The sequence below is a fragment of the Salvelinus fontinalis genome, chromosome 37 (assembly GCF_029448725.1).
Source record: "Salvelinus fontinalis isolate EN_2023a chromosome 37, ASM2944872v1, whole genome shotgun sequence".
NCBI classification, from domain to species: Eukaryota; Metazoa; Chordata; class Actinopteri; order Salmoniformes; family Salmonidae; genus Salvelinus; species Salvelinus fontinalis.
This window is the reverse complement of record NC_074701.1, coordinates 7,894,556-8,038,734: the sequence shown is the minus strand read 5'-3', so window position 1 is coordinate 8,038,734 and position 144,179 is coordinate 7,894,556. Positions and strand designations below refer to the sequence as shown.

The following is a 144,179-nucleotide window of genomic DNA, read 5'->3' as shown; positions in this document are numbered from 1 at the left end:
ACCAACACAACCTCGAAGACAAATGGAGTTGCCCTTTCAATTACAGAGTGTGGTGCCATCTGTAGATTACGGAGTGTGTTGCTGTTTGAATTATGGAGTGTGTTGCCGTCTGTTAGGGGACAGTCATACTTCGCAAATGTGAAACTAGCCTCAACATCTATGTAGACATCTATTCAGAGATGTTGGTTAAATTTAGGCATAATGGTTCAATTTAGGCATTAAGGTACCATACCCTAATAGGGGATTTTTTGCTCCCTTTAATCATGTCACAATCAACTTTTACCAGTTGAATGTGGACAGAAATATAAGACATTTTTGTTTTAAAATGTTTCAGAACATTTTTATTGCAAGATGCTAATGAGGCGATATATCATTCAAATATGTGCATATTTTGCATATCACGCAAATACATTTTTCTGGACACTGGATGATGTCAGCCAAACATTTGGGTTTCATTTTGTTAAAACACTCCAGGACCGGACTTACACAAAGCCGTTTGTGGATAAATACTTTTTTCATCTTTATATCTGTAAAATACCTAAGAAAGGTACGGAAAATGCACTTTTGACCTTATTTTCAAAAAATGTTGCCATCTAAAATAAACATTTGACAACATATTAACAATTCCCTACGTACAAGTCTGGAGAATACGTCTAAGGATAAACACACAACATTTGGTGAATGCAGATGCTTCCGAGGCTGAGAAAAACTTGTTGGCGTGTGGTAAGTCTGACTTAAGGGAAATGGCAGTTAAAGGAGAGGTTCACCCATTTTGAATGTAATGTTGTTTTTGTGCATCCCTAAGTGATGCTCTATCGATTCCCTGTGTCATTTCAATTTTTCATGTGTATCTGAGTTATTGGTATTCAAGCAGGCAAAAATCCGTCCGGTATGACGCAGTACCGTGATAAAGTCACTCTCACTACACTGGAAGTTAATAGAAATACGACTTTTAGATTTTGAAAACGTCTATCATACTTGTCAGATTTCAATACTGGCCGATGTCTAATCTGAATGAGCCATTGATCATATTTTTGCGATATTTCTACCTCGAGAAATGTGTAATTTAAAGGAGGGTCTAGCATGTTTCCTATTTGTCTTCCTATATAGTCCAGGGTTCATTGTCTGGTGCCGTTGCAAGATATATTATAGAAAGGAGATAGGAATCCAATGAGTGAAGGAACATGTAACGCCCCACCCAGCAGACTGTCAACCAATCCCCTTGTCATGCTGCTTCACGCGGTTGCTAAGCTATTCGTCCTTTCTCAGAGTTAGTGTATATGTCGAGAAACGTGCCTATTTTCCTCGAACGTATGTAATGTCATGATTCCAAAGTTATACAATACTACAGATAGCAAGTTAATCATCTCACATCATTTTACAGCTAAGTAGCTACATTACATGCTGATATTGTCTTTGGTATTATTTTGTGTAGCTACACTAGCTAGCCAGCCAGCCCGTAGAGAGAGCATTGCATTGTGGATTTTGTAGTTGAGCTGCAACAGACTTCCACAATGTTTTTCCATGTTGCTACCAACGTTATTATAACGCTAAAATTACACATTTGTTGACCATCTCTTTAAAGTAAGTTACTACATATAGCCCAATTTGTAACACTCTATGAAATTGGATTTTAACAAGTGTGATTCAATATGGTGAGCTTTGAAATTATGGATGCACACTATACAAAAGTATGTGGATACCCCTTCAAAGTAGTGGATTCGGCTATTTCAGCCACACCCTTGTCTGACAGGTGTATAAAATCGAGCACACAGCCATGCAATCTCCATAGACAAACATTGGCAGTAGAATGACCGGACTGAAGAGCTCAGTGACTTTCAACATGGCACTGTCATAGGATGCCACCTTTCCAACAAGTCAGTTAATCAAATATCTGCCCTGCTAGAGCTGCCCTGGGGAACTGTTCTGTTATTGGGAAGTGGAAATGTCTAGGAGCAACAACAGCTAAGGACCGCAGAGTGCTGAAGTGTGTATCGGGTACAAATCCTCTGTCCTCGGTTGCAACACTCACTACCGCATTCCAAACAGCCTCTGGAAGCAACATCAACACAATAACTGTTAGTCGGGAGCTTCATGAAATGGGTTTCCATGAACCGAGCAGCCGCACACAAGCCTAAGATCACCATGTGCAATACCAAGCGTCGGCTGGAGTGGCGTAAAGCTTACAGCCTTGGACTCTGGAGCAGTGGAAATGCATTCTCTGGAGTGAAGAATCACGCTTCACCATCTGGCAGTCCGACGGATGAATCTGGGTTTGGCGGATGCCAGGAGAACGCTACCTGCCCCAACACATTGTACCAACTGTACAGTTTGGTGGAAGTGGAATAATGGTTTGGGGCTGTTTTTCATGGTTCGGGCTAGGCCCCTTAGTTCCAGTGTAGGGAAATCTTAACTCTACAGGATACAATGACATTCTAGACGATTCTGTGCTTCCAACTTGGGGAAGGCCCTTTCTTATTATAGCATGACAATGTCCCTGTGCACAAAGTGAGGTCCATACAGAAATGGTTTGTCGATATTGCTGTGGAAGAACTTGACTGGCCTGCACAGAGCCCTGACCTCAACCCCATCAAATACCTTTGGGTTGAATTTGAACACCGACTGTGAGCCAGGTCTAATCGCCCAACATCAGTGTGTTCTTCATTATTAAAGGGAAGAATGTATTCTAATCACGCTGCGCCTTGGTCCTCTCTTTCACCTATAGACGATCGTGACAGCTGTTATTACAGGAAAGGGGGGACCAACTCCATATCAATACCCATGATTTTGGAATGAGATGTTCGACGAGCAGGTGTCCACATACCTTTGGTAGTGTAGTGCTTACAATTCATTAATGTTGATAAACTAACGAAAATATAAATGTTAATAAATGTTTGTACTTTTCTATTTTACTTTTGAATATACCAATAATAATGGGCCAAAATACCAAAAAATCTGTGGTGCTTGGCTTTAATTCCAACTGGTTAAGGGTCAGGGTAAAGGTTTGGGTTAGGGTTGAAACAGAGAAAACAAAAATGTCTAAATGAGTGCCTACCCACTGGGCACACCACGTCATTTTCCATGTGGAGAATTGGGTAGTTTTTGGTTGATATGTTGAGCAATGAGATTACAACCTATTTTCACCTAATCAAAAAGACAGCCAAAGGTTTGTTGAATTCCAATGTGCTATCACTATGCATTCAACCATCTAAAAGCACAACAAAATTCCAATGGAAAATAAATGTCAGATTTTTGTTTTAGTTGTCACCTAAATGTGTTATCGCTGCATTTTCAACCATTTTAAAGCACAATAAAGTTAAAATGGGAACTGCAGATATATTGCAAAATTGCTGCAGTAATAAAAACAGTATTAGTTTAGACTAAGTATTTGTAGCATACTGCACTCTAAACTGCAATCTGTTTTCGTAAGGGTATTTTTGGTTGAGATGGAGATGTGAATCCAACATATCATTTGTTAACTTGTCGACAAATTAATAGACTATTTACTGTATTGCAAAAGTGATATGGAATTGTGTTTGGTTGTCGCAAGCAAATATCAACAATTTAAGGAGATGTATCATCTGCTTGCATAGTTCAGTTAAATGCATTTTCAAATCAATCAAATATATTTATAAAGCCCTTTTTACATCAGCAGGTGTCACAGAGTGCTTTTAAAGAAACCCAGCCTAAAAATCCAAATGGCAAGCAAAGCAGATGTAGAAGCACGATGGCTAGGACAAACTCCCTAGACAGGCAGGAACCTAGGAAGAAAACTAGAGAGGAACCAGGCGCTGAAGGATGGCCAGTCCTCTTCTGGCTGTACCTGGTGGAGATTATAAGAGTACATCGGAGTCATGGAAATTCTAATCAAGTGAGAGAGATTTTGTCATTTCCTCAAACAATCAATCTTTATTATACGAATTGCAGTGAGGAAGCTGGTCGATCCCACTCTCTTGAGAATACAGGGTCTTTTATAGCAGACCTAAAAATGCTTATGGCTGGTTCTACCCCTCACCCGGCAGATCAGAGCATCATAAGCTACCTCGTTTTCTTATTGTGCCAATGGGTTGTGAGGTCATAGCGCACAAACAAGGGATAACGTTACTCCTTTCTGCTGATAGAATTGTTAACAGTGAAGCCAGCCTCTGTTCACCTCAGCTGTGCCCTTGAAGGATTATGAGAAGAACGGGATGGACCGAAGAACTGTGGTCACTCTCAGAGGCTCTTTGTCTTATGTGCCGCGATTTTGTAACAATACAGGTCTATTTTGTTCCTCAAGTTTATCTCTATCCCAAGCCGCCGCATGTCCTTGAATATACATCTCAACCAGCTGCAGGGAGCTAGAGTGGAAAAGAAACACAGCATTACTAGAACAGACATGTCTTACTATTGTTAAGCATATACTGTACAGTTGAAGTTGGACGTTTTACACAGACCTTAGCCAAATACATTAAACTCAGTTTTTCACAATTCCTGACATTTAATCCTAGTAAAAATCCCCTGTTTTAGGTCAGTTAGGATCACTAAATGTCAGAATAATAGTAGAGAGAATGATTTATTTCAGCTTTTATTTCTTTCATCACATTCCCAGTGGGTCAGAAGTTTATATACACTCAATTAGGAAGATAATGTCCGTGACTCAACCCACTCAAGTCGAGTATAGCGGGGGAAAAAGCCTGGCGAGACATGATACATCCCTCCTAGGGACAGCATGGGAGATTACCAGTAAGCCAGTGACTCAGCCCCCATAATAGGGTCAGAGAATCCCAGTGGAGATAAAGGAGCCAGGCAGCCAGAGACAGCAAGGGGGGGTTCGTCACTCCAGTGCCTTGCTGTTCACCTTCGCTCCCAAAGGCTAGACTACACTCAATCACCTACTGAAGAGAAGAGTCTCCAGTAAGGACTTAAAGGTCAAGACAGAGTCTGCGTCTCTCACATGGGTAGGCAGACTATTCCATAAAAATTGAGCTCAATAGGAGAATGCCCTGCTTTTAGCTGTTTGCTTAAAAATTCTAGGGACAATAAGGAGACCTGCATCTTGTGAATGGAGCGTAGGTATAGTTATGTATGGCAGGACCAAATCAGAGTGGTTGGCAGTAAAACCTTGAAATCAGCCCTAGCCTTAACCGGAAGCCAGTGCATAGAGTCTAGCTCTGGAGTAATATGATCACATGTTCTGGATCTTGTTAGTGCTAAATACAGCTATTAGAATCCTATCTGAACATGATTTATAACTTTATCCGGGTTGCCGGAGAGTAGAGCATTGCAGTAGTCCAATCTAGAAGTGACAAAAGCATGAATTCGTTTTTCTACATAATTTTTGAAAAAACATTTCAGATTTTTGCACTTTCACGAAGATGGAAAAAATATGCCTTGAAATATTCTTGATATGTTCATCAAAGTTAGAAGAGGGTCCAGCAGGAAGGTTTAGATGCCATTACTATTTTCATGAATGTGTCGAGAGATACAGGATTACAAGACTTCAGTGTCTCCATTGATTCTAGATCCTGGCAGTTTTGTGAAGACTCGGAAGAAGAACTGAGTTTTGGAGAAATATGCAGATTGAAAGAGGAGTTCGTAATTTGCTTCGTAATGATCATGATCCTTTCGTCAAAGACGTTATTGAATTCATCACTGCTGAAGTGAAAGCCATCCTCACTTGGGGAATGCTGCTTTTTAGTTAGTTTAGCGACAGTATCAAAAATAAACGTTGGATTGTTTTTATTCTCAATCAGGTTGGAAAAGTAGGCTGATCTTGCAGCAGTGAGGGCTCTTTGATATTGCAGTTTGGTGGAGCGCCAATTCCCTTCCAATCTTCTGGAAGCTAGGGTATTGCGCTAAGTTTAGATCCTTGATTAGGTGTTTAGTAACGTATACGCAGGGAGTCAGGAAGCAGGTGCAGAAGATGACTTTAATAATGAAACAATACAAAAGAACAAACATGAGATGCGTACTAAACGTGAGAGAAAACAAAACTGCCTGCTGACTGAGGCTTACTGAGGGCTATATGAAGGGAGAGTAGTCAGGGTGGTGATGAAGTCCAGGTGTGCTTAACGATGGGGAGAAGCTGTGCGCAAAGATGTGCCAGGTGTGCGCAGTGTTGGTTGCCAGGACGGGTGGTTAGTAACCTGGCGACATCGAGCGCCGGAGGGAGGGTAAAGGAGTAGGCGTGATAGTCGTCCACTGCAGGGGCCTCGATCTGGCTTGGAGTCCACGGAGCCAGGACCGGCTGATATCACAGGATGCACTGGAAGGGAGTCAGCCTGGTGGAGGAGTGGCGAAGTGAGTTCTGGCCCAGGGAAGGAACCACTCCCCCTTCCGGTCCTGGCATTGACTCCTTAGAAACCCTTCCCAGCTCCTGGTTGGTCCTCTCCACCTGCCTGTTAGACTGAGGCCGGTACCCGGATGTGAGGCTCATCGTGGCCCCCAGCTTCTCCATAAAGGCTTGCCAGACCTGCAACGTGAATTGGGGACCACGGTCGCAAACAATGTCCTCTGGAAGGCCATAGTGCCGGAAGACCTGCTGGAATGGTACCTCAGCGACCTGGAGAGAGGTAGGTAGACCAGAGAGAGGGATAAAATGACAGGATTCAGAGAATCTGTCAACAGCAACCAGAATAGTGGTAAAACCATCAGAAAGGGAGAGACAAAGTCTATGGACAGATGTGACCAAGGCCGCTGAGGCACGGGAAGGGCAAGTAGTTTCCCTGCTGGAGCGTGCCGGGGAGAGTTTGAATGAGTCATTGACCTGGGCACACACAAATTGGATGGAGTTTGTCACTCCTCAGCAGGCCAGGCTTGGTCCTGTTTGTGGGGGAGTCCCAGAAAGAGGGCCAATTAGCTACAATGTCTGTCTTTTGGGAGCGGCAGCAAACAGTGTTAAACTAGCGATTGACTTGTGCGAGTCTGCTGTAGAGCTCATCACTCCCCCTAACTGTGAGGGGGCAAGAGACAATTACTCAACACCAACACATATTTTTCTAGCTAAGTTACACGCTGAAGTTATGTTGCGCGTGGTGACCTTAATTCATCCTAACATCGTTGGTGCCGACGTGGATATCCCTATACCATCTACACTCGCCAGTTTTAGCCTCAGCCAGCACCATCTTCAGATGAGCAATTACGTCGGTAGCCCTGCCCCTTGGTAAACAATGTACGATTGCTGGATGACTCTTTTAATAAAAAAGTTTAAACGTTTTCTTTGTATTTTACCCACTTTTTTTGTGATATCCAATTGCGATCGTGTCTCATTGCTGCAATTCCCCAATGGGCTTGGGAGAGGCGAAGGTCGAGTCATGCGTCCTCTGAAACATGACAAACCAAACATCGCTTCTTAACACTCGCCCGCACCATTGTGTTGGAGGAAACCCCATTCAACTGACGACCGAAGTCAGACTGCAGGCGCCAGGCCTGCCACAAGGAGTTGCTAGAGCGTGATGAGCCCCCCCGGCCAAACCCTCCCCTAATCCGGACGACGCTGGGCCAATTGTGCGTCACCCTTTGGGACTCCCGGTCACGGCCGGTTGTGACTCAGCCTGGTATCAAACCCGGGTCTGTAGTGACGCCTCAAGCACTGCGATGCAGTGCCTTAGACTGCTGCGCCACTCGGGAGGCCGTGGATGACTCGTTTTAAGTCTAATATTGCACGTAATGGAGTCGCCAATGACTAGGGTTTTTAATTTGTCAGAGGTGGGAGGCTTCGACAGATCAGACCCTGTAACGGATGGAGGAGAGACCTGAGAAAGGTCGGGCTCTGGATCCGACTTGTTGCTTAGTGGGGAAAACCTGTTGAAAATGTATATCGGCTGAATAAGCGACACCAGTTGAGCATGCCAACAGCATTTCCTTCCAGAAGCCATGAGAAAATTGTCCGGCTGTTGAGACTATGCAGGGGGATTAACACTACTACCTTTATTTACTGGTGGCACAGATGCTGTTTCTTCCTTTCCTACACTTAAAGTGCCCTTGCCTAATGACTGCGTCTGAAGCCGAGCTTGCGACTCAGCTATCCTCACCATAAGGCAATAGTTATCCTGTATATTAAGAGTACAGCAACTGCAAGGCATAATGTTTGGAAAGTATTCAGACACCTTGACTTTTTCCACATTTTGTTAAGTTACAGCCTTATTCTAAAACTGTCAATCTACACACAACACCCCTGAATACTGAATACTTTCCCGAATGCACTGTATTTATTATTAACTTGTAGATTCGGTCTGAAATCACCAAAGGTTGAAACCCTAGGCCTATGTGTAGCCCATTGTCGTTTCTTTTTATTGAATCGATGACGATTTTTTGCGAATCCAATGTATTTCCCACGTAAATTCCACATCGCAATACGTAGATAAATTTACGCTGAAACAACTTGTGCCCAGTGGGTAGCACCGGGATTGAACCTGCGATGTTCGGAGCCATAGCTCACCCCGTAACTTCACCATTCTAAATAGCAACTGGACCGAGCGTAATCCACTGGAGTTGGGCTAAACACAACATGGTGATTGAGCCATGCTTACGTCACTCTACTCTGAAGGACACACACATACTGCATACATATTCACATATCATGCTGAGAGCACTGTGAATGGACACACACAGGGGACGCACACATGAAACCGTATAGGACCACTGATTGCAATCAGTTCTCAAATCCATTCATTATCATAAAGATTATCTGATGTGCGTGCATATCCACGCACGTGCGTAGTGTGTGTTTCCACCAGCTAAGTGCTAAAGAATGAGTGAGTTAAAAACAATCAAGAGAAAGCCTGGACAGTGGGGGGGGGGGGGGGTAGTGAAGCGGGTCTGACATCACATCTTCCTGGGATTGAGGGTCTTTACTAACAGAACCCCAGGAGTCACAGGGTCAGAGACTAGAGGTCGGAAGCTCAATGACGTGTCACAAATGACGCCCCCATCACAGAGAGAGACCGCGAAATCTGGACAAGCTGCGGTGTCAGCCGTTACTCGCCTCACGCTGACCTGTGTGCATGTGTGTGTGTCGGTGTGTGTGTGCGGTGTGTTTATGTGTGTGAGAGGTACAAATCAAAGCTTTTATAGGAGATGCAAATGTGATACTATCTCATTTTGTCAAGATATCAAATGGGACTGTTTTAAGGATTGTATCAGAGTCCATTATTTACATAGATCAAAATGCATAAGTCTGTGTATGATAACACGCAGCTTTCTCTCTGTGCATGAATTTGCCTCTCAATGTAGTGATGATGAATGATGCTTGTTATGCCATCCCTCTCCTGGGTCCTATAGGCAGCTTGAGAGGTGGGCTGTAGTGTAGCTAGTGATTCAGTGTTGTAGACGTGTATGTCTTTAGCTCCATATACTTGTTCTCTGTTTATTGTTCTTGGCCCTAAGAGCTCGAGTTCCCGTGGAGCAGATGGTGAACTGTGATGAATTCACAGTGTGGAGGAGAAATGTGCAGGAAATCATAATTCAATGTATGTTACAACTAAAGAGGAAACAAGCTCACCATGTATATTTTTTTTCAAAAACTGTTCTATAAAATAGAACCAAATGGAGGAAAATCAATCTGTATTATTTTGAATTTGTTTAGCAAAGAACGAGGTGTGATGATAAATACAATGATTTACGTCATAGCTCGTTTCTCAAACTCAAATTTTATGGGAGTAACTCACGCCTTCCACCACCATAGTGTAATGGAGGCACACGGCTAATGCCCATACGGCCTTCAGCTCAGCGGACTAACACAGTGTCGTAGAGACTCAGGTCCAAACCGAGTCAGTCATAGCAGCATTCACAAAAAAAAAAAAGTGGATTCTGAAACTAGATTGAAGGCTTTGTAAACAACGCCATTGTTATAGCTGGCTGAATATCGTAGTCCATCATATTTACCTGCCCTCTGTGTACTGTGTGGGGAATGCTGTTTTTCACTGTGTTGTTGGATACAACGCTGGTATGAATTATTGCCGTGTGTGTGCATGCTATGACTGATTATCCTGGTGAGTGTTCATTCGTTTAGACATGGTATGTGGCTTCAGGGATCTGTCACCTCACAGAGACCCTTTCCTCACTCTGCTACTATTACCTCGTGATGAGAGCTCTGCTTCTCACACCTCACCCACACTACACTGTGTTACTGCCTTCTGACCCGTTTATCTTTCTTGCCCTCTTCCTCTAACCCTCCTCTTCCTCTCCTCTTCCTTTACCCTTTCTAGTCTCTCCCCACTCTCACTGTTATCTACCCCCTCTGTCACTTTCGTTCCATTCCAACCCATCCTCTCCCTTTCTCCCTCTCCCCCCTCTCTAATATTAGATCACGTAGACCTGTTAAATTGATGGCCCTCTCACTAAACAATGGTCGCCATAGCAACGTGGACCTGTGAACATGGCGGTCAAAGGGAAAGTGTTCAATATTAGGCTTCGAGAGGGCGTGGGAGGAGAGAAGCTGTTGGCGGTTGTAGCACAGCCACGAACCTGCTGAATTGAGGCTTCTGTGTGGTCAGGGCTGGGTCAGGGGTTCCGGGGTCAGGGATCAGAGATCAGAGTTGAGAGTGACAGGAAGGGACCCCGTGTCCAGGTGGCATATCGCTCCATTTGACGAACATCCTCAGATGGGTTACAGAAGGGCAGAAAGGAGACACACTCACACACAGTAGCAGCACGCTAACCATTCTCTCACACTCTTTCTCTCTCTCTTTCCCTCGCTCTCACATACAATTGTTTAATATGAAGAGAATAGCTCAATAAAGCAATACACACAATCTTTACAAACTTTACATTGTTTTATGTAGTCGTCGTAGTGAAATTGAACGTGAATGTTAAACAGGACAATGTTTGTACAACTTGTTTTACAGGTTTAGTTTCTCCTTATACATATTTCTACTTACACAGTATCATGCCACAAGGCGAGACCCAGATGCAGACACAGGAGGTAGATGGTTGGAGTCTTACAATATTTATTAATCCAACGGGGTAGGCAAGAGAATGGTCGTGGACAGGCAAAAAGGTCAAAACCAGATCAGAGTCCAGGAGGTACAGACTGGCAGACAGGCTTGTGGTCAAGGCAGGCAGAATAGTCAGGCAGACGGGTACAAGGTCCAGAAACAAGCAAGGGTCAAAACCGGGAGGACTAGAAAAAGGAGAATGCAAAAAGCAGGAGACCGTGAAAACGCTGGTTGACTTGGAAACATACAAGAAGAACTGGTACAGAGAGACAGGAAACACAGGGATAAATACACTGGCACAGAGAGACAGGAAACACAGGGATAAATACACTGGGGAAAACAAGCGACACCCGGAGGGGGTGGAGACAATAACGAGAACAGGTGAAAGTGATCAGGGTGTGACATACAGATTGAATTCACACTCTTCTCTCATTTCTGTTTCCTTCCCTGTACTGTTTGCACATAAATGTATAGTCAGAATATGTCAGGAAGAGTTAGTAGTGACTACTAGTATCATGCTTTGGACACACTCAGTGAACACACTCTGTCATACGGTCACTCATAACCAGTAGACGTGGCACCTGGGATGAGAGGGAATGTATCTGGGAAGTTTCTAACAGGCTTAAACAGGCCTTGTGGAAAGGAACCCCAGTGCACGAACATGGACCCACTCTCTTCACTCTCCTCTAGCAAAGGACAAACCCAGCCATAACCCTGACCAACACACAGCTAGAATAAACACTGTCATGTGAGAAGGATTTATATGATGATTGGCACTTTAATACCAAAGCAAAGGCCTTGTACCAGGCAAATTATACAGTTTATATTACGGTGCTTCTCTTGGCCTTAACAGCCATGTGGTGTGTGTGTGTGTGTGTGTGTGTGTGTGTGTGTGTGTGTGTGTGTGTGTGTGTGTGTGTGTGTGTGTGTGTGTGTGTGTGTGTGTGTGTGTGTGTGTGTGTGTGTGTGTGTGTGTGTGTGTGTGTGTGTGTGTGTGTGTGTGTGTGTGTGTGTGTGTGTGTGTGTGTGCGCAAGCATATGTACATCTTGTGTTGGTGTATCTGTGTGTGTCTTTCTCTAATATGAGTACATGTATTTCTCTTAACCTGGATCTTGAACCCAACCATCCAATCCATCTGCCTTCGCTCTGCTACAAATCCTACATTCGGCATGCTAGAAGAGTCTGGCACTATGCCCAGCCTTGCTTTACAGCAATAAGCCAGGCCAACATGAATGCTTCTTTAGACATGTTTAAAGTGAAGAATAGAGTTCTCATATACATTGCCTTCGCACTTTTTCCACATTTTGTTGTGTTACAGCACTGAATTTAGAATGCATTAAATTGAGATGTGTCACTGGCCTACCTACACACAATACCCCGTAATGTCAAAGTGGAATCATGTTTTTCACCTTTTTTTTCACATTAATGAGAAATGAAAAGCTGAAATGTCTTGAGTCAGTAAGTATTCCCCCTTTGTTATGACAAGCATAAATACGTTCAGGAGTTAAACTGTGATTCACCAGTCACATAATAAGTTGCATGGACTCACTCTGTGTGCAATGCTAGTGTGTAACATGATTTTTTGAATGACTACCCCATCTCTGTATCCCACACATACCGACAATTGTAAGGTCCCTCAGCCGAGTAGTGAATTTCAAGCACAAAGACCAGGTAGGGTTTCTAATGCCTCGAAAAGAAGGGCACCTATTAGTAATTGGGTATAAAATATAAAAAATATAATTACAGTTTGGTTGGTGTATAAATACACCCAGTCACTACAAACACAGGTGTCCTTCAGAACTCAGTTGCCGGAGAGGAAGGAATCCCTCAGAGATTTCTTCATGAGGCCAATGGTGACTTTAGAACAGTTACAGAGTTTAATGCTGTGATAGGGAGAAAACGGAGGATGGATGAACAAGATTGTAGTTACTCCACAATAGTAACCTAATTGACAGAGTGAAAAAAGGAAGCCTGTACAGAATAAAAATATCCAAAACATACATCCTGTTTTCAACAAGGCACTAAAGTAATTCTGTAAAAAATGTGGCAAAGCAATTAACTTATTGTTCTGAACACAAAGTGTTACGTTCTTCCCAGCTCTGTAGATTCTGCTATGAGGAGGCAGAGTCATTAGACCATTTATTTTGGTATTGTCCGCATGTAGCTCGTTTTTGGTCACAGGTCCAGGAATGGTTGAAGAATTGCAACATTTGCGTAGAACTAACGCTACAGATAGCAATACTGGGGGATTTGAAAAGCCATAGTCAATCAATCAATAATATAATAATTATTTTAGCAAAAATGTTTATTTTTAATTTACAATCCGTGGAAGCTATGAGAATAGGAAGATTCAAATCTTTTGTGAAGCATCACAACACAGTTGAAAAATATATGGCAAATAAAAATCCGAAATGGATGATGTTGGAAGATAGATGGGAAAGGTTGAGTGGAGCTGAAGGGTGGGACTAATAACAAGATAAACAATGTAGGGCATACGGGATCTGTGAAATGTGTATAGGTGCGGAGCTATTGTGAAATAGCACAGTTACAAGTGGAAATCAAACTGGATGGACAACAGAAATAGAGGAAGGACTAAGAACAAACAAGAGAGAACTATTATAAAGTAGACTGTGTCTGTAAAATGTGTATAAGATGTATAAATTGAAGGTAAAAACAGAAATGTTTATCAGTTTACTCCAATTGGGGGATCGGTGGTAGGGTTTGCGGGGAATAATAATAAAGGTATACTCTTTAAAAAAAGTATGTATGTCTATGTAGGTATGTGTATGTATATATGTGTATATGTATGCATACGTGAATGGATATATATATTTACCCAAAAAAATATGGGGGATTGGAAATGATGCAGACAATTACATTGGAAGCAACATTCTTTCCGCAATATTAAGCTGATCCACCCCCCAATAAAAATAAATAAATAAATAAATAAATAAAAAAGTGTTACGTTTGGGACAAACCCAATACAACACATTACTGAGTACCACTCTCCATATTTTCAAGCATAGTGGTGGCTGCATCATGTTATGGGTATGCTCGTAATCGGTAAGGACTGGGGGGGGGGGGGGGTTCAGCATAAAAAATAAGCACAGGCAAAATCCTAGAGGAAAACCTGGTTCAGTCTGCGTTCCACAAGACACTGGGAGACTAATTCACTTTCAGCAGGAAAATAACCTAAAACACAAGGCCAAATCTACACTGGAGTTGCTTACCAAGACGACATTGATTGTTCTTGAGCGACCTTGTTACAGTTTTGACTTAAATTGGCTTGAGAATCTATGGCAAGACTTGAAAATGGCTGGTTAGCAATGATCAACAACCAACTTGACAGAGCTTGAATTATTTTTTAAAGAATAATGTGCAAACATTGTAAATTCCAGGTGTGCAAAGCTCTGACAGACTTACCCAGAAAGACTCATAGCTGTAATCGCTGCCAAAGGTGATTCTAACATGTATTGACTCATGGGTGTGAATACTTATGTAAATAAGATATTTCTGTACTTAATTTTCAATTCATTTGCAAAAATACATTAAAACATGTTTTCACTTTGTCATTATAGGGTATTGTGTGTAGAGGGGTGAGAGAAAAAAATATTTAATCCATTTTGAATTCAGGCTGTAACAACAAAACGTGGAATAAGTCAAGGGGTATGAATACTTTCTGAAGAAACTGTAGGCTTGTACAGAGACACACAGCTCTTCTCCATAGGACTCCCCTACTAAAAGGTTATTAGGGGAGAGTAGGAAGATGAGTGTTAGGGAGAGGAGAGAAGAGAATCTTGGTGGAATAACAATGTTTTCTGGGTAATGTCTGTCTAATGTTTAAGCTGTTGGGATGTTCAAGGAGTTCGTGTGTGTGTGTGTGTGTGTGTGTGTGTGTGTGTGTGTGTGTGTGTGTGTGTGTGTGTGTGTGTGTGTGTGTGTGTGTGTGTGTGTGTGTGTGTGTGTGTGTGTGTGTGTGTGTGTGTGTGTGTGTGTGTGTGTGGACGTGTTTAACTATTATTGTAGGGACCAGCAGTCCCTACAAGAATAGTAAACGAACAAAAAGTTGACCAGCTGGGGACATTTTGTGTGTGTGTGTGCATTCATATATGCACAAGTATGTGTGTGTGCGTGTGTGTGTATGTGAACCTAGATTTTGGAGAGTTCAGACCGCCAGGACAAAAAACAGCTGATCCCTGTTATTCGATTGGCGCTGCTGTGCCTTTCTGTGTTGGAGGTGTTTTAATAACTGGGACAGATTCTGTTTGACTTTATAGCGTAGAGGTTTCACCTTTTTTTTTACTGCTCACATGTTGCTCACAGGAAGCCACCCAACAGAAGTTCTTCATTCAGGCCGCTAGTGCTTTCAATGTGTAAGGCATGGATATATAGCAGGATGCCTCTCTCTGTAACAACAGTTTCACTCGATCTCCACCTCTCTTTGGTGGCTAGTTTCTGGCTACAGGGGACTTATTGTAAACAGTTTTGATGTTGCTCTTGTACTCTGTAATATGAACTTTCAATTATCATGAAACTGCTCTTCCGACGCGTTTTATAGTTGTAGTATGTGAATATTTTGGTGTCGAATGAGAATGCTATCTTATCCAGCCAGGAATTGAGTTAGGTACTGTACCATGAAAGCTAGTCATTGTAAAGTTCAATGTGGGCTGTGCTAGACTGGAAGACATGATGTCTAGCCAGAGAAAGCTCATCAGAGTTGGGGTAGCCTGCTAGCCTCTCTAGACCAGGGATGTCAAACATACAGCCCATTCAATCCGGTCAGCAGGTGGTTAGATTCATTTTTTTGATTGTTATTTAAAATGATCTCAATCAACATTGAAATGACTTAAACCAAATCTAATCTGTGTAGAAATGATAATGAACCTGCTAACAGTCATCGAAACGAAAGCAGGAAGCATCGAAGAATCCAAAAGCTAAGGATAGAGGACAATTGTTTGCACATTTTGGCGACAAGGAAAAACAATACCTTTTTTAGTGCGGCCCTCCGGACCTCGTCGAAGACGGAATGCACCCCTGCTCTAGACCAATGAGTTTGCCTCCCACAATGTACCAATGTTCCAGCATACACATCTGTACAAGTACCTGCGTCAATTGGTACAGAGAGGAGTCAGAAAGGGACGATCATCTCCACCTTATCTGGTGACGTCACCACCTTATTCGCTTGTTGCCCTAGTCTAACGTAAACATCCCTGCCGGTCAAAAAGTACACCGAGTATATTTTTTTATGAGTGCATTTCGCAAGTGTCAAGTTTGCATGATCGACCTTCTCTAAAACCACTGCAAAGGTTTGGCCTGCAAACTTAGGTTTAAAATTGTAACGTTCTGGCATGTCTGCCTACAGGCTACGGAAAGAGTTGGTGCGATGGACCAAACTTGTGATTTGTTGGGAAAAATGTGGCCGCCTTTCCTTCCAGTTGTCTGCTGCCAATGACTGGAACGAATTGCAAAAATCGCTGAAGTTGGAGACTTATATCTCCCTCACTAACTTTAAGCATCAGCTATCTGAGCAGCTTACCGATTGCTGCAGCTGTACACAGCCCATCTGTAAATAGCCCATCCAATCTACCTACCTCATCCCCAGGTTGTTTTTATTTACTTTTTTGCTCTTTTGCACACCAGTATTTCTACACATCATCATCTACGCATCTATCACTCCAGTGTTAATTTGCTAAGTTGTAATTACTTCCCTACTATGGCCTATTTATTGCCTTACCTCCTCACGCCATTTGCACACACTGTATACAGACTTGTTCTATTGTGTTATTGACTGTACGTTTGTTTATTCCATGTGTAACTCTGTGTTGTTGTTTGTGTCGCACTGCTTGGATTTGTCTTGGCCAGGTCGCAGTTGTAAATGCGAACTTGTTCTCAACTGGCCTACCTGGTTAAATAAAGGTGAAATAAAAATAATAATTTTAAAAACACATATGCACCTTGTGCTGAGGACAATAAAAGGCCACTCTAAATTGTGCAGTTTTGTCACACAATACAATGCCACAGATGACTCGAGTTTTGAGGGAGGGTGCAATTGGCGTGCTGAATGCAGGAATGTCCATCAGAGCTGTTGCCAGAGAATTGAATGTTCATTTCTCTAACATAAGCCGCCTCCGACGTTGTTTTAGATAATTTGGCAGTACGGCCCCATGTCGCAAGGATCTGTACAGAATTCCTGGAAGTTGAACATTTCCCAGTTCTTCCATGGCCTGCATACTCAGCAGACATGTTACCCATTATTCATGTTTGGGATGCTCTGGATCGACGTGTACGACAGCGTGTGCCAGTTTTAGCCAATATCTGGCAACTTAGCACAGCCATTGAAGAGGAGTGAGACAACATTCTACAGGCCACAATCAACAGCCTGATCAACTCTATGCGAAGGAGATGTGTCGTGCTGCATGAAGAAAATGGTGGTCACACCAGATACTGACTGGTTTTCTCATCCACGCCCCTACCTTTTTTTAAGGTATCTTTGACCAACAGATGCATATCTGTATTCCAAGTCATGTGAAATCCATATCTTAGGGCCTAATGAATTCATTTAAATTGACTAATTTCCTATTAATAAAAAAAGTCTTACAAATTGTTGCATGTTGCATTTATATTTTTGGGCTTTTCAAAGAATCTCAAAGCGCTTCAAAGTACACAAAACAGATATTTAGAAAAACAACATCACAACATCATGAGATGGACAGTCATTAGAAAGTTCATGGCTTGAGTGGTCATCTGAGGGAGGTGGTCACACAGGGAGACTCCATCCTTCCTTAACTTCAGTATCTTGTCTTTCTCTCCTCTCACTCTCTCCTCCTCCCAGGCCAGAGTTTTCAGGACCTCCAGGCCCATCTCTGGCCCCCAGCCAAATGGCAGAAGCTCGGACTATGGTACATCTGATACACAGGGAAATACGGCTCACACTTTCGACTAACGACAATTTAAAGAGACTTTATAAAGCATTCATACAGCTTCATAAGCATTATATAGATGTTTGACAAATCATTTAGAAGCAGTCATACCACATAAAGGGTGGAATAAAAAGTTATACAAAAACACACACTCTGACCGTGGGGCGTTGGGAGTGGAGTGCGGAGGTGAGGCATGAAGATATGGGTGGGGCTTCTCTCTTGACACAGGTAGATGGGCCTGTCCCAACACTCCATACTCACACACGTCACCATCAGCGAGACACCTGGGAAATGGAGTCCGTCATTAAAGGTAGACTCAGCGAAATGACATTGTCACGAGCAGCACTGCAGATTTTGAGATGAACGAGATTCAAGCCGTCGCTCTCACACAGTTGCATGCAGTATCTGCACATGCGCACGGATTCACTTCACGCTGTTAGAACGTGGCAGGTAGCTTCAACTGTCTTAGTTGTTTGCGGAAATTGACCCACTATGCTGTTTACTTTCTGCATCTACGTCACATCCCTGAGTCTACGTTTAACTTCTGACATATTTTTTCTGAAAATAGATCACCACGTTGCCAATAATCGGTTGGGTCTGGGTTCAGGAGGTGCTCATACATGGTAAAGGATGGGATATACCAATAGCAGAGAGAGGGGGTGGAAGAGTGTTGCCAGAGATATCTTTACGGCCAGTAGAACTAGACAGTGAGATGAACATATGAAACATAAACGTCCCTGGAGTCAGAACTCACCTCCTTTACTGACCCCTTCGAGAGAGAGAGAGAGAGAGAGAACACAAGGGGGAGTGTTAGTACATCTGCGGAGTCACTTCTATTGCCTCACAAATCACATTACAATCCTGCAGAGGATACAGAAATGCTAGGGATATACACACACAATTGATGCGTGCGGAGTGCGTGGGAGAGGGTTTAGATATTTCCAGATGTTGAGATGTGAAGTAAACATGTTGAGTAACCCAGGCGGCGACTGTTCCACTATTACAACATTACAGAGAGAAGGAGGCATGTCCCCAGTCCAGGAGCAGGACCTATACCTGGGGTGATGTACTGAAGACACTGTAGTGAATAAGAAATGATGGCTATGGTGTGGTGTGAGGGACAGAATTCATCCTCATCGAAGTCGGCAGATCCCTCTCTGGCCAGTAGATGTGGGAACAACTGGAGTAGTACTTGCTGTAGCTACAGTAGCTACAACTGTAGATGCTAAAGCTACAGTCTCCTCAGCATCTGTATGTGTGACAGATGTCTTCTCTGCGATCGACTTTGTCACTATAGGAACAGCCTCAGCAACAGCCAATAAGACAGCCAATAATAAACGTTGATCTGTCTGAGAAAGGAACTGAAGAAGATCCCGACCGAGAACATCAGAGAGAATTCTGGAGTCCCTGACTGGCACAACAAACAGAGAGGAAGATGGGACATTGAGTGTACATGGCCAAACACCAACCACAACAAGAGGAGGAGAGGAATATAGTGAAAACTACAGAGAGAGGAACGTAGATCCTGCAAATTCTTAGTCCATTTTGGGACTATAAACTATGTATATGACTACTACCGATGCCACATAGGCCATTTTCTACCTTAAAAGACACCAGGTAAGACAGGAGAATTACACGGGATATGACAGACAGACCCTAGCCCCACAGCACATTCACAGGATCCTTGGGGTATTTCTATAAATAATGGGGCCAATGTGTGACATTGGGATAAAAATGCCAAAACAGTTTGAAACAAAAATAAATATAATATATTTTCATACAGTTCCAAATGTTTACTTAGAGGAATAAAGGTGAATATATGCAAATTGTCATAACTCCACTACAACAACATAGAACTTTAAGCAGGTTCATACAGACATTGATTGGCAAGTCAAATTCAAGGACTTTCAGGGACTTTTTCAAGCATATAATTGTAATCGTAAATTGTCTACAATAATTACAAGGGTTTTTCAAGCACCAAATTGCTTACGTACAGAGGCCCATTATCAGCAAGCATCACTCCTGTGTTCCAATGGCAGGTTGTGTTAGCTAATACAAGTTTATAATTTTAAAAGGCTAATTGATCATTAGAAAATCCTTTTGCAATTATGTTAGCACATCTGAAAACTGTTGTCCTGATTAAAGAAGCAATAAAACTGTCCGCCGTTAGACTAGTTGAGTATCTGGAGCATCAGCATTTGTGGGTTCGATTACAGGCTCAAAATGGCCAGAAACAAAGAACTTTCTTCTGAAACTCGTCAGTATATTCTTGTTCTGAGAAATGAAGGCTGTTCCATGCGAGAAATTGCCAAGAAACTGAAGATCTCGTACAACGCTGTGTACTACTCCCTTCACAGAACAGCGCAAACGGGCACTAACCAGAATAGAAAGAGTGGGAGGCCCCTGTGCACAACTGAGCAAGAGGACAAGTACATTACAGTGTCTAGTTTGAGAAACAGACGCCTCACAAGTCCTCAACTGGCAGCTTCATTAAATAGTACCCGCAAAACACCAGTCTCAACGTCAACAGTGAAGTGGCGACACCGGGATGCTGGTCTTCTCGGCAGAGTTGCAAAAAAAAAGCCATATCTCAGACTGGCCAATAAAAAGAAAAGATTAAGATGGGCAAAAGAACATAGACACTGGACAGAGGAACTCTGCCTAGAAGGCCAGCATCCCGGAGTCGCCTCTTCAGTTGAACAATTCTGCTAAGACCTTCAAACGGTTGGTGCTGGCTCATCAGCTCAGTGTTCCACATAATGTAAACAGGTTAAGGGTTTAGATGACCTTACTCTCAACTTGTTCAAATAAAACAACCTTCAATCTAGCTGTTTCACCATCCTCTGGAGGAGTAGAAAACAAGATGGCCGCTGAAATCTTATCAGCCAGAGAGGCACATGGCCTTACAGCATGTTAATAACATTTCACAGGGAAGAGAAAGAACACATGTCATAAGTTTCACACCAACCTTGCTGAGAATGAGATTGTTGCAAGGTTCGTCCAAGCTACAATCTAGTGTATCTCCTTACGTTTCTTAGGGCACAGCTCTGTCTCTAGAAGCCTTGCCTTTACAAATCATAATTATAACTATTGATAAATTATCCAACCCAAATTTAGAATGAGTCCTTAGTGCTTCACGTTGGTTCTATCCCTTTAATTTAAGACCCTTGCTTTTCTCGTCACTTATGTTAATGACAGATTGGTATTTCAATGCATTCTTATTCTAAATGACAACATTTTGCAGTGTGCAGACCTCCACAATCAAGCTGATACCCCAAATAAACCATTTTGAACAAGCCTAAATCAATTACTGGCACAGTTGACCAACCCCCGTCCCAGCACTCATTCTTCCTGGCGTTTCTTCTTGTTCTTCTTCAGATAGTGTTTTAGTTTGCCCTTTTTAATGGCACACGTTCAAAGTGGATGGCACTTGGTAATGTCTCTCACCTGAGCCACCACTGTCCTTTACAGTCCATTATGTCTTTGTCCATTTTCCTACTAGGACACCAGCAGCATGAGAGAAGTTTGGACTGGATCTCTCTCCATTCTCACTCCACATGCACCCCATGTTGCTCCTGAGAGAAAGAGCATGAGAGAAAAGGCAGTTGATATCTTCGACTGCTGTGTACATGTTGCTGGCTCGGACTCAGGTCTCACGGAAGAAGTGGTGAAGGACCATACTGACCGCAATTTAAGCCATTTTCAGCCGGTTAGAGGGGGTGTTGAGGTTCACACTGTTCATCGGCCAAATGATCTACCATGCATCTAGATACCATCTCCGCCATTACCTTGAGAGAGGACAGACCAGAACAACAGTTTAGTTTAGGGCATTTGTAATTAATGTAAATTCAGACTTCTAAGACATATGTCATAGGGAATAACAATACACAGTTTAAACCCCCCCCCCACCCCACCACCACCACCACCACCAAAATAGCTAATACTCTCCTGTCATCTTGGTGATCTCACTGCGGCGTTACAGGTCAGGGAGTCGGACGACTAATCCTTAGGGAGAAATCACGACCATCCAACAGAGCCAATCTGGTGAGATTTGTTATAGAAGCAAGACAAAAACAAAGAAAACAGAAGAAACCAACAACAGCAATACACATATATCACTTGAGGTGGGGAAAGCGACAATTAACTTCTTCTGGCTGCAAGCCCGAGGCCGGCCACAATATGACAACAGCCACTTCAAGTGCAGGGCGCGAAATTCAAAATATATTTTTTTGAAATATTTAACTTTCACACATTAACAAGTCCAATACAGCAAATGAAAGGTACACATCTTGTGAATCTAGCCAACATGTCCGATTTTTAAAATGTTTTACAGCGAAAACAGCACGTATATTTATGTTAGCTCACCACCAAATACAAAAAAGGACAGACATTTTTCACAGCACAGGTAGCATGCACAAAGCCAACCTAACTAACCAAGAACCAACCAAACTAACCAACAAACAACTTCATCAGATGACAGTCTTATAACATGTTATTCAATAAATCTATGTTTTGTTCGAAAAATGTGCATATTTCAGGTATAAATCATAGTTTACATTGCAGCTACAATCAGAAATTGCACCGAAAGCAGCCAGAATAATTACAGACACCAACGTCAAATACCTAAATACTCATCATAAAACATTTATGAAAAATACACAGCGTACAGCAAATGAAAGACAAAGATCTTGTGAATCCAGCCAATATTTCAGATTTTTTAAGTGTTTTACAGTGAAAACAGAATATAGCATTATATTAGCTTACTACAATAGCCAACCACACAACAGCATTGATTCAAGCCAACAATAGCGATAACGAATAAAGCAGCAAAAGATATACATTTTTTCACTAACCTTCTCAAACTTCTTCAGATGACAGTCCTATAACATCATATTACACAATACATTTAGAGTTTGTTCGAAAATGTGCATATTTAGCGGCACAAATCGTGGTTATACAATGACAATAGTAGCCAAGCTGCCAACAAAATGTCGGGAGAAATCTTGGGAGAGGCACCTAACCTAATCAGTAACTAATCATAAACTTGACTAAAAAATACAGGTTGGACAGCAAATGAAAGATACATTAGTTCTTAATGCAACCGCTGTGTTTGATTTTTAAAATTAACGTTACTACTACATACAGCGTGTGTTAAAGCGAGACCGCACCGAAATTAATGGCGGAATATGAGTTTTACATTTTTCAACAGAACAACGAATTAACATCATAAATAGTTCTTACTTTTTATGATGAGCTCCCATCAGAATCTTGGGCAACTTGTCTTTTGTCCAAAAGAATTGTTGCTCGGTTGTAAATTGTCGCCTTCAACTTTGGAATTAGCAGTAAACATTAGCCATGTGGCCCAGACGTGCCCAACTCACTAGAACGCAGCACAAATAAATACCCGAAAATCGCAATATACTGATATAAACTGATATAACTCGGTTTAAAATAACAACATTATGATGTCTTTAACACCTATATCGAATAAAATCAGAGCCGGATATATCTAAGGGCTATAACGGGAGCTTTCTAGAACGCCATCCTGAGGTCTGTCTTGCGTCATGGCGAATGAAGGAAAGAGAGGACCCCACGTTGCCAGCCCATTTATAAGGCCTCAGATCTGCCTAGCAACTCCATTCCAATTCTCACTATTTGCTGACATCCAGGGGAAGGCGTATGCAGTGCATCTCAACCAATAGAAGACATGCAAATTAATAAACCGACATCAGAACAGCCTGCAGATTTCAGATTTCTCACTTCCTCATAAGAAAATTGCTCCAACTCGAGTTCTGTTTTACTCACAGATATAATTCAAACGGTTTTAGAAACTAGAGAGTGTTTTCTATCCAATAGTAATAATAATATGCATATTGTACGAGCAAGAATTGAGTACGAGGCAGTTTAATTTGGGAATGAAATTTTTACAAAGTGCAAACAGCACCCCCTATTGAGAAAAGGATAAACAATCACCGACAAGGACATGAGGGGGAACAGAGGGTTAAATACACAACATGTAATTGATGGAATTGGAACCAGGTGTGATGGAAGATGAGACAAAACCAATGGAAAATGAAAAGAGGATCAGCGATGGCTAGAAGATCGACAACTTTGACCGCCGAACGAACAAGGAGAGGGACCAACTTCGGCGGAAGTCGTGACAAGTAATTTACAACACTAACAATTTCTACACTGTATTTCTGATCAATTTGATGTTATTTTAATGGAAAAAAACATTTGATTTTCTTTCAAAAACAAGGACATTTCTAAGTGACCCCAAACTTTTGATTGTGTATATACTGTATTCTACTGTATTTTAGTCTATGCCACTCTGATATGTTTCATCCTATTATTTATATATTCCCTAATTCCGTTATTTTACTTTTATGTTGTGTGTATTGTGTGTATTGTTGTGAATTATTAGATATTACTGCACTGTTGGAGCAAGCATTTAGCTACACCCGCAATAACATCTGCTAAACATACGTACGTGACAAATGTGATTTGATTTGATTTGATTTGAATCATAGTCATTGTTTGTTTGTTTGTTTCCCACTTGATTTATTTATCCAGGTGCTCCAGTGTCAAAAGGTCATTTCAGTCACCCTAACAACGGTTGCACATTTGGATGTGTTGAGTGCTTATTGCATATTTACCTAATTAAACGTTCACTTTTATTTAGTCCCAATGCAGATCTACAGAGGTTCATTACAGTGTTAATGGATGCGCTAAACATGTTCATCAGTTGATACGTATTTGAATGTGAAGTAGATAGTCTGTAGACCATCAGCTAAGCTTTAAAAAAAAAATCAACTTTATTTGGATAGTCCCGAAGCATATCTACAGATAGTTACTAGAATGATAGCAAATATTCTGTTAAATGAGATACTACTGAAAGGCTTAGGATATACTGTTGAGATACTACTGAAAGGCTAAGGATATGCTGTTGAGATACTACTGAAAGGCTTAGGATATACTGTTGAGATACTACTGAAAGGCTTAGGAGATACTGTTGAGATACTACTGAAAGGCTTAGGATATGCTGTTGAGATACTACTGAAAGGCTTAGGATATACTGTTGAGATACTACTGAAAGGCTTAGGATATACTGTTGAGATACTACTGAAAGGCTTAGGATATACTGTTGAGATACTACTGAAAGGCTTAGGATATACTGTTGAGATACTACTGAAAGGCTAAGGATATGCTGTTGAGATACTACTGAAAGGCTTAGGATATACTGTTGAGATACTACTGAAAGGCTAAGGATATGCTGTTGAGATACTACTGAAAGGCTTAGGATATACTGTTGAGATACTACTGAAAGGCTAAGGATATGCTGTTGAAATGCTACTGATAGTCTACAGAATGTTTGTAGAACATCTGCAGATGGACTACAGACACTTTCTCGTTGAAAGTCAACCAACATGCTGTTGACCTTTTACTGATAGTCTGTGGCGTCAAGATTTCCCTTCACTGGAACTAAGGGGCATAGCCCCAGACTATTATCCTTCTTCCACCAAACGTTGTAGAGCATCTACAGATGGACTATCCAAATAAAGTGTTACCCTCTCTTCCTCTCTCCTTCTCTCCGTCTCTCCGACTCTCTGGCCAGTCACTCTACACAGACATGTATAATGTCCTCTTCTCCTCACCCCTCCTCAGTCCTCCCCATCGGGGGACGTCTCGTCACGTTAAAGAAATGAGAAAACTCAGACTTGAAGAATTCTGCTAACTAACAGATGTTACCGTCTGGTCAGTGTCCTGTTCATGTTTAGCATCAGAGACTGTGGTAAAGAAAGCAGACTGGGTCTGAGACAGAGACAGACATACAAAGACAGGGAAAGGAGACAAAGAACATGCATGGGTAAAATGACTGTGGAAGCCAAGCAAAAGAATGCCATATTACAACCTACTTGCTGTTATAATTGCATCGCTTGCTCTACAACATGTTAGTTCATATGCCTTGTGACCGTGATATCTGGGCCTAAAGGCTGAGACAATAAGGCACAGTGGCAGAATAAATTCAACCACGCCTTCGTTCCATCATACAATCGGAGAGCACCATCTGTCCACAAAACATATTGCATGTAACAAACAGTTAAATGACCGACAGCATGGTCAAGAAAGTGAATGTTTCTGACTACTAAACACCTAAGTCTACTTTGACTTAGAACCATGGGGAATTACAGCGAGTCGCAAAGAAAACAGGCACTGCCTCCACTATTCCAGGACCATTTCAACAGCATCTTAATCACCTATGCTTAGTCTAATACAGTGACAACTAAAATATACCCAAAAAATGATTTAGTCCAATCAACGTAAGCTTAATATGATGTGGCTGTCCATGGTACTGATTTCTCTGTCTGTCTGTGTGTGTGTGTGTGTGTGTGTGTGTGTGTGTGTGTGTGTGTGTGTGTGTGTGTGTGTGTGTGTGTGTGTGTGTGTGTGTGTGTGTGTGTGTGTGTGTGTGTGTGTGTGTGTGTGTGTGTGTGTGTGTGTGTGTGTGTGTGTGTGTGTGTGTGTTGACTCATGTTGAAACACCAATGCCATCCTCCTCTTGTATGTTGCCTAAATGGTCTATGACTGTCATACACGCTTTTCGTTTTTGTTGTCCTATGCTACCTGGCTAAAATGCTTGCTCGCTAGCCTAACTTCCTTTCATAGGTAACGATGAGCCAGCAGTTAACATTAGCTAGCCTACTACATCCGGCTACATACAGAACACCCATCCTCTCAGGCAAGGGGCACAATGTATGAGCTTATGGTTGGATTAGAATCAACGTTAAAATCATTGGCCAGTACAGAGAATTAAGTAAAACCACAAGTCCAAACAAGTCCAAAAATATTTTACTATATTTAACCAGGTAGGCTAGTTGAGAACAAGTTCTCATTTACAACTGCGACCTGGCCAAGATAAAGCAAAGCAGTGCGACACAAACAACAACACAGAGTTACAAGTGAAAAAACAAACATACAGTCAATAACACAATAGAAAAAGTCTATATACAGTGTGTGCAAATGATGTAGGATAAGGGAGGTAAGGCAGTAAATAGGCCATAGTGGCGAAATAATTACAATATAGCAATTAAACACTGGAATGATAGATGTGCAGAAGATGAGTGCGCAAGTAGAGATACAAAGGAGGGGGTGCAAAGAAGCAAAAATAAATAACAGTATGGGGATAAGGTAGTTGGATGGGCTATTTACAGATGGGCTATGTACAGGTGCAGTGATCTGTGAGCTGGTCTGACAGGTGGTGCTTAAAGTTAGTGAGGGAGATATGAGTGTCCAGCTTCAGTGATTTTTGCTATCCATAGCTAATTTAGGAAAGGGACAATTTTATCTAGCTAGCTAGCTAGCCACCGGAGGACAACGACACACGAGACGCAACAGTTAAAGTTTTCTGTCAATGACGTTTGATTTCTAATTTGATGTGTTTGGTGGCTTCCCGTTTCTTTTGTTGGTCTGCCAGGACCATTCATGTTTGGCTCACTCAATGCTGATTGGCTATTATTTGATACTTGTTTTATCAAGGGAGGCCAAATGCTCTCTGGCATTCCTTGCATTCAATGCTACAGGTGGCAACAATGTCATACTCTTTTTGACCAGACAGCATCAGATAGATTGGGCTATACATACAGAGACAGATGGGCACTGTTTTGTTCGCCTCTTGCGAATTAAAACACAGAGAGACGAAAGATACATAAACATTTTTTGCTGGTCATTCTTTTGGAGAATCCTGGCTTCCTTTGGCATCCATGAATACACCCGACTGCTTCTCAATCAGTTTGCATCAGTCTCTGTTACACACTGCCTTACTGTAGTGTTACAACACTTTAGTGTAGTGAAGTACTACCACCACAAGGTGGCACTCTAGAGTAGTGAATACTCCACTACACTGTACCTCTGCTATCAGTATGGCAATCTGGTTTAGCTAATGACACATTGGAATATGATACAATCAGCATAACCAGCTTGTGCTATATTTCATATGTAATTAATCACTGGGATTGTGTCTATTTTCAGAAACAAATCCCACTATTTACACTCAGTGAAGCCTTTAGAGAAGTGCACTGCTATATTTGTCTGTGGCTGTTTCTGTACAGGGGTAATTACTGAGCATGTCTGAAAATGGTTTAACCACCAGATAAAACTGCCACTGTAATCGCCATTAGAGCTGTATTCCCTGTAGGAAGATGAGTAACAGATGTCCACGTGGGTAACTCTTCATGAGTAACAGATGCCCACGTGGGTAACTCTTCATGGGTAACAGATGCCCACGTGGGTAACTCTTCATGGGTAACAGATGCCCACGTGGGTAACTCTTCATGAGTAACAGATGCCCACGTGTTTAGACTACAGGCCCAGGACTCATGTCTCAGCGCTGGCTAATATGGGAAGAGTGTGTGTGTGTGAGTGTGTGTATGTGTATGTGTCGCATGCATGCATGATTGTGTGAGGGGGCCTGTCGATGTGTCAGATCCCTCTGTCTACAGCTCAATTCACCAAATGAAAACATTGAACTGTAATTACACTGTAACACTACAATCACACTTTTGCTGGATATCTGTCAGCTTGCTTCAGTTATTTTCCCCTCCACACCATACTCTATCTACACCTGTCTGTGTTCCCATTATTAGACTGTGTTCTCTGCCCGATTCCCTGAGAGTGTGTGTAGTGAAAAGTAGTCTGCCAGCTCCGACCCGTGCCTCTCCGTCTCTCACCCAGTTTGCTATTGCAGAGGGAGGATTAGAGGATGTGACAGCAACAGTTGACAGCCTGTCTGTTCCACCACCTGTACACTGCAATGTAATATTCTGTTCTTAGAGTAACGACCACTAATCACCTCAACAACAGACTGCAACTGGGTCTGTGTCTGACATGTTTTATTATATACACACACAAACTCCGGCATACACGCACACACATATGCAAGCACGCACACACAACACATCCCATTTCGGTCAGGCTATCACGGTTTAGTTTCACAAACAGTATCCTCATGTGTGTGGTTTATTATTCATGACTAGTTTGTTGTGTAGGAGAGATTGGAGACTAACAGACCAAACAAATGTGCAGTGATTACACCAGCCAGTCTTGTTGGTATACTGCCACATAGGGGTAGAAGGCACACATTGATATTCTTGTTATGCGCTATCTGCAATGTGATGTTTACTGTTTGTTGTTGTGGTATTCATTGTTTGTTAATGTGGTACGGCCATTTCATTCAAACGTGGGCATTATAAGCGGGTGGTCTTTTCTGTGATTTCCTGTACATGTCTGTACATGTGGATGTAAACACGTATGCCCTATATCACTCTCATCTGAGGAGGGTGGCGAGGCAGACGAGAGACTAGAGGTTTTAGAGCATCCCGCCCCAGACCAGACCTCCTTATAGGCTAGTGTGGGTGTTTGTGGTCTAAGGTTATGATAAAACATACAAAGCTGGGCCTCCCGAGTGGCAAAGTGATCTAAGGCACTGCATCGCAGTGCTAGAGGTGTCACTACAGACCCGGGTTTGATCCCGGGCTTTATGACAACTGGCCGTGATCGGGAGTCCCATAAGGCGGAGCACAATTGGCCCAGCATCGTCCGGGTTAAGGGAGAGTTGGGCCAGGGGGGCTTTACTTGGCTCATTGCGCTCTAGTGACTAATTGGGCCGGGTGCCTGCAGGCTGACCTTGGTTGTCAGGTGAACAGTGTTTCCTCAGACACATTGGTGCGCTGGCTTCCCGGGTTAAGCGGGCGGGTGTTAAGAAGCGAGGTTTGTCAGGTCATGTTTCAAAGGACGCGTGACTCCACCTTTGCCTCCCGAGCCTATTGGGTAGTTGCAGCAAAGAGAAAAAATATAAAGCTGAAAATTGTTCATGTTTTGCAGCATAACGTGTGCTTCAATGACCTAACTCTACTTAATAGAACTATAGAGCAACGGCATTGTTCCTAGGACACGTGATTGTGGCCGTTACGACGACATTTGCTGTGGTTCAGTTCAGTATCTTCCACTTGCAGCTGCAGACCATGGTCTTCTGGGTCCTAGGTCACAGAGAATACGTTTGCGATGTATTGGGGTTGTGCCGCAGAGCATCATGGGGGTTGTAATGTTGTGGATGAGCACGTTTCAGAGAAATGTCTCATCATTACTGAGTTGTTATAAAGACGTGGTTATGAAACCCACGAGACAAAACAAATATGAGACTCTTAAACAGAGAAAAACACTGCTATTTAACCCCCGGTCTTCATGCTCCACTTAAACTGCTCTCTTTAATAGTTCTACATGTTATTCTTCACATTTTGTGTTCTTTCTGATGAACATTTCTGGACAAGCTTAGTCTCTCCAGGAGTAGTTAGCCTCCGTAGTTTCTCAGATTCACCGAATGTTGTGTTTGATTTGGATTTAAACAGTTGATTATTGCTAGAAGCTTGCATCACAGTAGGACAAACACACACAAATAACCTGGCTGTTAAGCTGGAAACAAGTGGACTTGGAGAGGGAAACAAAGGTGGCTTTGTGAGTGAGTCTGTGTATGCGTGCGTGTGCATTTGCCTGCTTGAGTGTGTGTGTGTGTGTGTGTGTGTGTGTGTGTGTGTGTGTGTGCGTGCGTGCGTGCGTGCGTGCGTGTGTGTGCGTGTGTGTGTGTGTGTGTGCTTGTAAGTGTATAAGGAGATTTACATACTTTAGCCCACAACAGGAGTCAATCTGAGCTCCAGCTCTGTCTGTGTTTCTGCCAATGGGACTAACACAGGTCCGGTACTCAGTGTGTGTGCCAGCTTACAGTATGTGTGTGTGTAAGCGTGTGTGCGCATGTGTGTGTGTGTGTCACCGCTGGTCAAGGGGTCTTTGTTGGTGGTGGCGGCATGTTTTCCACTCTTCACTGCATTTTCACCCTCTTAAAGTTCCTCAGGGCTTAAACAGCTAGGCCATTTTACAAACATCTAGGGTATGTTCTAAACATCTAGGGCAGGGGTCGGCAGCAGGCAGCCCGTGGGCCAAAACCGTGCCGCATGTGATTTATTTTGCTTAAAAAAAAAAGACTAAAATAACCAGGAATTCAGCTAAAATGTTATTTAGAAAATCTGTTCCCAAGTATTCCCATGGGGAAAAAAGAGAGGGGCAATTCCACTTAAAGTTCTGTCACCGAGCAAGACCCACTGTTCCCCGGACGCCGAAGACGTGGGTGTCGATTAAGGCAGCCCTCCGCACCATTCTGATTCAGAGGGGTTGGGTTAAATGCGGAAGGTATCCCCCTTTCCCTTTCTCTAAAATGTATGCCATACAAAAACCATTCATTTCAAAGTTGAACACACCATACAACTCTATGCATAAGGACTACTTTTAACAATTTACACTGAATATTTTACAAAAACACATTCACTGGAAGAAATGTGCAGATGCAAAGTGAGGTAAAATAATTGCAGGAACATCAGCTATGTGCACTTCACTGCCCTGGGGCATTGTGATCTCCTTAGACCAGGGGGAAGAGTGCCCCCTACTGGCCCACCAGCACCACATCCAGCAGCACTTGGTCTCCCATCCAGGGACTGATCAGGACCAACCCTGCCTAGCTCCCAAGGCAAGCCATCAGTGGGCTGCAGAGTGGTATGCTGCTGGTGAAGGGAGCTAGGATTCTTATCTTCTGAAGGTCATTGTCCTTGGTGCAGTCAAACAGTCCAGGAAGTGTGTGGGTGTCTATGCGTGCATGTGTGGCGTGTACGTACGTGTGTGTGTGTGTCTGTGTTCATGACCACCTCTGGGAAGGGCAATCCAGCCACAGCATTATTTTTAATGTCATTCACAAACCAGGTAATCTTTAACCAGCCATCAGAAAGAACACTCTGCAACAAACACCCTTCACCAACCTGTAGCCCTCACACACACAACCATGATCCTCACCTTGTGTGTGTGGAATGCGGTATAAACCGACTAAGTATGGTAATGTGTGTGTGTGTGTGTGTGTGTGTGTTCATGTGTGCACAAGCTTGTGTGTGTGTGTGTGTTTCAATGCTGCTTGAGACTGATTAGTACCCAGCCACTCACTGAGCGGCTCAGAGAGACTGAGCACCATGGAGCTGTGTGGATGCTGCCTCTGTTACCACTGTCACCCCTGGAGCTGAAATTGAACAGTGTATCAGTAGCTATTAAAGCTCACCTGTGAGATTGTACTGCAGAATGTCACATTAATATAGGCTCCAATAGAACCCACAGACTGGCGTTTGAACTGGAGAGAGGTGGATTAGAGACAAAGAAAGAAGAGTTGTGAAGGAGGAGAGAAGTGTTTGCACGATGGGCAGCACGGTGAAAGCCTGGTGGGTCATGGTAGAGGTTGCCTGCAGGATTCTGGGTATTTCTACGTCAGCAGGTAGGAGACCGCAGGACTGTAAATTGACTGGACACACACACTATCTCTTTCTCATTCCCACGACATCAGGTAGGAGACAGACTGCAGGGCTGGACTTTAAAATGATACTGTGAGACGACCTGCAATTTTGTCATCGATCACAGAGGTTGTGAGTGAGTGAGTGAGTGAGTGAGTGAGTGAGTGAGTGAGTGTAGAGGATTAATCATGAACCTTGAGGTTTATCTCCTCTTGTTCTCTAGTGAGAACAGCAGGCTAAACAGTCTAGACTAATATGTACTCTATATAACCCTGCTGTATCATATATAACTGTGTTTTAGTGCTCCTAGAGGGCTACGGAGACACAGAGCTCCATCAGGCTACTCTCATACTATATCATAGCATGAATCACATACTGCTTTGTTTCAGCTACAGTACACTCTCTACCTCCTGCTGTATTCATTTTAAAGGTCTGGTATTTACAGTACAATATACATGGGACTTCTATATGTCTGAGCTGGGTGGTATGTGTCTCGTCTCACATCACACAGAACTCATCTCTTACTGTCTTACTGGCTAATTTGATCATACGCGGACACACATACACTTACCTTTCAGATCTACATCGTCCCTTTGCGAAGCATGTCATTTCCCACTAGGTCTAGTCTACAGGCAGCGTTAATTCTCCTAACACTCCATAAGGTCCTACTAACCGTTTAGCCTCGTTCCCCTGATCTAGACATATTCCCGTGGTGCAGATTCCAGCACCGCATTTCTGGTAAACAGATTTGACCAATGACTTCCACATGTCAGTAATGACCACCGTTTCAACCCTGTCACCTTACTCACACACACACACACACACACAGACACACACACGTGCGCACAAACGCACACACAAACATACATACATGTGTGCATACACACACAATATTTAAACCCTTTTAAAGTCACACACACAAACCCTATTTAAACCATTTAAAGAAATGTAGTCTGTCCTTATCAAGCAACCCACAAACAGTTGACTCACTCTCACTTCACTTTCTTCAATGTAATGCAGACATACTGCGGTGGTACCTACATTACTGCAGATATTTATTTATCTGAATAATTATTTTAAGGAGTTGTGCTGTACCACTCCTTTTGTAAAAGCTTTACTGGAGAGATAGTACAGTGATGGAAAGACGAGGGAGAAATTGAGGCAATGGTGTGCCGCCCCATGGTTCTCCCGGTCAACTGCGACAGATCCTGGTCACGAACCAGGATCTCTAGTGGCACAGGTAGCACTGCGATGCAGTGCCTTAGATCACTGCGCCACTTGGGACGCCTCATGAACCTCTCTTTGGGCACAGGGGCAATGTCATGCTGAAACAGGAAAGGGCCTTCCCAAACTGTTGCCACAAAGTTGAAAGCACAGAATCATCTAGAATGCCATTGTATGCTGTAGCATTAACATTTCCCTTCACTGGAACTAAGGGGCCCAGCCCAAACCATGAAAAATAGCCCCAGACCATTATTCCTCCAAACTTTACATTTGGCACTATGCATTGGGGCATGGAGCGTTCTCCTGGCATCTGCCAAACCCAGATTCGTCGGTTGGACTGTCAGACGTTGAAGCGTGATTCATCCCTCCAGAGAACGCGTTTCCACTGCTCCAGAGTCCAATAGCGGCGAGCTTTACACCAATCCAGCCGACGCTTGGCATTGCACATGGTGATCTTAGGCTTGTGTGCGGCTGCTCGGCCACGGAAACCCATTTCATGAAGCTCCAGACAAACAGTTCTTGTGCTGACGTTGCTTCCAGAGGCAGTTTGGAACTCGGGAGTGAGTGTTGCAACCGATTTTTAAGTGCTACCTGCTTCAAACGTGTGGCCAATCACTTCATGGCTAAGCCGTTGTTGCTACTAGACATCCCCACTTCACAATAACAGCACTTACAATTGACCGGGGCAGCTCTAGCAGGGCAGAAATTTGACGAACTGACTTATTGGAAAAGTGGCATCCTATGACGGTGCCACGTTGAAAGTCACTGAGCTCTTCAGCAAGGCCATTCTACTGCCAATGTTTGTCTATGATTCCATGGCTGTGAGCTCAATTTTATACACCTGTCAGTAACAAGGGTGGCTGAAATAACCAAATCCACCGATTTGAAGGGGTGTCCACATACTTTTGTATATATAGTGTACTTAGGAAAGACAGCCATGTGGTAATTCTGACATCTAGTGGCCACTACATGTACGACTATGTACGAAAGTGTGTGTGCATGTGTGCGTGTTCATGTGTAACCTGCCCTTCTGCTGTCTTCAGTGCTTTGTGTTGTAGGAGTGGAGACGTTACGACAGGGGAAGTTCCACAGTCTGGCCATCTACCTGCTGTGAGTACTCTCATTGGATAGACACAATTACTGCTACACTCTGATAGGCTATATAAAAACTTCCTGCTGCACTTGGATAGGTTACTGTTGGTACATACAGTTTCCCGTAAGTCTCACAGTAGTCCCTCTAGACCCCCTCCCCCCCACACACACACACACACACACACACAAACACTGCTTTAATAAAAGAAAGAATGTGTGTTCTGCACTCAGGTCAATCTGCAAATGGAAAAAGAGGAGGGTGGCTACGTGAGGGGGGGTCTAGGGTGGGGGAGGCAGTACAGGAAGAGCAGGGCAAGCAGGAGGAGAGGCAAGTGACCTGGGTCACTGTCCTACTTTGCATTATGTCTGTGACCCATGCCTAAACTCCCATGAAGCAACACAACACAGGAACAGGAAAACATCTCCCTGAGGAGTAGAGAAATGCAAGGCTGTTTATTACATTCGTCAACAGTAGAGACAGATTCTTCTGATAGGGAATGTCATGGGTTATACTCTGTATGGCATCATCCCTTAACCTGGTCCGTAGTTGTCTGATCACTAGCATCTGTTTGGTTCTGGGTCTGTTCTTTGATCTGTTTGTGTGTTGAATCCCTTAGGGTGTCTGGGGCAGGTATGATGGTGTTTGAGGCAGCCTACTTCCTAGATGCCCTCCTGCAGATGTGTCTGCCGTGAGTACACTACCCATAATCTCCATCTAAACCTTTGTCTAAGTGTGCATCCCAAATGGTACTTTATTCCCTGTATAGTGCACTACTATGGGAGCCAAAGAGCCAGAGTGTTGTATAGGGAATAGGACGCAATTTGCCCTTTGTAATCATAGCAAATGTGTGGCTATTTCTTTCATAAGTGAAGTGAACAAAAAAACTCAAACATAAAACTGTCTCCATCTCTGTCCCCCCCCCCCCCCCCCCCATCTCCCCCCTCACCCCCCCCCCATCTCCCCCCTCACCCCCTCCTCTCTCTAGTTTCCCCCCAGGGTGGCGTGTGTTTGTGTTGTGGGGGAAGATGGCTCGTCTTGGAGCCTTTCAGAAGTTCCTCTACTACTCCATGATGTCAGTGGTGTGTTTCCTTCACCCTGTGTTAGTGTGGCATGCTGTTATACCAGGTAACACCACTCTACCTGGTAACAACATTACCTAACCATGGCATTATCCTTACCTAACCATTACTATTGTTACCAGGTACTACTACACACTATTATTACATTTACTAAGGTTGATGTAATTCACAAACATTGATACTCACCCAACATGTCTTTTAGATTCAATTTAAATTCAAAACAACATCTGATGTTTAAACATATTGCATTTCTTCAGTTTGAAAACTTCTCCCCTGTGATTCCAGGCATCATGCTCCTGGTCACAGCCTTCTTCAACTTCATCCTCAGCAAAAATACCGAAACAGTGTCCCCTAAAGACCTGGAGGACAATGTAGGGATAACGTCTGTGTGTGTGTCTGAGAGAGGAGGGACCGAACATACCTTCTCTTTCCTCCACATGGCGATGGGCAGGAGAGGTGCAGGGCTGGCCTTCGTACCCAGGGAGAGTGGCTTGGGAGTGGGGGAGAGAGGAGAGAGCAGCCGGGCCATGCTGGAGGTAGAGATGGAGCAGCCAGGGTCAGAGCTGGAGCGAGTGAAGAAAATACATGTGCATTTCCAGAACAGTGCTACAGAGGAGACAGAAATGGAGGAGTACCATGACTTTGAACAAGAAACCACCTTGGACACCGCTCCTATGATCACTAACTGAACATTACACTACTGTTATTCATTGAAGGCCCAGGACAATATGGTGGAGAATAGAGACTGAGATCCATTAACATCAGCAGAGCTGGGGCACAGTGGAGAAGATGGCCAAAGACCGCCAGAAGTGGAGAACCTTGTTGGTGGGGAGGAGTGGATGAGTGAGTGTGTGACACTACAGAAGCAATACAGTTGGGGGTCAGCTGGAGCAGGGCTTGAACCATGGACCTCCTCAGACACCGCACATATGATCACTGACTGAATATTGCACTACTGTAGTAATGCAGGGGGACAGTTGGAGTGAGGTTTGAACCAGGGACCTTGAGGTTAAAGGTGACTTGTGGTGGTGGTGACTAACTTTTCAGTCAATGACTCAATGCCAAATAATGCACATAATCAATGTTCTATATACTATAGGAGAGTTAACTCATTGAAAACAGACTAACTTGTTTGCTTGCCCACTTTTTTTCTTAGATTAAACACATTTCTGTTAGCTAATGGTAATATAAAGACCAGAAACACTGGTTTTGTATGATACAGGTGTGGGCCCCACATTCCACAAGCTGTAGGAGGGTCACACACTACACAGACGTTTAGGCTACTGTTACTAACTGCTGATCACACGGTCTTAAGTTTGACGTAATCTATTGTATATGATGAAGATGATAATGATGATGATGATGATGATGGTTTTAATGATGATCATAATGAGGATGGCGATGATGATCATTTAAAGTAAGGGTCTGATTTTAAGCGAGGCAGTCCACTAAGGTGAATGTATATACTGTATGGAATCTGTTTTAGCTGCACACAGAACATGTATATAATGTTTTGCACATGTAGAATGATTTCTATAGTAATAAAACCCGTTGTACCGACAGATTGTGATGCTTTATGGTGTTATTCTACAGTGTCATTTGAACAAATCCTCTTTGTCTTTATGCTATGGATGATTTACATATCTGGAGAAGTGTGGGGGTAGGGGGGGTTGAAGCATTAAGGGCAGTGTGTGTGTGTGTGCGCTTTTCTGTTCGGGCAGAGGGTCACTTACACCCCCATGCATTAGTCATATATACAGCAAGAACCCTTTCTGTGTCCCTGAACTTCTGACACTGGTCCCCTGTGTGAGAGTGAGTGTGTGTGTATGTGCTTACTTCCGTGTTGTGTGTGAAGGATTGTGTGTATAGTTATTTATTACACTGTTTGCGTGTGCGTGTGTGTGTGTGCGTGTGTGCGTGTGTGTCGTAACGGAACATCTAGATGGGGTGACCATGGTGATGGAGCACAGGAAGAGGTTACTCCTGGCTTGTCCTAGCAGCCCACTGGGAACAGACGTCAGTTCGACGTCTAGTTTTGATTTACTTGGTTGAGTTGTCAACTAACGCGAATTCAACGTGAAATCCACAAATAAGTCACCATGTCGTTGGATTTACAGTAGGTTAAAAGTTGGGTAAAAAAAAAAAATGAAATGCCTACGTTGATGACTTTTTGTGCAAATCCAATCAGTTCTCCAAGTCATCACAGATTTTTGGGGGGGTTGAAATGATGCGTAAACAACTTTGATACAACCAGTTTTTGCCCAGTGGGAACCTGACAAATAATTGTCTCTTCTATCTCCAGGGAGAGGTCTCAGCAAAAACAACATCAGACAGAGCACAGGTAGGTGTAGCTACAGGGTGTACAGGCTTTGCTCCAGCCCGGCTCTTCAGGTTCCTCTATCACAAACTGGTACTCAGCCTCGATCTAGTGTCTTCTGTCTTGCAAACACAGGTGACTGCTCTCTTGAAACACCTTAGCCAGATGTACCACTGAAAACAGTCCCAAAAGGTATAATCCTTCCCATCTGGCACTACACGCAAGATTTCAAATAATATTTTAACACAGGTGTGGTAGACACAATTCCTCTGGGAGGAACACAGGTGTCAACAACAAAGGTGTCTTCTCAATTAGCTATCAAACAGATCTAGTCGGTAGATACACCCTGTAGAACTCACCTCAAAAGGAATTATGGCATTAGCAATCCATGCTTTCAGACATATCTCTTCTATTCTAGCTATTAATCAATACACACACACACAACAGCATGCACACACAAGCACACCCTTTATCAGACAGAACCCAGAGACCGTGGAGAGAATCAATAGAAGCAGATACTCTGTCATCAGACAACACCTAGAGCTCTTGAACTCTAGACAGACAGACAGACAGACAGACAGACAGACAGACAGACAGACAGACAGACAGACAGACACACAGACACACAGACACACAGACACACACACACACACACACACACCCTTTATCAGACAGAACCCAGACTTGTGGTATCCCCTCATGGTTGTCTTCTATCCTCCTATCATCCTCCCTTTCGCTTCCATACACTAGCAAGCAGGCTGCTCCACTCATCCGAGCTCTGAATTCAGTATCCACTACAACTCCTCTACAGGGTCTCTCTGACTATTGTCCAGGGGCTATTAGGATGGGTTACAGGGACTCTTTGTCCTGCGGAAGCTGAATGGTTCGTAACCTTGCTCTGTATTGTCCCCTTGAAAGGGGGTAGTGACTGAACTGTCCCAAATTCAGCTCTGTCCTAGAGAGCTGGGGTGAGAGGAGAAGAGAGGGTGAGAGGAGAAGAGAGTTGGGAACCACATTAGTTGTTGTACATGCAGCAGTGCAGAACATTACATAAAACATGTGATAATGGAGTCATATAATGTCTAGACACCAAGAGACAACAAAAATAATTATTATACACTATTCATATTTACATACTGTATTCATGTTCTTATATACAGTAGAGTTAAATTAGTTCAAATATTTAGAAAGTAGAATGGCACTGTGATACCATACATTTTCTTCCTGTTTTTTAATACTTAACTTGCTTTTTGCCTGAGTAACCTCAGGAGATATTTGGAGAAAGAATGAGAACAGTTAGTCAGGAAAGAGGTGTTAACACGCAGCCTCAATATTTCCAGTCTGCTTCCTCAAACTTCCTCATCCTTAAAAACATTCAAAAACACGTTCCTTATTTGGAATGGGTCCTGTCGTAACCACATCCTCTAAAACAAACAGTTTCCACTGGTAGAAGTGTCTTGGTTGCTGGAATAACTGACCCACCCTCTGGTACACACACACATATAGACACAAATGCACATACGCGCGCACACACAGACACACACACACACACACACACACACACTTCCTCGGATTCTCTTATACCAGCTCCTACCCTGTAATAGTTTCCTAGATGCCAAATCCAGTCTCAAAGACAGGATGTGAGGGCTGCATCTCAAGTCTACAGTGGCTTCCCCTCTCCTCTCCTGTCCTCTCCTCTTGTCTTCTCAACAGTCAACTGTGGCTTCCTTTCCACCTTTTTTCTCCTTCATCTGTCCTGATCTGAAAATGCAGGACAGGTCAAAAGTGATAAACGTGGCCCTCTGGAAGCCTGCTTTCACCTGTCTAATTGTCTCTCACATCAGTGCAGAAGGAAATTGTCTTACCACTAGGCTATAATTAACCAATTCATTCATAATAGTAAATCTGTTCAGGCACATTTTCCTACTGCTTTGTGATTTAAAGTTGAAGTCGGAAGTTTACATACACTTAGGTTGGAGTCATTAAAACTCGTTTTTCAACCACTCCAAAAATTTCTTGTCAACAAACTATAGTTTTGGCAAGTCAGTTAGGACATCTACTTTGTGCATGACACAAGTACATTTTCCAACAATTGTTTACAAACAGATTATTTCACTTATAATTCACTGTATCACATTTCCAGTGGGTCAAAAGTTTATATACACTAAGTTGACTGGGCCTTTAAACAGCTTGGTAAATTCCAGAAAATTATGTCATGGCTTTAGAAGCTTCTGGTAGGCTAATTGACATCACTTGAGTCAATTGAAGGTGTACCTGCGGATGTATTTCAAGGCCTACCTTCAAACTCAGTGCCTCTTTGCTTGACATCATGGGAAAATCAAAAGAAATCAGCCAAGGCCTCAGAAAAAACATTGTAGACCTCCACATGTCTGGTTCATCCATTTGGAGCAATTTCCAAATGCCTGGAGGTACCACGCTCATCTGTACAAACAATAGTACGCAAGTATAAACACCATGGGACCATGCATCCATCATACCGCTCAGGAAGGAGACGCGTTCTGTCTCCTAGAGATGAACGTACTTTGGTGCGAAAAGTGCAAATCAATCCCAGAAACACAGCAAAGGACCTTGTGAAGATGCTGGATGAAACAGGTACAAAAGTATCAATATCCACAGTAAAAACGAGTCCTATATCGATATAACCTGAAAGGCCGCTCAGCAAGGAAGAAGCCACCGCTCTAAAACTGCCATAGAAAAGCCAGACTACGGTTTGCAACTGCACATGGGGACAAAGATCGTACTTTTTGGAGAAATGTCCTCTGGTCTGATGAAACAAAAAAATAGAACTGTTTGGCCATAATGACCATCGTTATGTTTGGAGGAAAAAGGGGGATGCTTGCAAGCCGAAGAACACCATCCCAACCGTGGAGCACGGGGGTGGCAGCATCATGTTGTGGGGGTGCTTTGCTGCAGGAGGGACTGGTGCACTTCACAAAATAGATGGCTTCATGAGGTAGGAAAATTATGTAGATATATTGAAGCAACATCTCAAGACGTCAGTCAGGAAGTTAAAGCTTGGTCGCAAATGGGTCTTCCAAATGGACAATGACCCCAAGCATACTTCCAAAGTTGTGGCAAAATGGCTTAAGGACAACGAAGTCAAGGAATTGGAGTGGCCATCACAAAGCCCTGACTTCAATCCTATAGAAAATGTGTGGGCAGAACTGAAAAAGTGTGTGCGAGCAAGGAGGCCTACAAACCTGACTCTGTTACACCAGCTCTGTCAGGAGGAATGGGCCAAAATTCACCCAACCTATTGTGGGAAGCTTGTGGAAGGCTACCCGAAACGTTTGACCCAAGTTAAATAATTTAAAGGCAATGCTACCAAATACCAATTGAGTGTATGTAAACTTCTGACCCACTGCGAATGTGATGAAATAAATAAAAGCTGAAATAAGTAATGCTCTCTACTATTATTGTGACATTTTACATTCTTAAAATAAAGTGGTGATCCTAACTGACCTAAGACAGGGAATTGTTACTCAGATTAAATGTCAGGAATTGTGAAAAACTGAGTTTAAATGTACTTGGCTAAGGTGTATGTAAACTTCCGACTTCAAATGTATATTGATATAAGTGGTACACAGCGCTGGATCCACAGGCAACGTAAACTCGCCCACAGATGAATCTTATTGGTTTTGTCTTATCAATCAGCCACGTTACTGGATAACATTTCTGTCAATCTCTCAACCCGGTTTCAATCCAACACCAGAATAGCGCAGGGTCAAGGAGGTTTTAAGGGAGATACGAGATAAGAGAGATACAGCGAATTTCCAGACTGAGACCGCCTGGTTTTGGAATAAGAAAAAAAAACGCTACCCTCCTTTTGCACTCTGTGATGGTAAGAGATCAGCAGTTATTGTTAGAATATATTGTTATATTAGATCATTCCAAAGCATGCTAGTGACAACCGCTGTGTTAAATGTATGCTCTTCAGTTCCTTACTATGTCAGTCGTTGTTATTTTGTGGTTCATATAGCCAGCCTACTGTAGCCAATCTTCCCGTTGTTTTTTTGCTTGATCTGTCAAATGTTATACACGGTCAGCAACTGAGTGAAGAAAAGAGTTGAGGAAAAAGCGCAAGGATTCATGATGCTAGAAGACAGAGATAGTTCATAAAGTATGTCATTCATAAATAACTGGATAATATAAAACATAATATCATAGTTGCCATGGGCTATTATGGAAAACTCTTTGAGGCACTGAACGGTAAAACAAAACAAAAACGCATATTAAAGCGGTTGAGCTCGACACTCCAGACTGAGATAAAAAAAAAAAAATACTGTATTTACTTTTTAATTTTGATTTAGAAGCATAATCGCAATTTCAGCAGATTTTCTGTGCCTCTTCACCTACTTGTGGTTTTGGAGGAAATCCTTTTACACAAACAATAGACAGTTACCAGCCGGTCCCAGCTGGGAAGAGGAGCGGCAATTAGATGGACAGGGTCTCGCTCTGCCTGATCCAATCAATTAGCTTGTGCTCTGTGGTCTGAGGAGCCTTTGTCCACGGGGATACTGTCCTCAAAGACCCGAGCCTGTATGTCTCCACACGGCAGACATCTATAGCCTACAACAGACTAAACTAGAATAGAAGAGGAAACCGCTATAGAATAAAATAGAATATAAAATAGGAGACATCAATAGAAGAGAATAGGAAACATCAACCGAAAATAAGAGGAGGGAGCATCAATAGAATAGACTATGAGTTCTATTGTTCAAGCACTGGTGGATATTTGCCTTTGGCATCACCTCAAAGGTAACACAGGATGGATAACCACAGAACATGTAAGAGCAATCCTTGCTATATGAGTCACTTTACAATTCCCAGCAAGTGGGTTAACCCTATTGGGGCAATGTGTTTAGGGTGCCTTTCATAGCAGTGACCTGGGTTTGCTTCACTGCCCCACCTTCCCCTACACTGGTGTCAGAAGTGAGATGGTGGCCGCGAGGCCTTCCGAACGCATTGCTAGATGTGTGAGGGCACAGGGATGTGCCTTTCCGTTCGTGATTGTAGTGATCCTTGCTATATGAGGCACGTTACAATTCTCATCAAGTGGGTCGCCCGATTGGCGTGGCGCATAGGATGTTTGGCTTTCACGCCAGCGACCCAGGTTTGTTTCCCTGCCGTCCCCTACAATCATATTGAGTTTTTTAAAAAGTTGTGAGCAGCATATGCCCGGTCTCTCTCTGAAGGTTCATGTGCTGGGGTTTAAAAAATTCATGTAAATGGTGACAGACTTAGATGCTTTAACGTTGTGGAATATTTATACATCCATTACAGTTTATGAATATGTATGACAGAATGACCACGCTCGTTGACCCAGTCATCTCTGTCAGTGAATCCGGAGGAGAACTTGGCCCCTATCACACACACACACACACACACACACACACACACACACACACACACACACACACACACACACACACACACACACACACACACACACACACACACACACACACACACACACACACACACACACACAGCTGAGCAGTCACAGAGTTAAAGGAGTTAAAGGTCTCAGACCAGGGTTAATGGATTAATCCCACTTGGAGTGTCTTGTAAAATCTCTCACTCCCATCAAAACCTGTGACCAACCAATGCTGTGGAGCTAACTAAACCTCAATGAGAGAGCGAGAGATCCTCTTACCAACCAGCACCTACAGGGCTGTGACAATACATTGAATCAAGGATGATAATTGATACAAACGGGACAAGTAATTTGATTTTGTAAATTGAAACTTTTTAAATAGGGCATTGTCTTGCAGTCTCCAACATTACCTCTTCTCTATATGAGTTAGATAATAGGTTAGTGTTAGTCCTGCTGTGGTCGAGTCCAATGATATCAGCTGATGGCAGGTGACCTTTCAGATGGTTAGACTGATCATTAGTGCCAGTGCAGTTTGTGATTTAACCACTAGGTGCCAGTGTCCTCCCACTAACCCCAACGAGAACCACTCAACGACATAGGAACACCAGTGTTGTGCGTTTAATTGATTCTCACAATGAAAATATGGACTAACTGTTTATGTACTCTACACCAGGGATGGGCAAACTTTTGTGGAACTCATTCAGGGTCTCAACTTAATGTTGAGAGTTAGAATAGTAGAATACTAAGGTGCAATTTCAAAAATGTTTTTTGTTTTTCTCATGTCAGTCAGTCCAGTTGGTGACAAATTTTCATGTGAATATTAAAACATCAGCTAAAGAAGATTTCCACCAAACTGACTTGTTGCGGGTAAAAATCAGTGTGTGATGATGTAGTGAACACAAAATGTACTTTTTCGCTTAAGTTTTCATGTATGAATCAAATCTAAAGCTCAATGTGTTTCCATCGCAATTTCATCTCTACGGATAGTTTTGACACAAAAACGGTTGTGTTAAATAGCAAATGTATTGGGACAAAATGGTGCTGTAGAAAAAACACAGTGGCAGTATTCCAAACACTTAAAAGACTCATTCTCTCCACTCAGCCCTCAAATTAAGTGGACACTTCTGATGACGTATCATGACATCTGACGAGTATACACTTGCAGGACAAGGCGGGTGGGAGGAAGGAATTCATTTCAAATTGCCCGGAATTTTTTTATTTATTCATCCAGCATCCCACGATATTGTTTTCAGCCACCGGTAGCTTGTGGGTGCTTTATATGCTCTATAGTCAATTATGATTGCATAATTATGATTGCATGTCTACTTATATTAACTATATAATCATTTATATACGCCTACTGTATGATAGCTAGCAAATTAATTAGCTAACTAACATTAGCCTGCCTAGCTACTTCTGAAGAAGGAAAAAAATTATAATAATTAAACTCTGACACTGCAGGGGTTGGAGGAGATATTAATTGTTTGTTGAAACCACTTATTGACAAGTTTCCCAGCAGAATAGCTACACCCTCTCCTCAAACTAGCTCGCTTGAAGCTATTTGTGATGATCTGGGGTATGCTGATGTTTGGTGAACCTTTCATCCCGCCAACAGAGTTTTTTTTTCTCTGCACCTCATGGATGTCAGACTAGAATAGATTACTTTTTTATGCCCAGGACGTTTTTGTAGTTTGTTTTATCTACTAATATAGGAAGCATAGTCATATCTGATCATGCTGAGGTGCTCCTGGACACAAAACTCAAAGGGTCACCCAATTCACCCAAGACATGGGAGATTGAATACAACCATTCTTAACGACCATACATTTACAGTGCCTTGACTTTTTCACATTTTGTTACATTACAGCTTTATTCTAAAATTGATTAACTTGTTTTTTCCCCTCATCAATCTGCACACAATACCCCATAATTGCAAAGAAAGAAATGTTTTTTAGACATGTTTTTAATATCTAAAAAAATAAATAATAAAATGGATATATCACATTTAGATACAGTGCCTTGAAAAAGTATTCATCCCCCTTGGTGTTTTCCCTATTTTACCTGTAATTTAAATTGATTTTTATTTGGATTTCATGTAATACAGACATACAGAAAATACAGAAAATATAAAAAGTTGGTGAGGTGAAATGAAAAAAATTACTTGTTTAAATTTTTTTAAATAAAATGAAAAGTGGTGCGTGCATATGTATTCACCCCCTTTGCTACAAAGCCCCTAAATTAGATCTGGTGCAACCAAATAACTTCGGAAGTCACATAATTAGTTAAATAAAGTCCACCTGTGTGCAATCTAAGTGTCACGTGATCTCAGTATATACACACCTGTTCTGAAAGCCCCCAGAGTCTGCAACACCACTAAGCAAGGGGCACCACCAAGCAAGCAGCACCATGAAGACCAAGGAGCTCTCCAAACAGGTCAGGGACAAAGTTGTGGAGAAGTACAGATCGGGGTTGAGTTTTTTTTTAAATATCCAAAACTTTGAGCATCCCACAGAGCACCATTAAATCCATTATTTAAAAAATGGAAAGAATATGGCACCACAACAAACCTGCTAAGAGTGGGCCGCCCACTCATGGACCAGGCAAGGAGGGAATTAATCAGAGAGGTAACAAAGAGACCAAAGATAACCCTTAAGGAGCTGGAGTATCTGTCCATAGGACCACTTTAAGCCGTACACTCCACAGATTTGGGCTTTACGGAAGAGTGGCCAGAAAAAAGCCATTGCTTAAAGAAAAAAAATAAAAGGCATGTGGGAGACTCCCCAAACATATGGAAGAAGGTACTCTGGTCAGATGAGACTAAAATGTAGCTTTTTGTCCATCAAGAAAAACACTATGTCTGGCGCAAACCCAACACCTCTAATCACCCCGAGAACACCATCTCCACAGTGAAGCATGGTGGTGGCAGCATCATGCTGTGGGGAAGTTTTTCATCGGCAGAGACTGGGAAACTGGTCAGAATTGAAGGAATGATGGATGGCACTAAATACAGGGAAATTCTTCAGGGAAATCTCTTCTAGAGATTTGAGACTGGGACGGAGGTTCACCTTGCAGCAGGACAATGACCTTAAGCATATTGCTAAAGCAACACTCGAGTGGTTTAAGGGGAAACATTTAAATGTCGTTTAAATGTCCCCAAAAATATATTTTAATTCCAGGTTGTAAGGCAACAAAATAAGAAAAAATGCCGAGGGGGATGAACACTTTCGCAAGCCACTGTAAGTATTCAGACCCTTTACTCAGTACTTTGTTGAAGCACCTTTGGCAGTGATTACAGTATTCTTGGGAATGATGCTACAAGATTGGCGCACCTGTATTTGGGGAGTTTCTCCCATTTTTTTTTTTCTGCAGATCCTCTCAAGATCTGTCAGGTTGGATGGGGAGGATTGCTGCAAGATTTTCAGGTCTCTCCAGATATGTTCGATCGGGTTCAGGTCTGAGCTCTGGCTGGGCCACTCAAGGACATTCAGAGACTTGTCACAAAGCAATTCCTGTGTTGTCTTGGCTGTGTGCTTAGGGTCGTTGTCCTGTTTGAAGGTCAACCTTCGCCCCAGTCTGAGGTCCTGAGTGCTCTGGAGCAGTTTTTCATCAAGGATCTTTGTACTTTGCTTTGTTTATCTTTCCCTCGATCCTGACTAGTCTCCCAGTCCCTGCCACTGAAAAACATCCCCACAGCATGATGCTGCCACCAACATGCTTCACCATAGGGATGTTGCCAGGTTTCCTCCAGACGTGACGCTTGGCATTCAGGCCAAATATTTCATTCTTGGTTTCATCAGACCAGAGAATCTTGTTTCTCACAGTCTGAGAGTTTTTAGGTGCCTTTTGGCAAACTCTAAGCAGGCTGTCATGTGCCTTTTACTGAGGAGTGGTTTCCGTCTTGCCACTCTACTATAAATTCCTGATTGGTGGAGTGCTGCAGATATGTTTGTCCTTCTGGAAGGTTCTACCATCTCCACAGAGGAACTCTGGAGCTCTGTCAGAGTGACCATCGGGTTCTTGGTCACCTCCCTGACCAAGGCCCTTCTCGCCCAATTGCTCAGTTTGGCTGCGCGGCCAGGTCTAGGATGAGTATTGGTGGTTGCAATCTTCTTCCATTTAAGAATGATGGAGGCCACTGTGTTATTGAGGACCTTCAATGCTGCAGATATTTTTTGGTGCCCTTCCCCAGATCTGTGCCTCAACACAATCCTGTCTTGAAGCTCTCTGGACAATTCCTTCGACCTCATGGCTTGGTTTTAGCTCTGACATGCACTGTCAATTGTGGGACCTTATATAGACAGGTTGTGTGCCTTTCCAAATCATGTCCAATCAATTGAATGTACCACCGGTGGATTCCAATCAAGTTGTAAAAACATCTCAAGGATGATCAATAGAAACAGGATGCATCTGAGCTCAATTTCCAGTCTCATAGCGAAGGGTCTGAATATTTATGTAAATAAGGTATTTCTGTTTTTTATTTTAAATAAATGTGCAAAAATGTCTGAAAATCTGTTTTATATTTTGTCATCAAATTGATAAAAATCTATTTTAGAATAAGGCTGTAACGTAACAAAATGTGTAAAAAGTCAAGGAGTCCGAATGCTTTCCAAAAGCTCTGTACATAATATTTTATTACAGAGTTTAAAGCATTTTTCTCTGTTGACTCTCAATCAACAGATAAGCTTCTCGCTCCTTTGGGAAACCTGTAAAGTGTACGCCAGGGCTCTGATTATGTCAAACTCAGCCACTAAGAGATGGGAAAAAAACATGAAAAGCAAAAACATTAGAGGGTGAATTGGCAGCTAAAGAAGACTACATAAAAATTCCCACTCCTGACCTATTAAAGAAATATCAGTCCTTAGATCAACATTGGACTCTGCTAAAACAGGACGCTGAAATAAAATTAGATTTGTCTGGGGAAAGCTTTATGAACATGGCGATAAACCAGGAAAATATTTGTCTTACCTAGCTAAAAAGACAGCAGACTCCCAGTCATTTGCTATTATTACTGATTCTGATTGCAACCATTTATATGAAAATAAATGACTAAATTAGTAATGAAGACATTTTATGCAAATACACTGCTCAAAAAAATAAAGGGAACACTTAAACAACACAATGTAACTCCAAGTCAATCACACTTCTGTGAAATCAAACTGTCCACTTAGGAAGCAACACTGATTGACAATAAATTTCACATGCTGTTGTGCAAATGGAATAGACAAAAGGTGGAAATTATAGGCAATTAGCAAGACACCCCCCAAAACAGGAGTGATTCTGCAGGTGGTGACCACAGACCACTTCTCAGTTCCTATGCTTCCTGGCTGATGTTTTGGTCACTTTTGAATGCTGGCGGTGCTCTCACTCTAGTGGTAGCATGAGACGGAGTCTACAACCCACACAAGTGGCTCAGGTAGTGCAGTTCATCCAGGATCGCACATTAATGCGAACTGTGGCAAAAAGGTTTGCTTTGTCTGTCAGCGTAGTGTCCAGAGCATGGAGGCCCTACCAGGAGACAGGCCAGTACATCAGGAGACGTGGAGGAGGCCGTAGGAGGGCAACAACCCAGCACCTCCGCCTTTGTGCAAGGAGGTGCACTGCCAGAGCCCTGCAAAATGACCTCCAGCAGGCCACAAATGTGCATGTGTCAGCATATGGTCTCACAAGGGGTTTGAGGATCTCATCTCGGTACCTAATGGCAGTCAGGCTACCTCTGGCGAGCACATGGAGGGCTGTGCGGCCCCACAAAGAAATGCCACCCCACACCATGACTGACCCATCGCCAAACCGGTCATGCTGGAGGATGTTGCAGGCAGCAGAACGTTCTCCACGGCGTCTCCAGACTCTGTCACGTCTGTCACATGTGCTCATGTGCTCAGTGTGAACCTGCTTTCATCTATGAAGAGCACAGGGCGCCAGTGGCGAATTTGCCAATCTTGGTGTTCTCTGGCAAATGCCAAACGTCCTGCACGGTGTTGGGCTGTAAGCACAACCCCCAACTGTGGACGTCGGGCCCTCATACCACCCTCATGGAGTCTGTTTCTGACCGTTTGAGCAGACACATGCACATTTGTGGCCTGCTGGAGGTCATTTTGCAGGGCGCTGGCAGTGCACCTCCTTGCACAAAGGCGGAGGTAGCGGTCCTGCTGCTGGGTTGTTGCCCTCCTACGGCCTCCTCCACGTCTCCTGATGTACTGGCCTGTCTCCTGGTAGCGCCTGCATGCTCTGGACACTACGCTGACAGACACAGCAAACCTTTTTGCCACAGTTCGCATTGATGTGCCATCCTGGATGAACTGCACTACCTGAGCCACTTGTGTGGGTTGTAGACTCCGTCTCATGCTACCACTAGAGTGAGAGCACCGCCAGCATTCAAAAGTGACCAAAACATCAGCCAGGAAGCATAGGAACTGAGAAGTGGTCTGTGGTCACCACCTGCAGAATCACTCCTGTTTTGGGGGGTGTCTTGCTAATTGCCTATAATTTCCACCTTTTGTCTATTCCATTTGCACAACAGAATGTGACATTTATTGTCAATCAGTGTTGCTTCCTAAGTGGACAGTTTGATTTCACAGAAGTGTGATTGACTTGAAGTTACATTGTGTTATTTAAGTGTTCCCTTTATGTTTTTGAGCAGTGTATTTATGCCTCAGAACTGACAAATTATGCACCTAAAGTAATGGAGGACTTATTTTCTAAGATTGTTCTTCGGAAATAGTAAGGAGCTCAGAGGTCTCTCCTTAATGTCCCTATTACCAAGCAAGAGATAATGTTTGAAATTGAGAATTTGCAAAATGCTAGGGCCCCAGGACCAGACAGGTTTTGTAGTGAGTTCTATAAGGAGTTCCATGGCCTGATCCTTGAGCCATTGCTTGATATGTTTAACCAATCATTTTCAAATGAAAGCCTCCCTCAAACACTGAGGGAAGCTAACATTTCACTTTTTCTCAAAAAGACCTATATACAGAACTATTTCCCTTCTGAACGTGGATAGAAAATTGCTTTCTAAATCCTAGCCACACGACTAGAAGACTTATTGCCACTAATTGTGAAAGAGGACCAAACTGACTTGATTAAGGGCCGCAACTCACGTAATTATGTCAGGCGTCTTCTTAATGTTATTCAAGCCTACCAACGAAGTGCTGTGGATTTTCTCCCTAGATGCTGAAAAAGCATTTGACCGTGTGGAGTGGTCCTACCTATTCTTAGCTCTGACTAAATTTAGTCTAGATGACAACTTTATAAACTGTGTTAAGGTTTTATTTGATGACCCTCAGGCTGCTGTCCTTTGTCGTGGCAATTTCCTGTATTACCAAATGAGGAGAGTTACAAACTACACACCAGTCAGAGTTATACTTAAACTTCATCTTTATTAATGTGAGCTTTACAATAGCCCTTTGACTCTCAGATCAATTCAGTGTCTATAATGAATTCCGAGAGTCCCTACAGTAGAATACAAAGATCTTTTATAGCCAAGATACACCCCTCTCAACTTTCATGACGAACCACAGATCTTAGAAACTCTTCACAAAGGGCATTTTACTTGAGAAAGGAGTATCCCTTAGCCAGATTGCATTCGCTATAAATTATTGCTCAGTTTGGTCTCTAAAACGAGGTTCTAATTTCGTTCCTGGTACTTCATAGTACCAAAACATTGCCTCATCCAAGGCATAACTCAATTGTTAACTCTATATACTCTCATCTCAAGTAAACCCCCTCTTCTCCCCACTCCTGGACAAGCTCACTGAGGGGAGTGACTTGCACACAGACATTGTAGAGACAAGTAATTTGTTCCCCCTTAATCACGCCATCCCTTCACATGGTTTAACAGATACATTCACATATGAAGACAATGTTCCATCCTGTCCTCTTCCCTTTCTGATATTCTGTATAGCACCAGAGACATGTAAAAGACAAGCCTGACCTCTCCCCTCTCTGGGCCCCAAATGACTGAGCCCCAGCTTAGAAAAAAGTGCAACTTCCAACACTATAGTCCAAAAGGATACATTCCAATGACAAGTATCTCACATAAGCATATTATGTAAATAAAACATCTTATTTATCTATGTTACCCAACTAATTCTGATTCCTCCGCCACACCTTACTAACAGGCTAAGGTCAAATAGCTTCTCCACACACAGAGATACCAGACACGGGTGTCCTTTGTCCCCTCTCCTCTTTGCGCTCGCTATAGAACCATTGGCCGAGGCCATCAGACTAATGCCTGCCATACAGGGTCTACTCATTGGTGACGTTCATCATAAAATAAGTTTGTATGCTGATGATGTTTTGATATTGCAGCTGCCAGGTTCAATGGGGGACTTCGATCTACCCAATATTAGGTTGTGGTGGTGGTGTGCCCACTTACGTTATATTTCTGACTGGACCACAAATGATGACTCCTCAATTTGGTTAGACATTGAGACTTCTTTTTTTTAAATACCCCTGGCATGATCTTTTATTTTTCAGAAGCTTCAAGTCAGTAAAAGATTACTGCAATAATCCCCTTATACTTAACACACTCGAAGCATGGAGGTCAGTTCAACGTTTTTTGGGAAGGTCCAAACTTACCTCTGCTCTTACCCCGATTCTTAACAAACCAGATTTTGTACCAAATTGTATTTGTCACATGAGCCGAACACAACAGGTTGTAGACCTTACCAGGAAATGCTTACAAGCCCTTAACCAACATTGCAGTTTTAAGAAAATATTTACTAAACAAACTAAAGTAAAACTTTTTTTATGTAACACGATAAAATAACAATAATGAGGCTATGTACAGGGGTACCGGTACCGAGTCAGTGTGCAGGGGTACAGGTTAGTCAAGGTAATTTGTACATGTAGGTAGGGGTAAAGTGACTATGCATAGATAATAAACAGCGAGTAGCAGCAGTGTAAAAACAAAGAGGGGGAGAGGTCAATGCAAACAGTCCAGGTGGATATTTGATGAATTGTTCAGCAGTCTTATGGCCTGGGGGTAGAAGTTGTTAAGGGGCCTTTTGGACCTAGACTTGCCGCTCCCGTACCGGTTGCCGTGTGGTAGAAGAACAGTCTATGACATGGGTGACTGGAGTCTTTGACCATTTTTTGGGCCTTCCTCTGACACGCCTAGTATATAGGTCCTGGATGGCAGGAAGCTTGGCCCCAGTGATGTACTGGGCCGTACGCACTACCCTCTGTAGCGCCTTACGGTTGGCTACAAGGCAGTGATGCAACCGGTCAGGATGCTCTCGATGATGCAGCTGTAGACATTTTTTAGGTTCTGGAGACCCATGCCAAATCTTTTCAGTCTCCTGAGGGGGAAAAGGTGTTGTCGTGCCCTCTTCACGACTGTATTGGTGTGTTTGGACCATGATAGTTCGTTGGTAATGTGGACACCAAGGAACTTGAAACTCTCGACTTGCTCCACTACAGCCCCGTCGATATGAATAGGGGCATGTTCCTTTGTCTTGCTCACGTTGAGGGAGAGGTTGTTGTTTAGCACCACAATGCCAGCTCTCTGACCTCCTCCCTATAGGCTGTCTCTGTTGTCGGTGATCAGGTCTACCACTGTTGCGTTGTCGGCAAACTTAATGATGGTGTTGGAGTCGTGCTTGGCCACGCAGTCGTGTGTGAACAGGGAGTATAGGAGGGGACTAAACAAGCACCCCTGAGGGGTCCCATGTGTTGAGGATCAGCGTCGCGGATGTGTTGTTGCCTACCCTTACCACCTAGGAGCGGCCTGTCAGGAAATCCAGGATCCTGTTGCAGAGGAGGTGTTTATTCCCAGGGTCCTTAGCTTAGTGATGAGCTATGTGGGCACTATCGTGTTGAACACTGAGCTGTAGTGAATGAACATCATTCTAACATAGGGGTTCCTTTTATCTGGGTGGAAAAGGGCAGTGTGGAGTGTGAGTGAGATTGTGTCATCTGTGCATCTGTTGGGGCAGTATGCGAATTGGATGGGTCTAGGGTTTGTGGGATGATGGTTTTGATGGTTTTGATGTGAGCCATGACCAGCCTTTCAAAGCACTTCATGGATACCGACGTGAGTGCTATGGGGCGGTAGTAATTTAGGCCGGATACCTTCACTCTTCGCTTTCTTGGGCACAGGGACTATGGTGGTCTGCTTGATACATGTAGGTATTACAGAATCGGTCAGGGAGAGGTTGAAAATGTCAGTGAAGACACTTGCCAGTTGGTGCGTGCATGCTCCGAGTACACATCCTGGTAATCCGTCTGGCCCAGCGGCCTTGTGAATGTTGACCTGTTTAAAGGTCTTGCTCACATCGGCTATGGAGAGCGTGATCGCACAATCGTCCGGAACAGCTGGTGCTCTCATGCATGCTTCAGTTTTGCTTGCCTCAAAGTGAGCATAAAAGGTATTTAGCCTGTCATGTCACTGAGGTGGCGTTTGAGGACATAGTGGGATTTCTTATAAGTGTCCGTATTAGTGTCCCGCTCTTTGAAAGTGGCAGCTCTAGCCTTTAGATCGGTGCGGATGTTGCCTGTAATACATGGCTACTGGTTGGGATATGTACAGTTGAAGTCGGAAGTATACATACACTTAGGTTTGAGTCATTAAAACTTATTTTTCAACCACTCCACAAATTTCTTGTTAACAAACTATAGTTCTGGCAAGTCGGTTAGCACATCTACCTTGGTGCATGAAACAAGACATTTTTCCAACAATTGCTTACAGACAGATGATTTCTCTTATAATTCACTGTATCACAATTCCAGTGGGTCAAAAGTTTACATACACTAAGTTGACTGTGCCTTTAAACAGCTTGGAAAATTCCAGAAAATGATGTCATGGCTTTAGAAGCTTCTGATAGTCTAATTGACATAATTTTAGGTACCTCCCGGGTGGGGCAGTGGTCTAGGGCACTGCATCGCAGTGCTAGCTGCGCCACCAGAGTCTCTGGGTTCACGCCCAGGCTCTGTCGCAGCCGGCCGCAACCGGGAGGTCCGTGGGGCGACGCACAATTGTCATAGCGTCGTCTGGGTTAGGGAGGGTTTGGCCGGTAGGGATATCCTTGTCTCAGTATGTAAAAAATGTAATAAAAATGTATGCACTCTACTGTAAGTCGCTCTGGATAAGAGCGTCTGCTAAATGACTAAAATGTAAAATGTAAATAATTTGAGTCAATTGGTGGTGTACCTGTGGATGTATTTCAAGGCCTACCTTCAAACTCAGTGCCTCTTTGCTTGACATCATGGGAAAATCAAAAGAAATCAGCCAAGACCTCAGGAAAAATTGTAGACCTCCACAAGTCTGGTTCATCCTTGGGAGCAATTTCCAAATGCCTGAAGCTGCCACTTCATCTGTACAAACAATAGTATGCACCTATAAACACCATGGGACCATGCAGCTGTCATACCGCTCAGGAAGGAGACGTGTTCTGTGTCCTAGAGATGAACATACATTGGTGCGAAAATTTCAAATCAATCCCAGAACCACATCAAAGGACCTTGTGAAGATGCTGGAGGAAACGGGTACAAAGTATCTATATCCACAGTAAAACGAGTCCTATATCGACATAACCTGAAAGGCCGCTCAGAAAGGAAGAAGCCACTGCTCCAAAACCGCCATAAAAAGCCAGACTACGGTTTACATGGGGACAAAGATCGTACTTTTTGGTGAAATGTCCTCTGGTCTGATGAAACAAAAATAGAACTGTTTGGCCATAATGACCATCGTTATGTTTGGAGGAAGAAGGGGGAGGCTTGCAAGCCGAAGAACACCATCCCAACCATGAAGCACGGGGGTGGCAGCATCATGTTGTGAGGGTGCTTTGCTGCAGGAGGGACTGGTGCACTTCACAAAATAGATGGCATCATGAGGGAGGAAAATTATGTGGCTATATTGAAGCAACATCTCAAGACATCAGTCAGGAAGTTAAAGCTTGGTCGCAAATGGGTCTTCCAAATGGACAATGACCCCAAGTATACTTCCAAAGTTGTGGCAAAATGGCTGAAGAACAACAAAGTCAAGTTATTGGAGTGGCCATCACAAAGCCCTGACCTCAATCCAATAGAAAATGTGTGGGCAGAACAGAAAAAGTGTGCGAGCAAGGAGGGCTACAAACCTGACTCTGTTTCACCAGCTCTGTCAGGAGGAATGGGACAAAATTCACCCAACTTATTGTGGGAAGCTTGTGGAAGGCTACCCAAAACATTTGACCCAAGTTAAACAATTTTAAAGGCAATGCTACCAAATACTAATTGAGTGTATATGAACTTCTGACCCACTGGGAATGTGATGAAAGAAATAAAAGCTGAAATAAATCATTCTCTCTACTATTATTCTGACATTTCACATTCTTAAAATAAAGTCGTGATCCTAGCTGACCTATGACAGGGAATTTTTACTAGGATTAAATGCCAGGAATTGTGAAAAACTGAGTTTAAATGTATTTGGCTAAGGTGTATGTAAACTTCCGACTTCCATTGTATGTACTGTCACTGCGGGTACGACAACATCAATGCGAAGCTGGTGACTGAGGTAGTGTTCTCCTCAATGCCATTGGATGAATACCGGAACATATTCCAGTCTGTGCTAACAATACAGTCCTGTAGCGTAGCATCTGCATCAACTGACCTCTTCCGTATTGAGTGATTCACTGGTACTTCCTGCTATAATTTTTGCTTGTAAACAGGAATCAGGAGGATATAATTATGGTCAGATTTGCCAAATGGAGGGCGAGGGAGAGCTTTGTGCACATCTCTGTGTGTGGAGTAAATGTGGTCTAGAGTTTTTTTTCCCTCTAGTTGCACGTGATATGCTGGTAGAAATTAGGTAAAACGGATTTAAGTTTACCTGCATTAAAGTCCCCGGCCACTAGGAGCGTCGCTTCTGGATGAGCATTATTTTGTTGAGTGTGGTCTTAGTGCCAGTGTCGGTTTGTGGTGGTAAATAGACGGCAATGAAAAATATAGATAGTGTAGTCTACAGCTTATCGTAAGGTACTCTACCTCAGGCAAGCGAAACCTTGAGTCTACCGTAATACTAGACATCGCGCACCAGCTGTTATTGACAAGTAACTCGTTGATACATAAGATGTTACAGTTTTGAATGTCCCGTTGGTAGGATAGTCTTGAACGGAGCTCATCCAGTTTATTCTCCAGTGATTGCACATTGGCCAATAGAACGGATGGTAGAGGCGTGTTACTCACTCACAGGCAAATTCTCACAAGGCACCCTGATCGGCACCCCCTGTATTTCCTTATTTTCTTCATGCGAATGATGGGGATTTGGGCCTTGTCCAGGAACAACATTATATCCTTTGCGTCAGACTCATTAAAGAAAAAATCTTTGTTCAGTTCGAAGTGAGTAATCGCTGTTCGGTTGCATCAACATTATGTACAAAATAAGTTACAAACAATGTGAAAAAATAGCACAATTGGTTAAAAGCGTGTAAAACGGCAGCCATCCCCTCTTGCCCCATTCGAATTCATTTTATTGACATAAAAAGACCCCACCATGTCAAACGAACAAATGTTCTGTCGGCATTTATTAAATTGTACCGAAACATACTGTTTACATCACAGCTGTCGTGACTTTGCTTGCATAAAAATGGTGGATGCAAACATGGTTACTGACTGTCACTCAATTTGGTATCACATGGCAACACAAATTTGCTTAGGGCCTGCTCTGACTGCATGTATGGGTATGTGGGTACGCCACTGTGGTGAGTTCCGATTTTTTTTTTTTGTGGCCCCACTCCCATCTCATCCCTGCTCTACAGACTGTGTGTGTGTGCGCGTGTGATTCAGACATTCGTTTGTGTTCACCTGTCAGAGAACAGGCTGAGAAGAAAATGGTGTTGTTTATGTCAGCAATGGTGTCAATGTTCCACACTATAACTCCTTAACTCTATATAGCTCTGTCTATTACCCAGTTTGTCACTCTCAGACAGACAGAGTGACAGACAGACAGACATACACACATAGATTTGACCTTAAGAATTGGTCAGCCTCTTGTCCATCTGTGCACTCTGCTCTCTGTCCTGCATAACTCTCTCCTTCCTCTTTCTCTCTCCCCCTCTCTCTCTGCTCTCCACTTATCTCTCTTCCCTCTCTTCTCTGTTTTCTTCCTTCTTCACTCTTTCCTCTTTGTCCCTTGTTCTCTGCCCTCTCTCACAAAACCCGTTCTACAAGAAACAAGTGTTTCAAATAAATCACTTTAGCCGACTCCAGCACACAGAGGCTTTACTGGTGTCCATAGGTTAGTGTTACTCCAGGTCAGGGTAGATTACGTAATACCTCACACAGTGGGCCGGGACGGGATGTGGATTAGTAATTATTGAGAGACCGTCTCAATAGTTTTCCTTTAGTTTCTATGTTGCAGCCTTGTGTGTGTGTGTGTGTGTGTGTGTGTGTGTGTGTGTGTGTGTGTGTGTGTGTGTGTGTGTGTGTGTGTGTGTGTGTGTGTGTGTGTGTGTGTGTGTGTGTGACCCCAGGTGGCCTGGTAAAGTAGGTTCAAGTATGTTTCACAGGAGCCCTGTGGTTTACTGGAAATCATGTGACTGGGAGAGAACTGGATATGGGCATGCCGGAAACAAGCAGTGAGAGGGACACAGGCACACGCACACTTCAGAAGCACATACATAGTGTTCGTAGTGTGTGTGTGTCCCTTGTTTCCTGCATGCCCATATCCAGTCAGCTCCCAGTCACATGGTTTCTAGTAAACCAGAGGGCTCCTATGAACCGCAATAGATCTATAACACACACACACACTCTCCAAATAAAAACACATGTATCTGATAATTTATGCATATATACCAGTGGAGGCTCCTCAGGGGGGACCATCCTCAGTGAATTTCAGAGAAATGTAAAAACTGAAACATTAACCATCGAATTTGAGATAAAACTATACTAAATATATTCACGTCACCAAATAATTGATAAGACACTTTTGCAATGATGGTCTACAGTAGCCTCAACAGCACTTTGTAGGGTAGCACCATGGTGTAGCCGGAGGACAGCTAGTTTCCATCCTCCTCTGGGTACATTGACTTCAATACAAAACATAGGAGGCTCACATCCTTCCATAGACTTACACAGTAATTATGACAACGCCCTCCAACCTATCAGAGCTCCTGCAGCGGGAACTGACATGTTATCCACCCAATCAAAGCATCAGAAAATGAATCTAGTACTGAAAGCATAAGCTACAACTAGCTAGCACTGCAGTGCATAAAATATGTTGAATAGTTGACGCAAAGAGAGAGAAAGACAATAGTTGAACAGTTTTGAGAAGGAATTTTGCTTAAATTCATCAAAAAAGTTAGCTTATAACAGTGAACCTTTTTTGTGGAATACCCATAAGGCAATTCTAGGTCACAACCCTCTGCATGCACAGTGCATTCTTCCATCACATGTGCAGCGCACTCTTCCATCATATGTACAGCTAATTCTCAAGATCTTGCACACTAATGAGATGCTATTGAGCCCACACTACTACACTGTCTGAGCCAAGGACAACATGCTTTCTGGTAAGTTTTGATTACAATACTGGGTGGGGTGAATATATTTTACATGACATACATGATTTTTTGTTAACTAGTAAATAGTAGCCTAAATAGCCTAAATCCTTTCTAACTTGTTAACAATTTCTGCTAGTTAGTTTTTGCTACCATGTGGGTTTTAGCTTGCTTGAGCCTGATAACTGGGGAGTGTTAATTCACCTGTTTCCATACATGTGTCATTTTAAAACATTAATCTTACAAAGGAGTTGTTTAATCTAATTGCTTAACTATTTATCTGTACATGGAATTGTATTTGTTTTTTTTAACTCGTTCTTTTCTAATCTTTACAGGAAAATGCAACGGACACCATCTGATGTGTGGAGACATTTCACTGCAGCTAATGTAGAAGGAAAAGCTGTGTACATTTGCAAATACTGTGCCAAATCATATGTGAGAAATTCAACAAAGATGCAGAATCATCTGGCCAAGTGCATAAAGTTCCCTCGGCACTCACAACAAGCAGCATCTGGAAAAAGTCCCTCTACTTCTATTTGAGGTGAAAATGATGAATCAGACACAGCTCATGGTCCTCCTGGAAAGTTTTTTGACTCAATGGAGGAATATAGTCAGAGAAATCCTGATGAATGTCTTGCTCGAGCTGTGTATGCAACTGGTTCACCTCTGATGCTCACAGGCAATGTGTATTGGAAAAGATTTCTGAATGTTCTTCGCCCAGCATACACCCCTCCAACCAGACATGCTTTATCTACTCATTTGCTGGATGCAGAGTTCAACAGAGTTCAAGTGAAGGTCAAGCAAATCATAGAGAAAGCGGACTGAATTGCAATCAAGTCTGATGGGTGGTCGAATGTTCGAGCACAGACACAAGGGACAACAGACACACCGGTCTCTACATTGCAGATGAGCTGAAGGCAGTCATCAATGACCTTGGACCACAGAAGGTATATGGACGGGGAGTGAATGTGCTTTTCAGATCAGTTCAGATCAGGGCGTAGAGCCACACGTGTGCACATTTGTTGATATTCTTTGCTAGTTAGTGAGTTATTATCCCATTTCAAGCTGTCTTTGAAAAGCCAGTCAGGTAAAAAAACTTATGCCTAAATTAAAGGGGCAGTGTTGTATTTTGAAACAGCCTTGAATATGCAAATAAGCCAATAGGCCCGAGGAGTAGACTACATTGTCTAATTCTTTGTATGGTAATAATCATTTGTTTTATTTTGTAAAGTGGTGTCTTGCATCATACAACACAATACAATGCAATTGACAGTCACCTATTTGGCCTGTGGTGTTACAGACCAGGTAAATGACAAGCACTTCATAAATCTTCATTAGGGATAGGCGTTCCGTCAACGGGATAGTTGTAAATCATGCAGCGCCTTGTGTCACGATTGCAGATTTTAGAGAAACAACAAATGTCGGTACATATAAGTGTACTATATCGGCTGAGAGCTTAAATTCTTGTTAATATAACTGCATTGTTCAAAAACAGTAGCTATTACTGCGATATAACACGATATAACATGAAGTGTCGTTTTGTTAGATAAAATCCCTTTTCATTTCCTAAAAAGGTCCATAAAGCATGCATGATTGATTTTGTATTTCCACTCGTTCATTTTGCAAAGAAAGGAATCTGTGAAAATCTCACCCTAAACGTTGTTTCAACAAGTCAAATCACGATCGTATCTATTCCTCTGAGATCCTAGAACATAACCAGACTTCACTATATCATTAGGGGTGTAGTATATCCTATAGGACACCAAATTTGGTCAGAGAGAGACGCCTCTATGGCACGCCGATGACGCGGGCGGTCTTCACTTGATCGACTCTAACTTTTTTTTTTTTTTTACAAACCCTGTATCTGTTGCAAAATGTAGCTGCTAACCTTTTGCAACGGCATGCCTTTTCCTTTTGGACAAAAATTATAAGAATATTATGAAGTTATGAAAACTGTTTGTTTTGAAAATGTTGAATTTATAATATGGCTACTAATACTGGAAAAGCTAAATCAAAGTCCAAGTATACAGATTTGACGATATCGTTGCAGAAAAATGTAATATGAATGCAAATGTCTCCTTCACGATTTTCCCATATGTACCTGGACGAACTACATGACAATAATTGTCATGTAGTTCGCTCATACTTTAACTTATCCATCTGAAATTTTTCACATACACTGCTGCCATCTTGTGGACACCATCGGAATTACAAACAAAGTTATGGCTAGATGTGGGACCTACAAATTGCATTTCAAAGCTGGTGGTAGATTTTTTTTTTTTGAAACGGTTGTTTTTTTCTTTGTATTTTATTCTACCAGATCTATTGTGTTCTCCTACATTCAATTCACATTTCCACAAATGTCAAAGTGTTTCCTTTCAAATGGTATCAAGAGTATGCATATCCTTGCTTCAGGGCCTGAGCTACAGGCAGTTAGATTTGGGGCTATCCCTAAGAAGTTCATGATGTAAAAACATGTTCAAAAGTCTCATGCACCACATACATGTATATGCCACTGTAGGCGTTATCATATAAATCAAAAGCTATTTCCATGTGAAAATGTTATGGGATTTGCTCCATTGGTTTTGTTGGTAGGCCTACATTATGCTCAAATAGCCACAAAAGCCTATTGGCTACTGTCTAAAACTGTAAGGGTACAGCGTCAGTGTTCACTTTAAACCAACACCGGAAGTTGCACAAAATTCTCACAATGTTCACATTTCTGCTCACAAGACCTAACATTTGCTCAGTGCCCCAACAGATTTTAGGGAACAAATCAAGCTTTATTTGTTACATGTACCGAATACATACCGTGAAATGCTTACTTACAAGCCCTTAACCAACAAGGCAGTTTAAGAAAGAGTTAAGAAAATATTTACCAAATAAACTAAAGTAAAAAAGAATAAAACTTAACACAATAAAATAACAATAACGAGGTTATATACAGGGGGTACCGGTACCGAGTCAATGGCACGGGTACAGGTTAGTCTAGGTAATTTGTACATGTAGGTAGGGTAAAGTGAGTATGCATAGATAATAAACAGCGAGTAGCAGCAGTGTAAAAACAAAGAGGGGGAGAGGTCAATGCAAACAGTCCGGGTGGATATTTGATGAATTGTTCAGCAGTCTTATGGCCTGGGGGTAGTATATAGGCCTAGTATATAGGTCCTGGATGACAGGAAGCTTGGCCGCAGTGATGTACTGGGCCGTACGCACTACCCTCTGTAGAGCCTTACGGTTGGATACCAAGTAGTTGCCATACCAGGCGGTGATGCAACCGGTCAGGATGCTCTCGATGATGCAGCTGCAGACATTTTTGAGGATCTCAGGACCCATGCCAAATCTTTTCAGTCTCCTGAGGTGGAAAAGGTGTTGTTGTACCCTCTTTACGACTGTCTTGGTGTGTTTCGGCCATGATAGTTTGTTGGTGGTGTGGACACCAAGGAACTTGAAACTCTCTACCTGCTCCACTACAGCCCCTTTGATATGAATGGGGGCATGTTCGGTCCGCCTTTTCCTGTTGTTCACGATCAGCTCCTTTGTCTTGCTCACATTGAGGGAAAGGTTGTTGTCCTGGCACCACACTGCCAGGTCTCTGACCTCCTCCCTATAGACTGTCTCATCGTTGTCGTTAATCAGGCCTACCACTGTTGTTTCATCAGCAAACTTAATGATGGTGTTGGAGTCGTGTTTGGCCACTCGGTCGTGGGTGAACAGAGAGTACAGAAGGGGACTACGCACGCACCCATGAGGGGCCTCAGTGGCAATACATTTATAAAATCAAAAGTTTACCTTGACTTGGAAGACTTCCAATGATGGATAGCCATAGCCATCTAGCTAACATAGCATCTCTCTCTGTTTGAGCTGGGTGTTTGAGTAGGCTGTATTTGCTAGCTAAGTAAAGTAAGTGAAAATAATACTAAATATGGCTAGCTCACTCTCACTGCATTCCAAACATGCAAAAGACACACCCTCTCCCCTCAGTCCTGAAATTAAGTGGACACTTCTGATGACGTATGATGAGTTGAGACTTGCAGGGCAAGGGGCGAGAGAATAATGTGTTAATTTTAAATGGACACCCTTGCCCGGAAATTCGTCACTCGTTCGTCCCACGGTTATGTTTTCAGTCATCATGGAACCACCAGGAGGTGTTGTGTGTGCTTTATATGCACTACAGTCAATTATGATTGCATTTTATATATTGGCTAGAAGATAATGCATCCGCAGACATTGAATACTAGCCACCCTACGATATCAGGTCAATTGAAAATTACAATGTGAAGTCAGGGAAAGTTATATGGATAACCAAACAAAAATAGAATTACTTGTAGATACGTGTTTGTGACGTAGGGTTGCACATTTTGGGGAATATTCAGAGACCTTTTTGTGGCAATAACCGGGAATATATGGGAATTAACAGGAATATATGGGAATTAACAGAAATATATACAAATGAATAGTATTACCATTTAAATGTAGATTTGTAGAGATTTTTGCATTGGATATATTTACCATATTGCATGGAGACAGATACATAAACCTTTTACCTTATCATAAGTAGACATGATTGCAAATTATTAAATCCTTCAAATAGAAATTTAAAAAACAATTTAGTTACGAATTGAACTGAATTAAAAGAGATGACTCTTCACATGGGATGATTTCACTGAACAACAAAAGAAAGGGAATATTGAAGGATCCCCAATGATCCTTCGCATCTCCCAGTCCCTACCACTGAAAAACATCCCCACAGCAGGATGCTTTCAAAGTATGCATGGTGCCAGGTTTCCTCCAGACGGGATGCCTGGCATTCAGGCCAAAGAATTCCATCTTGGTTTCATTAGACCAGAGAATCTTGTTTCTCATGGTCTGAGAGTCCTTTAGGTGCTCCAAGCGGGCTGTCGTGTGCCTTTTACTGAGGAGTGGATTCCGTCTCTCGGCCACTCTACCATAAAGTCCTGATTGGTGGAGTGCTGCAGAGATGGTTGTCCTTCTGGAAGGTTCTCCCATCTCCACAGAGGAACTCTTGAGCTCTGTCAGAATGACCATCGGGTTCTTGGTCACCTCCCTGACCAAGGCCCTTCTCCCCCGATTGCTCAGTTTGGCCGGGCGGCCAGGTCTAGGAAGAGTCTTGGTGGTTTAAACGTCTTCCATTTAATAATGATGGAGGCCACTGTGTTCCTGGGGACCGTCAATGCTGCAGAAATGTCTTTGTACCCTTACTCAGATCTGTGGCTCAACACAATCCTGTCTCGGGGCTCTATGGACAATTCCTTCAACCTCATAGCTTGGTTTTTGCTGTGACATGCACTGTCAACTTTGGGACCTTATATAGACAGGTGCGTGCCTTTCCAAAACATGTCCAATCAATTGAATTTATCACAGGTGGACTCCAATCAAGTTGTAGAAACATCTCAAGGATGATCAATGGAAACAGGATGCACCTGAGCTCAATTTCGAGTCTCATAGCAAAGGGCCTGAATACTTATGTAAATAAGGTATTTCAGTTTTTATTTTGTATACATTTCCAAAATTGTCTAACAACCTGTTTTCGCTTTGTAGATTGAGAAAAATAAATATTTAATCGATTTTTGAATGAGGCTGTAACGAAAACAAAATTGGGAAAAGGGAAGGGGTCTGAATACTTTCTGAATGCACTGATAAGACAAATAAAAACGTGTTTAAGTGAAAGCTCTAACTGGTGTCTTCAAGTGGCTACATACCTCTCCAAAGTGTAGACCGTTCCTAAGTCATTTCAATGTACTTTTATGACTCAGAGAAGAGTCTTCAACTATAAGGTGCTTTTTTGAGCTCTGCTAGGTTTGCCGTTGAGGAACTACAGTAAGTTCAGTTGCAGTTGTTTTGTTTGGAACACAGTCCTGCATGCCTGCTATTACCCTATTACTAGTATTGTTTACGCAATCCAAATCGCAATCTGAGTCAGATGGGTATCATTTCAAAGCTTGTTCTGTGGCCAACATGACTAGTTAACTGATAAAATACGGTCTTACACTGTTAGGCTTTCACAAGGCAATTCAGAGAAGCAGAACGTAATTTTGGTGCATATAGAAGAGGGTCATGAATGCATTCAGATGCGTGGTCCTTGGAAAATGTTATTCACAATACAACAAACAGGCTCATTGTGTTCAGGACACCCCAGGGTATGACGCCATGTCATCTTGTAACTGTACATCAAACATAGTGATGATAAACATTAACACTAACATTAGTTTTATGATATGGAAATGTGAAGTGCACATTTGGCCTGCTCGTATGACATCTAAGCAGTATTGATTATAATCCTCTATATCTCATTTTTCAAAATACATAGAGTCCTCATAATTTACAGCCTTTCCCTCACTCAGACAACCAATTTTTGGGGCAATAGTTGCCCATTCAGCGGGAGGGATGGTGGCAACTTCTTGTCGCACGCAGTGCTCAAGTTCAGAACGTCTCTCAGTTAATTCTCATACAGAGCTGTGATGCAGAGACCCTGAACTCTGACCTCGTGTTTATCATGATTCTGTACAGCCACTGCGTTCCAATTTAGGCACTTAGGTCTAAATCAGTCATTTTCAACTTGTGTACGGGTACGAGTGTAAAGGGCTACCTTATAGACGTATTAGACACCAGAGCTGGTCGCAGGGATGGCTAATTCGATCTCCACTGAGTTAAGTAAACCTGCTTTTAGTTTTTTTTTTGCACCTTGCTTGTGTCGTGGTCTCCAGGCTCTCTAAAGTTGGAGGAATTGGTGCCTCTGGGGTAATTTAAAAGGCTGATTTGAGGACCTTTTTCCAGATTTTTTTAAGATCTATTCTATAATTGTGTTTTTCTTTTCGTGTATTGATGTGAATATCGATGTGTATATTGATGTGTTTACAGGGTTCACCTGTGGAAGAGACCTGGGTCTCAGCATGACTCCCTGTCGAAAGAAAAGTTCAATAGAAAATGTCTGCTGTGTTTTTCCATAGCTCAGCCAGTGTAACGTTCTCTGTTCTGCCTTGATTCTATGTGAACTCTCTGAGACAGGTAGATACACTAAAACCCCTGCTGCCATGTGCCGTGGTGTGGATGTGACCAACTGGGTTTGAACCAAGGTCTTCAGCACCTCACAAAAAGTCACGTTTGGGCATTAGCTTGGGGAGATAACAAAAGTCTTCAGGTCTAATCACACATGCGCATGACAGTCACTTATTCAGGACAATAAAACCAGAATAATTTAGAGAAGATGTTTGGTTGTGGATATGTGTGTAGTAAAATATTTTGCGTTTGTAGTGATATTTGATGTGTAATATTTACTTTCCTGCTGTAGCTGATATGAGATTCTAGTTGATTAACAAAAGGAGGTTCCTTCATGGAAACAGATAGTCTATTGCATAATTCTTCACTGTATCACGACTCAGGATATGACCCAGATGCAGACACAGGAGGCGGATGGTTCAGTTCTCAGATAATCTATTCTAACACGGGGAGCAGGCAAAGGGCAGGTCGAGGACAGGCAGAGGTTTGTAACCAGACCAGAGTCCGACAGGTACTGGACGGCAGACAGGGTCAGGGCAGGCAGCAGTTCATAAACCAGTTCAGAATCAGGCAGGTACAGAATGGCAGGCAGAAAGTTTGAACCGGAAAAGTACGAAACAAAGAAACTAGAGTGCAGGGAAAACCCAGGAAACATGCTGGGACGACCTGACAATAGAAGACGAACTGGCAACAGACAAACAGAAAACGCGGGTATAAATACACAGTGGAAAATGGGACACCTGGTGGGGGGGGGGTGGAGACGAGCTCTAGACAGGTGAAACGGATCAGGGTGTGACACAGTGAGAGAAAGAGAAGGGGGTTGGAGAAAGAGAGGAGTTTTTGGAGAGTGAGAAAAAAAGAGGGACTGATAACTACAGGAACAGGTTATTATACCTGTTATAATGACTTTAGAAAACAAGAACATATTGAACAACAGTCAGTCACTGCATCAGTTTTAATATTTATTACAAAACACCTTGAAAAAGTATAAAAGCATTAGAAATAGCAACATAGATACCAACAGTGTTTACAATAAACAGAAACAACAGTGTCTGTAACCGAACATAATGATACATTAATGATATTCATTCAACACATTTGTACGTGCTGTCTCAAATCAAATTGTATTTGTCACATACACATGGTTAGCAGATGTTAATGCGAGTGTAGCGAAATGCTCGTGCTTCTAGTTCCGACAACAACGCAGTAATAACCAACGAGTAATCTAACCTAACAATTCCAGTGTGTAGTGCCTCTGTTGTCTCTAGCACCTCTGTCCATCGTTTCTCTGGTGTCGGAATGAACAAGAATCAGGGCTTCCGGGCCGGTATGTACTTCCAAAAAAAAGTCTAAATGAAAAGTGACATGCAACCCCCCCAAAAAATGTGTTGTCTGAATCTAAGTATTGTTTTTGACCAAGTGTGCATGCGCCAAGTCCACCTCTCATGCACCTTCAATAAAATCACTCATTACTGCCACGCACAGGTCAGCTGATCCAGCTGCAGGAAAGGTCATTGATTGACAACATTGTATGAACGTCATGTCAATCTGTTGTTTCACCCGCGCTACACGGAATGCAATAATATTTCATGCAAGTCAATTAAGTAGACCATATCGGGTATGTTTGATGTACAGTATAACTTTCCCCAGGTCTTTATAGCCTATCGTCTAGTTAGGCCATAACGGCAGTAATGACAATAGTTGCTCAGCGAAACTCAATTTTTTTGGTAAGTACCAAACGTACTTTGTCATTATTAAGCTTGAAAAGCTGGTGAATGGCAAGTTGAATGGCTGCTTCCTAGGCGTAAAGGACAATCGCCATATTCAACATCTCCTGTAAACCCAGATTCTGGTTCAGTGTCTGTAGTGCCTCTGGTGTCTGTAGTGCCTCTGGTGTCTGTAGTTTGTCATCTGGTGTCTGTAGTTGGTAGTGCCTCTGGTACCAGTGCCTCTGGTGTCGGTAGTGCCTCTGGTGTATTGGTCTGGTCTAGGGTTAGTGTAAACTAGCTAGAACACTACAGTACTGGTTAGAACGGACAGGTATTGGCTCTGTGGTCACCCTATGGCAGGGATTGGTGTTGCCCTTCTTTTGCTCTCTTTAGATTGTCCTCGTTTCCCCTGCCCTCTCCTCCTTCTCAGACACCTCTTCTTATCCAATCCGCTGGTTCTGAGAGAAAGAGAATATACATGGATATGTTTAGTACACAGAGGGAGGTATAGAGAGAAAAAGAGAGAGAGGGGAAATGGAGAGAGATGTGATAGATAGAGGGAAAGTGGAGAGAGAGAAACAGCGAGAGACTAGCTGAACAAAGGGATCCGTTGTATCACAAACTGTTGACAATTTTAGGATCTGAAGTGAACCCAGCTAGCACATAACGTTCTGAAATCCATATGTTTCTTTAGGTCTTGGTGAGACTGAGTGCGTCCTTGCATATTGTTATTTTCCATACAAACTTCCCACAACTTTCTGGGAATGGTGCAGGATACTTGCTTGGCTTTGTAACATTCTCAGCACGTTATTTTCTTGGTATTTCATTACTTTAACAGAACATTTCCTAGAAGTTCAAACATGGTTACATTTACAATTTTGGGTAATGTTCTAGGAACGTTCTCCAACTGGTTTGACATAGGGAATGTTCTCAAATAGTTCCGAGAATGTTAAGAGACAACGTGCTTCTGTGGGAATTTCAGTAGTTCAGAATGACGTTTTCTGCAGGGGTTCCTCACTGTTCTATTTAAAGTCATGTTCTCAGAACATTAAAAAAACGTTCCGTAAAAAACACAAGAATGCATTAGTAGCGCGCAAAGAATGTTATTTAAAAACATATCCATTCCGTTCTCAGCGTCAACAAAACTCTGTCAAGTGTTAATAAAAGTCTTATTGAAACATTCAACTAAAATTTTAAGGAAGTTATTCAAAATCCTTCAAATAACCAATAATTTCCGTTCTCAGAATGTTAATAAAACCTCTCAGGAAAACGGCCAGGGAAACATAGTAAAACGTTCTCAGAACCTCCATGCAACCTAAAAATATAAGTTCCCAGAACAGGTTACATTTTCTGTTCCGTTCTCAGAACGTTTCAGTTTTACCGGTCAGGAAATGTACTGTATGGTTTTGTTCACAGAAACAATGGGAAACCAAAACCTTACGTTCCCACAACTTCCAAGGAACCAACTGTGCTAGCTGGGAAGTAAAGTGAAGTAATTAAGGTACTGGATGTTAAAATGTCTCTTACTTCTTCCAGCAGCGCAGCAGTTGTTTTCCCAGTGGTCCCATTGGATTCACACACACAGGCTCACTGGTCCTCTTCATGACCACTCTACAACACAGAGAGAGACACACCGTTAACACACACACAAACACAGGGACACAGACATAATCATTACACACACACACACTGTCATGACACAACACGAGGAGGAAACGCATGCTTTAATCACACGCATACACTCATACCCACTGGGCACAGACATTATTTCAACATCTATTCCACGTTGGTTCAAAGTAATTTCATTGAAATGCCGTGGAAACAATGTTGATTCAACAAGTGTGTGCCTCGTGGGTCGTTACTTTAAATAGCTTTGAGGTTAAAAACCTTTTACGATACTATAGCTTGTCTGTGTGCGTGCACATGTCTGGGTGTGGGCCGTTGTGTGTGGTCGGATACTTACATGATTTGGTCTGTGTTGCAGGTGAGGCCTTTGAGTGTGACTTTGAGGTCAGACAGGGGTCCGCTGACAGTTGTCTTTGTGTCATAACACTCACACCTCCCTGGAACAAACTGCCCCTCACCTTTACCCACTGTAGAGATGGGCACGGAAACAGCAAATGGTGATTCAAGTGAAATTCCTCATGTCATCATGTCACACACAGTTTAACTCTCATTACACCACGTGGGAAAATAATACTCCAGAAAATCAGATTAGAGTTTGAATGCAAACTCAAGTTACTCTAGTTACTATTCAGCCCACAGAGTACCAACCAACAGACAGACTGACTCACAATCACAATGTTGCTTATACAAACTTTAACCCAACCTGTGTGTGTAAGGTCCGCGTGTGTAAGGTTATTACCTGTAAGCAGTAGGCAGTAAAGTGACAGACTCGCCAGCAGGTAGACAGACAGGACAGAGTTCATATTTCAACTGAGAACTGAAGTGAGCAGTAGAGCTGCCTGAGCCTCCTTTATGTGTCCACACACACTCCGCCCCCTAATGGCCTTATCTGGGGTTTCCAAGCATTCACATGCTTACTGGAATTTCCCTTTCTCTCTTTCAGCGAAAGTACTGTATATATGAGTATGTATAAGCTGAAAGATGAAGCCTAAGTGTTGTTGTCCAATAGTTAACTCCAATGAGGAGAGGGGTGGTAGGGTTAGGGGAAAATAGTGAAGGAAAATATTTAAATATATATATTTTTTTTTTAAACATTTTATGGAATCATGTAGTAAGCAAAAAAGAGTTAAACAAATCAAAATATATTTTAGATTTTAGATTCTTCAAAGTAGCCACACTTTGCCTTGATGACAGCGTTGCACACTCTTGGCATTCTCTCAACCAGCTTCACCTGGAATTTTTCCAACAGACTTGAAGGAATTCCCACAAATGTTGAGCACTTGTTGGCTGCTTTTCCTTCACTCATCCCAAACCATCTCAATTGGGTTGAGGTTGGGCGATTGTATTTACACAAGTTCTTGCTCAACTCCGGGACAACCCACCGGCTGATTTTTTTTTTTTTGGCCTGCTGCAGGACTCTAGTGCGATAGGAGAGAGACGGACTGAAACATTCAAACCTCAATACATTTACAAAATGATAGTCTAATAGCTCAGCTAGGTGTGAAAAATCCCCCAATTTGTGTCACAGTTTAGACTACGGATAGATGCTGCGGTCAATCAGAGTTGAGTCATATTGTGAAGTGTAGCCAATAAAGGGCAAACTTGCAATGTACTCGATGCTTAACTAGTCTAAAGTTTTACATTTCTAACTCAATATCACAGACCAGATTTGCTGTAACGAAAAATGTATCAAACCCTACAAATATGTAAATGTATTATAATCCACATAATTCAAACAAAATTGGCTGTAGCGAGAGGAGAGACTGCATGCTAAAGACAATCAGAAAGAATGTGTCTTGAACCCTGCGTTTATAATATAACTTATTTTGAATGAAAGCCAGGAATGAGTGAGTCACAGCCCTATGCTTTTCCTGCTTCTGTTGCCTGTTTGACTGTTTGTTTAATATCCTACTTGATTCTATGATCACCAAGCCTCATGCCACCGCAAAATGTTGGACAAAGCAATTTTGCAAATCCAGCTGTTTTTAAAAACTTTGCTATGCTGTATTAAAAGGCTTTATAATTGTTTTTTCATTAGAACAGACTTACTGGGATTACTTTACACTGTATTGTTTACACTGTTCCAAACTAGCAGATAAATTATATTGTAATCTAACACCACCTGTTTGTCATGCAACAGTATCTCTTGCGGTTTTGACAATGATTTTACATGAGGCCTAATTCACATTATATGCTAAAAATAATTATCCACTAGACTAATAAATAATGAAAATGTTCCTTTCGATTATTTAATTAACCTAAATCATGTTATCCCTTTGGAGCACATGCAAAAGTGATTTGTAGTTGTTGAACAGGAGTGACCAAATGTATTACAATTTAATTTGAATGAACTGAATGATGAGGATGAAGAAGAGGAGGAGAGTTTTTGAATTTAGAACAATAGCGTAAGAATTGCGCACACTCAAAAAAATACACTTTTTTTCTACTTTGTCTGTAACTGGACCGTAAATTTTGACTTATGAAAACTGTTGTAACACTGTAAGGTTTTTATTCTAAGAGAAACCAAAATGCTCTGTTATATTTCATTATAGTCTTAAAATATATGTGTTGACTGAATATACGCAAGTGACGTACGCTAAATTAGCAAGTTGATGCCGAAGCCATAAAGCCTCCGCTAAGCACAAAAAATAAATAAAAAAGTTTCACATATTTTCAAGACCTGATATATTTAATGTGGGAGTTTTATTTATTACGATTACTTGTGGAATGTTACCGAATAGATAACAACAATAGAAAGAATAATCTGGTGGCATTGGTAGAGTGTCAGGCGGAGAATGGAGTGGAAGTGCACTGTACTGTAAGTACACAACAAAGCTGTGGGCCAGGTGTAAATGGTTTAGTAGCCTTTCCAATAAATTGGAATACAAGAGAAGCCATCCACCCTTGATGGGCTATCAACAGAACAATAGACTTTCTGAGTTTAGGGACTTTAAATGTATTAATGGGTGTTTGCAAGGCATGCTACTTCTCCCATCTCTTTGCATAGCCCACCACATGCACTGTTTTCTAACCACAGCTAGATGGATTCATAACAAATTACTATGGAAATAAATATCACTGAATGACAGAAATATTTGAAGTAGGCTAATGCAATTGAAGGCAATTGTTGCTTACTGAAACACCCAGATTCATCCAATTGTTGTACTAGGATTTGAAGCAATAGCCTACCCGCGTGTGGGGGGTAGGCTAACTATTTCAGCACCGTTTTGCTCTGCTTTGAGACCAGCATGTTGACTGGTCTTCATAAATCAAATCAGATTTTATTTTCACTGAATCTCTGTTTGGGTATTGGTTAGCCTACAACTAGGGTATGGAAATGTTAGGATCATTTTGCTCTTCACTCGCAGTCGATTAGGCCTATCTCCAACCGGTCACATTGTAAACCCATTTTTGTTTTCCTTGGAATAGAAACACCATAATATTAAGCATTTTAATGAAGCTACATTTCTAACAGTGTAAACAGCACAACAAATACAATAATAATTTACAAACTAATTATAATTCATCCCATATAGTCTGTTATGACAAGAAAAGGTTTTAACGTCTCAAGTACAGCCAATATTAAAAACAGTCAAATGCATTTGTGAATTCAATCACTTTAGCCGACATGTTTAGGTTTATTAACTGTTTAATTATTCAAGGCTCCCTCTGTTATTTATTTTTATAACTAAAATGCTTGACTGTATTTAAAGACACGGATGACTTGTATGCTGTGTGATGACATGCACAAATGCATGAATGATTGATTGATATCCTGTATATTGAAGTAAGCCTTTATGCCAATAAGTAAGTTATGCTAAAACAGCTACAGTAAGCAGGACTGTTAGGCCTACAGCTCCATGTCATTTCAATAACTTAGCTTCTCAACGATGCATGTGTCTGTGCCTGTGTTTCTTCTCCACATCTTAGCTAATGTTGATTTCATATGTTTTGACCATGACAGTTTACAATCCAGGGTTACAATCCAGGGTTACTCCAAGCCGTTTAGTCACCTCAACTTGCTCAATTTCCACATTATTTAGTTTTGGGAGTATATTTATTTGGGACAAATCATTAGTGAATGATTTGTCCCAAATACAATGCTTTTAGTTTTTGAAATATTTATGTAGATTGATTGAAATATTTATGTATACATATGTATACTATGTAGGCGAATAATTATGACATAACTTTGAAGGTTGTGCAATGTACCAAGAATATTTAGACTTAGGGATGCCACCATTAGATAAAATACCGAACGGTTCCGTATTTCACTGAAATAATAAATGTTTTGTTTTCGAAATGATAGTTTCCAGATTCTACCATATTAATGACGAAAGGCTCGTATTTCTGTGTGTTATTATGTTATAATTTAGTCTATGATTTGATAGAGCTGTCTGACTGCGCGATGGTAGGCAGCAGCAGGCTCATAAGCATTCATTCAAACAGCACTTTTGTGCGTTTTGCCAGCAGCTCTTCGCAAGCACAGCTCTGTTTATGACTTCAAGCCTATCAGCCTAATGGCTGGTGTAACCGATGTGAAATGGCTAGCTAGTTAGCTGGGTGTGCGCTAATAGCGTTTCAAACGTCACTCGCTCTGAGGCTCGGAGTAGTTATTCCCCTTGCCCTGCAAGGGCCACGGCTTTTGTGGAGCGAGGGGTAACGCTGATTCGACTGTGGCTGTTGTCGATGTGTTCCTGGTTCAAGCCCAGGTAGGGGCGAGGAGAGGGACGGAAGCTATACTGTTACACTGGTAATACTATAGTGCCTATAAGAACATCCAATAGTCAAAGATAAATGAAATACAAATGGTATAGAGAGAAATAGTCCAATAATTCCTATAATAACTACAACCTAAAACCTCTAACCTTGGAATATTGAAGTCTCATGTTAAAAGGAACCACCAACTTTCATATGTTCTCATGTTCTGAGCAAGGAACTCAAACGTTAGCTTTTTTACATGGCACATATTGCACTTTTACTTTCTTCTCCAACACTTTGTTTTTGCATTATTTAAACCAAATTGAACACGTTTCATTATTATTTGAGGCTAAATAGATTTTTATTGATGTATTATATTAAGTTAAAATAGGTGTTAATTCAGTATTATTGTAATTGTCATTATTACAAATACATTTTTAAAAATCGGCCGATTAATCGGTATCGGCTTTTTTGGTCCTCCAATAATCGGTATCGGCGTTGAAAAATCATAATCGGTCGACCTCTAATCTTAACTGGAACTGAACATATTTCATGCCGAAGATTGAGGCCAGCTTTTGTATGCTAGCAACATACTGTTTGGAGAGAGAGTGGGGAGGATGAGGTAGTGGAGAGGATGATAAGGGAGTGGGGAGGTGGGTGCATGAGGTTTGGAGTTAATGGAACTGTATTTGATTTGTATGTGAACTGTACGTCCAATTACAAAAATCCTTGTTAAGTAATCATCTCACTTGTGAGCTGGCGGTGAACAATGTGGCCATTGAGGACAGCAGGGTCAATCAGATGGAAAAAGTATAATCTTATGCCTACTTCATGACCACCATTGCGAGGGTCAGGCTCAGAAGCCTTCACCACACCTTCCTCCCCACACAATTCATCCACACTCTCATCCAATTCTACTGAAATACTGCTCACCCCGCTTGCACTTGAGGCTACTCGGCCTCGCACCACCGTCTCCTAAGGTACTCAACTCCGCTTTCTCCTCTCTATCCATCTCCACGCCATACAACCTTCTCTGTCTTTTAGCACTTTCCCTTGCCTCTTTACCTCCACTGTGTGCCCATGCTATTGCTCTTGACTTTGTGGTTTAGCCTCTTCCACGCATCCACATCATGTGGACAGCCGGCCTGCCATCCAAACAATTCCCTCGTGCTCCAGTGGTTCCTTTCTTCGACGTCCTCAACCTACGACTACGTTTCAAAACTAGCTCCCGCGACCACTAATTGGCCACACCTGATCTTTATAAGTGCTTGTTTCCTTTGAAATGGGGTCTGTTTGAATAGACTAAAATGAACAGCTTTGTGTAAGAAAAAAATATGGCATGCTAGCTCCATCCTGGTGGTGCAGTGGATAAATTCCATGGCTAAAAAACAGAAGATCCTAGGTTAGAATCTCATTGATGCTGTCTCACATCGACTTCTTCCGAAGTCGATGCCTCTCCTTGTCCGGGCGGTGCTCGGCGGTCGACGTCACCGGTCTTCTAGCCATCATTGATCCATGTTTCATTTTCCATTGGTTTTGTCTTGTCTTCCTACACACCTGGTTCCAATCCCATTCATTATATGTTGTGTATTTAACCCTCTGTTTCCCCTCATGACACACAATTAAAAAGAAATGTGTTTGCATGACTAATGCCTAAGCAAATTCATTTCCATGTGTCTTATCTGTGCTTGGAAATTAAAACAGCTAAACTAGCAGAGTTAATAAAAGTCTTATTGAAACATTCAGTGAACGTTTTAAGGAAGTTGTTAAAAAAAACATCCAAATAACCTGAACATTTCATTCAAAACATTCACAAGATTTAGAGAATGTTCTCAGAATGTTAATGAATTACCTTAAAATGACCTATAATTTCCATTCTCAGAATGTTAATAAAACCTCCCAGGAAAACATTCAGGGAACCATAGTAAAACGTTCTCAGAAACTCCCTGCAACCTAAAAATGTACGTTCTCAGAACGTTTAAAGTTCCACAACTGTCAAGGAACCAAATGTGCTAGCTGGGCTCTCTTTCTCATGCTCTCGCTCACGCACACGCACACACACACACACACACACACACCATACATGCTTTAGTCCAGACAGGTATTTACATGCAGCTATTCCCTATTTTTTTCCCCATTGAGAGCTAGGTACTTCCCTGGGAAAATAGAAAAATAAGTTCCCACGTTCCATACCATGACCATCTTGAAATGTAGCACGAAAAGTGGAAGGAGTGTTGCCTCCGTTCTCCTGTAATACACTTTTACATTTACATTTACATTTAAGTCATTTAGCAGACGCTCTTATCCAGAGCGACTTACAAATTGGTGCATTCACCTAATGACATCCAGTGGAACAGCCACTTTACAATAGTGCATCTACATCTTTTAAGGGGGGGGGGGGGCAGAAGGATTGCTTTATCCTATCCTAGGTATTCCTTGAAGAGGTGGGGTTTCAGGTGTCTCCGGAAGGTGGTGATTGACTCCGCTGTCCTGGCGTCGTGAGGGAGTTTGTTCCACCATTGGGGTGCCAGAGCAGCGAACAGTTTTGATTGGGCTGAGCGGGAACTGTACTTCCTCAGTGGTAGGGAGGCGAGCAGGCCAGAGGTGGATGAACGCAGTGCCCTTGTTTGGGTGTAGGGCCTGATCAGAGCCTGAAGGTACTGAGGTGCCGTTCCCCTCACAGCTCCGTAGGCAAGCACCATGGTCTTGTAGCGGATGCGAGCTTCAACTGGAAGCCAGTGGAGAGAGCGGAGGAGCGGGGTGACGTGAGAGAACTTGGGAAGGTTGAACACCAGACGGGCTGCGGCGTTCTGGATGAGTTGTAGGGGTTTGATGGCACAGGCAGGGAGCCCAGCCAACAGCGAGTTGCAGTAATCCAGACGGGAGATGACAAGTGCCTGGATTAGGACCTGCGCCGCTTCCTGTGTGAGGCAGGGTCGTACTCTGCGGATGTTGTAGAGCATGAACCTACAGGAACGGGCCACCGCCTTGATGTTAGTTGAGAACGACAGGGTGTTGTCCAGGATCACGCCAAGGTTCTTAGCGCTCTGGGAGGAGGACACAATGGAGTTGTCAACCGTGATGGCGAGATCATGGAACGGGCAGTCCTTCCCCGGGAGGAAGAGCAGCTCCGTCTTGCCGAGGTTCAGCTTGAGGTGGTGATCCGTCATCCACACTGATATGTCTGCCAGACATGCAGAGATGCGATTCGCCACCTGGTCATCAGAAGGGGGAAAGGAGAAGATTAGTTGTGTGTCGTCTGCATAGCAATGATAGGAGAGACCATGTGAGGTTATGACAGAGCCAAGTGACTTGGTGTATAGCGAGAATAGGAGAGGGCCTAGAACAGAGCCCTGGGGGACACCAGTGGTGAGAGCGCGTGGTGAGGAGACAGATTCTCGCCACGCCACCTGGTAGGAGCGACCTGTCAGGTAGGACGCAATCCAAGCGTGGGCCGCGCCGGAGATGCCCAACTCGGAGAGGGTGGAGAGGAGGATCTGATGGTTCACAGTATCGAAGGCAGCCGATAGGTCTAGAAGGATGAGAGCAGAGGAAAGAGAGTTAGCTTTAGCAGTGCGGAGCGCCTCCGTGATACAGAGAAGAGCAGTCTCAGTTGAGTGACTAGTCTTGAAACCTGACTGATTTGGATCAAGAAGGTCATTCTGAGAGAGATAGCAGGAGAGCTGGCCAAGGACGGCACGTTCAAGAGTTTTGGAGAGAAAAGAAAGAAGGGATACTGGTCTGTAGTTGTTGACATCGGAGGGATCGAGTGTAGGTTTTTTCAGAAGGGGTGCAACTCTCGCTCTCTTGAAGACGGAAGGGACGTAGCCAGCGGTCAGGGATGAGTTGATGAGCGAGGTGAGGTAAGGGAGAAGGTCTCCGGAAATGGTCTGGAGAAGAGAGGAGGGGATAGGGTCAAGCGGGCAGGTTGTTGGGCGGCCGGCCGTCACAAGACGCGAGATTTCATCTGGAGAGAGGGGAGAGAAAGAGGTCAAAGCACAGGGTAGGGCAGTGTGAGCAGAACCAGCGGTGTCGTTTGACTTAGCAAACGAGGATCGGATGTCGTCGACCTTCTTTTCAAAATGGTTGACGAAGTCGTCTGCAGAGAGGGAGGAGGGGGGGGGGAGGGGGAGGAGGATTCAGGAGGGAGGAGAAGGTGGCAAAGAGCTTCCTAGGGTTAGAGGCAGATGCTTGGAATTTAGAGTGGTAGAAAGTGGCTTTAGCAGCAGAGACAGAAGAGGAAAATGTAGAGAGGAGGGAGTGAAAGGATGCCAGGTCCGCAGGGAGGCGGGTTTTCCTCCATTTCCGCTCGGCTGCCCGGAGCCCTGTTCTGTGAGCTCGCAATGAGTCGTCGAGCCACGGAGCGGGAGGGGAGGACCGAGCCGGCCTGGAGGATAGGGGACATAGAGAGTCAAAGGATGCAGAAAGGGAGGAGAGGAGGGTTGAGGAGGCAGAATCAGGAGATAGGTTGGAGAAGGTTTGGGCAGAGGGAAGAGATGATAGGATGGAAGAGGAGAGAGTAGCGGGGGAGAGAGAGCGAAGGTTGGGACGGCGCGATACCATCCGAGTAGGGGCAGTGTGGGAAGTGTTGGACGAGAGCGAGAGGGAAAAGGATACAAGGTAGTGGTCGGAGACTTGGAGGGGAGTTGCAATGAGGTTAGTGGAAGAACAGCATCTAGTAAAGATGAGGTCAAGCGTATTGCCTGCCTTGTGAGTAGGGGGGGAAGGTGAGAGGGTGAGGTCAAAAGAGGAGAGGAGTGGAAAGAAGGAGGCAGAGAGGAATGAGTCAAAGGTAGACATGGGGAGGTTAAAGTCACCCAGAACTGTGAGAGGTGAGCCGTCCTCAGGAAAGGAGCTTATCAAGGCATCAAGCTCATTGATGAACTCTCCAAGGGAACCTGGAGGGCGATAAATGATAAGGATGTTAAGCTTGAAAGGGCTGGTAACTGTGACAGCATGGAATTCAAAGGAGGCGATAGACAGATGGGTAAGGGGAGAAAGAGAGAATGACCACTTGGGAGAGATGAGGATCCCGGTGCCACCACCCCGCTGACCAGAAGCTCTCGGGGTGTGCGAGAACACGTGGGCAGACGAAGAGAGAGCAGTAGGAGTAGCAGTGTTATCTGTGGTGAGCCATGTTTCCGTCAGTGCCAAGAAGTCGAGGGACTGGAGGGAGGCATAGGCTGAGATGAGCTCTGCCTTGTTGGCCGCGGCTCGGCAGTTCCAGAGGCTACCGGAGACCTGGAACTCCACGTGGGTCGTGCGGGCTGGGACCACCAGGTTAGGGTGGGCGCGGCCACGCGGTGTGAGGCGTTTGTATGGTCTGTGCAGAGAGGAGAGAACAGGGATAGACAGACACATATTTGACAGGCTACAGAAGAGGCTACGCTAAAGCAAAGGAGATTAGAATGACAAGTGGGCTACACGTCTCGAATGTTCAGAAAGTTAAGCTTACGTAGCAAAAAATCAATAAAATTACAAATCTTATTGACTAAAATGATATAGTACTGCTGGCTGGTGAAGTAGCCTGGCTAGCAGTAGCTGCGTTGTTGAAAGTGAAGCTGGCTAGGTGACCTCGACAGTTTCTCTAAATTTCTCTAAACTACACAATTATCATGGATACAAGGACAGCAAAGACAACTAGCTAACACTACGCTAATCAAGTCGTTCCGTTGTAATGTAAGTTTCTACAGTGCTGCTATTCGGTAGAAGTTGGCTAGCTAGCAGTGTTAGCTAGCAGTGTTGGCTAGGTAGGAGGACAGCAGCGCGGCAGGCGAAACTAGCTGGCTAGCTAACCGATAATTACTCAAAGTTACACAATTATCTTAGATACAAAGCTAGCAAAGAAAACTATGTAGCTAGCTAACACTACACAAAACAAGTCGTTCCGTTGTATTGTAATCGTTTCTACAATGCTCTTCGGTGGCAAGCTGGCTAGCTAGCAGTGATGGCTACGTTGCGTTAATTTCGAACGAAAATAGCTCGCTAGCGAACCTCAATAACGACGCAATTATGTTTGATAAAAGACGGCTATGTAGCTAGCTAAGATCAAACAAATCAAACCGTTGTACTGTAATGAAAATGAAAATCAGACCGTTGTACTATAATGAAATGTAATGAAAAGTTATACTACTATTCGGTAGACGGTGGACGTTTGCTAGCTGCTGGGCAGATAGCAGTGGACAACGAGACGACGAAATACGATAATTACGCAGTTATCTTTGATACACAGACGGCTATGTAGCTAGTTAAGAAGAAATTGCTAAGGTTGGACAAATTAAATCGTTGTACTATAATGAAATGTAATGAAAAGTTATAAAAGTTATACTACCTGCAGAGCGAATGCAGAGCGAATGCAAATGCGACCGCTCGCCCCAAACCGGATGTCAGTCTGTAGATTGTTCAGATGAAAGTGTTAGTGTAATTCATATTCAACACGTTACTACTGTATGTGCTCTGTATGTGCTCTGAAATTGAGTCGACGTTTATGAAAATGTTAGTCACTACATTCATGTTGTTACCGTGTGTATATTGTACAGCGTGTATACGTTTCCCCCTACACCATCTCCATAGAACAGAAGGCTCTGGTTACGTCCCAAATTAGAATTATTGTGTTGTTTTGTTAACATAAATCTCTCTCTCTCTCTTTCTCTCTCTTTCTCTCTCTTTCTCTCTCTCTCTCTCTCTCATACAGCTAGGAGAGAGAGAATCTCAGAATGGCTGACTATGTGAAGCTGGATGAGGAGAAGTTTATCCCAAAGTGAGTCCTGCTGTGTGTCGGTTCTGCATATGGCCTCAGATTACGTAGGACCACATATATGTAGTCCTGTGTAATCTATTTTTTTTTTAATGAACTGTAACGTATACAGAGCTTCTTACTTATCCAATGTTAATTTACCAGGAGTGGAATGCATTAATACCTACATTAACCCTGTCGGTCTCTCTGGTGTGTTGATATTCAGGTCAGACATCTTGTCTCTGCTCAGGACCTACAACTGTTATCATGAGGGGAAGAGCTTCCAACTCAGACACAGAGAGGTAGGAGCCCTTCATATACTGGCCTGGCACATTAAATGACTCTGTCCATCAGTCACCTGTAGTAGTGGGAACTTTTTCGCTTTTATCTGGAGTAGTTTACTCACCGTGCTGTAGCTAATCAGCATGTCTCATCTACACTCCCATGCTGATAAGGACTGACTAAAGGCAAAAAAATAAAATACTTTGTTCAGTTCATGTGTTGTGGTGAATAGGTTTCTAACTATTGCATTGTAAATCAGTAGAGCTGTCTGTGTGTGTGTGTGTGTGTGTGTGTGTTAGTATGGGGTTTCAGGTATAACAACGTCTTAAAGGGGTCATATGAAGACATCTAACTGAACTGGAACCAGTTTACCTATTGCTTCTCCACATACACACACACACACACACACACACACACACACACACACACACACACACACACACACACACACACACACACACACACTGACAGCTCTACTGATTTACAATGCACTGGTTAGAAACCTATTCACCACAACTTTGCAGTACACATGAACAAAGACATTTTTATTTTACAAATTACGTCTTGATGAGGTGCTTAGCCTTTTCTCAATAGGGGGTGCTGTTTGCACTTTGTAAAAATTTTGTTCCCAAATTAAACTGCCTCGTACTCAATTCTTGCTCGTACAATATGCATATTATTATTACTATTGGATAGAAAACACTCTCTAGTTTCTAAAACCGTTTGAATTATATCTGTGAGTAAAACAGAACTCGAGTTGGAGCAATTTTCTTATGAGGAAGTGAGAAATCTGAAATATGCCAGGCTGTTCTGAGGTCAGTTTATTAATGTGCATGTCTTCTATTGGTTGAGATGCACTGCATACGCCTTCCCCTGGATGTCAGCAAATAGTGAGAATTGGAATGGTTTTGCTAGGCAGATCTGAGGCCATATAAAGGGTTTGGGAACGTGGGGTCCACTCTTTTCAACATTCGCCATGACGCAAGACAGACCTCAGGATGGCGTTCTAGAAAGCTCCCGTTATAGCCCTTAGATATATCCCGCTCTGATTTTATTCGATATAGATGTTAAAGACATCATAATGTAGTTATTTTAAACCGAGTTATATCAGTTTATATCAGTATATTGCGATTTTCGTATATTTATTTGTGCTGCGTTCTAGTGAGTTGGGCACGTCTGGGCCACATGGCTAATGTTTACTGCTAATTCCAAAGTTGAAGGCGACAATCTACAACCGAGCAACGATTCTTTTGGACAAAGGACAACTTGCCCAAGATTCTGATGGGAGCTCATCAAAAAGTAAGAACTATTTATGATGTTAATTCGTTGTTCTGTTGAAAAATGTAAAACTCATATTCTGCCATTCATTTCGGTGCGGTCTCGCTTTAACGCACGCTGTATGTCGTAGTAATGTTAATTTTAAAAATCTAACACAGCGGTTGCATTAAGAACTAATGTATCTTTCATTTGCTGTCCAACCTGTATTTTTTAGTCAAGTTTATGATTAGTTACTGATTAGATTAGGTGCCTCTCCCAAGATTTCTCCCGACATATTGTTGGCAGCTTGGCTACTATTCTCATCGTATAACCACGATTTGTGCCGCTAAATATGCACATTTTCGAACAAACTCTATATGTATTGTGTAATATGATGTTATAGAACTGTCATCTGAAGAAGTTTGAGAAGGTTAGTGAAAAAATGTATATCTTTTGCTGGTTTATTCGTTATCGCTATTGTTGGCTTGAATCAATGCTGTTGTGTGGTTGGCTATTGTAGTAAGCTAATATAATGCTATATTGTGTTTTCGCTGTAAAACACTTAAAAAATCCGAAATATTGGCTGGATTCACAAGATCTTTGTCTTTCATTTGCTGTACGCTGTGTATTTTTCATAAATGTTTTATGGTGAGTATTTAGGTAATTCACGTTGGTCTCTGTAGTTATTCTAGTTGCTTTGGTGAGAGTTGTGATGGTGGCTGCAATGGTAAACTATGATTTATACCTGAAATATGCACTTTTTTTATTTACTTATTTTTATTTATTTATTTATTGTCATTTTTTAGCAGAAGCTCTTTTCTAGAGTGACTTACAGTAGAGTGCATACATTTTATTACATTTACATACTTAGACAAGGATATCCCTACCGGCCAAACCCTCCCTAACCCGGACGACGCTATGCCAATTGTGCGTCGCCCCTCGGACCTCCCGGTTGCGGCCGGCTGCGACAGAGCCTGGGCGTGAACCCAGAGACTCTGGTGGCGCAGCTAGCACTGCGATGCAGTGCCCTAGACCACTGCGCCACCCGGGAGGCTGTTTCTAACAAAACATATGCTATACAATAAATATGTTATCAGACTGTCATCTGATGAAGTTGTTTCTTGGTTAGTGACTATTTATATCTTTATTTGGTCGAAATTGTGATAGCTACCTATGCAGGAAAAAAATGGTGGGGAAAAAAAGTTGTGTCTTTTGCTATCGTGGTTAGCTAATAGATATACATATTGTGTCTTCCCTGTAAAACATTTTAAAAATCAGAAATGATGGCTGGATTCACAAGATGTGTATCTTTCCTCTGGTGTCTTGGACTTGTGATTTAATGATATTTAGATGCTAGTATTTACTTGTGACGCTATGCTAGGCTATGCTAGTCAGCTTTTTTACTGATGGAGGTGCTCCCGGATCCGGGATTGTGTGCAAGTAGAAGTTAGCAAAGCAGTTCTACTGTAAATGCTTGTGCTTTTATGTTGTAGCCAACTGATGCAGTGAAGCTATGTGCCAAAGTAATGTTTATTTATCATGTATGTAGTGTGAGAAGTGACGGGAGGAAGTTCCTGTGAATTAATAGATCAATGGATGGATGAGCCATGAGTGTCTCTGATTCAGAGGGTTTGGGTTAAATGTGAAAGACAGATTTTGGTTGAATGCGTTCAGTTTTGCAACTGACTAGGTACAGTGGTCCTTCCTTTAATAGTTACGAGCTTATGCCGTGACCGTTAGTGATAGATGGTGGCATTCTGCCATTGTACGACACGATCACAAGGGGGAGTTAGAACGCTGATCTATGGGTAGTCTAAACTGTGGCACAAATTGACTATCTTTTCGTAAATTAATGGAGACGTTTTCAGTCTGAGAGTCTCTCTTCTCTGGCACTAGAGTCCTGCATCAAGCAACAACAAACAAAAAATGTCGGTGGTCCTGGAGTTAAGAGAGAAATTGGGTAAATACAATGGGGGATTGACACTTGACATATGGACTGACAATTTTCTAAAAATAGCCACGGTGGGCCTTTGGTTTCTCCCCCTCTAAAAACAGAAATAATTCTAGATAACAAACTGACTTTATTTACAAATTAGTAAGAATGTCTCACCGCATGTTCAAGAATGGCCTTTTTCCTTTTATTCATATTACAACCGCTCACTTTCAGTTATTTGAAAATGAAATAATCTCCAAAATATTGTTATTTTTAAACAAGCCATAGAAAGTTGATTGCAATTTCAGTTTAATCCACTAGAAAAGTCAAAACAAATAATACCTCAAATATTGTGGTTAAACTCAAATATAGTAATTGATAAAATAATCTTTCTCAATTGGAACCTTTATCAAGTGGAAGGGGGAAAAGTAAGGAACTTGTCTGTCGGCCCTGCATTAAAGACCAAAATTGGTTAAAGAAAATTGTGATAAATAAAAATATATACCAGTTTCATTTAAGGACCAACAAATTGACAGCTGTGCCATATAGATTGCAAAATAGTTGGGAAGAGATTTTCGATGTCCCAATTCCATGGCACCTGGTATATGAATTGGCACGCAATTTCAGTTTATTATAACCTACTGCAGACCTAAAACTTATAGGTTTAACCTTCTGAAATAATTATTATATTGGGTTCCGAGAGCAGATCTGTTATCCAACGATTATTATTATTAACCCTGCATTATAGTTATATAAAAGACCCTTAGATATTCTGTGTTTATATTTATTTAACCTTCTGAATGAATGGTTATATTGAAGATTCTTAATGAGTTCCCGAGAGCTTATCTGTTATCCAACTATTATTATTATTAACCCAGCATTATAATATGAGTAGGCCTAACAAACAGCAAAAGCACTAGCCTATGTCAATTTACTATCCCTCATGAAAAAAATGTACCTGTTCTGTGCGAGAAATAAATATTACAAACATAGTCTGGGACAGTTGTGGGATGCAATAGATCCCAAATTAATAAAACCAATAGCATAATTTTATGCACTGTGGCTGACGCAACAGATCAGAACGTTTAGCTTAAAATGTTGATAAACTATTATGCTATTTCTTCACATTATAAGCGCAGCAATGTGCACATGGTAGTAGGCTTTAAGCGCAAATGTTCCATTAACGGAAAACACCATTATCAAAAGTGACCGCAAATGCAATTATGCATGTAATGCTTTTATTATAAAGGTGCATTTTTATGGTTGAAAGGATCTTCCCCAAACTTGAAACTCACGCGCTGCTTATATATGCCAGTTAGGCTCTACACCCCTTGTAAAGCAGATTAATGTGCTTCATTTTAAGAAGTTATTTGGCCACTTTAGTTGTGATGCAAACCTTATCAAAACATATAGGCCTATGTGCTAGGCTACATGATGTGTGCGACTATGATTCGAACAAGTCGCATTGATTCTTATGCTGGGCATCATTCACAAGTGTTAATATATAACAAGTGATAAGCTAATATTGTCACCCATCAGACTATTCTTGATTCAATGTTGTCTTTACATATACTAAATAATATATGTGTGACATTTGTTTTGATTTAGAATGGACCATTATTATGCACCTGTATCGAAACAGGGACAGCGGGAAAATATACATGTCATCTTTGCATTTAAATCGCGAATGGAGGACATTTTCCCTGTGTTTTTTTTTCATGACAGCCATGTAGGCTATACTCCTGTTGTAAATATAAGCAATGCACTTAATATTAGAAAAGTTGAGAATTAAATATAGTAGGCCTAGCTGATGGGATCCTCCTCTTTTTATTAGCGGCCATCACTCGGTTTTCTCCCGCAATTGCATAGCCTATAGAAATAATGCACAACATGAGCTCATAGGCTCTCATGAAGTGTTTAATTAGATTTTTGAATAGATTTGCATTGATGTCAGAGTGATTAGATGGACAATAGAGTGCTGAGTACCAGGCAATTGGCAATTTTGGTAGGCAACTAATGACCAGTAGCAGCATCAGAGCTTTGAGAAGCCTAATTCCCGTGACTAAATGGTCATGTGGAATTCGACTGCCTTCATGACTCATGACCGCCGGTGTGGCGGTAATACGGTCACCCCAACAGCCCTATTCAGGACTAGTTTATTACTGGTTGCTTAATCCAAAACAAACTGCAACTCTTTTTTAAGGGTTTCAGTGACTTCTTTAGCTCTGGTGGCTGATGCGTATATGGTTGAATCATCAGCATACATGGACACACACGCTTTGTTTAATACCAGTGGCAGGTCATTGGGAAAAACAGAAAAGGGTAGAGAGCCTAGAGACCTCCCCTGCTGTACACCACACTTTACATGTTTGACATTAGATAAGCTTCCATTAACCTTTTCACACATACCAACAAACGGGTGTGATCATTCTACAGTGATCCATGCAGCGCTTAAACCCGTGTGATTAGAATGCTTATTTAGAATGTCCAGTTTTGATTGACGCAACAGTCAGTATTTGAGCTAGCCACACTGTTTTTTCACAGAAACATTTTGCTCAAACACAGTCCTTACAAAGTTATGTCCTGAATGTGACCGGTTTATTTTGGGATGCAATGTTCACACATTCACAGAAGAAGTGACAGCATACACAATCATCCAAACTGGGAAATGTAGGCTATATTAATCCTAGTGCTAACTGAGGAAAGATTGACATAACACAAACGGTCATATTTAGATAACTATTGGCTGTCAGAAACCAAAATATGAATTAGCTAATAGCAATTACTATTTATAATTAATCACATCACGAGCAAGCTCACCATTGATCAAAATATTGTGTAAAACATTTTCTAGAAATTGAAAGTAATCTGCCGTGTTTGTTTTTTCTCATCAACCAAAGATAATAAGAGGAGACAAGATTAGTTTGGTCTGTTTGCAGTATGTTGAAGGGGGTCTGTCATCAATGATCATTCACTTCCCTTCATTCACTTATAGAAGTTTACCCTTCACCTCATTATACCATCTTTGGTCTGAAAGACGTTTACATGACAACCAGAATGCATTGTATAATGTCTACAAACATGGCACCACACGTAGTTGGCAAATAGCTTAGCATTAGCTCATTATAATCAGTAGAACCTTCAAAAAAGTATTTTACACACATCATAGGTGTCCATTACAATCTGTGCAGTAATCGGAAAGCATTATTTGTCACCAGTACTTGAAAACATGTGAATAAAACTGTAAATACATTATTCTCATACATACATACAGTGGAAAGAAAAAGTATGTGAACCCTTTCGAAACTGGTCATAAAATTTGTCACAACAATAGACAAACACAGTCTGCTTAAACTAATAACACACAAACAATTATACGTTTTCATGTCTTTATTGAACGCACCGTGTAAACATTCAAAGTGCAGGGTGGGAAAAGTATGTGAACCCTTGGATTTAATAACTGGTTGATCCTCCTTTGGCAGCAATAACCTGACCAAACATTTTCTGTAGTTGCAGATCAAATCTGCACAATGGTCAGGAGGAATGATGGACCATTCCTCTTTACAAAACTGTTTCAGTTCAGCAATATTCTTGGGATATCTGGTGTGAACCGCTCTCTTGAGGTCATCCCACAGCATCTCAATCGGGTTGAGATCATGACTCTGACTGGGCCACTTCTGTTGAAGCCATTCTGTTGTTGATTTACTTCTGTGATTTGGGTCGTTGTCCTATTGCATTACTCAACTTCCGCTGAGCTTCAATTGGCATAATTTTGTGTTGATGTTGTGGCGATACTTATCCACTATTGTTCAGTGGGAAAAAATACATACTCACAACAGTTTTACTGCGGGGGTTTCTGTTCCAGGAAAGCTGATACACTGTGGTCTGTACCGTGCTGGGTAACACAGCCTGGGAGAGATGATATCAAACACATAATAGGACTTGAAGCACACATCCAGTGCCCCAAGCAATGTACCTTGCTCCAATGCCTGTCCACTGATGACTATAAACACCCGTGAGTAGTCCCCAGGAGCCAACACAAATGGGTAGGGTCTGGTCACCTTCACCTGGCGCAGGTACTTAACCATGTTGGTCCCAACCTGTTAGATATAAATCATTCGATTTTAGAATATGAGGACATGCAAAGGATGGAGTCATACTGACAATGCCATCACACACAATTTATTTTGTATACTATATAGCCATTTACACATCTATATAAATACCCAATCCCTATTTGATGCCTACATTTTCCAGGAATTTGGGGCTGAGGTTCATTTAATGTCTTGTTGTGTGCAGTTATGCATAACAGATTTTGGAATGCTGTTCCTTTTATTCAAAGTTTGCAAATCATTTAATTTCGCCATCAATCTCCCTATGCCTATCCCCTATTTAAACTTACAAGTCAATGAAGGACTTTCTGGTCTCTTCGAAGCTGGATCAGAATGTCTTCCTTCCAATCTTGTAGACTAGTGTTGGGAGGACCACTGGCAGACGTTTTAAAGTGATGTCACTTTAAAAAATAAATTTGAGAGAACCAGTCGAACCCTGTCTTACAATGTATGAGCGAATGTTGCATTAACAAACAGCGTCCTTTCCAGACCAGTGTGGTCACAGCTCTCCCTGCTCTGTGAGTCACGTGGGTCATGTCAGCCAGGCTAGTTAATCACAGCAAACAGAATCAAATTGAAGTCGTATGTTTTTGTAAAACAAAAATACCATGCCTGAAGTATCCAGCAGATGTGGATACTCTCTGACTATCTTCACTGTCTTGGTCCTTCATGTTTTCCGCAACATGGTTTGCCGGACAGATTTTGTTCTGTCATCTGGGCTGCCTTCTCACATTTGACTCTGTTGAGCACAAAGTATTCAATGAATGAATTTCAAAACACACAACACATCTTTTAACATGTACCTGGCAAGACCCGGCTACTGCTCAAGCTTGGTGTGTCCCGGTCCTATGTATTCATGTGTGTGTCCCGAGGACCTCCCCTCATATATAAAAAAGGTGGCGTTTACAGAATACTCCCTGCGTGTATGTCTTTTATGTACTTCTTTAACTTCAGGCTATAGTCGAGTCACAGATGGACAAAGAGACAGATATTTCACTGGATGTATAAATATGACGCATCCGCTTGGCGTTTCAACTCACTACCAAATATGGTAGTGAGAGGAAGCTCACTGGCAGGCAGTGGGAGAAGATGGTACGAGATGGATTTTGGTCTACATTATGCAAATTTTCTTATCAATGAAACATTTTCTCTCAATACAGTTTTCTGTTCCACAAAACTAGAATCTGTTATGAACAGTGGACTAAGTTTTGTAGACTTTAGCCTTTGCCAAAGTTGTTAAAAATTGCGTTGTTTAGGAGTGCAAAGTCGAATTGAGTTATTGCACACGCGCATTTCACAGAGTTAAGGTTCCCTAACAGAAATATGCAGATACAGTTGAAGTCGGAAGTTTAAATACACTTAGGTTGGAATCATTAACTTCTGTAGCGTAGGGGGCAGTATTTTCACGTCCGGTTGAAAAGCATGTCCAGAGTAAACAGCCTGCTACAAAGCCATACAAGCTAGAATATGCATATTATTAGTATATTTGGATAGAAAACACTCTGAAGTTTCTAAAACCGTTTGAATGATGTCTGTGAGTATAACAGAACCCATATGGCAGGCAAAAACCTGAGAAAAAATCCAACCAGATAGTGGGAAATCTGAGGTTGGTCGATTTTCAACTCCGCTCCTATTGAAGATACAGTGGGATATTGGTAATGTTGCACTTCCTGAGGCTTCCACTAGATGTCAACAGTCTTTAGAACCTTGTCTGATGCTTCTACTGTGAAGTGGGGCCGAAGGAGAGGCGAATGAGTAAGGTCTATCATGACCTGAACATGCCCTGACCATGCGCGTTCACGTGAGCGCGAGCTCTGTTCCATCGCACTTCTGAAGACAAAGGAATACTCCGGTTGGCACATTATTGAAGAATTATGCTAAAAACATCCTAAAGATTGATTCAATACTTCGTTTGTCATGTTTTTACCGACTGTAATATAACTTTTTTAACTTTGTCTGTACTTTCCGCTGGACTTGCCCACGCGTCGTGAGTTTGGAAAGTGTACTGAACGCTAGAACAACAACAAGGAGGAATTTGGACATAAATGATGGACATTATCAAACAAAACAAACATTTATTGTGGAACTGGGATTCCTGGGAATGCATTCTGATGAAAATCATCAAAGGTAAGTGAATGTTTATCATGTTATTTCTGATTATTTCTGTTGACTGCATAATATGGCGGATATTGATTGGGCTCTGAGCGCCGACTCAGATTATTGCATGGTTTGCTTTTTCCGTAAAGAGTTTTTGAAATCTGACCCAGCGGTTGCAATAAGGAGAAGTGCATCTAAAGTTCCATGCATAACAGTTGTATCTTTTAGCAATGTTTATTATAAGTATTCATGTAAATTGATGTGGCTCTCTGCAAAATCAAATGATGTTTTGGAACTTCTGAACGTAAGGCGCCAATGTAAACTCAGTTTTTTGGATATAAATATGAACTTTACCGAACAAAATATACATGTATTGTGTAACATGAAGTCCTATGAGTGTCATCTGATGAAGATCATCAAAGGTTAGTGATTAATTGTATCTATATTTCTGCTTTTTGTGAATCCTCTCTTTGGCTGGAAAAATGGCTGTGTTATTATGTGAATAGGCACTCACCTAACATAATCGTTTGGTTTGCTTTTTTGAAATCGGACACCGTGGCTGGATTTACAACAAGTGTATCTTTAAAATGGTGTAAAATACATGCATCTTTGAGGAATTTTAATTATGGGATTTCTGTTGTTTTGAATTTGGCACCCTGCAGTTTCACTGGCTGTTGAAGAGGTGGGACGCTACCGTCTCACGTACCCTTTTTTTTTATTATTATTTTTTTTTTATTTTATCCCCTTTTCTCCCCAATTTTCGTGGTGTCCAATCGCTAGTAATTACTATCTTGTCTCATCGCTACAACTCCCGTACGGGCTCCGGAGAGATGAAGGTCGAAAGCTATGCGTCCTCCGAGGCACAACCCAACCAAGCCGCACTGCTTCTTTAACACAGCGCGCCTCCAACCCGGAAGCCAGCCGCACCAATGTGTCGGAGGAAACACCGTGCATCTGGCCCCCTTGGTTAGCGCGCACTGCGCCCAGCCCGCCACAGGAGTCGCTGGAGCGCGATGAGACAAGGAAATCCCTACCGGCCAAACCCTCCCTAACCCGGATGACGCTAGCCCAATTGTGCGTCGCCCCACGGACCTCCCGGTCGCGTCCGGCTGCGACAGAGCCTGGGGGCGAACCCAGAGACTCTGGTGGCGCAGTTAGCACTGCGATGCAGTGCCCTAGACCACTGCTCCACCCGGGAGGCTCGTCTCACGTACCCTTAAGAGGTTTTAAAACTAGTTTTTCAACCACTCCACAAATCTCTTTTTAACAAACTATAGTTTTGGCAAGTCGGTTAGGACATGTACTTTGGAAGTAATTTTTCCAAAAATTGTTTACAGACAGGTTATTTCACTTATAATTCACTGTATCACAATTCCAGTGGGTCAGACGTTTTCATACACTAAGTGACTTTAAACAGTTTGGAAAATTCAAGAAAATAATGTTAGGGCTTTAGAAGCCTAATTGACATAATTTGAGTCAATTGGAAGTGTACCTGTGGATGTATTTCCAGGCCTACCATCAAACTCAGTGCCTCTGCTTGAAATCATGGAAAAATTCAAATAAATCAGCCAAGACTTCAGAAAAAAACATTGTAGACCTCCACAAGTCAGGTGCAAATCAATCCCAGAACAATAGCAAAGGACCTTGTGAAGATGCTGGAGGAAACGGGTACAAAAGTATCTATATCCACAGTAAAACAATTCCTATATCGACATAACCTGAAAGGCCGCTCATCAAGGAAGAAGCAACTGCTCCAAAACCACCATAAAAAAGCCAGACTACGGTTTGCAACTGCACATGGGGACAAAGATTGTACTTTTGGGAGAAATGTCCTCTCTTCTGATGAAACAAAATATAACTGTTTGGCCATAATGACCATCGTTATGTTTGGACGAAAAAGGGGGAGGCTTGCAAGCCGAAGGACACCATCCCAACCGTGTAGCATGGGGGTGGCAGCATCATGTTGTGGGGGTGCTTTGCTGCAGGAGGGACTGGTGCACTTAACAAAATAGATGGCATCATGAGGGAGGAAAATTATGTGGATATATTGAAGCAACATCTCAAGACATCAGTCAGGAAGTTAAAGCTTGGTTGTAAATAGGTCTTCCAAATGGACAATGACACCAAACATACTTCCAAAGTTGTGGCAAAATGGCTTAAGGACAACAAAGTCAAGGTATTGGAGTGGCCATCACAGCCCTGACCTCAATCCCATAGCAAATTTGTGGGCAGAACTGAAAAAGCTTGTGTGAGGAAGGAGGCCTACAAACCTGACTCAGTTACACCAGCTCTGTAAGGGGGAATGGGCCAAAATTCACCCAACTTATTGTGGGAAGCTTGTGGAAGGCTACCCGACACGTTTGACCCAAGTTAAAGGCAATGCTACCAAATACTAATTGAGTGTATGTGAACTTCTGACCCACTGAGAATGTGATGAAAAAAGTAAAAGCTGAAATAAATCATTCTCTCTACTATTACTCTGACATTTCACATTCTTAAAATAAAGTGGTGATCCTAACTGACTTAAAACAGGGCATTTTTACTAGGATTAAATGTCAGGAATTGTGAAGAACTGAGTATAAATGTATTTGGTTGAGGTGTATGTAAACTTCCGACTTCAACTGTATATGCTAGAACAGGCCAATAGGGTATCGCTAGCTTGTGCTTGACTCTGCCCACATCCTTGCTTGTTCTGCCCACTATGACATATCTGTGCCCATTAGAAACGACAGGCTTTGGTCTATCTTGGTTGAGTTGTCCAAAAGCAAGCGCGTTTCCTGGTCTATCTCCTCCACTGCGAAAGGGGGAACCGAGTCAGTTGCACAACTGAATGCATTCAACTGAAATGTGTCTTCCACATTTAACCCAACTCCTCTGAATCATACTGGTGTGGGGGGCTGCCTTAATCGCCATCTTCTGCAAAGTAAAATCTAGCTATGGTAGCTAGCCAGCTAACTTAGCGAACAAGTTAAACAGTGTCTGACACAGTCCAGAAAAAGTGTCTGACTTCGCTAAGGTAGCTAGCTAGTGAACTTTAGCTAGCTTCCATTACAGACACTGACATAGTTCGCTAGCTAACCAAACGTCGAAAAAAAACTTACATTTAGGTATATTCCGTGATAATACTCCAGTAATCTAGCATTATCACAGCCAGAGATATTAGCACAGGAAATGGCTAGCTAGCTGACGGTCATTAGCTAATTCCTAAGCTAATTACATAACTATGATAGGGCAACCTGAATGACCCCGAAATGAATGATTCGTAACATTTGTTATTTACCATTTTCACTGTTTTCAGTCAGCCAAAATACCCTTAGTCTGACAAAATAACGTTAGCCGTTTTCCACTCAGTCACACTAAAAGACTTGCAAGTTACCGGTTACAACAACGCCACATCTCGATACTTGCTCACATTCTGCTGGACTTCCCGCGCTGATAGAGGGAGAATTAACCCACTGGTTGGGTCAAATATCCATAATCCAACCTAAATAACCCAGCACCAACAACCCAACCTGGCTATTTTTACAGAAAACAACCCAACATTTTTTGGAGTGTAACTTACATCTCAAAGCCATGCATGTAAGATGCCTTGACCTGGTGCACACACACTTCTCTGTCCTCAGTTTGATTGAAGGCCTCAAACTGTATTTTTGTCTTGTAACTGATCGCTTCTAGAAAGAGAGAAGGAACAACACATGATAAAAATGAGCTAGCTTTATTTCCAGGGTGTTGATGCATCCTCCTCCCAATACAGCATCTTCCAACACCACTGGTAGGGGAAGGGTATCCATCTGAAAAAGTGAAGTTTTGCTTTGATGCCAAATCAACTCATATTGTTGCTACCTTAGCTGTTGTGCTAACTAACATGCTACTGGACCGTGAGACTAGCATATTGACATGTATTAAAAGACAGCAACATATTCACCTAAACATGTAACTGTTTAGGTGAATAATTAGTTTGCTAGCTAGCTATCACATGAATTGTGCAAAAATATGATAGCTAACATTAGCTAACTAAGCACTAGCCAGACAGTTGTCCTGACAAATTGAAACTAGTATCAACAAAATGTGTTTTTTATTATTATTATTTTTTATTTCACCTTTATTTAACCAGGTAGGCTAGTTGAGAACAAGTTCTCATTTGCAACTGCGACCTGGCCAAGATAAAGCATAGCAGTGTGAACAGACAACAACACAGAGTTACACATGGAGTAAACAATAAACAAGTCAATAACATGGTAGGAAAAAGATAATCTATATACAATGTGTGCAAAAGGCATGAGATAGGCAATAAATCGAATAATTACAATTGAGCAGATTAACACTGGAGTGATAAATCATCAGATGATCATGTGCAAGAAGAGATACTGGTGTGCAAAAGAGCAGAAAAGTAAATAAATAAAAGCAGTATGGGGGTGAGGTAGGTAAATTGGGTGGGTAGTTTACAGATGGACTATGTACAGCTGCAGCGATCGGTTAGCTGCTCGGATAGCAGATTTTTAAAGTTGTTGAGGGAGATAAAAGTCTCCAACTTCAGAGATTTTTGCAATTCGTTCCAGTCGCAGGCAGCAGAGAACTGGAAGGAAAGGCGTCCAAATGACGTTTTGGCTTTAGGGATGATCAGTGAGATACACCTGCTGGAGCGCGTGCTACGGGTGGGTGTAGCCATCGTGACCAGTGAACTGAGATAAGGCGGCACTTTACCTAGCATAGCCTTGTAGATGACCTGGAGCCAGTGGGTCTGACGACGAACATGTAGCGAGGGCCAGCCGACTAGGGCATACAGGTCGCAGTGGTGGGTCGTATAAGGTGCTTTAGTAACAAAATGGATGGCACTGTGATAAACTGCATCCAGTTTGCTAAGTAGAGTATTGGAAGCTATTTTGTAGATGACATCGCCGAAGTCGAGGATCGGTAGGATAGTCAGTTTTACTAGGGTAAGTTTGGCGGCGTGAGTGAAGGAGGCTTTGTTCCGGAATAGAAAGCCGACTCTAGATTTGATTTTGGATTGGAGATGTTTGATATGAGTCTGGAAGGAGAGTTTGCAGTCTAGCCAGACACCTAGGTACTTATAGATGTCCACATATTCTAGGTCGGAACCGTCCAGGGTGGTGATGCTAGTCGGGCGTGCGGGTGCAGGCAGCGAACGGTTGAAAAGCATGCATTTGGTTTTACTAGCATTTAAGAGCAGTTGGAGGCCACGGAAGGAGTGTTGTATGGCATTGAAGCTCATTTGGAGGTTAGATAGCACAGTGTCCAGGGAAGGGCCGGAAGTATACAGAATGGTGTCGTCTGCGTAGAGGTGGATCAGGGAATCGCCCGCAGCAAGAGCAACATCATTGATGTATACAGAGAAAAGAGTCGGCCCGAGAATTGAACCCTGTGGTACCCCCACAGAGACTGCCAGAGGACCGGACAACATGCCCTCCGATTTGACACACTGAACTCTGTCTGCAAAGTAGTTGGTGAACCAGGCAAGGCAGTCATTAGAAAAACCGAGGCTATTGAGTCTGCCGATAAGAATATGGTGATTGACAGAGTCGAAAGCCTTGGCCAGGTCGATGAAGACGGCTGCACAGTAATGTCTTTTATCGATGGCGGTTATGATATCGTTTAGTACCTTGAGCGTGGCTGAGGTGCACCCGTGACCGGCTCGGAAACCGGATTGCACAGCGGAGAAGGTACGGTGGGATTCGAGATGGTCAGTGATCTGTTTGTTGACTTGGCTTTCGAAGACCTTAGCTAGGCAGGGCAGGATGGATATAGGTCTGTAACAGTTTGGGTCCAGGGTGTCTCCCCCTTTGAAGAGGGGAATGACAGCGGCAGCTTTCCAATCCTTGGGGATCTCAGATGATACGAAGGAGAGGTTGAACAGGCTGGTAATAGGGGTGCGACAATGGCGGCGGACAGTTTCAGAAATAGGGGGTCCAGATTGTCAAGCCCAGCTGATTTGTATGGGTCCAGGTTTTTCAGCTCTTTCAGAACATCTGCTATCTGGATATGGGTAAAGGAGAAGCTGGGGACGCTTGGGCGAGTAGCAGCGGGCCGGGCGGGGCTGCTGGCCAAGGTTGGAGTCGCCAGGTGGAAGGCATGGCCAGCCATTGAGAAATGTTTGTTGAAGTTTTCGATTATCACGGACTTATTAGTGGTGACCGTGTTATCTAGCCTCAGTGCAGTGGGCAGCTGAGAGGAGGTGCTCTTGTTTTCCATGGACTTTACAGTATCCCAGAACTTTTTGGAGTTAGAGCTACAGGATGCAAATTTCTGCTTGAAAAAGCTGGCCTTTGCTTTCCTGACTGACTGCGTGTATTGGTTCCTGACTTCCCTGAACAGTTGCATATCGCGGGGGCTCTTCGATGCTATTGCAGTTCGCCACAGGATGTTTTTGTGCTGGTCGAGGGCAGTCAGGTCTGGAGTGAACCAAGGGCTATATCTGTTCTTGGTTCTGCATTTTTTGAACGGAGCATGCTTGTCTAATATGGTGAGGAAGTAACTTTTAAAGAATGACCAGGCATCCTCAACTGACGGGATGAGGTCAATATCCTTCCAGGGTACCCGGGCCAGGTCGATTAGAAAGGCCTGCTCGCAGAAGTGTTTCAGGGAGCGTTTGACAGTGATGAGGGGTGGTCGTTTGACCGTGGACCCGTGGCGGATACAGGCAATGAGGCAGTGATCGCTGAGATCTTGATTGAAGACAGCAGAGGTGTATTTGGAGGGCAAGTTGGTCAGGATAATGTCTATTAGGGTGCCCATGTTTACGGATTTAGGGTTGTACCTGGTGGGTTCCTTGATGATTTGTGTGAGATTGAGGGCATCAAGCTTAGATTGTAGGACTGCTGGGGTGTTAAGCATATTCCAGTTTAGGTCACCTAACAGAACAAACTCTGAAGCTAGATGGGGAGCGATCAATTCACAGATGGTGTCCAGGGCACAGCTGGGAGCTGAGGGGGGTCGGTAGCAGTGAGAGACTTATTTCTGGAGAGATTAATTTTTAAAATTAGAAGTTCGAACTGTTTGGGCATAGACCTGGAAAGTATGACAGAACTTTGCAGGCTATCTCTGCAGTAGATTGCAACTCCTCCCCCTTTGGCAGTTCTATCTTGACGGAAAGTGTTATAGTTGGGTATGGAAATCTCAGAATTTTTGGTGGCCTTCCTAAGCCAGGATTCGGACACGGCAAGGACATCAGGGTTGGCAGAGTGTGCTAAAGCGGTGAGTAAGGCAAACTTAGGGAGGAGGCTTCTGATGTTGACATGCATGAGGCCAAGGCTTTTCGATCACAGAAGTCAACAAATGAGGGTGACTGGGGACATGCAGGGTCTGGGTTTACCTCCACATCACCCGAGGAACAGAGGAGTAGTAGGATGAGGGTGCGGCTAAAGGCTATCAAAACTGGTCGCCTAGAGCGTTGGGGACAAGGAATAAAAGGAGCAGATTTATGGGCGTGGTAGAATAGATTCTGGGCATAATGTGCAGACCAGGGTATGGTGGGGCACGGGTACAGCAGAGGCAAGCCCAGGCACTGGGTGATGATAAGAGAGGTTGTATCTCTGGACATGCTGGTCTCAATGGGTGAGGTCACCGCATGTGTGGGTGGTGGGACAAAGGAGGTATCAGAGGTACGGAGAGTGGAACTACGGGGTCCATTGCAAACCAAAACAATGATAACTAGCCTGAACAACAGTATGCAAGGCATATTGATATTTGAGAGAGACATACAATAAGGCATAAAGTGATTGCAGGTCTTGACTGGGAGAGCTAGCTAAAACAACAGGTGAGATAACAGCAGCTAGTCAGCTAACACAGCAACAGCAGGTAAAAATGGCGACGACTAGGCAGAGAGGGTCGGATTAACTACACACAGATCCTGAGTTAAAGCACAGAGCCGACAGATAAAACACAAATAAACAGAATGGAGTACCGTGAATTAATGGACAGTCAAGCAGGCATAAGCTATGTAGCCAAGTGATCATAGTGTCCAGGGGCCAGCCGTAGATTAAGTAGTGAGGCCTCCACTAAGCTAGCCCGCGGCGTTTAAAGTTAGTAGCCCGGGGGGGGTGGTCTGCTCAGACGGAGGGGGTCTGCTCAGACGGAGGCCGGTTGAGGGCACAGCGGATGGGGTATTTGTCTGCAGACCAGACGTGGTCGTGTCGACAGAGAATCCAAGCCGGATGGCGGTGGCGAAAGAGAGGTTGTGAGTTGTAGAATTGTGTTTGCTAACTGGTGCTAGCTTCGTGATTCAGACAGCTAGTCATGGGTAGCAAGCTAGCAGAAGATGGAGGTCTGTTTTTAGCCACGCCGTGCAATTCCGTCGGTAGATTAGTGGGGTTCCGTGTGGTAGAGGGGACCAATCCAGTTGTCAAAATAGTTATAGTGGCCTAAGAAGATTGTTCGATAGACCTGTTCAGATAGCAGCCGATATGCTCAAGACAGCTAACGATTAGCGGGCCGCAGTTAGTATATGGACGTTCAGGTTACGTCGCGATGGAGGGGCCGGTTGAAATACTCCCTCGGGCAGATAACGTCGGTATCCCAGTCATGAAGGCCCGGTGGGGCTCCGCATCGGCAGTAAAACGGGTCCGGATAGGTGATTGTAGCCCAGGAGTGGCTGATGGCACTCTTCAGCTGGCTAGCTCCGGGATAATTGGTGTTTGCTCCGGAATTGATGTTAGCCGATAGTCACTCGGATAGCAGCTAGTTAGCTGCAAGATCCAGGTGTAAATGTCCAGAGCTTGAGGTAAAAATCCGGGGATATGGAGAGAAAAATATGTCTGGTATGCTCTGGTCTGAGTCGCGTTGTACAAAACTGGCAATAGTTTTCCGAGCTAAAGGATAGCTGATGAGCGCTAGCTGAACTATTAACGTTAGCTACTAACGTTAGCTTGTGAGCTGGCTAACTTCTGGTTAGCTTGTTAGCTTCTGTTGTAGATTTCGGATACGAGGTGAATAATACTTTTGAGGAAGAAAAAAAACAGATCCGCACCACATTTGGTGAGGTGGGTTGCAGGAGAGTGTTTTGAAGTTGAGTTTTTAAGAAGAAAATAATATATATATAAAAAAGATATGCTAAGAAAAATATATATACACGGGACAAGACGAGGACAATGGACATCTGACTGCTACGCCATCTTTGGAGTTTCAATCTATCCCATAAAACATGACATTGCTAACTACAGTAGGCATCATTTAGCTAATCAAATGTTAAAGTTCATTAGGAAGTTTAATTAATATTTAGACAATTACCGGACAACTTTAGTAGGAACAGTGCATTTGGAAAGTATTCAGACCCATTGACTTTTTCCACATTCTGTTACGCTACAGCATTATTCTAAAATTGATTCAATAAAACAATTTCCTCATCAATCTACACACAATACCCCATAATGACAAAGCGAAAACAGGTTTTTAGACATGTTTGCACATTTATAAAAAACAACTGAAATAACTCAGACCCTTTGCTATGAAACTCGAAATTGAACTCAGGTGGATCCTGTTTCCAATGATCATCCTTGACATGTTTCTACAACTTGATTGGAGTCCACCTGTGATAAATTCAAATGATTGGACATTATTTGGAAAGGCACATACCTGTCTATATAAGGTCCCAAGGTTGACAGTGCATGTCAGAGCATAGACCAAGCCATAAGATCGAAGGAATTGTACGCAGAGCTCAGAGACGGGATTGTGTCGAGGCACAGATCTGGGGAAGGGTAGCAAAACATTTCTGCAGCATTGAAGAACACAGTGGCCTCCATCATTCTTAAATGGAAGAAGTTTGGAACCACCAAGACTCTTCCTAGAACTGGCCGCCTGGCCAAACTGAGCAATCGGGGGAGAAGGGCCTTGGTTATGGAGGTGACCAAGAACCCGATGGTCATTCTGACAGAGCTCCAGAGTTCCTCTGTGGAGATGGGAGAACCTTCCAGGAGGACAACCATCTCTGCAGCACTCCGCCAATCAGGCCTTTGTGGTAGAGTGGCCAGACGAAAGCCACTCCTCAGTAAAAGGCAAATGACAGCCCACTTGGAGTTTGCCAAACGCCACCTAAAGGATTCTCAGACCATGAGAAACAAGATTCTCTGGTCTGATGAAACTCTTTGGCTTGAATGCCAATCAATTTTAGCATAAGACTGCAACATAACAAAATGTGGAAAAAGTCAGAGGTTTCCTTTTTCCAACAGACATTTCTAATCCCCCTGATTGGTCATCAATGGTTACTGATCTTGGAACACAGGTTATTGTTATCACAGGTTTCCCACAGATTCAAATAGAATCTTGAGAGAATCTTGAGAGGACTGTCTGCCAGAAAAAAATCTCTGTCAAACTGTTTGCCACAGAATATTTTCGTTGCCAAATGTTTGCCACAGATTTTCCACTATTGGAGCATGTGGGGTAATGAGTAAGATTCTGTGTTTTCACATGCAAAAGTGATTGCTTTGGAGATTTATCTGCCTTCCCAATGAAAAAGAGTTCAAAAATTCTAACATTTATTTTGTGGAAAATAGATGTTGTATGTTTCTGGATGATGCACCATGCTGCCTTGTTGACAAAATAACAGAGTTGCACAGGTTAAGGTTTGATTTGAGAATGGCGCTCCTCCCTCCCCGCTTTCGCCCGACGACGTAACGGGCCTGCCTATTCAAGTGTATTTTGGAGTGACAGTGGAATGAACCAATCACATTTTGACTTGCAATGGGTGGGACCATTTTGAAAAAAAGTGAAGTGACTTGTGACTGAGAGCAATAGCCTAGTTTTCCCATGCTTTTGTTGTATTGAGTGTGACAATGGAGGTGGCTGTAGCAGGTGTTATCGAGGAGGAAATGGTGGCTAATTTGTTAGCATCGCCCTTTTCAAGATTAGCTTTAAACGAGAAATTAAATGTTATGCAGAGGAGGAGGCCAACACCGTGGATGACTGGGTGTGAGCAGACCAACAAGCTGCACTGCTGGGATTATTGTCTGCTCTTCAGCACCGACAAGATATCAACCTGGGCCAGTACTGGTTTCAAAGACCTAGCCAATTTTATGATGTCAGCTCTGTGCCACCAAGACTCAACTTCACACCTGCGAGCTACAGTAAGTTCAAAAACATTTGCGGACACGAGTAGACCTTTGGTTTAACGAGCAGCAGCACAGAGAAGCTCTTTCTCACAATGATAAAATACTGCTTTCTCAAGTCTCGAGGAAATCTAGAGCCCCTTTGATCTACCGTGGCTCAAAACTAAACTCACACAGTGATGTACTCCAACTCTGACTTCGAAGGTAGGAGCCCGGACGGTCTTCTCCACTTTCTCCAGAAGTTAGAAGCGGCTGAATAAAGAGTATGTACCAACTGTATCTGCTTATCTGTCTGGTCTTGACCATTCTTGTGTCCACTGCCTCAGTTGAAAGGATATTCTCCGCCCTGAAACGGATCATGACTTAAGCCAGGAACACCACCAGACAGGCCCAACTGTCAGCCTTGTCTTTGATCTCAACCGAGAGTACTACTCTCAGATATAAAATCAAAGGACAAACTACAAGACCTTGCCATTGCCCATTTCATAAAGAAGGACCGGAGGAAGGATTTCGTTTCAAATGATCATCATCTGTTGAGTGGCACAGATGCTGTTGCTATTAATCTCTTTGATATAATGAGTGTGAAACATTGTTGGATTTGAACTTAATCACCGGTTATTTTGTGTGCTGACAGTGCTAAAAGATGGTTGTAATGGGAAGTAATAGCTGGCTTCTTCATTTCGTGTTGGAATTGCTAAATGGTTTACATTTTTGCATTATGATTGGGGTCTACTGACTTTTATTTTCGAGTCAATGGACTACTTATTCTTTAACATTCTTATTCTTTAAGATTCTTACAGGCTTCATAGGTTAAACTTAATTACAACTATAGGCTACATTACTTTTGAATTTGTGACACTACACAATGAGCGTAACCAAGCCGCTACTTCTCCAGGTGTGCAATATTTTCTGTGTGGAAGAGTTTCACACACACACACGCTATAGCAAGAGAGCAGGGAGGGGGAAAAAAAGTAGGCTATGTGCCATTTTCATAGGCTACTGTAAAAGTGATGTCAATACTATCACACAACTAATGTGTAATGCAAATTAATGATAACTGAGTGAACGTATTTTACTTCCTTTAGTAAGCTACACACGGTATTGGTCCTACTACTGTAACATACAAAATGTTTTTATTTTTTATTATTAAGCCTATCTGAAATGCAGCCATACACAACAACTGTAATTTTTCACACAAGAAATCACACGATGTTGAAGAGAAGCCTCACAAAGACTGTTAGCCCAAGATGTGCTCATTAAAACAGCACACAATGCAACCATCGATTCAGGACCATGGACAGAAGGCTACCGCCAGTCAGCGCCGTTTGATGGATAACGTTTGATGCGCTACCAATTTCATCACCACTGGAGGGGACATCCAGGGCTAAACTTAGAGCACAACCAATGAAGGTACATTGGTCATTGTCCCTATACCCATCAAATAACGCAAAGCTGTATATCTCTCAATAGCAATTAGACACGCAAAAGCTAGTTAAGACATTAAGAGTCAAAGATAAATCGAAACGATGCATAAGCATAGCTCTAAACTATACATTACATTAAAAAAAAATGCCAAACCACCAGTAGGCTTACACGAGGGAAAACCAATGAAAAATATTATTCTGGCATTGCGGGCCCTGGCATTGCAGGCCCTGATAAAGGTTGTAGCTTACCATTTAGAAGAGTTGCAGCCTACTCGATGCTGTGTTGATACTCATGAAGTTTTTGATTTCATTCTCCTTCCTGCCAAAATATACTTGTCAGGTCCCTCTCAAATGTCAGCTGGACAAGCTGGGCTTTTCATTGATTGTAACATTGTAACATGCTCTGTGTTCAGAGTCTGTGTTTATTGGATACTTTCTTCGGGGTGGAGAACGATTTTTTGCACATTGCTGTAGATGCCCCCAAAATGTTGTTTCAGTGCCAACAGCCCAGTCGGCATTGCTGACAATGGCCCGCCATATCTTTGAGGAACACTGAATGGGGTCCATTTGTTGTTGCTGGCTGTGGTTGAGATTTTACTTTGCAAGAATGTGTGAGCCACAAATAAACTCTGCTTTCACTAGCTCAGTTTTGGTTAGATTCAACAGGTCGTCAGGTGCTAGTGACTGGGGTAACCAAGGTGCTTCTTGTTGGTCAGCAGCTGGCGTGGGGGATGGGTGGGTATAACATTTGATGCTAGGCTCCTCAACCTCTGTGGTCAGGCCTGCATGCTGGTTGGTGAGCTTGTCTGCCCTTGGCAGTGCCCAGCCATTTTCGGGTAGGTCTATCAATGCTGATCAAAGCTTAGGCAACGAGCAATAAAATCTAACGATGCTAGTAGCTACTAGCTGGCCTATTATTAGCTGTAATAATGTCTGCAAAAGTGAACAACTGTTACCCCTCTGTAAGAAAAAAAAAAAAAAAAATCCAATGAGCTTCCTAAACAAGGTAATGAAGGCGGTGCCTTATGACATTAAATGGCTAGGTGCCCAGTCAGAATGCATTTGGGAATTGTACCTACTATATATTACGTCTCCCCTCCCTCACACCTCTGGGTGTGCCCTCAGGTTATGAGGGCACACCCAGCATATCAAATTGAATTGGTCACATACACGTGTTTAGCAGATGGTTTTGCAAGGTGTAGCGAAATGCTTGTGTTTCTAGCTCCGACAGTGCAGTAATATCTAACAAGTAATATCTAACAATTTCACAACATATACCCAATACACACAAACCTAAGTAAAGGAATGGAATTAAGAATATATAAATATATGGGCGAGCAATGTCAGAGCGGCATAGACTAAGATACAGTAGAATAGAATACAGTATATACATATTAGATGAGTAATGCAAAATATGTAAACATTATTGAAGTGACTAGTGTTCCAATTATTGAAGTGGCCAGTGATTTTAAAGTCTATGTATATAGGCAGCAGCCTTTAATGTGTTTGGGATGGCTATTTAACAGTCTGATGGCCTTGAGATAGAGAGACTGAAAAACAGCTTCTGTCTCAGCTTTGATGCACCTGTACTGACCTCGCCTTCTGGATGATAACGGGGTGAACAGGCAGTGGCTCGGGTGGTTGTTGTCCTTGATGATCTTTTTGGCCTTCCTGTGACATCAGGTACTGTAGGTGTCCTGCAGGGCAGGTAGTTTGCCCCCGGTGATGCGTTGGGCAGAGCGCACTACCTTTCAATTGTGCATCTGTAAAAGTTTGATGGTTTTTGGTGCCAAGCCAAATTTCTTCAGCCTCCTGAGGTTATTTTCCTGGCACCACACTCAGAGCCCTTACCTCCTCCCTGTAGGCTGTCTCGTCATTGTTGGTAATCAAGCCTACTACTGTTGTGTCGTCTGCAAACTTGATGATTGAGTTGGAGGCGGGCGTCATGGGTAAATGGGTAAACAGGGAGTCATGTGGGGCTGAGTCATGGGTAAACAGGGAGTACAGGAGGCGGCGTGTTGAGGATCAGCGAAGTGGAGATGTTGTTTCCACCACCTGGGGGTGGCCCGTCAGGAAGTCCAGGACCCAGTTGCAAAGGGCAGGGTTCAGACCCAGGGCCTCAAACTTAACCTGTTGAGGATAGAGGGCGCTATTTTCACCTTGGGGAAAAATCGTGCCCAATTTAAATGGCCTCGTACTCTATTCTTGCTCGTACAATATGCATATTATTATTACTATTGGATAGAAAAGACACTCAAGTTTCTAAAACTGTTTGAATTATATCTGTGAGTAAAACAGAACTCATTTTGCAGCAAACTTCCTGTCAGAAAGTGAAAAATCTGAAATCGAGGCTCTGTTCCAGGGCCTCCCTATAAATTTGCTTGAAATCTATTAGTATACATGCACTTCATACGCCTTCCACTAGATGTCAATAGGCTGTGAGAGGTGAAATGGGTCAAAAGAGAGAGCTTGGAATGACATGTCCCCAAATTCCTTTGTTCAGGAAGGCGCAGAAAGGTCATCAGTATTGGCTTCTGAAAAGCATTCGTTATAGACGTCTAATATCTCCGGCTTTGATTTTATTTGATAAATGTGATAATATCATCGTAAAGTATGTTTTTTCATTATAGTTTAATCAGATTATTGAATTTTTTTGGGGAGTTTTGGCGTGTTCCGTTCTCTGCGTTTGTTCACGATGGACAGCTTAGCGCCACTTGGCTAGTTTTGCTTGCTAATTCGAGAGGGAAAAAGGGCATTCTAAAACCAAACAACGATTGTTCTGGACAAAGAACCCCTTGTGCAAGATTCTGATGGAAGCTCAACAAAAGTAGGACCCATTTATGATGTTATTTCCTATTTCTGTCCAAAATGTGTTGTTGTGTTTTCTGCCTTGATTTTTGGCGCTGTCTCGCTATAACGTAAGCTGTATGTCGTACTGAAGTTGTTTTTAGAATTCTAACACGGCGATTGCATTAAGAACTAGTGCATCTATCATTTCCTATATAACATGTATTTTTTAGTAAAGTTTATGAATAGTTATTTGGTCAGAAGTGGTGAGTGTCAGAAATATATCTGGAGATTCTGGAAAATAGTTGCTACATTTTCACAATGTATAACCACGGATTTCAGCTCTAAATATGCACATTTTCGAACAAACCATATATGTATTGTGTAATATGATGTTATAGGACTGTCATCTGATGAAGTTTATGAAGGTTAGTGAAATAATGAATATCTTTTGCTGGTTTTGTCGCTATCAATACTGTTGCCTTGAATCAATGCTGTTGTGTGGTAGGCTATTGTAGTAAGCTAATATAATGCTATATTGTGTTTTCGCTGTAAAACACTTAAAAAATCGGAAATATTGTCTGGATTCATAAGATGTTTGTCTTTAATTTGCTGTACACCTTGTATTTTTCAGAAATGTTTTATGTTGAGTATTTAGGTATTTCACGTTGGTCTCTATAATTACTCTGGCTGCTTCGGTGCTATTTGTTATGGTAGCTGTGATGGTAGCTGCAATGTAAAACTGATTTATACCTCAAATATGCACATTTTTCGAACAAAACATAGATTTATTGTATAACATGTTATAAGACTGTCATCTGATGAAGTTGTTTCTTGGTTAGTTTGGTTGGTTCTTGTTTAGTTTGGTTGGTTTTGTGCAAGCTACCTGTGCTGTGAAAGAAATGTCTGTGCTTTTTTGTATTTGGTGGTGAGCTAACATAAATATACGTGGTGTTTTCGCTGTAAAACATTTTAAAAATCGGACATGTTGACTGGATTCACAAGATGTTTATCTTTCATTTGCTGTATTGGACTTGTTAATGTGTGAAAGTTAAATATTTCTCAAAAATATTTTTTTAATTTCGCGCTCTGCCTTTTCAGTGGAATGTGGGAGGAGTTCCGCTAGCGGAACCCCGGGGCTAGACAGGTTAATGATGAGCTAGGAGGGTACTATGGTGTTGAATGCTGAGCTATAGTCAATGAACAGCATTCTTACCTAGGTATTCATCTTGTCCAGATTGGATAGGGCAGTGTGCAGAGCGATGGTGTTTGCATTATCTGTGGATCTATTGGGGCGGAAAGCAAATTGAAGTGGGCCTAGGGTGACAGTTATGGTAGAGGTGATATGATCCTTGACTAGTCTCTCAGAGCACTTCATGATGACAGAAGGGAGTGCCACATGCGATAGCAATTTAGTTCAGTTACCTTTGCTTTCATGGGTACAGGAACAATAGTGGCCATCTTGAAGCATGTGGGGACAGCAGACTGGGATAGGCAGAGACATAGCCTCTGTCCCATTCTGCGCCTTCTGGCAGCGCTACATTGGCAAAACCGGGCAGGGTAATTCGTCTACTATTTCTTATGTTTACGGAGAAGCAAAACTGGGGGGGGTCACAAATTATATCTGGGGGGCCATATAGAGCCATGTAGAGCCGGCCATGTGGTGTACTGTCTCTGTGTGAGTTCGAACGGCTCAAGCCTGTTTGATGTTGTCATCAAAAAGCATTGCTTCTCCTGCAATAGAGTCTGCACTAGAATGGTCCAACTACACAATATAATGTTGTGTGCATTAAGTGATGCTCTGTTTCAGTTATTTTCTTGTTTTTTGAATTTTGCTATAACGAATTGGATATACCAGAAAGTACCTCTTGACTTATTCCAAATGTTGTTGTGTGAACAGCCTGAATTCAAAATTGATTAAAAATATTTTTCTCCCCCATCTACACGCAATACCCCTTCATAACAAAGTGAAAACGTGTTATTCGACATTTTTGCAAATGTGTTAAAAATTAAATACTTTGCACCTTGGGCAGTGATTACAGCTTTGAGTCATTTTATGTATGCCTGTATTCGCTTTGCATGTCTGGATTTGGGGATTTTCTCCCATGCAAATTTCTTCAAGCTCTGAGTTGGATTTTTTTATTTAACCTTTATTTAACCTGTTATGGCTGAAGGGGCAGCATTGAGTAACCTGGAAAGAGGTGGCCATTTCAAACGGCCTCCTACTCAATTCTTGCTCGTACAATATGCATATTATCATTACTATTGGATAGAAAACACTCTCTAGTTTCTTAAACCGTTTGAATTATTTCTCTAAGTGAACCAGAACTCTTTCTGCAGCCCATTTCCTATCCGGAAGTGAGATTTCCAAAAGCGAGGTATTTTTTCAAGAGCTTGTCTATAAAAGGGCATGTCACTTGGGACTATAGAAACACGTCATACACCTTCCCCTGGGTGTGAAGCGGAAGTGAGAGCAGAAATGACTTGATTATCTCGTTCTGGGATTGAATACATCCTCTTGGAGTGAGAGGTCCGGCATTATTTTTTTTCCGAAGGCGCGAAGTTGGACCTGGAATTGCCTCCTGGAAAACCGGCGTTATAGGTGAATATGATCTCCGGCTTCGATTTTATTTGATACTTTAGGATGATATTGTGACATGTATGTTTTTTCAATATAGTTTAATTATATTATTGAAATTTATTCGTGACTTTAGACGTGATGCGTTGGAAGAATTTGTTCAAGAAGGAGACGTTAGTGCCGCACGGCCAGTGTGCTTACTAATTCAAGAGGGAAATAGTTCGTTCTGGATCCAAACAAAGACGGTTCTGGACAATGGACCCCTTTACAACATTCTGATAGAAGATCAACAAAGATAAGGACCCAATTTGGGATGCTATTTCATATATCTGTCGAACTGTGCTATCGCTACCGATTACTTGGAATCAATGCTGTTGTGTGTTAGCTATTTCAGTAAGCTAATATAACAATATATTGTGTTTTCGCTGTAAAACACTTAAAAAATCGGAAATATTGGCTCTATTCACAAGATCTTTGTCTTTCATTTTGCTATACGCCATATATTTTTCTGAAATGTTTTATGATGAGTAATTAGGTAGTTGACGTTGGTGTCTGTATTTACTCTGGCTACTCCCGTGCTATTTCTGACTGTAGCTATGATGGTAGCATCAATGTAAAACTGATTTATAGCTCAAATATGCACATTTTTCGAACAAAACATAGATTTATTGTGTAACATGTTATAGGACTGTCATCTGAGGAAGTTGTTTCTAGGTTTGTTTGGTTGGATCTTGGTTAGTTAGGTTGGCTTTATGCATGCTACCTGTGCTGTGAAAAATGTCTGTCCTCTTTTGTATTTGGTGGTGAACTAACATAAATATACGTGGTGTTTTTGCTGTAAAACATTTAAAAAATCGGACACGTTGTCTGGATTCACAGGATGTTTATCTTTCAAATGCTGTATTGGACTTGTTAATGTGTGAAAGTTAAATATTAAAAAAAAATAGATTTTGAATTTCGCGCCCTGCAATTGAGCTGGATGTTGTCATAAGTGTACCGACCTCGGGCTTGCAGCCCAAACTAGGCAAGTCATTTAAGAACAAATTCTTATTTACATTGACAGCCTGCCGGGGAATAGTGGGTTAACTGCCTTGTTCAGGGGCAGAACGACAGATTTTTACATTGTCAGCTCAGGGATTCAATCCACCAACCTTTCAGTTGCTGGCCCAATGCTCTAACCACTAGGCTACCTGCCACCCCAGGGAGTGGCAGTGAACAGAAAGTCTTTCCACAGATTTTCCATGGCCTAGACTCAAAGTCTAGGCTTTGGCTGGGGCATTCAAGGACTTCTTGGTCTGAAGCCAGAACTTTGAATTCAGGCTGTAACACAACAAAAAGTGGAATAAGGGTATAAGAATACTTTCTCAAGGAAATAGTCATGGTTCGCCACAGCCTCAAACACTGAAATCATTTTTGTAAGGACCTGTAGTTGAATTCCTTGCCAGGTAAACCGGTTTTGTGCGTGCGTGTGTGCGTGCGTGCGTGCGTGCGTGCATGGGTGGGTCCGTGAGTGCATGCGTCATGTGCATGTGTGTTATTGAGCATGGGTGCATTGTTACTTTAAGCTCATATGACCTGAACAGTTGTCTGGTGATGTAGTTATAATGCCCTACATACATTGTTGATGGTTGTAAAAGTACCAGTTGACTCATTTATATTGACAGTAGTAATTAACTTCCTGTCTGTCTGTCTACATGCCCTTTGTGCATTATCAGACCCACTTAGTGTGTGAGCAGTGTTGCGAAAGTAGCATACATGGCTTCTCTATTATTCTAACTACATATGCTGGTTGAGCTTATTTTAAAGCTATGAAGGTAATTAAATATAGTTCATTCATTTGATCATCATGTGTAGCTTTTACAGTAATTATGACATCCCATGCCAAGGTTTGCTTGCTGGCAATGGGGTAGAGGTAATTTCTAGGGCTATGGATTAAGGTTGTTTCTGGTCAGAGCCACTGTCACACTGAAGGTTCAAGGCATGGAAGAGATCCATCAAGCTGAAGTTTATGGCTGCAGCTACCCCTGCTGGTTGCCACTTAAGCAATAAGGCCCGAGGGGGTGTGGTATGTGGCAAATATACCACGGCTAAGGGCTGTTCCTTGGCACGATGCAACGCGTCATATGACTGGTAAGCAACATAATTAGAGCTGTAAAAATAAATGTTTTGTCATACCCGTGGTATACAGTCTGATATACCCCGGCTATCGGCCAATCAGAATTGAGGGCTCAAACGATATTCCACGGTTGTCAGCTAATCAGCATTCAAGCTGGAATCACCCAGGTTATAATGGGAATTATAAATTAGGTGATTCCAGCTTGAATGCTGATTGGCTGAAAACTGTGGAATATCAGACCGTATACCACGGGCATGACAAAACCATGTATTTTTACTGCTCTAATTACATTGGTAACCAGTTTATAATAGCAATAAGGCACCTCTGGGATTTGTGATATATGGCCAATATACCACGGCTAAGGGCCATATATATATATATATATATATCATTGAGTTAATAAAGCCACATACAAACATGGTCTCTTTTTTGTTTTCTTGAGTAAGGCAGCTCCAAAATGCAGGTGTTTCAGCCTAGCTCAGTGTTTTCTGTGGTGGTGGGGCTTGCCAGCAGAAAATACGGAGCGTTGCGCCGTGATTGGCTCAGTGTTCTGTCACTCATGGGGACACTATGTCACTGCCAAGTCTAAGGGTAGAGCTAGAAAATTCTTGCCCCTTGGGTGCTGTCATAGAGTTACATTAGAAGTGCCCATCCAAGAAGGCTCAAGGTCATTGGCCACAGATAAAAGTATGTAAAATCACATTATATGTACAGTAGCTTTGATTGGACTGATCATGTAAACATCATACTTTCACAATCTTAGCTAGCAGTCATCATCATGAATCAAGTCAACAATCTACTGGCAAATCCTTTTTTATCCTTGTCATATGAAGATAAATAATGAAGAGAAATTATAGATAAAATGTACAGGTGCTCATTGGCAATTGGACATAAACAAGTTGGAAATCGCAAATTCAACAATGAGTGGTTTGGAAGGAATCAGTGACAGTGGCTAACTGCAAGCATTGCAAAACAATCACTAGCCTGCTATTCAGTGGAATGGCTGTGTGGTCCCAAATCTGGGATTAAGGGGCTCTTTTACAAGTTTAAAATGATAAACATTTTAACATTGGCCATGCTGTCAATGAAGCACGATTTGTGTCACGCTCGCGAAAACTTGACTTCAGTGAGTTCAAGATAACTGGGAAGTCGGAAATAAACAAGCTCCGAATGGGAAAATACGTTTTGAATGGTCATCCAACTCGGAATTGTAAATCCGGCCTCTTTTTAGAGCTATGACCTGAAGACCAATGACGTCATCATGATTTGACATTGTTTTTTTCAGAGTTCTCAGTTGTTTTGAAAGCACCATAAATCCAGAGAATTTCAGACTTTGATGACAAAATTTGCCCCACGAAGGACCGCCGTGCCATCTTCCGGTTCAAGTGAGCACAGCACAACAAGATGAGTTCAAAAATGTATTCTATGCTGCTGCATAAATTATGTAATATCCCACGGAGATATGTATACTGTAGCTAAGAAAGTAATACTAAATGTATGTTGTGTAGTAAGATGATAGTAGCCCATGTGCCTCACCCTAATAATTTGGTCAATTTCACCTACTGTTCTGACTTGGTGGTGCACATGCAGCCTATAACCTGTTTCAGAGAAATGTAGTGATCAAATATTGTAAGAGCTTTCATTGTATGCTTAAATGCCCCTTTTATTTATCCTACGGTTCTGACTTGGTGTACAGGGAGAACACTGTAAGAATGGCCCATGTTCTGAATTCTGTCGCTGTACATTTCAAAAGTGCTAAACAAATAGTTATATTGACTAACGTCGGTCCTAGCTCGCTCATTAATATCTTAATCGAAATTACAGATGGCCTCTTATCCGATTGTCGTCCCCTACTTTATTGCAGTTTCCATATTCCACCACCAGAGGGGGAGATAGAGCTACTCAGATTCACTGGGTGCACTGTCTGTCAGGATGACTTATCAGTAGTGCTTAGACATTTATCCTACATTTCTGTAATTTTTCGGTTTATAAACAACTATTTCACCAACTTCGGTTCAATTATTTGAATTCCATGTTATTGTTTTTTCTTCTGTGAGTTCAATGCGCACATCGCACAGTTTCTCTAGAGATAAATCGGATCCAGCTGTTATATGGAGTTGTAGTTTCTAACAGGCTAATATTCTACATAGTTTAGCTCATAAAACGTGGTAATGAACTACAATGAGCATAATCCATTGCGCATCTACTTTACCTGTATGTGTTTCTTTTATTACTGCTATGGAACAGAGAAGAATGTGCCATCGTGAGATGATATAGAAAGCAGCGGTTGCTTCCCGAGGTATCTCTACCTGAAAATACACAATCTAAGTCATTGATAGTGGGTATTTAGCGTTCATAAAAGTATGCATTATTTACTTTGAAATAGTGATTTTGTCAGACAGCATAGGCAGCAGTTCTATAGAGATGAGATGATGACTTATCGGTCCGGTTCCTCCGGCGACGATCCACGGTACGGTTCCTCCGACGACGATCCACGGTACGGTTCCTCGGGCGATGATCCACAGTCCGGAGCTTTCAGCAATGATCCACGTCCGGAGCTTTCGGCGACGATCCCCGCACCAGAGCCGCCACCGAAGCTGACGGGTCCGCAAGCAGAGCGTCTACGTCCCGCACCGGAGCCGCCACCGAGGCTAGATGCCCACCCGGACCCTCCCCTATAGAGTAAGGATTTGCGGCATGAGTCCGCACCTTTGGGGGGGGGTACTGTCACGCCCTGACCTTAGAGAGCCTTTTATTCTCTAATTTGGTTAGGTCGGGGTGTGACTAGGGTGGGTCTCTAGTTTTTTTATTTCTATGTTGGCCTGGTTTCCCAATCAGAGGCAGCTGTCTATCATTGTCTCTGATTGGGGATCATATTTAGGCAGCCTTTTCCCACTGGGTTTTTGTGGGATCTTGTTTTTTGGTTAGTTGCCTGTGAGCACGCCATTAGCTTCACGTTTTGTTTGTGCTTTATTGTTTTTTTGTGCCGGTTCACAAAATAAATATTTTGAACCCGTACCACGCTGCACTTTGGTCCGACAATCCTTACAACGACGTTTGTGACAGCTGCTACCATGTTGTTGTGTTGCTGCCATGCTATGTTGTTGTCTTAGGTCTTTCTTTATGTAGTGTTCTCTTGTCATGATGTGTGTTTTGTCCTTTTATTTAATTTATTTTTGTTTTTTTAATACCAGCCCCCTTCCACATAGGAGGCCTTTTGCCTTTTGGTAGGCCATCATTGAAAATAAGAATTTGTTCTTAACTGACTTGCCTAGTTAAATTTTTCATCAAATATATACACTACCGGTCAAAGGTTTTATAACATTTACTCAATGAAGGGTTTTTATTTTTTACAAATTTTCTACATTGTAGAATAATAGTGAGGACATCAACACTATGAAATAGCACATATGGGTTTATGTTGTAACCAAAAAAGTGAAAATCTAAATATATTTTATATATGAGATTCTTCAAATAGCCACCCTTTGCCTTGATGACAGCTTTGCACTCTTGGCATTCTCTCAACCAGCTTCACCTGGACTGCTTTCCAACAGTCTTGAAGGAGTTCCCACATATGCTGAGCACTTGTTGGCTGCTTTTTCTTGACTCTGCGGTCCGACTCATCCCAAACCATCTCAGTTTGGTTGAGGTCAGGGGATTGTGAAGGCCAGGTCATCTGATGCAGCACTCCATCACTCTCCTTCTTGGTAAAATAGCCCTTACACAGCCTGCAGCTGTGTTGGGTCATTGTCATGTTGAAAAACAAATGATAGTCCCACTAAGCCAAAACCAGATGGGATGGCATATCACTGCAGAATGTTGTGGTAGCCATGATGGTTAAGTGTGCCTTTGAGCTATAAATAAATCACAGACAGTGTCACCAGCAAAGCACCCCCACACCATTACACCACCTCCTCCATGCTTCACGGTGGGAAATACACATGTGGAGATCATCCATTCACCCACACCGTGTCTCACAAAGACACGGCAGTTGGAACCAAAAATTGAACTCCAGACGAAAATACTAATTTCCACCGGTTTAATGTCAATTGCTGTGTTTCTTGGCCCAAGAAAGGCTCCTCTTATTATTGGTGTCCTTTAGTAGTGGTTTCTTTGCAGCAATTCGATCATGAAGAATTGATTCACACAGTCTCCTCTGAACAGTTGATGTTGAGATGTGTCTGTTACTTGAACTGTGTGAAACATTTATTTGGGCTGCAATTTCTGAGGCTGTTATCTTATCCTCTGCAGCAGAGGAAACTCTGGGTCTTCCATTCCTGTGGCGGTTGTCGTGACGTTGGTACCATTAATGCGATGACGATTATTTTATCAAATAATTACATACCATGTTCAATTATTACACAATTAAATTAATCATATAATAATTAATTAAGTAGTAATCTGGGGAACCACAGGAAAAGTTTATTCAACGAGTTACCGCTTCCCGAATTAACAAAAAAATATCAGAATATCTCAATATACTATCCGTCATCCATCAGTCGTTTGCTCCCATTTCAGTCTCATTCTGAACATTGACTTAATTGGCTTAATTATTTATTTACTAACTAACTCAATAATCACAAACACACACACACACACAGGATAGATTATACATTGGTTACTAACATGATGCAATGAAAAGTCTCTAGTGGACCTCCCGATATGACGGCTTGTTACACAATATTTGTACACAATCGTACATACAGTTGAATAATACGCTCATCGTAAATATGGATATTTAGCACCCTAACAACTGCTCATTCGGATTTAGAAATGCAATGTACATATTTACGCTTGTATGTCTTTGTCATCTCGCTCTGTTGTAATCACTTGATCAGTCTGTGAAGAGTAGTTCATCAGAAAGTCTCTGGTTGTGTAAGTCTCTGGTTGTCCACCAGAGTTCACCAAGTCCTTTGTAGTCGTAGCTTCTTGGTCTCGGAGTGTCTGTTAGAATGGATCCTTCAAAGTAACACTCGGTGGTCCTTGGTGGAGTTTACTAAACTAAAGTACTTAAACAGCTGCAGACTGAATGTTCCTATGTAGTCTTCTTCTTCTTTCTCGAGAGAGAGTTTCAGAGTTTCTAACCATTTCGTACCTTTCAGCTCATGCTGTTGGTCACACTGGTCTTTCGTTTTAAACCATTTTTATGCCGCGTAGCCACCGCTTCACGCTGTCTGGTCTCTATTGTCTTACCGTCATCCTACTTGGTCTGATGTGAATTTCGTCACGAGGGGTTTTATACTTGACTAGGCCCAGGTTTATATGAAAATACAACTTCTCATTTAGAAGACTAAAATAACATTTTATCTTCTCACAAATAGTTTCTTATTTAAAACTTCTTATGGCTGCAAGGCAAAGTGTTGAGTAGCCAGTGAAATCGTGCCCATTTCAAACGGCCTCCTACTCAAATCTTGCTCGTACAATATGAATATTATTATTCTTTTTGGATAGAAAACACTTTCTAGTTTCTAAAAGAGTTGGAATTATTTCTCTGAGTGAAACAGAAGTCCTTCTGCAGCACTTTTCCTGACCAGGAAGTGAAATGTCAGAAATCGATGCTCTTTTCAACCTGATGCCTATACATGGTCTTAACACTTAGGAGTCTGCTGACACTCTATACGCCTTCCTATTGGTGTAAAGAGGATGTCAGAGAATAAATGTTTGTGCTCATCTTGTTCTGTGGTGGAAAAAAACCTATTTCTTTGACGTGACGGTCCACTTCCGGTACTCTGAAGGAAGTGGGATTGATTTCTGTTTTGCCTTGGTAACGAACGGCTAACGTCTCCGGCTCGATTTTTTTTTGATACATGTGACCATATCATCGTAATGTATGTTTTTTCAATATAGTTTAATCAGATTATTGAAACTTTATTCGGGAGTTTTGCCGTGTTCCGTCCTCTGACTGTGTTTACGTTGGAGAAATTTATGCCACTCGGTTAGTGCCAATGCTAATTGAAGAGGGACATTTGCCATTCTGAATCGAAACAACGACTCATCTGGACAGAGGACACGTTCTTCAACATTCTGATGAAAGATCAGCAAAAGTAAGACCCATTTTATGATGTTATTTCATATATCTGTCGTGCATGTGAACTGGCCGTGGGCGCCCAATTATTTCTGTCTATTGTAGCTACGCTAATATAGCGATACATTTTGTTTGCGCTGTAAAACATTTAATAAATCGGAAATATTGTTTGGAATCACAAGATGCCTGTCTTTCAATTGCTGCAGACTATGTATTTTTCAGAAATGTTTTATGATGAGTAATTAGCTATTTGACGTTGGTGTCTGTAAATATTATGCCTGCTTTAGGTGCAATTTCGGATTGTAGCTGAAATGTAAACTATGGTTTATACATGAAATATGCAAATTTCTCGAACAAAACATATGCTATACAATAAATATGTTATCAGACTGTCATCTGATGAATTTGTTTCTTGGTTAGTGGCTATTTATATCTTTATTTGGTCGAATTTGTGATAGCACCTGATGGAGTAAGAAACTGATGGAGTTAGAAAAAGTTGTGTCTTTTGCTAACGTGGTTAGCTAATAGATTTACATATTTTGTCTTCCCTGTAAAACATTTTAAAAATCGGACATGTTGGCTTGATTCACAAGATGTGCACCTTTCATCTGGTGTCTTGGACTTGTTAATGTGTGAAAGTTAAATATTTAAAAAAAATAGATTTTGTATTTCGCGCCCTGCACTTTGAGTTGGATGTTGTCATAAGTGTACCGGTGTCGGGCTGCCCCCGTAAAAGGTTAAAGTTACAATGTTTACATTACAATGTCTTTCATGATATCACAAAACAATAAACGTTGGACATGATTATTCTTTAAATAGCCACAAACCATTCCAAATGTTTAGATTACAGAAATATTGTTTCATTATCCAATCTTGGATGTTACAGTACTACAAAATCTCTGTGTTGTAACAAAGGAATTTTCAACTTCTATTTCTGCAGAGTGGAAGAGAGTTCCTGCAAGGTATTAAACAACCCGGCAGTTAATTCATACAACTCTGGTGGGAGGGGGGGGGGGGGGGCTGATCTGGCACCTATGATCATCACTCAAGAGGGAAAGTCATGACACGGTCCTCATGAGAGCCAGTTTCATCATAACGCTTGTTGATTTTTGAAACTGCAATTGAAGAAACTTTCAAAGTTCTTGAAAATGTCCGTGTTGACTGACCTTCATGTCTTAAAGTAATGATGGACTGGCATTTCTCTTTGCTTATTTGAGCTATTCTTGCCATGATATGGACTTGGTATTTTACTAAATATGGCTATCTTCTGTATACTACCCCTACCTTGTCACAACACAACTGATTGGCTCAAACACATTAAGAAGGAAACGTATTCCACAAATTAACCTTTAAGAAGGCACACCTGTTGAAATGCATATGAAGCTGGTTGAGAGAATGCCAAGTGTGCAAAGCTGTCATCAAGGCAAAGGTGGCTATTTGAAGAATCTCAGGTGGCTATTTGAAGAATCTCAAATATAAAATCTATTTTGATTTGTTTAACACTTTTTTGGTTACTACATGATTCCATATGTGTTATTTTTTGTTGTTGTTGATGTCTTCACTATTATTCTACAATGTAGAAAATAGTAAAAAAAAATAGAGAAAAACCCTTGAATGAGTAGGTGTTCTAAAACTTTTGACCGGTAGTGTGTGTGTAAATATATATTTTTTGTACCAACAGGGGTCATAAAATTCTAAATAAAATAGCTAAATGATCCTTGGTATGGCCATCTTAGGAAATAATGAGGATTTACAGTGCATTCACAAAGTATTGAGACCCCTTGACTTTTTCCACATTTTGTTACGTTACAGCCTTATTCTAAAATGTATGAAATGTTTTTTTCCAACATCAATCTACACACAATACCCCATAATGACAAAGCAAAAACAGATTTGTAGGCATTTTTGCAGATTTAGACCGGTGGGGTCTGTTTGTATTTGAACAGAGCCCCAAGACCAGCTTGCTAAGGGGACTCTTCTCTAGGTTTATCTCTCTGTAGGTGATGGTTTGTTATGGAGGTTTGGGAATCGCTTCCTTTTAGGTGGTTGTAGAATTTAACGGCTCTTTTCTGGTATCGGCCTAATTCTGCTGCCGTTTTACGTTATACACGGAGGATGTTTTTGCAGATTTAATCTCAATTTGGTGTTTGTCCCATGTGAATTCTTGGTTGGTGAGCGGACCCCAGACCTCAGAACCATAAATGGCAAAGGGTTCTATAACTGATTCAAGTATTTTTAGCCAGATCCTATTTGGGATGTCGAATTTTATGTTCCTTTTGTTGGCGTAGAAGGCCCTTCTTGCGTTGTCTCTCAGATCGTTCACAGCTTTGTGAAAGTTACCTGTGGTGCTGATGTTTAGGCCGAGGTAAGTATAGTGTGCTCTGGGGCAACAGTGTCTAGATTCAATTTGTTTTTATGGTCTTGGTAACTACCTTTTTTCCCGATTTATCTTTGTTTTACTGAGATTTACTGTCGGGGCCCTGGTCTGACAGAATCTCTGCAGAAGATCTAGGTGATGCTGTAGGCCCTGCTTGGTTGAGGACAGAAGCACCAGCACCAGCATCAGCAAACAATATACATTTGACTTCAGTGCTGCAGACTGTTTTAGTGCCCTCGCCAATTCGTTGATATATACAGTAGATCAGCCTAATCGAGGTTTAGATTACATCTCACATTCCAGTGTTCAAACTTGAGGACAAGGCTGCATGTGAATTCTCTTATTGTGACTCAGTGCAGCAAATAGCAATGTGCACTTTAGGTATAATGCCAGGAGTCACTTGTAGATTTGACAGCTCTAACGCAGTTGCACCTCCAACACCACCAAAGCAAGGGAGCAAGCAATGTCGGCTAAAGCGGACCTGATTGAATAGAGCCCCTAGTCTTTGTTTGTGTGTGTATTTGTCCATACAGCCATTCCATGGGGTCTCTACCCGCACATTCCCTCTCCCTCCCCAGCCTGCATGCCTGATTGCTGCTCTAGGGCTTGGCCTGTGGGGGTGATGGGGCTGGTGGTTCTAGTCCGGATGGCGCGGGGCAGCGAAGCTGAGACAGAGTGTTTCATCTGGGACTTGGAGAACAGCCATCCTCTGGAGCCTTACGGGGCCACAGCTAGGGTGCGCCACTGGTCTGGCCAGGGCTTGGATACTGGTTATAAACCCCTCAGGGACTGGGAGCACTGGGATGGAGACTGAGAGAATTACTGTGCTTGGTGGGCCGGGACCTCCAAGGTCTCAGTGATGGTGGGGAGGTGAGGGGCAGAAGCAGCCATATATGCTTCATATTACAGAGGAGAGAGAGGAGGGTTAGAGATCTGTGTGTTGTGTTTGTAAGACAATTACTAAATTAGAGGAATGATAGTATCAATGAGTCGCGAGGACTCACGTGTGTCTTTTTCCTTACTATTACCATTACCATTACCGTTCTATATTCCAACATCTACGTATGTTGGAAAACCCACATGGATAGTAGGATCTTTGGAATTTTCTATGGTGACATCCCACCTTTTATACTACTGTGTCAATATGGTATAAAGGGAATCCCCAAAAATATTTTGTGCACATATAAATTATATATATTTTTTAATTAATAATACTTAAAGCCAGATAAAGCAATTATACTTTAAACCAGCTACATTTTCTGTCTAAACAAAATAACATTTGACCAGTGGTAAAAGTACCATATCCTCAAATTTTAGACCTAGCTGAAGATTTGAGCAACGATATTGGAGATGAGCTCACCTGTGATGAAGTGCATTACAATCTCTGCTTGCTGCACTGACAGTAAAAATCCACTCTGAGACTGACAGACCTATAGCTGGTCCGAAGAGCAAGTGTGTGACCGGCCACACGACCGTGTGTGATTGAGTGAGAGTATGAGCAGAGCATGAGGCAGCGCGTTTTATACAGACACACCGTGTGTGTGTGTGTGTGTGTGTGTGTGTGTGTGTGTGTGTGTGTGTGTGTGTGTGTGTGTGTGTGTGTGTGTGTGTGTAGGAGGAGCAAGCGCTGGTCGTCGAGGGGTTATTGAATATCTACTGGGGTCTGCGGCGACCAATCAGACTGCAGATGCACGATGACAACGAGAGACTCCACTACGGAGGAGTCAACAGGTACACACACACACACACACAAATGCACTAAGCCTACGTGAGTGCCAATCAGTTATATCAATAATTTTTGTTTGTAGGAATGAGAGATCCCAGGTTCTTGCGAAGCAGACAGAATCAAACAACAACATACTCGACAGAACTACTGACCCTGCCTTGACCAGTAAGTACACACACGAACAGACAGACATTTTACATTTTAGTCATTTAGCAGACGCTCTTCTTCAGAGCGACTTACAGTTAGTGCATTCATCTTAAGATACACTTTATACAAAAGTATGTGGACACCGCTTCAAATTAGTGGATTCGGCTATTTCAGCCACACCCGTTGCTGACAGGTGTATAAAATCGAGCACCAAGCTATGCAATCTCCATAGACAAACATTGGCTGTAGAATGGCCTTACTGAAGAGCCCAGTGACTTTCAGCGTGGCACCGTCATAGGATGCCACCTTTCCAACAAGTCAGTTTGTCACATTTCTTCCCTGCTAGAGCTGCCCCGTTCAACTGTAAGTGCTGTTATTGTGAAGGAGAAACAACGGCTCAGCCACTAAGTGATAGGCCACACAAGCTCGCAGAGCAGGACTGCCGAGTGCTGAAGCACGTAGTGCGTAAAAATCATCTGTTCTTGCTTTCAACACTTACTACCGAGTTCCAAACTGCCTCCGGAAGCTATGTCAGCACAAGAACTGTTCGTCGGGAGCTTCATGAAAGGGGTTTCCATGGCCGAGCAGCTGCACACAAGCCTATGATCACCAAGTGCAATGGCAAGAGTCGGCTGGAGTGGTGTAAAGCTCGCCGCCATTGGACTCTGGAGCAGTGGAAACACATTCTCTGGAGTGATGAATCACTCATCACCATCTGGCAGTCCGACGAACGAATCTGGGTTTGGCGAATGCCAGTAGAATGTTACCTGCCCAAATGCATAGTGCCAACTGTAAAGTTTGGTGGAGGAGGAATAATGGTCTGGGTCTGTTTTTCATGGTTTGGGCTAGGCCCCTTAGTTCAAGTGAAGGGAAATCTTAATGCTACAGCATACAATTACATTCTAGATGCTTCTGTGCTTCCAACTTTGTGGCAACAATTTGGAGAAGGCCATTTCCTGTTTCAGCATGACAATACCCCCGTGCACAAAGTGAGGTCCATACAAAAATGGTTTGTCGAGATCGGTGTGGAAGAACTTGACTGGCCTGCACAGAGCCCTGACCTCAACCCCATCGAACACCTTTGGGATGAATTGGAACACTGACTGCGAGCCAGGCCTAATCGCCCAACATCAGCTCCCGACCTTGCTGATGCTCTTGTGGCTAAATGGAAGCAAGTCCCCGCAGCAATGTTCCAACATCTAGTGGAAAGCCTTCCCAGAAGAGTGGAGGCTGTTATAGCAGCAAAGGAGGACCAACTCCATATTAATACCCATGATTTTGGAATGAGATGTTCGACTAGCAGGTGTCCACATACTTTTGGTCACGTAGTGTAGCTAAGTCAGACAACCACATGTCACAGTCATAAGTACGTTTGTCCTCAATAAGTAGTTATCAGCAGTCAGAGCAACAACAAATACAATAAGTCAACAGTGAGTCTTTTTTTTGTGTGGTGGGGCTTGCTGTGGGATTATTTAAGATACTCTTTGAAGAGGCAGGGTTTCAGATGTTTTCGGAAGATGGGCAGGGACTCTGCTGTCCTAGCTTCAGGGGGAAGCTGGTTCCACCATTGGGGTGCCCGGACAGAAAAGAGCTTGGACTGGGCTGAGCGGGAGCTGACCCCCCCGCTGGGGTGGGAGGGCCAAGAGACCAGAGGTGGCAGAACAGAGTGATCGGGTTGGGGTGTAGGTTTTGAGCATAGCCTGATGGTAAGGAGGGACAGCTCCTCTTGCCGCACCATAGGCAAGTACAATGGTTTTGTAGGGATGCGAGCTTTGACTGGAAGCCATTGGAAGGTGCGGAGGAGCGTGTGACATGGGAAAACTTTGGAAGGTTGAAAACCAGCTGGGCTGCAGCGTTCTGGATAAGTTGCAGGGGTTTGATGGCACAAGCAGGGAGCCCAGCCAACAGTGAGCTGCAGCATTCCAGACGGGAGATGACAAGTGCCTGGATTAGGACCTACGCCGCTTATTATGTGAGGTAGGGTCGTACTCTGGGCATTAACCTGCAGGAGGGAGTCACTGCTTTGATGTTTACAGAGAACGACAGGGTTTTGTCCAGGGTCATGCCAGGGTTTTGTCCAGGGTCACGCCAAGTTTCTTTGCACTCTGGGAGGGGGACACTGTGGAGTTATCAACCGTGATGGAGAGGTCTTTGAGTGGGCAGGCCTTCCCGGGAGGAAGAGCAACTCCATCTGGTCGAGGTTAAGCTTGAGGTGGTGGGCCGACATCCAGACAGTCAACACACACACACACACACACACACACACACACACACACACACACACACGTGTAATCAATCCTGTCACCTGTCGTATTACTCTATAATTAAATCTTCAGTATACCCACCTCCTACAGTACATGTGCAGACAAACACAGAGACACCTGAGCAGGGATTACAGCTGTAGATATGCTGCCATGTGCACTTCCAGCTGGGAGGGGATACCCACTTGAAAAAAATAGCATTGATTAGGAAACTGTTATTAATACGTACATATATCGTATTTTTTCCACGATAAATATTTGAGCTTTGGATTGTATTCAGACTCGTTGTCTTTTTACACATTTGACATTTTCCACGTTACAGCCTTTTTCTGAAATTGACTAAATCGTTTTTTCCCCATATCAATCTACACACAATACCCTATAATGACAAATCAAAAACTGTTTTTTTGAATAGAATATATCACATTTACATAAGTATTCAAACCCTTTACTCTGTACTTTGTTGAAGCACCTGTAGCAACGATTACAGCCTTGAGTCTTCTTGGGTATGGTGGCCACTGTGTTCTTGGGGACCTGCAGAAATGTTTTGTTACCCCTGCCCAGATCTGTCCCAGAGCTCTACGGACAATTCCTTCAACCTCAAGGCTTGGGTTTTGCTCTGACATGTGCTGTCAACTGTGGGACTTTATACTGTATAGGTAAACAGGCAGCACCTAAGCTCAATTTTGAGTCTCATAGCAAAGGGTCTGAATACTTATGTAAATATGCTATTTCTGTTATTTAAAAAATAAATAAATTGCAAACATTTCTAAAAACCCGTTTTGCTTTGTCATTATGGGGTATTGTGTGTAGATTGTTGTGGAAAAACATTTATTTAATCAATTTTAGAATAAGGCTGTAACGTAACAAATGTGGAAAAAGTCAAGGGGTCTGAATACTTTCCGAAGGTCCTGTACATATCTATAAATACACTAAAAGTATTACGGCCTGTACAGCCACTGTATAAACATGACTTTTGAGTTGGAGTATGAGGGGAGGAGGATGATGAGGGTAAGGAGGAGGAGCAGAAAGAAGAGGAAGTTCTAATGCTTTGTTCTCTCCCTCAGGTAGTCTAGAGGAGGACGACGAGGAGGTCCCCCAGCTGCTGCGGACCAGGAGTGATGCCTCCTTCATGGGGGTCACCAGAAGGTCAAAGACACACGCACACTCTGACTTGCAGCACCTACGCTCACACAGATTCTCCATCAATGGACACTTCTATAACCACAAGGTAACACATGCATATCTACACACACACACACACACACACACACACACACACACACACACACACACATAGCTGTGCTTACTGATGACTCCAAAGTTTTTACATGCCCTTTTTCAGAAAATATCTGGAAAACCCTACCTCTTCAAAAAGTTTCTTGATTTTTCTGATATCTGCTTTATTTCTGCGTTTTTTAACTGACTATGACTTGTGATACGTGGAGGTCTCACCTAGTTGCCTTTAGTTGAATGCACTAACTGCACGTAATTCTCTCTGGATAACAGAGTCTGCTAAATTACTGAAATGTAAATGTAATTTATATTGTTCCTCAAAGATCAGTTTTGGGCCCACTGCCCTTTTCACTGTATATATTTGCTGTGTGTGTGTGTGTGTGTGTGTGTGTGTGTGTGTGTGTGTGTGTGTGTGTGTGTGTGTGTGTGTGTGTGTGTGTGTGTGTGTGTGTGTGTGTGTGTGTGTGTGTGTGTGTGTGTGTGTGTGTGTGTGTGTGTGTGTGTGTGTGTGTGTGTGTGTGTGTGCACTCATGCATGTGTTCTCTCCAGACATCAGTATTTACTCCAGCGTTCGGGTCGGTCACTAACGTCCGAGTCAACAGCTCCATGACAACACTACAGGTCCTCAACCTGCTGCTACAAAAGTTCAGAGTGAGTTCTACACACACATTTTAGCACACACTCACACAATACACACACACACTAGTTTCTCAGATGTGATTGTCATGTTTCTGACTTGTCTGTGTCTCCAGGTGGAGAATAAAGCAGATGAGTTTGTTCTCTACATGGTCCATGAGTCTGGTGGTAAGTGATCACATCTCGTTCTTTTGTGCCGTGTGTGCGTTTATGCGTGGGTATGTATGGAATAGTATATTTATGTGTGTGCGTACGGGTGTGTGTGTGTTGCAGAGAGAACCCCATTGAAGGACAGTGAGTATCCTCTGGTGTACCGTGTGCTTCATGGACCCTGTGAAAAGATCTCCAAGATCTTTATTATGGAGACGGATCTAGGGGAGGAGGTCACACATGACGTGAGCCTGCACTCTCTCCCTATCTCTCTTTCACACTGTATGTGTATTCTAAGAGGTTGGACCTCCATGTTGTGGTGGCCCTCCAAATACAGACCCATAGCAATATCCCAGTGACATAATCAGTGGTATTTGATCTAATGGAATGCTGACGATAGACTTCCCTGTAAGGACTGTATTAACAATTGGGGCAGTAGCTGTTTAATTGCAGACTGTTATTGCAGCTGCTACAGTATTGTTGACCGCGAATAGATCCTTCTGTTCAGCGTAATGTTAGGCTCAAAGGTAAATACTGCTGTTGTTGTTTTTCCTATACAGCTGGGTCATCATAGTTATGTGGCTGCATTGTGTTTATCTTCAGCTTAATGGGACTCTGGCGCACCGTGTGGACTTGCAAATAAACATGTAGTAGCTCTTTCCTGCAGTCAAATGCCCTAGTGGCCTCATAGGTGGAATGTTATTCATATTTTTCATAATTTGATCATTAATCAACATTATTTCAAAAACCAGAAACTCTGTTGTTATTATTTCAGAGACTCCGGTGTTTCTATGTCAAGCGGTTTTGTTATATTTCAGTCTTATGTTCTGTAAACTCAGCAAAAAAAGAAACGTCCTCTCACTGTCAACGGCATTTATTTTCAGCAAACTTAACATGTGTAAATATTTGTATGAACAGAACAAGGTTCAAAAACTGAAACAAGCTGAACAAGTTACAAAGACATGTGACTAACAGAGATGGAATAATGTGTCCCTGAACAAAGGGGGGTCGAAATCAAAAGTAACAGTCAGTATCTGGTGTGGCCACCAGCTACATTAAGTACTGCAGTGCATCTCCTCCTCATGGACTGCACAATATTTCTAACATCTCACAGTTCTTGCTGTGAAATGTTACCCTACTCTTCCACCAAGGCACCTGCAAGTTCCCTGACATTTCTGGGGGGGAATGGCCTTAGCCCTCACCCTCCGATCCAACAGGTCCCAGATGTGCTCAATGAGATTGAGATCTTGGCTTTTCGCTGGCCATGGCAGAACACTGACATTCCTGTCTTGCAGGAAATCACGCACAGAACGAGCAGTATGGCTGGTGGTATTGTCATGCTTGAGGGTCATGTCAGGTTGAGCCTGCAGGAAGAGTACCACATGAGGGAGGAGGATGTCTTCCCTGTAACGCACAGTGTTGAGATTGCCTGCAATGACAACAAGCTCAGTCCGATGATGCTGTGACACACTGCCCCAGAACATGACGGACCCTCCACCTCCAAATTGCGCTCCAGAGTACAGGCCTCGGGGTAACGCTCATTCCTTCGACGATAAACGTGAATCCGACCATCACCCCTGGTGAGACAAAACCGCGACTCGTCAGATAAGAACACTTTTTGAGCACTTTTTTACAACAGGCCTACAAGCCCTCAGTCCAGCCTCTCTCAGCCTATTGCGGACAGTCTGAGCACTGATGGAGGGATTGTGCATTCCTGGTGTAACTCGGGCAGTTGTTGCTGCCATCCTGTACCTGTCCCGCAGGTGTGATGTTCGGATGTAACGATCCTGTGCAGGTGTTGTTGCATATGGTCTGCCACTGCGAGGGCGATCAGCTGTTCGTCCCGTGTCCCAGTATCGCTGTCTTAGGTGTCTCACAGTACGGACATTGCAATTTATTTTGGTGTTTTTCAGAGTCAGTAGATAGGCCTATTTAGTGTCCTAAGTTTTCATAACTGTGACCTTAATTGCCTACCGTCTGTAAGCTGTTAGTGTCTTGACGACCGTTTCACAGGTGCATGTTCATTAATTGTTTATGGTTCATTGAACAAGCATGGGAAACAGTGTTTCAACCCTTTACAATGAAAATCTGTGAAGTTATTTGGATTTTTCTGAATTATCTTTGACAGACCGGGGTCCTGAAAAAAGGACGTTTCTTATTTTGCTGAGTTTATATAAAGTGTAATTTTGGGATGCAAACTCAAAATGTAATACATTGGAACTCTATATCTGACATGGTAGAAGTGTCTTCCTTTTTTATCCCATAACTATGTGTGTGAGGTGTATACTTTTGTTTCAAACTAGATTTGTTTGAGACTACCAAGGAACACTCTGTGGTGACCCTCTGTGTGACCACTGTAGTAAAACTTTAAAGTGTTCTTGACAGAACATTTGTACTTTGATAAATGTTTATTTGCAAGTGCATAGTGTGCAAGAGTCCAACCATTCTACTCTCGTTTTGGCTTCTTCTACTCACATGTAATAAAATGATAGGCCTACTTCATGTTATGAGAAAATATTGCAGTTCTTATATGACAATACTTCTGTTTCTCCCCAGGTGGCGCAGTACATTAATTTTGAGATGCCAGTCCTGGATAGCTTTGTAGAGAAACTGAAAGAGGAAGAGGAGAGGGAGATTTCTAAACTGACCAGAAAGTAAGTATGTCACTCTTCACAACACATAACTTTACTTAAGGGGTTTGGGTGGTTTTTACGTGTTTTACGTGTTTTTAGTGTTCTTGAGCAACATTTACTCTCGCAAAACAATTCTGAACTGTGCAAAAACTCCTGTACAACACAATTTATGTTGTGACTTTCATTCAAAGGAAGTAAACATTGCAGAACGTGACGCAATGGCTAGCTGCAGTATTCAGAACTTGATAGATATTCAACAACCCCTCGACGACCAGCGCTTGCTCCTCCTACACGCACACACACACACACACGCAAACACACACACACGCACACACACACACACACACACACACACACACACACACACACCATCTCTGTGGTTCAGTTGGTAAGGTATGGCACTTGCAATGCAGGGTTGTGGGTTCGTTTCCCGAGGGAGACCAGTATGAAAAATGTCTACACTCACTGCTGTTGGTGGCTTTGGATAAGCGACTCTACTAAATGACTAAAATGCTTATGTAATCCTGTCTGTAGCTTCAATCAATCAAATGTATTTATAAAGCCAATCAATACAATGTATTTATAAAGCCAATCAATACAATGTATTTATAAAGCCAATCAATACAATGTATTTATAAAGCCAATCAATACAATGTATTTATAAAGCCAATCAATACAATGTATTTATAAAGCCAATCAATACAATGTATTTATAAAGCCAATCAATACAATGTATTTATAAAGCCAATCAATACAATGTATTTATAAAGCCAATCAATCAAATGTATTTATAAAGCCAATCAATACAATTTATTTCTAAAGCCCTTTTTACATCAGCAGATGTCACAAAGTGCTTATACAGAAACCCAGCTTAAATCCCCAAAGAGCAAGCTGGGAAAACTGCCCTTGACCAGCACAAAAACACCCTGTGGCGTTCTGCACTAGCATCGAAAAGTCTCCGCGTTATACAACTTTTCAGGAAAGTCAGGAACAAATACACACAGTCAGTTAGGAAAGCTAAGGCTAGCTTTTTTAAACAGGAATTTGCATCCTGCAGCACTAATTCCAAAAGGTTTTGGGACACTGTAAAGTCCAGCTGCCCACTGCACTGAGACTAGGAAACACTGTCACCACTGATAAATCCACGATAATCAAGAATTTCAATAAGCATTTCTCTACGGCTGGCCATGCTTGCCACCTGGCTACCCCAACCCCGGCCAACAGCTCTGCACCCCCCGCATCAACTGTCCCAAGCCCCCCCCGGCTTCTCCTTCACCCAAATCCAGACAGCTCTGTTGTCTGGATGTTCTGAAAGAGCTGCAAAATCTGGATCCCTACAAATCAGCTGGGCAAGACAAACTGGACCCTCTCTTCCTAAAATTATCCACTGCCATTGTTGCAACCCCTATTACTAGTCTGTTCAACCTCTCTTTTGTATCGTCTGAGATTCCTAAAGATTGGAAAGCGGCCTCTTCAAAGAGGGAGACACTCTAGACCCAAACTGTTATAGACCTATATCCATCCTGCCCTGCCTTTCTAAAGTCTTCGAAAGCCAAGTGAACAAACAGATCACCGACCATTTCGATTCCCACCACACCTTCTCCACTATGCAATCTGGTTTCCGAGCTGGTCATGGGTGCACCTCAGCCATGCTCAATGTCCTAAACGATATCATAATCGCCATCGATAAAAGACAGTACTGTGCAGCCGTCTTCATCGACCTGGCCAATGCTTTCGACTCTGTCAATCACCGTATTCTTATCGGCAGACTCAACAGCCTTGGTTTCTCTAATGACTACCTCGCCTGGTTCACAAACTACTTTGCAGACAGAGTTCAGTGTGTCAAATCGGATGGCCTGTTGTCCGGACCTCTATCAGTCTCTATGGGGGAGCCACAGGGTTCAATTCTCAGGCCGACTCTTTTCTCTCTATATATCAATGATGTCGCTCTTGCTGCTGGTGATTCTTTGATTCACCTCTACGCAGACTACACCATTCTGTATACATCTGGCCCTTCTTTGGACACTGTGATAACAAACCTCTAAACAAGCTTCAACATCATACAACACTCCTTCCGTGGCCTCCAACTGCTCTTAAACGCTAGTAAAACTAAATGCATGCTCTTCAACCGATTGCTGCCCGCACCTGCCCGCCCGACTAGCATCACTACTCTGGATGGTTCTGACTTAGAATATGTGGACAACTATAAATGCCTAGGTGTCTGACTAGACTGTAAACTCTCCTTCCACTCATATTAAGCATCTCCAATCCAAAGTCAAATCAGGAATTAGCTTCCTATTTTGCAACAAAGCCTCCTTCACTCATGCTGCCAAACTTACCCTAGTAAAACTGACTATCCTACCAATCTTTGACTTCAGCGATGTCATTTACAAAATAGCCTCCAACACTCTACTCAGCAAATTGGATGCAGTCTATCACAGTGCCAGTCGTTTTGTCACCAAAGCCCCATATACTACCCACCACTGCGACCTGTATGCTCTCGTTGGCTGGTCCTCGCTACATATTCGTTGCCAAACCCATTGGCTCCAGGTCATCTATAAGTCTTTGCTAGGTATAGCTCCGCCTTATCTCAGCTCACTGGTCACCATAGCAACACCCACCCGTAGCACGCGCTCCAGCAGGTGTATTTCACTGGTCATCCCCATAGCCAACACTTCCTTTGGCCGCATTTCCTTCCAGTTCTCTGCTGCCAATGACTGGAACGAATTGCAAATATCTTTGAAGTTGGAGAATTATATCTCCCTCACCAACTTTAAGCATCAGCTGTCAGAGCAGCTTACCGATCGCTGCAGCTGTACACAGCCCATCTGTAAATAGCACATCCAACCAACTACCTACCTCATCCCCATATTTGTTTTAGTTTTTCTGCTCTTTTTCACACCAGTATTTCTACTTTCACATCCTCATCTGCACATATATCACTCCAGTGTAAATTGCTAAATTGTAATTACTATTTATTGCCTTACCTCCTTACTTCATTTGCACACACTGTACACAGATTTTCTATTGTGTTATTGACTGTACTTTTGTTTATCCAATGTGTAACTCTGTGTTGTTGTTTTTGTCGTTCTGCTTTGCTTTTTCTTGGCCAGGTCGCAGTTGTAAATTAGAACTTTTTCTCAACTGGCCTACCTGGTTAAATAAAGGTGAAATAAAGAAATACCTTTTTTTAAGATGTTCAAACATTCATAGATGACGAACATGATCAACTAATAATCAGAGTGGTTGTAGAGGGTGCAACAGGTCAGCACCTCAGGAGTAAATGTCAGCTGGCTTTTCATAGCCGAGCATTCAGCGGTTCAGACAGCAGGTGCGGTAGAGAGAGACAAAGAGAGAGGGAGGGAGAGAGTCCGGCCATCAGACAGCTGAACAGCCATCCTGTAGTTAGTGAGAGTAGTAAGTAGTATGAGACTCACTTACACACAGACACCTTATACACATGCAGTCTCCGTAGACACACACACACACGCCCATACACAAACACACACAGCCAACGCTGCTGTCCCATGAATGAGACTTTATTCTAATATATTTCACTACTGTACATAATTGCATTTTTGTTTGTTTATACACACTGCATATTTATTATTATTATTATTATCAAAACATTTATTGAACCTTTATTTAACTAGGCAAGTCAGTTAAGAACAAATTCTTATTTACAATGGCGGCCTACACCGGCCAAATCCGGGTGACGCTGGGCCAATTGTGTCTGTCGCCCTATGGGACTCCCAATCACGGCCGGTTGTTATACAGCCTGGAATTGAACCATGGTGTCTGTAGTGACGCCTAGAGCACTGAGATGCAGTGCCTTTGACCGCTGCGCCACTCAGGGTCCCATATTTATATACTGTATTCTTATTTATATACTGGATTATATACTGGATTCCTATTAAAATACTGTATTCTTCACATAGCTCATTATAAAATATCTACCACTGTACATAATTACATTTTTGTCACACTGTTTATACACACCGTGTATTTATATACTGGATTCTTGACATAGCTCACTGTAATATTTATACTGCTGTACACATCGATCTTAGTAGGTATTTTTGGTGTATATTCGCATAGATTGCATTTTGGATAACTGGTTCAGTGTTGGGTTTTCAACTGGATTCGTCCTGACATTTGTTATTTCTTGATTCTAGTTTTTGATTATTATTTGTGTACTTGTTTGACATTTTTACTGAATTGTAACACAGGAGCTAGTAACACATGCAATTCGCTGCACCCGCTATAACATCTGCTAAACTCTGTACGCAACCAATAAGCTTTTATTTGTAGATGCCTTTAGGCGAATATAAACAGAAAATCAGTTTTTGTCAAAGTGTAATAAGGCCACGACCATTCACCCCCATACCGTGTGTGTGTGTGTGTGTGTGTGTGTGTGTGTGTGTGTGTGTGTGTGTGTGTGTGTGTGTGTGTGTGTGTGTGTGTGTGTGTGTGTGTGTGTGTGTGTGTGTGTGTGTGTGTGTGTGTGTGTGTGTGTGTGTGTGTGTGTGTGTGTGTCCATAGGTACAGCGCACTGAAGTCCATGATTCGACAGCAGCTGGAGGGCATCACTGACACTACTGACCGAGTCTAAGTGTGTGTGCGCGCGTGCGTGTTCACAGGACCATTACACTGTTACAGTGAGAGGAAGTCAAGCAGATTGTTTGAGCACTGAGACCTTTCTTCTTGTACTACTACAGTTGAACCATAGCATGTATAGCTTTTTCTAGTAATGAAAACTACAGACATGTTGGAAGCTTTCTACAGTAGGGAATGTCATTTAAACAGCAATAAGAATGCAATACTGCCATATCTTGCATCAATGTTTGTCACTTTGCAAATTAACTGTATTCATAGAATTTGTAACTTTTCTGCTACTGTATTGTCTATGATTGAATATATTCCGTTGATCTTGTTGTTTACCGTCTTTGGTCAAATACTGATTTCTGTGTGTCTTCGAGGTCAAGGTCTTCTAAAACTGAGCATTCTTCGAAAGGCAACATTTCTGTCAAGGCCGATTTCTGATTTAGCCACTGTGACAGATTTATAAGAGAGCTACAGGACGTGCAGGCTTTTTTCCAGCCCTGCACGTCTAACACACATCTCCAGCACCAGAGTTGGAAACCTAAACTTGTGTTTACATAACTGTGCTACAGGTTTCTGCAGGGTTAGCAGACCTGATCAACCCATACTGTATTTCCCCACACAGATAAAACACACACAAACACACACCTCATTGTTCTCCCACAGAAAGGGGTAGAGTTGTTTCCAGGGTGACTGAAGCAGAGTTAGTATTGTTCTAAGAGTGAGTGACCCTCTCCACCTGTGTGTGTGTTTGTGTGTGTGAGAGAGAGAGAGTTGGTCACGCCAGTCCTTTATTCTGTTTCAGTAGTTGAATCAGAACAGACCGTTTACAGAATGTATGTCTCTCTCATCAGAGAGGTTAGAGGTTTTGTTCCATTCTGTTCTAATAAACACTGTAACTCTAATAGGACTTGCACTCCTGCCAACCAGTGTGTGTGTGTGTGTGTTAGAGAGAAAGTAATGGCTAGCCCATCAGGGTTATATAGCAGGTGGGTGGGTATAGTAGATATTACCACACACACCAACACAAAGCATTTCACTGTATGTAAAAAAGACAGGAGACTTTTAGTTTGCAATTATATACAGTTTAAAAAATATGACTATTTGGATTCCCTTTTCAATGGTTCATCACAATGGAGACACGACAAAAGACAGAAAATCAAAAAAAGTGTTGTCATATTTAGCAGCGGCAGCTCAAGGAAGCTGCAGGGTTTACTCTAGTGTAGCTGATCAGCACCCTTGTTCAACCATCCTTATCTTGCGAGATCACATTCTGTTTCAGATTTCACACTGCCCCCCTGTTATAGTGGATCTGGTGAAAAAGCACTTCACTGAAAATTACAGTAATGTATTATTTTGCTACATATTGTGATTATGCATTTATTTCTGCATTTAGTATTAAACAGTAGTGTGGTCTGGTGCCAAATTGACGTTGTATTTGAAGAATATAATAGAATATAGTGAATAGAAGAATCCACATACTGTCACCATATTCAGTGTTTGGAGAAAGTAGAGTAGTCAGAAATCAACAAGACACATTTAATTATTGATGACTGCGCGATAGGCCTGATGTATCGGAATTATCGTCACACTTCTCCTGACCCCATTGACAGTCTGAGAGAGAAATAAATCTGTCCACAAGGTTTTACTCGGCCCAAAATCTGTCCTTCGCCCCTGTCCTAGCTACCATCAAAGATACTTATAACTAACCTTAACTGCTCCTTGTTCTATCTGCTACTGTCGTTGCCACCGCCTCTTCTTCTTCTGTAGGATTTATTGGCGGTTAACATCCAGCGTTATGGTGCATTACTGCAACCTACTGTACTGGAGGGCTCCCGACTCCTGGCTTAAAAATGGACCAACAGTAGTATAAAGAGGTGTTCCTGCAGATGCAGAAATTCCCACATGCAGGAATTGTTCCTGTTATCATAGAGATAGATGACTCATCATGGATTTAACCAGTTTCAACATGGACATTGCCATTGAGGGCTTCCACCATTTGAAAGTTGTCAACTGGGTGAGATTCCTATGAGTTGGGAGCAATCGGCAAATGAAGAAGAAAAAGTATTTATTTCAAATGGAGATAGCCTCAATGGCGCTTCCCATTCTGTCACAGATTCTATAATGGCACAGCTACAAAGATAGAACCTACCCTATAGGATTGTATCTAGAATAGGACTGGTTCCAAAATCTGATAGGATTTTCTTTTGGATTCTAATAAGATGTTTTAATTGGAATCCCATAGGATTTTTTGACTAGGGTAAAAAAAAAAAAAAGATGTAAGTACAGATCAGGAGACCGATATAGAGAGGGGTACAGAAAGTGGTTAAGGTTACACACAGTCAGCTGAGCCAAGGCTCGAACCACATCGCAGAGAGGGCATATACGTTATGGGCCAGAGTACGGAGCTTAGACCACCACACTAGACTCCAGCCAATGACATTGATTCTTGTATATGAAATCCTATAGAATAGAATCCTATAGAAGTCCAAAAGGACTGGTTCCAAATTCTGATAGATTTTTCTAATGGATTCTAATTGTTTGTTCTGTAGGATGCTATGCGATTTCAATGTTTTTTTTCCTCCTATAGGATTTCTATAAATTGTAGATGGGAATTGTATAGATATTTACATTACATTCTAATGCATCCTCAACTTGGCTATGCACTATAGTTAACTTGGCTGCTTCTGTTCATGTATTATGTATATTTTGCAATACCAGGATCAGGTGTGCCAAGAGGTCACTAGATGAGCACTGGTAGTTACATCCAAGAGGGAGATGGGGAGGGAGCACCTTCTAGGGATGGAAGGAAGGGGGAACAGATCTGGGGGGAGGCAAGGACAGAAAGGAGGGAGGCAAGTAGGGAGCGAGAGGAGGTGGTACAGGTTTTTATTTTCCTCACCTTGTCCCAACATAAAGAGGGTAAAGGGAACATTCAATATTTTTGTAGGCATAGCTGACTATTATATATTAAATGAAAGAAATACTCATATCTTTGTGTAACTGTACCTAAAAATGTATGTTCCTTCCAATTGGTATTTGCATATAAGCAATGTAAAGGGGAAAACCTTGAATTCAGCCTTGAATCACTCCCATATTGTGGTAGTGATTAAAACCTAAATGAATATTTCCGATCAACAAAAATGTTGTAATTCATGTTTGTACTACAACAAATGAGAACAAACTATAACTGAATGGGTACATTTCTGAAAAATAGGATTCTGATTGGGGTAACAAAATCCTACAAGAATAGGATCCAGTAGGATGACTTGAATTCCAGTCAAATATGATTCTGATAGAGGTGACACAATTTTATAGGATTGAGAGAATCCTATTGGATCCATTAGGATTACTAAAAGTCACCTTGTCCTAGAGAGATTTACACAGTTATCAACACGTCATGCCAGGGTAAGCCTACACGAAACACAGACCTTATTTTAAGTGTTAATAAAAAGATGAAGGAAAAAGGAAACCGCACACTGCTCTTGATAGTATCACCGATATTTAATAAGCTTTACGTATCGGCCACACGGCCTTCGTCAGAGCTTTTGGGATTTTTTGAAAGTTGCACCCTTATGTAGACCTGGCCCCACCCACATCCGTTCTACATATCGAAGGGGGTTGGAGGCAAAGGCAAAAACAAATAAGTGCTACCAAATATAACAATATGCATTTCATAAATATTACACAAGTGTATAAATAAGGCATATTGAACACTTCTGTATAATCTCAATTTGAGAGAAATAAGCTTTTTGTGCATATGGAAACTTTCTGGGATCTTTTAACACAGCTCATAAAACATGGGACCAACACTTTACATGTTGCGTTTATATATTTCTTCTGTATATTTTAAATGCTATATTGTTATTAAATGTAGCAATTTCATGACAAGGGAACAACATTCCTGTTACATTCGTCGTAACATTGAAGAGAGGAGGACCAAGGCGCAGCGTGATAACAATACATCTTCTCTTTTTATTTAAGACGAAACGAAGAACACTTTACAAACTAAACAAAAAACCGACGACCGCGAAGCTATATAAACGATAAGTGCAGACACAGGCAACTTACACATAGACAATCACCCACGAACTACCTAATGGATATGGCTGCCTAAATATGGTTCCCAATCAGAGACAACGATAGACAGCTGTCTCTAATTGAGAACCAATCTAGGCAACCATAGACATACATACACCTAGACTGAACACTGCCCCATAAACATACAAAAAACCCTAGACAATACAAAACACATACATCCCCCATGTCACACCCTGACCTAAATAAAATAATAAAGAAAACAAAGATAACTAAGGCCAGGGAAGAAGAATGTTAATAAACTCACTGGTTTGATAACACGAAATCAACTAAAATGGCTCTGCCAATAGCTCTATATTTGAAAATACTGTTAATGAAGAAAGATTGTTCAGAGATTAAATTATTTAAAAAATGTAATTCATTATCATTTCTACACACTTTCTACCTGGTTTAAGTCATTTAAGTTCAGACTGGAGTGTTTTAATTACTATAGTCCTTGTAAGCCCATCGCTGTATCTGAGTTAGACATAGTTGCGAAATCCAGTGAAGGTGATAAGGAGCTATGGTGTGGAGATTTCAATATGCATAACAGCTTGTGGGGCAGAAATACCACAGATGCCAATTGTTTAGTGGTCGAAGATTTTATGGAGTGGAGGGGACTATTTTGTATAAATGATGGTCGGGGGACACGGGTAAATGTGACTAGAGGTACATCGTCATGTTTAGATTTTACATTGGTGTCCTCCTTCATTCCATTACTCCATTATACGTGAGTGGGATTTGAAGATAGATTCCACAATAGGTAGTGATCATTTCCCAGTCATGTGCAACATAGAGCTTGACATATTGTCACGTTCCTGACCTGTTTTCTGTTGTTTTGTATGTGTGTGATGGTCAGGGCGTGAGTTTTGGGTGGGCAGTCTATGTTTTCTGTTTCTATGTTGGTTTTGGGTTGCCTGGTATGGCTCTTAATTAGAGGCAGGTGTTTTGCGTTTTCCTCTAATTGAGAGTCATATTAAGGTAGGTTGTTCTCACTGTTTGTTTGTGGGTGATTGTCGCTGTGTCTGTGTATGTTGCACCACACGGTACTGTCTCGTCTCGTCTCGTCTCGTTCGTTCGTTCGTTCGGTCGTTCCTGTTTATGTGTTCCTCGTTTCATGTAAGTTCATAGTTTAGGTCTGTCTAGTTCGTTTTGTTATTTTGTTAATCATTCAAGTGTATTTCGTTTCGTGTTTTTCCGTCTTGTCAAATAAACATTATGTATTCATCACCCGCTGCGCCTTGGTCTACTAACTGTCCGAAAGACGACCGTTACACATATGTTTTCAGAAAAGGGAACTGGTTTCAAATTGGTGCTTTGACAAAGCAATCTGGGAAATTTTTTACACTTTGTGTGAAAAGGAGAGTCATAAATTGTCAATGGAATGGTCAGTAGAAAACTGTGCTGCATCTGTAAATTCAGTCATATTGGATGCTGCCTTATTGGCTATTCCAATAAGATGAGGGGGATGGTAGAGGAAAGACAGTTCCTTGGTGGACGGAACCATGTAATAAGGCGATTGATCGTGATAATGCTTTTAAAACATTGAAGAATAATTTGACATTTGATAGCATGATAGTCTTTCAGAGAAAGAGAGCATTGGGCTATAGGAAAGTCATTAGGAACACAAAACAAGGTGCATGGTGGGATTTCTCTTCTTCTATAGGAAGGGAAACACAACTGGGGGATGTGTGGAAAATGCTAAAGAGGATGATGGGGAAAGGACAGACAGGACAGATACCTGTGATAGCTGAGAAAGATGTTGTGGCTGTTCCAAACAAAGAAAAAGCAGACGCACTAGGAAGAGCTTTTGCAGCAGTGCATGAAGTTGGCAATTTACGAGATGAATGTAAAAGACGTACGGAAGAAAATATAAAAATGCATCAAGATGTAAACCGTAAGAAGTGTGATTCTGGAGTCATTGGATGCTGAATTCGCCATGTTTGAAAGGGCTTCAGAGGGGTGGGGTTTCACTGCTCCAGGTGAGGATTGATTATGCTACATTATGTTTAAACATCTGCCTACAGAAGTTTTGGGAAAGATTTTGAGTTTATTTAACAAAATATGGAGGACAGGAGTGCTACCATCAGGATGGAAACGTACTGTGGTTTTGCCTTTTGTCAAACCTGGTAAAGATCCATCCAATCCTGCTAGTGATAGACCTATTGCACGTACATCAAATCTCTGTAAATTAATGGAAAAGTTGATTGTAAGAAGATTGATGTATTATCTAGAACAGTGGTTCCCAACCTTTTTCGGTAACTGTACCACCATATGAAATTGGCTCTGCCCAAAGTACCCCTAAAGTACCCACTCGTGTGCATTTTACCAGTAGGCCTATGGTCTCATGAGTCTTCTCAAGTACCCCATCTACCCCATTTAACTGGATTATGGATTTCTTGTTTGACCGAATCTTCCAGGTTAGGCTGGAATTGGAGTTATCAAGAGAATATGAGGTGGAAAATGGAACTCCACAGGGTAGTGCTATTAGTCCTATCTTATTCACGTTGATGATTGATGATATCTTTGGGGATATCGGAAAGGGTATAGGGGCAGCGTTACAAGCAGATGATGGTGCCATTTGGAAAAGGGGAAGGAATATTCCTTCTGTAATAGAGAAAATGCAAGGTGCTGTTGCAGCAGTAGAGGAATGGTCATTATCATGGGGTTTCAAGTTATCTTTATCTAAATCTTTCCACATGTTGTTCGCTAACAAAAAGATTAAGGAAGATGTTAGTGTTTACTTATATGTAGAACGAATGGAAAGGGTAACAGAATTGTATTATTTGGGGCTATAGTTTGATGAAAAGCTTACATGGAGATGTCACGTTACATGTATTGAGACTAATTGTAAGGAAGTATTACATCTTATGAGGACAATAGCTGGGCATGATTGGGGTGCAAATAGGCAATCTTTACTGAATATTTATTGTACTTTGATGAGATCGTACATAGATAATGGGTGCTTTGTATATGGTTTTGCGGCTTTTACATTGCTGTTGTGTTTTGCATTTAAAACTACACCGGTTGAGGCTTTAGAATTAGATACTGGGGAAATGCCACTATCCCTTAGATGAGTTAAGCGAGCCCTGGCAGAATAGGCAAGACTGAAGGGTAGTACAGTATATCCTCCTACACTGACAGTATTGAAAGACTGCTGGGAATATGAACGACATCAAAAGAAGGGTTTTGGCCCAGAGATTGGAAAAAGGGTTGAAAACTATGGACTCAGAGATATTGTTATATGGCCATCTGTGGCATTAGGAAATGTGCCACCATAGTTTTATACAAGACCACATGTTGATCTTAGTCTGAAGAAAATAAACAGTGGTTAATGTAGGAACAATAGTGGATCAATATATTAGTAATATAAGGGCACAAGGCGAGACCCAGATGCAGACACAGGAGGCAGATGGTTAGAGTCTTTGTAGTTTATTTATAATCCAAAAAGGAGTAGGCAAGAGAATGGTCGAGGACAGGCAAAAGGTCAAGAGTCCAAAAGGTCAAGAGTCCAAGAGGTAAAAAGTGGCAGAAAGGCTCGATGTCAGGGCAGGCAGAAGGGTCAGGCGGGAACATACAAGATGAACTGGCACAGAGAGACAGGAAACACTGGGATAAATACACTGGGGAAAATAAGCGACACCTGGAGGAGATGGAGACAATCACAAGAACAGGTGAAACAGATCAGGACGTGACAAGTAATCAGTTGTATTCTTGTTTTGCAGTGTATACAAATGGTTCAAAGGATTCCATGAATTGGAAGAAAGGAGCAGGTGTATTTATTCCTGCGTTTGATATTAATCTATGTAAGACACCAACAAATTATTTATCTGTATATTCAACTGAAATGGTTGCGATAATTGTTGGATTGCAGTGGATAGTGGAGGTGCAACCAAGAAGAGTAGTAATATGTTTGGACTCTACATCAGTTTTGTGTAGTTTAAGACTCAAAAAGACATCGGAGTGGATTGTTTCCTGCATGGATTTTCGTAGCAGAGCGCCTATCAAGGTGGTTATTTCTGGGGTGGCGCAATAAATAAAGGTTGAGGAACATCGATTGAGTAGTTGGTGCACGTCGATTGACCTGTATGGTGGACGGAGAAATGAAGTTCACTTCATCCATCCTACTGTTCTTTGATGAAGAGTCTCTCCCTTCCATTGGCGATTTTAGCATGTAAATCTGGTGGGGCAACAAAAACAAATGATGTGGGATGCATGTCATACACAACACAACACTAAACAGTATATTAATTGCACTGTAATGGTGCCCACAAACTGTTAGGGCCTACATAAAGCTGTCCCAACAGCAGTGCCAACATCTTACCAACGCTACATCTGGCTATCAGTGGAGCCTTGTCTGGCAGCGAAACAGTTCATTCAGCCTCATTTACTGCCTTTAAAAAAAACATAGTTGATATGGCTGACTTTCTTAAACAAATGTGGTTTCTAATGACAATTGAGATTTACAAACTATGGCATAAAGGGGACGACAAGCAGATACGAGGCAATCCGTAATTTTGATTAAAAGGTTAATGAGCGAGCTAGGGCGGACATAGTCAATGTAACTATTTGTTTAGCACTTTTGAAATGTACAGCGACAGAATTCAGAACATGGGCCTTTCTTACAGTGTTCTCCCTGTACACCAAGTCAGAACCGTAGGATAAATAAAAGTGGCATATAAGCAGACAATGAAATCTCTTACAATATTTGATGATTGCATTCCTCTAAAACAGGTTATAGGCTACATGTGCACCACCAAGTCAGAACAGTAGGCAAAATTAAGAGGGGTAAATATACCAAATTATTAGGGTGAGGCACATGGGCTACTAACATTTTACTACACAACATACACATCACTTTCTTAGCTACAGAATACACATCTCCCGACATATTACATAATTTATGCAGCAGCATACAATACATTTTTGGACTCACCTTGTTGTGCTGTGCTCACTTGAACAGGAAGGTGGCACGGCGGTCCTTCGTGGGCAAATTTTATCATCGAGTCTGGCATTCTCTGGATTTATGATACTTTCAAAACAACTGGGAACTCTGAAAAAAACAAGGTTGAATCATGATGACTCTAGAAAGAGCTACGAAATTCAAAGCGTATTTTCACAGTCGGAGCTCGTTTATTCCCGACTTCCCAGTTCACTTGAACTCACTGAAGTCAAGTTTTCACAGTTCCGAGTTAACAGTTTTGAGCGCGGCACAAATCATGCTTCATTGACAGCATGGCATTTTAAACTTGTAAAAGAGACCCTTAATTCCAGATTTGGGACCACGCAGCCACTGTTACTGATTCCTTCCAAACCACTCATTGTTGAATTTGCAATTTCCAACTTGTTGTGTAATGTTTATGTCCAATGGCCGATGAGCACCGATACATTTAATCTATAATTTCTCTTCATATGACATGGATTAAAAATGATTTACCAGTAGATTGTCGACTTGATTCATGATGATGACTGCTATCTAAGATTGTGAAAGTATGACGTTTACACGATCAGTCCAATCAAAGCTACTGTACATATAATGTTATTTGACGTCATTTTATCTGTGGCCAATGACCTTGAGCCTTATTGGCTGTGCACTGCTATTGTAACTCTTTGGCAGCATCCAAAGGGCAAAAGTTTTTTAGGTCTACCCTTAGACTTGGTGGTGAAGTAGTGTCCTCATGAGTGACAGAACACTGAGCCAATCACGGTGCAACGCTCCGTATTTTCTGCTGGCTTGCCCCACCACCACCACAGAAAGCACTGAGCTTGCCTGAAACACCTGCATTTTGGAACTGCCTTACTCAAGAAAACAAAAAAGAGACAAAGTTTGTATGCAGCTTTAGTAACTCAATGATGTATATATTTTGTACATTGTTACAAAGTGATATGTGACACGTATTAATGCTAAAATAACATGCAAAACAGGCAAGCCCCCCTCCCCCCAAAAAGATGTGGGGCTCCACTGCTCTCTTCCCATATAAACGTAGGATTCATGAGATGCCCAGTAAGAGCTTTTGTGCACAAGTCCCTTCAGTGTCATAAATGTAAAATATTTGGTCATGTGTCAAGTGTGTGCAGAATGGAAGAAATGCTGCATTTGTGGTGGTGAACATGCGCCTGAATTCTTGGAGTGCCCTATGAAGGGTGAAGGAGAATGAGGTGGAAAGGGTAAGGAGTGTCCAACGTGTCTCTTGTCTGGAGGCGGTGAGAACATGTAAAGGAACGTGTGGTGGGGAAGAAGCAGTGGTAAGTAGAGCCACCACGACCAGTGAAGGTTTCTCATCAACCGAGGGATAGTGAAATGCTACATGTTAAAAAGGTGGACTTTGTATTATTTATTGCAATAGTTATAAACTGCACAGCACAAGCGGAGAAGAAGTCTAAGGAAATTGGAATCATTGTGAATGCTGCTGGAGTTTTTTGGGGTCTTCGTGATTTCACAGCCGATGCAGTGTAAGAACTCATGTCGGTGCATGTGGCCCCAACACAGGCCCCTGAGCCTGTGTAGGGATGCATTTTGGAGTGGACTGTGATTGAAGAAGTATGATGTTTTTATTTTACTTGTTATTTTACGTGTTTTATTTAGTTTGATGTCGTTTTCCCCCTTTCCCGGAATGTTTTTTGTTGTTCTTATTCAACACCCCGTCCAGCTGGTGGCGGTAATGAACCATTAACATTGAATGCCAACCCCAGTTTAAACCCCATCGAAGAAGAATGAGTAAAGAGGGAGAGACGAAGACAGGTTGATAGACATCAGGATACGGTTATGGCGTTGCGACACGGTTTGGACTCGCAGATAGTAATAGTTGGCTGTGGAATATCTGGTATTGGAGCAGCTTTGAAGTTAACCAAACATGGTTTCCGCAATGTGAGGATCCTGGAAGCGACGGGGCGGAGTGGAGGAAGGATAAAGACAGGCAAAATGGGTAAGTATAGAGGGAACATGAGGAGAGGAAAGTGGTGCGTTCGATCCGATCACTTAATTTTGCCAAGTCGATTCTCACCGCTTTTCAAGGTGTTGCATTATGGGGAAAAATAGTCAGATTTACGCTTACATCTCGACTGCAGGAACTTTACAAAAATCATGTGATCAAAGGTCATGAAGTTATGTCTTCACTTCACCAACTGCATCCTGCAGCCATCAAGGTGATAGGCGAAAAACGTGAAGTTGACCGATCCCAGTCTAGGAAGGAGCTGTTTTTTTGTTGTTGTTGAATATGACAGTAACACATTCTTATGATGACTATAACATGTGTTGGCGTGTTATACTTCAACACGGTCTACTCGGGCAAATTTGGCGAACGGCTAAACTTGAACTCTCGTACACCTCGTGATGAAGACAGCCAAAGGCCTGCTTCTGTCTACTTACGAGTCGTAAACACAGCCTGCACTTGAAATATGGAGCATGCAATACGATTTATTTTGAATTTCTGAAGAGGTAACATCGTTGACCATTTAGCCAATTTATTGAAAACTAGGCAATATTACAGTTTGACTAGCCTAGCCAGCTACTTTAAACGTCAATTTGTGTTTAATTATCCATATCTCTGTCAGTGAATTAAAATGTTTGGCATGATTGTCTCATTTCAAGGAACTAGCTGCAAGCTTAACGAAACATTCAATAATATACTTTGCATAGAATCCCAAATAAAAGCATGTAGATGGAAATGTGTGTGTGTAATCATGTATGCTAGAAGGGAGGTTAACAGGCTGACTACACCGCTAGCTTCGCTAAATACATGTAGAAATCTATATTATTCAATCATTGCACCCACACTGCTTGCGTGGGCCAACGAGCATCTGCGTTGCCAAGCGCTAATAGGCTAACCGCTCCCGTCGCGTGCACGAGCGTTGCGAAATAAATTTAGAAATCTATGTTATTCAATTACTGCACCCACACTGCTCATTCGTCAAGGAGCGTAGAACTCCTTTCTATTTCTGACGCAAATCGCACTGCAAGTCCTGCCTCTCCCATCTCCTCATTGGTTATACCCACGTGGGTGATTGAAAGACAAACTGTGTCGCCGGTCAGTGTAGTAATACTATGAAAGTTTAGATGCCAATCACCATATAAGTTCAAA

General features: G+C 42.3%; 3 protein-coding genes across 3 annotated transcripts in view; all 3 read left to right on the top strand.

Annotated features, from left to right (window-relative positions):
• Positions 1–31,862: 31,862 nt before the first annotated feature.
• Positions 31,863–37,173, top strand: tmem72 (transmembrane protein 72). The gene is made up of 5 exons (XM_055901807.1): positions 31,863–32,199; positions 34,483–34,549; positions 35,149–35,220; positions 35,518–35,657; positions 35,897–37,173. The coding sequence occupies exons 1-5, from the start codon at positions 32,124–32,126 to the stop codon at positions 36,298–36,300; spliced, it is 759 nt and encodes a 252-aa protein (XP_055757782.1). The 5' UTR covers positions 31,863–32,123; the 3' UTR covers positions 36,301–37,173.
• A 4,417-nt stretch (positions 37,174–41,590) lies between these two features.
• On the top strand, positions 41,591–132,357 carry rassf4a (Ras association domain family member 4a). Its single transcript, XM_055901805.1, has 11 exons — positions 41,591–41,790; positions 80,544–80,609; positions 80,812–80,887; positions 120,246–120,361; positions 120,439–120,521; positions 123,832–123,995; positions 124,550–124,651; positions 124,753–124,804; positions 124,910–125,031; positions 127,343–127,440; positions 131,962–132,357. Exons 2-11 carry the CDS (start codon positions 80,566–80,568, stop codon positions 132,029–132,031), a joined length of 927 nt encoding a protein of 308 aa, XP_055757780.1. The 5' UTR covers positions 41,591–41,790; positions 80,544–80,565; the 3' UTR covers positions 132,032–132,357.
• Positions 132,358–142,797: 10,440 nt separating this feature from the next.
• The window catches only part of paox (polyamine oxidase), a 14,925-nt gene continuing 13,543 nt past the window's right edge, over positions 142,798–144,179 (top strand). Inside the window, exon 1 of the mRNA XM_055901804.1 lies at positions 142,798–143,024. Coding sequence (XP_055757779.1) covers positions 142,865–143,024 — 160 coding nt within the window. The 5' untranslated portion in view covers positions 142,798–142,864. The remainder of the gene's footprint in view (positions 143,025–144,179) is intronic.

Coding starts and splice junctions, on each gene's coding strand:
- rassf4a (XM_055901805.1), top strand. CDS start 80,566: ATGGCTGACTATGTGAAGCTGGATGAGGAGAAGTTTATCCCAAA. Junction 80,888..120,245: donor TCCAACTCAGACACAGAGAG/GTAGGAGCCCTT, acceptor GTGTGTGTGTAG/GAGGAGCAAGCGCTGGTCGT. Junction 123,996..124,549: donor GACACTTCTATAACCACAAG/GTAACACATGCA, acceptor TGTTCTCTCCAG/ACATCAGTATTTACTCCAGC.
- tmem72 (XM_055901807.1), top strand. CDS start 32,124: ATGGGCAGCACGGTGAAAGCCTGGTGGGTCATGGTAGAGGTTGCCTGC. Junction 32,200..34,482: donor GGGTATTTCTACGTCAGCAG/GTAGGAGACCGC, acceptor TGCTGTCTTCAG/TGCTTTGTGTTGTAGGAGTG. Junction 35,658..35,896: donor GTGGCATGCTGTTATACCAG/GTAACACCACTC, acceptor CTGTGATTCCAG/GCATCATGCTCCTGGTCACA.